General features: G+C 42.2%; 1 protein-coding gene across 2 annotated transcripts; it reads left to right on the forward strand.

Annotated features, from left to right (window-relative positions):
* The first annotated feature begins 8,266 nt into the window (after positions 1-8,266).
* Positions 8,267-114,637, forward strand: PCDH19 (protocadherin 19). 2 transcript variants are annotated; one of them, XM_016195688.2, is made up of 5 exons: positions 8,267-10,455; positions 14,109-14,436; positions 64,929-64,987; positions 72,690-72,862; positions 108,797-114,637. In XM_016195688.2, exons 1-5 carry the CDS (start codon positions 8,309-8,311, stop codon positions 109,384-109,386), a joined length of 3,297 nt encoding a protein of 1,098 aa, XP_016051174.2. In that variant the 5' UTR covers positions 8,267-8,308; the 3' UTR covers positions 109,387-114,637. The 2 variants fall into 2 exon arrangements, with proteins under 2 accessions (XP_016051174.2, XP_016051175.2); XM_016195689.2 differs by having other exon boundaries at positions 72,693-72,862.
* The last annotated feature ends 29,542 nt before the right edge of the window (positions 114,638-144,179 follow it).

The following is a 144,179-nucleotide window of genomic DNA, read 5'->3' on the forward strand; positions in this document are numbered from 1 at the left end:
CTGGCAATCCATGGTTTTCTTCTCAATCAAAAAAGGTGCATAACTTCTCTGCTGCTAAAATGATCTTTCTGTCACTTCTACTCTAGATGCCCCCTTTGTGGTGCTCTCTCTTCCTCCTTCTGGGATCTCCCTTTTTCAGTTTACTTTCCACTGCCCCGGGGCTTGTCAACCTGAACAGATATTGTGCGTTGTGCTGTTAGTGACATGCCTTTGGTACTTACACTACTCCTTACATTGTCATCACAGGTAATGTAACTGCAGCTGTCAAATGGGCAGCTCTTCATGTTTACTAGTTTTCTTTCTTTGCTTCTTAAGTTGACATTAACCAACTAGTAAGTTTCCTAGTTCGGTGAAAAATTAGTCAGTGGAGCAGCTAGAACTCCCAGGGAGCTATCTACAGAAAGCATCTTCTGAGTTCTGAGAGACACTTCGGAGGAACCAAGGGGGAATCTAAGGCCAGGCTGGTCATCTAGAACTAAAGGACATATAACAGGTCCAGAGTCCTCACCTGAGATCATCTTTTGCCCAAGATTCCTGGAGAAGGAAGCCCAGGAAGTTGGCTCATTAGGTTGACTTTTGTGCTCCTCTTCTCACCAGTTCTTTGGCTCTTACTATATGTTTGAACTTAATGTAAAAGGGTTTTATAACCCTCACTCCAGCTCCATCGCCATATATCTTAAAGTCTTGAAAGATCTAGTTTGGTTTTTTTTCTAGTCCTGTGAACATCTCCAAAAAGAACTCAACCTCCTATAAGACAAGGTAATCAGATAAGATTTTTTTTCACATTTTTGTAAATTTCTCTAATATCGTTTGATAGAAGACAGCTATATATATTTTTTTTAATTTTAAAATTTTATTTTTGTTTAAAATATTACAGATGTCCCTTTTTCTCCCCAATGACCTGTTCCACCCCATCCCATCTCCCTCCTTCTCCCCACCATTGTCCGTGTCCTTGGGTTGTGCATATATGCATGTAAATTCTTTGGTTCCTCTCTCCCCCTCCACCCACCCACCCTCCTCCATCCCTCTGACATTTGTCAGTCTCATCTATGCTTCCATGTCATTGAATCTATTCTGTTCATCAGTTTATTAAGATTTTTTTTTTTTTTTTAATTGGGAAAGCTGATCTTCAAGACCCCTCCTGTAGGGCTGATATTTTGGTCAGGGGTCTTTTAACACCCTCACCCATTCCTTCCAGTGATATTTCTGCCTCTTTTCCTGCTCCACTTGAACCACTCTAGAAATAGCAGAGGAGACTATGCAAGAAGTCTAGGCTGGGAGTCAAAAGCCAAGTCCCTGTCTGGAACTCTAATCTAAGGAATTTACACATGGTATAGAGGCCCCTAAGATCCACTTACTAGGTTTCAGTACTAGAGTTTGGGAGTAGCAGTGCAAAGAAATGGCTTGGCCTAAAAGAGGACATCCCTAGTTTTTACATTTTCAATGATCTCCGCCCCCCCCTTTTTTTTTTTAGCATTCGCTTCATATTTCAATTGGTTTTTGAGTTCTCTTATTTGGTGTTAGTTTTTTTTCCCTCCAAGTTGTCAAAAAGGAATTTCTTCTGGGGAAGTGGAATGTCACTCTAACACCCTCGTTGGGATGAGCGAGGCAGAGAGGGGGCAGCGGGATGGCTTGGCATAATCTGATCAGAGTGCCTTTGAAGGGAGAGCTTTCTGTTTTCTGAAGTGGTGGTGGTGGGGAACAATAGCAGTTGGTATGAGTTTGCACCTAGGAAAATAGCGTTTGGGATCCACTTGGAGAGAAACTCACATGAAAAGGTTGAGGCAATAACACCCGGAGCCCAAATGGTGCCGTCAAACATCACAGGTAGTCACTGCAGGGTAGTCCAGAAGGTGTTAGAGAGCGGTGTCATTTATTGAAATGTATCTGCTGATTTAGTCTTTTCCAATTAAATGGTCCCCATGATGTGTGTTTATTTAGGGACAGTTATGAGTTTTGCAGCAGCAGGGGTTTGGCCCTGTGGGAAGTGCCATTCATAAAGAGAGGGGATAAGCCTGGAGGGGGCTTGGACATAATTTATTCAGGGATGCTGACCTTGTCAAAATGGGAAGGCTTGGGATGATTAATGGCTTTCTGTCTCTTTTTCACCACTGTCCCCTACCTCTCTTGTGTTTCTTGGAAAAGGCAAGCATCGGGGCCATGGAGAACAATTTTAGCCCTTAAGGAACACTTTCTCTACTCTTTGCTTTTCTGCTACAGCTCCCTGGTTGTCACTGTTACCCTCTTTCACAGGGTGGGAATGGGAGGGGGTTGGGAGGAAGAGAGAGGAAAAAGCACAAGGGACCTCAAAGACTTTTCTTAGCCCCTTTCCCTAATCTTCCTGGTACTTCAGAAGGGTCAGAAACAGTTTCCAGGATGGTGGAAACTGCACCCCACCCCTGCCCAGCAGGTCTACATCCTTAGCTGTTGCTTTTAATGGCTTTTATGTGATGTCTAGGTGTGTGCCTGTTGGGGGGGGGGGGCTAGAAATTGGGCAAATCACTTTGGGCAGGTGGGAGAAGAATTTCAGGAAGTTATCAACATGATATACCTCATCCTGGTTCCTACTCTAGCAAGATCTGTAGTACACAAAATTATATGCTGCTATTAATCAACTAAATTTAAAACTTCACAAGGGCAAGGACTGTCTTAAAAAAAAGATTTCCAGTTCCCTAACACAATGCTGGGCACAGAGCCAGCACTTGTTGATTTCACAAGGGAATGGTTGAGTTTTATGTAATGAGGTCATCTTGGCAAACCCTTAGACTGCTCTGCAGCTCTGCTTCCACATCTGCAAAGTCTCTTTACCTCCCAGGGATATTGTAAAGATTAAATGAGATGATGACTTTAATAATGACACTTTTCAGGTTTGTGCTGTTTCCTCCATTTTCATTCTTTTATTTTCTCTAAGAATTGTAACCTAAGTAAGGAAATCAGATATGCAGGCTGGAAAAGTTTGACTTTGGTTATTTTTTTTAAATCAAGCTTTTCTAAGAGAACCTCATCAGGCAGCTGGTCAACTTGTTTGCATAGAATGGAATTCCCATGAGATGCAACAAAAGCCAAGCTAGAAGATGATCCACTTTTCTGTAGCAAGGGCAGAGAGATGGGGTGTTGGGGCAGGGGCGGGGAGCTCTGCAGAGGGGAGAGAGAATGAAGTTATTTGAAGGCTATTTTCTTTAGAGCTTGAAGCAAACATTTTAGAGAACACGTCTCAGAAAGGCCCCTTAAACTTGTATGTGCTACAGTCCTCATATTCTGGTATCTTAGTTCCTACCATCAATTTTAACCTTTTTGAACAAAAGTATTTAGCGTGTCCTTACCCTTATTTTGGTCTTCTTCCTTTGCCATTACATTATTTCTGTGGCATGGCTGAAATTTTAAAGATAAAAAAATACTTTGTTACCAATTTTGATTCTGGCCTCAGTGACTCAAAGAGCTGCCTTGGCCCAGGCCCCACAGCAATGTAGTTGGAGCCCCAGGGTTCCAAAGTGTTTCTCAGCAAAGATTGGATCGAAAATACTGAGGACGGTCACTAGATGTCCCTCTTGTGTCTCTAAAGAGGCTAAGGAGGCGGGGCTCCCTTCAGGATTGAAGTAAAAGGAAGCTAAAATTGACAACTTTCTTTTTGTTTTTATTATCTACAAGTAGAACAGTTTTATTCAGTTTCTGAACAAATTCCTGACAATGAAGGTGTTTTCAGCCACTCATTTACTCAATAGCATTCTTGGAGTGTAATGATGAAGTGTGCCTGTTGATCAGAAAAGAAAAAAAAAATACATTCCTAGAGCAAACAGTGTTAGGATTATCTGTAGAAATAGACTGGGGGGATGGAAGAGCTACTTTTTAGAGGGGAGGTGTAACTATCACCCGGAGCATGGAGGTGACGGTAAAGAAGGGAAACAGAGGCACATGCCCCTGCCTCCCTCAGTTCCTGGCTTCCATCAAAGCGGACTGTGATCGCTGGAAGTATTTGGGGTGCTCTGCGTGGAAAGCAGGGGCTACTGGAACGTGAACGGCGAGCGAGAAGCAGGGAACTCGCTGCCATCTCTTTGGCGAAGAGCACGTTCCTCTTTGCAAATGCTGAACATGTCTTTACAATGTGATTGCAATTACAAAGGTAATGACATTGTACATGAATTGAATTGTCCTATTTATCTTTAAAAGACAGCAGAATATAGACATTCTATTAGCACTCCCCAAGGCAAGAGGTCCGCAGCCTTCTTATCTTGTGTGCATCTTTGCAGATGCCACGGCAATGTTAATCATTTTACCTGAGTAATTCTTCCATTTCTCGTTACCTGGGGGATTGTTAATGGCCGAGACTACTTCTCAGACTCTTTGCTCCCGCTCAATCAAGCCGTGGAGGCGCCAGTTTACTTTTATTGATCAGCGGGTTCCTGACAGCCTTCGCCACAAGGAAGCAGCATCATCCTTTTTTAACTTAAAGGGGAACAGATCGCCTTAAAGTTTACAGCTGAAAGCCTCTAAGCAGAGCACGCAAACATTTTAGCATGCTGCTAATTGTTGTGTTTAAATAGTCCAAGCAATATTTTAGAAAGCTGCCAAACGCCGACTCACATCCCATGATCAGATAGCAAACCCATTTCAAATGCCTTTTTAGGCCTTTTTAATTAGACCCAAATGCACTTCATTCCCACTCGCTGACATCAAAGGTAAATAACTGTGATAAATCAAATGGAGCCCTTTGCGGAGCCCGCGAGCTGCGCCCTCGCCGCCTGCCGCGCTGTCACTCTCCTCTGCTACTGGCCCATTTTCCCAGCAGGGGCTGCAGAAAACCGGACGGGCCACGGGGCTCCCTCCAGCCACAGCTCTGCTGTCCATCTGTGTCTCTAAATGACCAAAATTAAATGACAGCATTGCAGATGCTTTGATTTTTCTCCGGGATGTTCTGGGCTGAATTGTATCCTAATGGAAAAGAGTGAACCGACCTCCACGTGGAAAGCGGATTAGGCTCGATGCGCCCTCCTCTAGGTCTCGGGTGCACCTTGAAGGGGTCTCAACCTCACTCTTGATAATCTCTCTCTGTAGGAAGACGCTGTCTTTCCCCTCCCCCTGCCAAGGTAAAGGCTGGTAGACTAGCTCCTCTTAGACGGAGAATTTATTTTTAGTCAGCTGGGGGGGGGGGGCTCTCTGTAAGAAGATGGCAGCTTTGGGAAAACCTATTCTGCGTCCAAATGCCTTTTTTCTTGTTTAATTTTTTTAAAAGGCAAAGTGAGTCTCATTTTAAGCCCACAAGCTCAGGACAATGTCGCTGGGGTAATTATGAGTTTGCTCACCCTAAGACTCCCAGATATATGGGACGACTCCCTCCGAAGGGAGGTTTAGTCCTCTAAGAACTGTGAATTCGGAAGCCTGTCCCCTCCACCCCAATCTATGATTTTAAAGAAACACAGAAACAACTTGCTCAACACGGTTGGGTTTGTTTTTCTTTAATTTTTCCCGCCAGTGCCCTTAATTAAGAGCCTCAGAACCGGGCGGGGAGGAATCCCCCTCTGTCCCCAGGGCGCTTTCAGCCCGGAAGGCAAACGGAGTTTGATTTCAGCCTCGCGCTCCCCAGCACCCGCAAACCCCGCGGTCGCCGCCACTACCTCCGCCCGAGCGGGGCTGGCAGCCCCCTGGGCCCGAGGCCCCTCGGGAACGCTGGGGCGCCCCGCACACCCGCGCCAACTCCAGCTGCGGGCGACCTACTCGGACTGCGCGCCAGCCCCGCAGCTCCCACCCGACTCGAGGTTCTACCGGCGCGGCGTAGCAGCGTCGGCTCGACCCGCTCTTCTCAAACGTACAGTTTATTTTTAGGAAGCTAAATCCTTCAACAAGGTGGGGTGAGGGGCACCGAAACGTATCGAGCCTTCTCCGGGCTCAATCCCTGCGCCACAGATCCCATCTGATTAACAAGCGACAGGCAAAGAGCGAACCGAACCGGGCCGGGATCCCTGCTGGAGTCCGGGGCAGTGCTGTATCTGCCCGGGAAGGAGGGATGCGGTTGACCGTCCGGGAGGATGGCTTCCGTGATTCTCAGTTGAAGTTAAGACTCACGGGCCAAGAGCCGGATGAAAGAGCACCCCGAGGGCGCTTTCTCCTTTCCCCTTTTCTTTCCACGACCCGAGAAAGAAAGGAGAGGAAGAGAGAGAAACAGACAAATCGAGAACGAGGAGACAAAGAGGGAGGGAGACGGGGGAGGGGAGAGGGGGAGAGAGAGGGAGAGAAAGAATATATGATATTCAAGATATGAAGATATGTGAGGGAGAAAAACACGCCGAGAGAATCCAATCCTCCTCATCTTTCCTGCAATCTGTACGTTCACGAGGGGTGCGCGGTTCCTGGGAAGGTTCGGCCGCAGCGCTGGCGCGCCCCGCTCCACCCTGCCCTCTTGCCCTAGCCTGGCCGGCCTCCCTGACTCCCCCCTGGACTCCGCAGTCCAGGGTACCACTGGGTCCCGCCAGCGGGTAAGTTTCCGGCTGGCCCCGCCCAGCCCCGGCCCCCGCGCCTAGGCCCCGCCCCAATTCCGGAGCCCGCTGGGCTGTGCGCTGATTGGCCAGAGCCTGGCGTAGCCCAGCTCGGCAGCTCCGGCTCTCTCCGCCTCTCTCCAGACTCCACTGCCAGTAGTTTGCGGCATCAGGAGGAGCAGCAGCAGCGGCGGCGGCGGCGGCGGCGGGTGCATCGGGGAGACAGACGAGTGGGCGCAGACGGCAGCAAAGCTCCCGCGCACCATGCCCGGCTTACCCGGGGGGCACTGGCACCGGTGTCCCTAGCCCAACGCCTGCCCTCGACGCATCGCTTTCCGTGGCATACCGGCTGAGCGGATTCATCCGAGCTACGAAACCTCCCACCCCTGCTTGCTCACACTCCACACTCACACTCTCCGCACCGCACACTCACTCTCCCTCTCCTCGCACATTCACACACCACCTGAGACAGGAAGAGAGAGCGAGGCAGACCTTCCGAGTGCACGAGCGCCTGAGAGGGAGGGAGCCCGACGCAGAGCGGCCAGCGCCTCTCCGGGAAGATGGAATCAAGACGCTCCCGCAAGTAAACTTTGGTGGCGACAAAACCGTCGACCGCGGCAGCTGCCGAGGCAGACCCCAGCGACATGCGACTGAGCTAGGAGGGCTTCCTCCCGCGGCGGCGGCGGCGGCGGCGGCGGTGGCGGCTCGGCGGCGGCGGCCCTTGGAGCGACATCCCAGCCCAGACCCAGGGTGGAGGAGAAGCCCTTGGTACCCGCGGCGTCGGCCCCGCCTCTCCTGGCCGGTACTGTGGTCGCTTCCCCTCTCCTCCTCCCCATTCCCCGACCCCCCCCCCCCTTCGGGCAATTGGAAAGACCCGGACTTTGATTTTCTTGGACAAATTTTCAACGTCCGGTTTTCACAAACTTGGTGTGGAGGCTCGGGCTGCGTTACTAACTTTGATATCTGAGACGCAACGCCCGCAGTCGAACTGCTTTGTGGTGAGGACTCCGCACCCACCTCTGATCCTGGACGGACGCGCCCCCCAAGCCTTCTGAAGCCAGCCTCTGCGCGAGGGAGCGTGCTCTTCTCGGCTGCCTCTCTGCCCTCCACCTTCCTCTGCCGGCCCTGGGACTGCCATCCGGCTCAGCCAGAAACCTGGGCGCCTGCGGCTCTTGACAGCAACTCAAACTCCCACCTGCGATCCCCGTTTCTTCCCAAGCCGCCTCAAAAAGGCTACTGTGTCCCCTCCGCTCCCCGGAGGACGCATTCCAGGCGGGTCCCCTCTCCGCAGTGAGCCGGGAGCGCTGGGGAGAGGCCCTTGCGCATGCCAGGTGCACAGACTACGCGCTCGACCGCCCCAGTGCCGGTGCGCTGCGGCGGGCCGGGCTGTGCCTGAGAGACTGCGCCCCCACCGCCCTCCCCGCTTTCGCCCCAAGTTCGGTCCAGACTCGGCCGCGCGTCAACCCGGCCGCTCAGACGCCGTCCGACCCGCAGCCCTGAGCCGCTGCGGCCAGTCGCACCTGGCTAACTCTGAAGGGGGAAAACTGAGTAGCCGGGCTGGAGGGTGGGGGCTCGGGGCCGCTCGGCGCTCCCTCGGGCCCCGGGAGCCCCCGGGCCCCCCGCAAGCCCTCACCGAGTCCGCTGAAACCTCAGCATTGGAGCCGGCGCGGGTTTCCGCCACGCGCCGCCGGGCCGCCCTGGGTGGGACTCCTCCGGAGGCCTCCGGGGCCCCGGGGCGCGCGCAACAGGCGGCCCAAGTCAGCGGGAAGCTGGAGCGCCGGCGGCGTCGGTCTCGGAGGGGCGTGGAGAGGCGAGGCCAGGCAGAGCCCCGCGCGGCCATGGAGTCGCTCCTGCTGCCGGTGCTGCTGCTGTTGGCCGTACTGTGGACGCAGGCGGCCGCCCTCATTAACCTGAAGTACTCGGTAGAAGAGGAGCAGCGCGCCGGGACGGTGATCGCCAACGTGGCCAAGGACGCCCGCGAGGCGGGCTTCGCTCTGGATCCACGGCAGGCCTCTGCCTTTCGTGTGGTGTCCAACTCGGCTCCGCACCTGGTGGACATCAACCCCAGCTCGGGCCTGCTGGTCACCAAGCAGAAGATCGACCGAGACATGCTGTGCCGCCAGAGCCCCAAATGCATCATCTCACTCGAGGTCATGTCCAGTTCAATGGAGATCTGTGTGATTAAGGTGGAGATCAAGGACCTGAATGACAACGCGCCCAGCTTTCCCGCGGCACAGATCGAGCTGGAGATCTCAGAGGCGGCCAGCCCGGGCACACGCATCCCGCTGGACAGCGCCTACGACCCGGACTCCGGCAGCTTTGGCGTGCAGACGTACGAGCTCACACCCAATGAGCTGTTCGGCCTGGAGATCAAGACGCGCGGCGATGGCTCACGCTTTGCTGAACTCGTGGTGGAGAAGAGCCTGGACCGTGAGACACAGTCGCACTACAGCTTTCGAATCACTGCTCTCGACGGCGGCGACCCGCCGCACCTGGGCACTGTTGGCCTCAACATCAAGGTGACCGACTCCAATGACAACAACCCGGTGTTTAGCGAGTCCACCTATTCGGTGAGTGTGCCAGAGAACTCACCTCCAAACACACCGGTCATCCGCCTCAACGCCAGCGACCCAGACGAAGGCACCAATGGCCAGGTGGTTTACTCCTTCTATGGCTACGTCAATGACCGCACCCGTGAGCTCTTCCAGATCGACCCGCACAGTGGCCTCGTCACGGTCACCGGTGCCCTAGATTACGAAGAGGGCCACGTGTACGAACTGGACGTGCAGGCCAAGGACCTGGGGCCCAACTCTATCCCGGCACACTGCAAGGTCACCGTCAACATTCTGGACACCAACGACAACCCGCCCGTAATCAACCTGCTGTCCGTCAACAGCGAGCTGGTGGAGGTGAGCGAGAGCGCCCCCCCGGGCTATGTGATTGCACTGGTGAGGGTGTCTGATCGAGATTCCGGCCTCAATGGGCGCGTGCAGTGCCGTTTGCTGGGCAACGTGCCCTTTCGGCTGCAAGAGTATGAGAGTTTCTCCACTATCCTGGTGGACGGGCGGCTGGACCGCGAGCAGCACGACCAGTACAACCTCACGATCCAGGCGCGCGACGGCGGTGTGCCCATGCTGCAGAGTGCCAAATCCTTTACTGTGCGCATCACCGACGAGAACGACAACCACCCGCACTTCTCCAAACCCTATTACCAGGTCATTGTGCAGGAGAACAACACGCCCGGCGCCTATCTTCTGTCTGTATCTGCCCGAGACCCCGACCTGGGTCTCAATGGTAGTGTCTCCTACCAGATAGTGCCGTCGCAGGTGCGAGACATGCCTGTCTTCACCTATGTCTCGATCAACCCCAACTCCGGCGACATCTACGCGCTGAGATCCTTCAACCACGAGCAGACCAAGGCATTTGAATTCAAGGTACTGGCCAAAGACGGCGGCCTGCCCTCGCTGCAGAGCAACGCCACAGTTCGGGTCATCATCCTCGACGTCAATGATAATACCCCTGTCATCACTGCCCCACCACTGATCAATGGCACCGCTGAGATCTACATCCCCCGCAACTCCGGCATAGGCTATCTTGTGACCATTGTCAAAGCCGAGGACTATGACGAGGGCGAGAACGGCCGGGTCACCTACGACATGACCGAGGGAGATCGTGGCTTCTTTGAAATAGACCAGGTCAACGGCGAAGTAAGAACCACTCGCACCTTCAGCGAGAGCTCCAAGGCTTCCTATGAACTTATTGTGGTGGCCCACGACCACGGCAAGACGTCCCTTTCCGCCTCTGCGCTCGTCCTAATCTACCTGTCCCCTGCTCTCGATGCCCAAGAGTCCATGGGCTCAGTGAACTTGTCCCTGATTTTCATTATTGCCTTAGGCTCCATTGCCGGCATCCTCTTTGTCACTATGATCTTCGTGGCGATCAAGTGCAAGCGGGACAACAAAGAGATCCGGACCTACAACTGCAGGTAGAGCCAACTTTTCTTTCTTTCCTTTTTTTGTCTTTAGTGAATAAGGTGTATCCGTGTCGCTGTGTGAAAATCCCAGTGCTTTTGTTTCCTACTTAAATGCATGCATGGTACCTACAGCTCTTCTTTTCTGAGGGGGGAAAGTTTGTGGCAGTCTACACTGATCAATTCTTTTGATCTGACAATTTGCTGGAAGATAATCATTTACTGTTCAATGGATTCTGTCACATAATGATGATGAGCAGCAAAGCAATTATCATTTTAAAATTTGCACAGCTGTCTCCATGAAGTTGTGGCAAGAAAAAAAAAAACAAAAAAAAACGGGGTTGGGGGAGAAAGGGAGGGAGGGAGGGAGGAAGGGAAGGAGGGAGGGAGGGAGAGAAAGATATATCGATTGACTGATTTTCCCCAGAACCACCAAGTACTAAGTCTTGATTTCAGGGTCACATTGTTTTGGGGACAGATACTGAGAGGAGAGAGAGTGCTGATCACTGCCATCATGTTGTAGAGATAGAGTGTGAAAAAAGCCTGTGAGTGGAAATCTAAGGTAGGAAACTGACAGTTGGGGAGACGAAAGAACAGGAATGGGTGGGGAAGCAGGTGATTAGTGTTTTCTTGGCTTGTTTTGTATCCACTCCCCAAACACCTGGCTATGTAAAGTGAAAGTCTAACAGTCATGTGTATGCTTTCAAATATCTGGTTGGTTGGTGAGGTACAGACCAAACATCCCAATGAGGGACAGGACTTTACATCCAGATGTTTGTGTTTTTTTAAAAAATAGCAAACTTCTGGAGTTGGTGGTGCTTTCCTCTAATGTGGGACTGGTTGTTGTATTGAGATCTGCTCCCTACCAGTGGATGTCACTATGGACTATTGTGTTACAGTCTCCTTTCAACTGTGAGCAGGATGTGTGTGTGTATGTGTGACGGGGGGGGGGGGGGGGGGGGGGGGGGGGGGGGGGGGGGGAGGGAAGAAATTGTGGAAACTGGAATAGCACATACTGCTTTTTAAAAAAGATTTTATGATAAGCACATTAGAAGGTCTCACTGAAGCCCTTCCTTACAATTGGATAGAACAAATCTAAGTATTTCTAGAATCTAATTTAGGATAATACATGTAATTTTTTTCCAGCAGTGTCTCATCGAAACGGTTGAAAAAATTGTTTCTTTAGTTTTCTGAAAATGAATGCTGCTGCTATTTCTAACTAAGGTGTGTGTGCGCTTTCAACACACCTACACATCCAGTGTGTCTTTTGTGCCATCTGTGCTTGCATGTTAGTCAAAATATGTTCCTATAGGTCCAATTTGTATTTTACACCATCTGAAATGCACACTTTTGTGAATCAGAGCCCCCTGAATATGTAACAGCTATGCAATTATTGTTTCCCTTTTACTATTCTCTGCGTTACACAAGTTAGTAGACAAATGCTAACCACACATGAATATCAATCAGGTGCCACAAAAGAGCAGCTGCAATGCCTCATAAATGCTTTAATCCTGTTACTACTGAAATGGCCGTGACTTTTCTTCAGCTCCAAGTCATTTCAGATGGGAAACATGGAAATTAATATTGCTCTTCTTACCTTTGAAACATGCAAGGGCCAGTGGTGATTTTTATAGGAGAAAAATGTGAGGTCTATACAGTTTTATTTATGTGGAGATAATGATAGAGGGGGTTCTTTTTAGGTCATTTCCAGAGCATAAAGTAAATGCATAAGACCCTTTCCTTGATGAAAAAGAAATCAGCTTGAGATAAAGATATTGAAGGCTTTGCCACCTCTTGGTGATGTATGGCTAGAAGTGAGAGTTCCTTCCTAGAGCTTGCCAGGAAGATCATTAAACAGGGACGAGAGCATTTGAATAGGAAAAAAAAGTCACAGTGCTCTCCAACTTCACTCACATGTGAATTTTGTAAAGAGCTCTGTTCCCTGTGATGGTTTGGGATTAATGAAGTACAGTTTAATTAAATAATTGGTCAATACAGACAAGGCTGCCCAATGACTGCCTCAGCTGAATAATTGGATGGGGCATTGCCAAACTTACCCATCATGGGTAAACAAAATGATTAGAACTTCCCATTGATTCTGTAAACAGATTAGAAGAGAAAATCAACCCCCATCCTGGGGCCTTTGGGATTTAATCTGCTCCCAAGACCCAGGAGCATCAGTTTGCCATCACTGCAAGTTGGCCTGAACACAGAGCTAAAGGGTGAGGGGGACACAACTGCTCAGCTCTTGGAAGATCACAGGGGCACAGCAAGAATTTGCCTCTGGAGATATGTGATGTCCCTGTCTGCTCAGACTTTTTTAGAAACTTAAAGTTGAAGAGCTTGTCTTTCCATGTACTAGGCAGAGGTTTCTTGTCAGCATCTGCAGAACCTCTTCCTCAAATGCACTCATTTATGAGACTTGTGAGATGATCTGCAATTGCTGCTTGAATTGGGGCTCTCTTTTTGTATTCAGACAATTAGCTTTGTCCAGTGAGAATAGAGGCACAGTCTTTCCCTTGTAGAGATCCACCTGTATTGTTTATTAACCCTATTGTTTTGCTGATTATTGCCCAGAAACTGAATTTCCAAACAATAGGCTGAATCATTGTGTGCAAAATAATGAATGACTTTGCTAATCTGGCTACATTTTCATGTATTTCTTTTGACAAGTCTCTTAATGCTTGGTGTCTTTGGTGCACGTTGCTGGGTCTGTGTCAGTGTTAATTAAATTGAGCTCTTTATGTTCCAGTTGCAGCACAGCTGCTTGTAGGTACACCTGAATGGAGAAGGATGCTGAATGCACTAACCTTTAAATTCCTTTGCAGTAATTGTTTAAGCATCACTTGTCTCCTGGGCTGTTTTATAAAAGGACAAAACAGCAAGTGTCAGCATTGCATCTCGGTTTCTCCCATTAGCGAGGAGCAAGACAGAAAGGCTGAGGAGAAAGTGAGCCTAAGGGGAAAGAGGTAAAGAGGCATTTCCCCTCGTTCTAGTGGGTTTGGCTACCAGGTTTCTCCAGGAGAGGCGGGCTGGGGTGGGGAGTGGAAGGGAGCAGGGCTACGGTAGAGGGAAGGAGGGTGTGGAGGCGAGGAGCCAAGGATGTGGCAAAGGACAGGGCCTGTTCTCTTACCCCAGCCCAAAACTCATCAGGTCAACCGGAGGAACCTAACCGAGGGTGTTGGCCACATGGCATATGTCTGGAGGAACTGAAAAGAGGGTTATTTTGTATTTCTTTCTAATCCTTCCTCCGTTTAACTAGGACTTGCTGCTTATTTCACCCAGGAGTTACTTTGGGTTCCAGGGAAGTTCCAGATTTGAGCATTTTTATGCTTTCTCTCCCATAGGCTCAACTTTCCCTGCCCCCCCCACCCCCACCCTCTCAAATGGCCACTCTCAACGAGAAAATTCCAAATCTAAAGTGCAGAAACTTTGGTTTGGGGGTGGGGTGGGGCGGGCGGTTACTATGTTTAATAAGAAAACTTTATGGCCCTCAGCTTGTTTTCAAATGTAAAGAGCACAGGGAGAAACCCGATGATGTAATGCGCCCTCCCGGATAGGAAGCTGGAGCAGAGATGGGGTGCAACTTCTGGGGTACTTAATGTTTATTAATCAATGCATGGTTTGGGAGGGCGTTAGCGATACATGCTGCCTTTTCTGTCACATAGAATCGCTGAGTACTCCTATGGGCATCAAAAGAAATCAAGCAAGAAGAAAAAAATCAATAAGAATGACATTCGCCTGGTACCCCGGGATGTGGAGGAGACAGACAAGATGAACGTTGTCAGTTGCTCCTCCCTGACCTCGTCCCTCAACTATTTCGACTACCACCAGCAGACACTGCCCCTGGGCTGCCGCCGCTCTGAGAGCACTTTCCTGAATGTGGAGAACCAGAATACCCGCAATACTAGCGCCAACCACATCTATCATCACTCTTTCAACAGCCAGGGCCCCCAGCAGCCAGACCTGATCATCAATGGCGTGCCTCTGCCCGAGGTGAGTGCATCTAAGTGGCTCTGTGAGGTTCACCCAAAGCTTCTCCCACAGGCTTCTACCCTGGCGCCTTCCTTGGCAAAGATAGGAAGAACTTTTCTGCCTAAACCCGTTTCCATAATCCAGGCACACTATCAGTGCTTCTCGGAGCAAAGGGTAACCCAACGTATTGGGCCTTTGTAGGGGTGGATTTGGGGAGTGGAAGCTCAAGGGGGCTGCGCCTTTGAAATCCCTGTATTAGGTATTCTGGCATAATCTGAATTTGCTCCACCTGTTGCAAATAAGGCAGGCTTGCCGGTCAGTTAAAATGGCAGAGAAAAAGTCAGCAAGTAGTGTTAAAGATGGATGAACACTGGAATGCTCAGGGGCCAGTTTCCCAGGGAGAGAGCGAGTCAGCCTTCCAAAGCTCACGTTTTCTTTTTCTTTGGCGATTATGCATGTTTTGCCGAAAATATGGAGGGGATGGCTATAGGGAGGCTAGGAAAAAATTAAAAAAGCCACTCTGTCTTGTCTTGGTAGTTCTTATGGTGATGTTTGTCAAATGGGGAGCTTAAAACTGTCATTAATGATGAAAATTTCAGGAATTAACTATGCATTTAAATTAACTATGTTTCCCTTTACTGAGAATGAATGTTTTAAAATGGAAGCATTTTTAAAGAACACTATATGGTCCAATGTTTGCTGTTTATGGAAATATCTCAGGGTATTAGGCTGAAAATGTGGATGATGCTGGGTGGGTGACTGGCTGGGTGAAAGGTTATAAATAACAGTTAAGTTGATTTTATTTTTCCATGAATTGCTTAAGTCCCTCTTTGGTTGAAAATTTGATGCACTGGGAGAAATATGCCCTCTTTCAGGCCACTAATGCAAGGAATACTGCATGCTCGGAGAGTACTTCCACATTTAATGAAGTACCTTCTCCACCACTGTCTCCTTTGATTCTTGCAATCAGGTGTCTTGATACAGTGCCCTTCCGTAGATGATGAAATGGAGATCCAGAGATGCTATGGAACTTGTTCAGACTCACAGAGCGGGACATCAAGAGAGAGAGAGGACTAGATCACAGGGCTCTATAACTCTCTGGCAAGTGCTGTTTCAGTGACATTTTCCTGCCTCAGAAATAATTCAGCCTGACATACCTGGGCTATGATGCACATAAAATGGCCTCATAGTATTTGTATCAATTTCAAAAGGCAAAGGGTTTTAGGACCACTTGCATCGATTGCTTCTCTTAGTTCATGAAAAATAATTCTCCTCAGAATTAATGGGACCAAAGAGCAGTTCTTTTAATAAGAAACTGACTATATTCTGCCAGCAAGAACAACACCAAGAGTTTCAATTTATAAATCTATGAGTAAGGATTTATTGAAAATCCAGTATTACGCTAGGTAGGCTCAGTTACAATTGTGAATGTTAGTGGATAGTACTAGGGACTAGACCATAGGCTTTTTGGAGGACTATTTGTGGACCATCAAGGGTTCAGCAATGGAGAGGGAGAGATAGTGCTATGTAGTGGAATCAGACAGATTGTGATTTTGAATCTGGGGAACACCTCTTGCTATGGAATCCTCTGAGTCTCTGTTTCCTCATCTACAAAATAGGCACAGCAAGGTTGGGCCAAGGAATAATATGACATTGCACAATGTAAAGGGTCTGACACATAGGTGCCCTCTGAATAGGACAATAATTGGAGAATCACTGTTGTAACAGCCTATATACCTAAGTGTGACTCCTTAGACACTTGTAACCAAAGAGGAATTTAGGCTGGTTCTATATAGGTGAGACCTACAAAGTGGTGTGATTACAGTATTCATATTGGATATATAAGCAATGGAGGTAAAAGTTTGTGGGTTCAGGTGCTAACTGCTGCTGCTTGTAGAGATGGACAAAAGGATTGAATTCTGAGGGCTTGGTGATTACTTATACAATCAGTTGAAGACACTAGAGAAATGTGAGCCTAGGTGTCTATGAGATCCTTGGAGGTGGCAGGAGACATATGCTTACGTCTGCATGGTTTGCCTAAGATCTTGGTGTTCTTTCTGAAATTCTCCTATGACAGAATTAAACAAAAGCATTGCTTCAATTATTTAGAAAAGCCATTGAATGTCTGAATTCTGATCCTATCCCTGACTATAAAGCCAAATGTTCTCCTTATTTAACAAAATCATGCAGATCTAGTGTCTAGGGCTAGTCAGGGCCAAGACAATGTATACTAGACAGAGTGAGGTTAAGTGTGTATTTCTAATATGCGGTCCTGGAGGGTGCAACTGACAAACTCATTCAGAAAGGGGAGAGGCCCACTCAGAGCCATGCATGAATCAGGCAACTTAACCTGTATCTGTCACAAAGTCCCACATAAAGAAAATGACACTTCTCTTTTTCTTCTCATACCAGATGCCCCTCAGCCTGAATTAAGTAGAATACTTGAGGTACAGTGAACTCTATAGAAAAGCAGGAATGTTTGATTCATACATTCAACTAATATTTGTTGAGTGTATACTCTTTGGAAGGTGCTGCTCTAGGGCCTAATGTTAGAGAAATAAAAGGATGGTCTCTCATCTCAAGGAATGCACATTCTAATCGGGGAGACAAGCACACAAATAGGTGATTTGTATGGAGTAATAAATGCTACTATCAGCTACAATGGGATATTTGCCTTTTCCAGGATAGTAATATACTGATGTATTTCCTACCTTTTCTTTATATTTTCCTCATTATTTAGTGAATTAATTCAAGAAACCAACATTTATTAAGCAATTATAGCACAGAGTGATAAGTGCTTAAATGTGATAAATGTAAGATTCTATGGAAATCTCTGTATTAGATCTTATTTTTTCCTTCATATTATTTCATTAAACCATTCTTTTATTTGTCTTTTAATTCAACCTAGTAGCATTTATGACACACTTAGAATCTGCCAGGCACTGTACTACTTGCCGAGGATACAAAAATAAAACAGATGATCTTTGACCCCAGGGAGCTTACCAGGAGACAGACAAGTAAACAGATCATTTCAATTCAGGATAACATCTCTTTAGTGAGCATATGTCACATTCTCACTCTCAGTATTGGGACCAAAGGCCACTACACATTAGGTTCCTCTGTTGGTCTACCTTGTGACAAACCCAGTCCTTTCATTAGCTGCGGGAATAGTTGCAGGGGCTACTCAAAATGGCATTAGAGAGGAGCCAGAACTGCTTCTCTCACAGGCCTCCATTCAACTTTGAAGTTTATCACCATGGCATGACATCAGCTCAGTAAGCACTGTTTGAATATCTACTGTGTGCTCAGCTGTGTGGCAGGTACCATGGGGATCCCAAATAAATATAATATGTAGATGTTTTCCTCAGAAAGTTCAGTCTAGGTGGGGAGCTAAGATCACCCACAAGCAATACAAGTGTTTCTGCTTTACAAGCTCCTTAGTATTCCCTTTCTCCTCCTTCCATGATAGCCCTGCCATCATTTATATGTGGATTTACTGTTGCGCTCAAAGTGTGGTGCCGATTTGGCCGTATCCTTTGCATCAGAGTGCAAGCGTGGACACATGTGAGCATCGGTGGCTCTAGAAATCAACAATGTGACTTCAAACGCAGTTAGGTGGGTAAGGTAAAGGGAATGGGGCATTAATCTGGAGAATTGAAGGTTAGCCTTTACTATTACAGAGACCATCTTGCCCAGATTGCATATTATTATCTACCAGTCCTCTGATGTTGGTCAGGAAATAAGTTATGTGGATTTTGTACGCAAATTTGAGGAGGAAAAGCGGAGGATGTCTTTGCTGTTTACAGAAGCGTTTTGTAGAATTAGGTATCTTTTAAATATTTTTCAGAGATGTCGGGTATGTTTTAAATATTCTACATTGAAAGGTGAGGACTCAGTCCTTGGCTACTGGTTTATTTAGGCCATAGACTGAGTATATGTGAAAGTGAGTGTGTGTGTGTGTGCGCGCGCGCGCGGGAGGGGGGACTGTGGGTGGATGGTATGGAGAGTGAAGAGAAGGAAAGGGGGGTTAAAAAAACAGAATGGAGAAGAAAGTAAGTTTGTCAGTTTGCTAAAATTTTTCTAAAAACATTCAATTTTTTTTTGAGGCCTCTTGGTATAGTAAATGACTGGTATTCCAAACTTATGGACCCGAAGCATGCCTACTGGGCACCTCTGGATGCTGGAAAGTGTAACTTCTTTGTAAGTCAGCATTCCTGCATTTCCCTTTTTATCACCCAGGCTGTGGTCATTGCTGGAGGAAGAAAATGAAACTCACTTCTCCTGGTCATGGAGACGGGGTGGGACTTTTTCCTGCCTTCATAACGGGGGAAATGGCCCATACACCCAGTCTCTTTGATGAGGTGTTTTTAAATGTTAGTTTTCTAACGTTAAATATTCCTAAGTTGATAGCTGTGAGAGAGTGATAGTGGACAAGATATTGCAGAATTCTAATCATAGGTGCATAGGGATTTAGATTTTGGTTTCAAACTCAATCTTGACTTCTGTCTATTTTTCTACCTTTTGCTAGCAAACTGTAGCATCTTTGATATGGGACTTACTAAGGGTGTGTGCATGCTCTGCTGTGGTCACTCACCAAGCAGTTTCATAAATAGCAGTGTAGTAGCAGTGGGAGAGTTTGCAGAACAAGGTTATATGAGACAGGCCAAACTGAATGCTTCCAATTATCCTACCCTAAGTCTCAATGCACGTTATCTTAGTGCAAAAAATGAAACTAAAACACCAGTTAGGCTTTGAAGAAAATAAGAAAAAAAAAAAATAGCTCAGCATGCTTTGGCCCCTAAAACAGTTTTAAAATTAGGATTTGCAGTGATTTGAGTGAAACCCTAGGCTAAGAAACTAGAAAAGCAGCCACAAACCCATCAGATGTCAGATTCAGAAGTCACTAGAAAATTCATAAGTATGTTGAGGCTGGCTTGGATAGCAATAAAATAACACAGAGCACTACTTCCAATTAAAACAGACCAACAAACCTCCCAGTGAGTGTTTTTATTTTACTTTCCTTGTTATGGCAGGGTCTTGGAACCATCTAAGTCTTATCACTGTGGGTCACAAGTAAGCCTCAGGCTGCAGAAAGAAGCAATGGAAAACAGTGTAACCCCCACCTTTTCAAGATTGCTTAGTCCAGTTGACTTTTACACTTTGGATGGTGAGCACACAATGGAGTATAGAGATGTTGTATTATAAAGTTGTACACCTGAAATTTATATAATGCTATTAAGCAACGTTACCCAATAAATTTAATTTAAAAAAAACGATGGCTCCACCTCTACTAAGGGGCATTCTGGGCCACCCATTGCCTATATTGTATCTTATTGGCTGGCTTGAGATCTAGCCCAGGTAGTGTAGTTCCCAGTGGGGATCCTCTTGCAAGATGTGTTCCAGAATAAACTGTTCCTCTGTCGTCTCCATGCAACTGCTGCAGAACTCAGATAGTTTACATTAGTATTTGCTAATTTATTATTACCATTCCTTATTGGCAATTAACTGGTTACCTTAGAGATCATTTCTCTCCCCATACACCTTCCCTGAAGTTGAGCTCAGCCAGAAGCTTGCTAATGATCCTGGGATTTCTCTCCCCGGGGGACTGGAGGCAGGACGTTTTTCATCGAGGGCTCTGAGGCTTTGGAATTCCTCTTATCTGAGGACCACTTGTTTTGAGTCCCTGGGGCTCCACCTGGGTTTTCTCCGGTTGTCAGTTAGGCTTATAAGGTGGGAGGACCTGTAGCCTTTTGCCCAGCCTTTGCTGTGACTTTAGTATACTGTGCTTAGTGGCTGAAGCTAGGGGGTTGGGGTATCACTTGTTAGGAATTAGAGAGGACTGAAAAAGAATGAAGTCACCTCTTGGCAAAGCTGGAGTCTTTCAATTATGGCACTGCAGTGGATCTGAGGCGTCTGCTTGGAGTTTCAGATGTTGACCCCTCTGCATGTGTATCTCAGCTTCCAGGGCTTAGGAAAGGCCAAGCTTGGCAGGATCAAGTCTCTCAGATGTGTGTAAATGAAACTAATTTGTACAAGAGGCCTGTGTGTGAGAGGTGGGAGGCTGGCTCTGGGGCGACCATTTTCCCCCCACTGAGAGGAGCTTGATTTCTTGATGTGTGACTGGCTGGCCTTTAATGTGAGCCTCATTTACTTCAAACAATCGAGAGGCTTGAAGTGAGAGTCCCAGAGGATCAGTTGTTTGTAGAGGGAAATGTTCTTCAAGTTACATTTCCTCTTGGGCTGTTGTGTAGTTACGAGTGGTTTTTGAGTGGGCTGCGTGGTGAGGGTCACTCTGCTTCCAGTGGGTGTAGCCAGGCCCCTAGTGCTTCCCTGTGTCCCCCCCCAGGGAACAGTGAGGAAAGTACTGGAGCTATGTGATGAGCAGCTCTACCAGGTCCAGGAACCTGGGCTCCCATAAGGAAAGCTCATTCAGCATTTTGCTTAAAAACATTGCTTAGGACCACACAGCTCCACAGCGCTCCTGGAAAAGGTGTCAGAAGGGACCAGTATTTCCACTGTATAAACATGAAAATGGAGTTACGGAGAGAAGGCAAATGACTCATCCAGCCACACAGCTGAACTCCTTTTTGTCTGACAGAAGTTCCTCTTGTGAAACTTCAAAGTGTTTTCTGTCACATCACAGAAAATCTGATTGGGTTCCACAGGAGGACCTTCGAATAGGAGTGTGTTCCAGAGAAGTTGTGCAGCAAGCGAGTGTTTGTTTTATAAATTAGACCCCCCATGTTAACCACATTGGTGGCAATCCATATTTATAGGAAACCCTGGGGTGGATTCTTTTGCAAAAGAAAGAGCCTTTGTGTAATGGGGATAATCAACTCCTAACTAATTTCCATTGTAAGTAAGTCTGGATTTTCACATACCTTGTTGGCTTAAAGTGAGATTCCTCACTTGGCAGGATTTACAAAACCTTTGGAAGGTGGGCTAATTGATTATTCCCTTGAATTCTCACCATTTAGCTTTCTTCATTCAATTTCACTTAATTAAAAAAACATAATTATGTAATATTTAAAATACATGGAGCCCAGGGAAACAGATACGTATCTCCCCAATTTAAAACATTTCATATTTGTTCCAGATTTAAAACATTAAATAGAACTTTGCAGCTGCCTTCCTTCCATCTGATCCCTCTCCCTTCGCGTTTTGTACATCTGTGGCTGGAAGAACAGAATCAGAACAGGAATGTTCTGGGTGCTTTTGTCTTAGCCCGTTGAACTTGCTCCTGAAAGAGATGGCTCCCATTTCATTGCCCCAAGTTCTGAAAGCTCCTCAAGTCAATAAGGATTCCCTGAAATGAGTAGACCCTGGAAATTACTTCCGAAAATGAAAGAGCTCTTAGATGTCTTTTATTTTTATTTATTTTAATTTTTTTAATTTTTAATTTAATTTTTTTTGCACATATGAAAGAAATTTTATTTATTTTCATTTTTTGGTTTATTTTTGTTTAAAATATTACAGATGTCCCTTTTTCTCCCCAATGACCCATTCCACCCCCTCCCGCCCCCCTCCCCAGCCCCTCTCCCCACCATTGTCTGTGCCCTTGGGTTGTGCATCTATGTGTATGAGTTCTTTGGTTAATCTCTCCCCCTCCACCCACCCAGATGTCTTTTAAATGCAGCCTTTGGGGAGGGAGAAAATTACTTTCCAGAAAGAAAAAAATCAGAGTGAGAGTTAGATTGACAGACATACAGGTGGCAGGGGCAGCCGTCTTGAGTTTTGAGCAGACCATTTGAAGCTGACGCGGGCAGGGAGCGTGGTGTGAGGCCTGCATCCTCTGAGCTGTGCTCATGGACTAGCACCAGGGCTTCCTCATAAGCACTTGCCTTGATGTGCATAGTCTTCTGATGCTCCATTAAGCCTCTGAGTGCCAGGGTGGCCAGCTTTCCGCTTCTCCCACAGGGCCCCATCTGTCCGCTGTTCTGTGGCAAGCTGCTCTCACTCACTGCCACCAGCACTGGCCTTGGCGGTGTCTGCTTCCTGGATCGTTTTCCCTCCTAAATCTGATTTCCAGAGCATGAAGGGCACCTCTTCTCCAATTGTGTAGTTTGCTCTTCTGAATAAAATGGATTCCCTGTGTAAGTTGGCAGGAAGATAAGGTCAATCTAAAGGGCAGACTCTCTCTTTAGGGGAGTGTGTGTGCGTGTGCGTGTGTGTGTGTGTGTGTGTGTGTGTGTGTGTGTGAGAGAGAGAGAGAGAGAGAGAGCAATAGCTAGATAGATAGATGATAGATAGATAGATAGATAGATAGATAGATAGATAGATAGATAGGTAGGTAGATAGATAGATAGATAGATAGATAGATAGATAGATAGATAGATAGATAGATAGAGAGGGAGAGGGAGAGGGAGAGAGAGAGAGAGAGAGAAAAAAAAAGAAGATATTATCTGGATCTCTCACTTATTCTGCTTCTGTGGTGATGGAGGCATTAGGGGCTGGCCTGATGCTACACAGCCTATGAGCTTAGGTCTTGGGGACCCTCCTCCTCACCTTTGACACTCAGCTGGTTGCCTCCTTAAGGAAAAACTTACAAGTCTAGTCACAGCAGGGGGCGATTGTCCCAAATGTGAGGCTAGGGCACCCCAATTTGGTAAAGCGCAGGGATAGATTTCATGGGGACTTATTTTTATTTGGGAGCTCTGAGTAGTAAGCAGCCAAATAATTATTGTTTTGCATACAACCCAGCTTAGGAAAAACTTATAGGGGATTTCAATTACTTGGACATATTTTTCGGAGGCTCAGTTTCTCTTTTATCTCTTTTAGGCATGATTCTATTTCAAGCCTTTCTCTTCCTCTTTAATTCACCCGGCTTGGGGAAATCTGGTTTGGGTTGCCTATATGTACAGATACTTTGCTATAAAACCATATCTTTTGTAAGTGAGATTTTTAAGTAGGGAAACTAGATCAGACTGCATTTAGAGTGATGGGCTTAACCTTTAAGCAACTGTTTTTGTTTTTGTTTTTGCAATCTAGTGTTCATATGTGAAGCTTGACATGTTTGAGGGAGGTGGGGCTCTGGAAATGCAGGGACAAGCAGAGGCATCTTGCTATAGGCAATGGTGAACGGCTTGTTGGAAGACGGATTTCCTCCTCTGTGCTGCCAGGGACAGGGGCCATGGTGACCACACAGGCACGCGGCACTCAGAAAACTGGCATTGACTGTAATCTTGCTATATTGGTCATTTCTTTAATTAGTTCATTTCCATTTTCTCAAGTATGGACTTTCGAGTGATGGAGTGTGCTAATGGCCATGTTTGTTCCTAAGAGCACAGGGGAAAGAACACGATGGTGTTAGTGTTAAATAATGGTCTCTTTCATAGTGGGATTTTGCCTGATTTTTTAATTGCCAAGCAATTTATGATAGTTACAGCTCTTTAGAAACAAATCTCAAATGGTACATATAAAACACCAGTTTTTCTGTGTGGCTTGTGAGCTTGCTAATGGGATGTGTGTCCTTACACCTCTAGGTCACTCTTTCTAATTTTGCCTCTACTGGTAATTCTTTAGAAATGGGAAAATGCGTGTGCTTTGTTGCAGTAAGAAAAACAATAAGGCAATGCCTGAAATGGAAAGAAAGCTAAACTGCCTTTGCACAAACTATACACTGTGTAGTGGCCTCATAGAGCAAAATCTTATAAAACTGGCAAGCCATAAATACTATGGCACTGGGCGTTGTTGAAATGGCATCAGGGGCTTGGTCTTTGCACATCTGACCATCTGGCACCTCAAGAAGAGATCATGGAAGGTGGAGGAAAACTGGAACTGCAAAGGTTTGTGGCTGTGAATGGTGTCATATTTGTTGGCAAGGGATAAAAAAATACGTGTGATGCTTGCAATACCTTGCTCTCCTTACTCTTTGACCCTAACAAACTCCATCAAGACAGTTATCTCCAATGAGTGAGTGACCCCGAGTCACTGTATCCCCAAAGATCGCAATCTAAATCTGTAATTCTGAGATAGGGGAAGAGGTCACTAGCAAAAAAAAAAAAAGAGAGATAAAAAGAATTAGAAACCTCATAAAAGAGGGACTTTAGTTTATTGAAAGCTATTATTACTAAGGAAATCAGACTTCAGGACATCAAGGATTCTAAAAAAAAAAATCTAAGCAGGTGCTAAATTGCACTAACCCTGCACATTTATTTGAGGAGATTGGGTCAGGGGATCTCCAAGCTCTCTTGCAACTCTGAGTGTAGTTCTATGAATTTTGCAGCATTGGTTTGAGGGCTTCCTACAGCATTGAGGTTTGAGTCCATGTGATGACAATGGCTGCTCTGGAGGTGGTCTTAAGGGTAAGGGACTTAGGTAAGATAGGTGACACAATAGGTGTAGCCCTTTAACTTTTAAATGAGGGTGACATATTGTGTCCAATGTGAGTTGTGAGCGGATACATCAAAACTCAGTGCTATACCCATTCAAATAGGCCTCCATGTCCAATGTGAGCTTTGTCATAAAGGCCGCAATGAGTGTATTAACCTTGCCTCAGTTGGTCTGAACTTGTTCTAGAGATGAGTGGGAGATACTCTCCTCTTGTCTGGCAAACCAGGCCTTTCAGAAGAACACAAATTCACTTAAATATAAATTATGTTGATTATCACACGACCTCAAAATTCACAGAGCTGGAAGTCACCGAGATCTTTTTAAGTTAGATATTCTTGAGAACTGTTTTGTATATCATGATAAATTATCTAACCTTTCATGCTGTTGAAGGCCAACATTATGGAAATCAGCAGCTTTTATTCTATTCTAAGGTCAGTCTAACCAAATTATGCAACTTCTAATGCAATTGCTTGAAGCTTCCACTTTGAAAGTTTTCTCATTTTAATACCTTGCAACAGAGATAAATATTTTAGCTACTATTTGTGCTTAACAATGTATTTCACTGATTGTCATTCTCTTTGTGGCATTTGTTGGCATGAGAGGCAGTTCACAATGGCCTTGCTCATTTTTCTGTGTGCTGTAGATATAAGCAAAAAGCCAGAATTGAATAAAAATACGGTTTTTTGCGCGTGTTATTTTTAATTTCAAGCCATAGGAGGCTGAGTGAGCCCTACAGAATCGATATATACAGGGCACTTGGGGTTTTGCTTGAGAGCCAAAAATGAGGTAGATTTTCTTTTAAAGTAGATTTGATTCCAGAATTATTAAACTCAGTGCACTGTTGGAGGCTAACGGATTACATTTAGTAGGATTTGGGGCACTGTCTCTAACAAAGCAATCTATTTCCTTCAGGAAGTCAACTGTTATTTCAGGGGAAGGGGAGGTCAGCTGGGGAGCCCTTGGGAAGCTGTTTTATTTTTAAGACCCATAAAGAATATTTTTCAGGGGACCCTTAAAGGTAGGGCGAATTCTATGTGATTCTTTTTGTATGATGTCAGGAGTTATTAATTATGCTTTGTTACTGATGACTTTCTACAGTGGTTATGGAGCCCTGCTGTTAAAGGGTATTCCTTTGCTCTAGGTAAAGCCTAATCCTCTATGATTTGCCTCTAGACTTTAGCGAATGGACTTATTGTTTAGTAGTTAGGTCCTTTCAAGAAAAAATATGTGGGCTTGAAAACATTCATCCATTCACCTAGCCACCAAGTAGTTGTAGATCATTCTTTATTGACCAATCCTGTACTCAGGTCTGAGGGATATAGAGAAAGTATAAGCAAGTACCTCCCCCCATTGCTTATATTGTCACTGAGGAGACAAGATGCGAAGTTAAATATATTTTAAAAATCAAAATCAATGGGCAAAGTAAGGATTATTCACTAAGTGGTGCCATGCAATTGATTAACAATTGGAAAAAGTGTGTTTTTTATTTCCCATTATATGAGAAAATAAATCCATGGATTTATCCATGGATTAAGAGTTAAAACTTTAAGATGAAAACTCAAATAATAAAATTATTAGAAGAAAACATAAATATTCATCTAATCTTGAAAAAATAAAAGACTTCAGCAGCATAAAAGAAACAGAAATGAATGCAAAGAAAAATACCAGCAGCTTTGTCTACATCAAATTCAAAAAGAGTTTGTATGTACAAAAATATAAGCTAAGTAAAAAATAAACCATAGCAGACAAAGAACTTATATTTATTAATTTTACAAATAACTATACGGCGATTATTACTCGGTGCTAGTCAGTATTTAAGGTGCTGGGGATACAACAGTGAACAAAACAAAGTTCCTGGACCCACGGAGTTTATATTTTTATGGTCACAGACTAACAATAAGCAGATAAATATATAATATGCTGGGTGGATATGGGGGAAAATAAAGAAGGGGAAAGTATACTTGTTCTGCTGGGAGTGATGTTTCTCTAGGAAGGTCAGGGAACATATCTTGGATAAGGGGAAATTTAAGCAACACCCTTAATATAGAAAGAGTTTTTACAATTCAATAAATAAGACAAATACCACAATATAAAAATAATGCAAAGGTCACAAGTAGGTAATTCATAAAGAAGCTTTACAAATGTCCAGTAAATATGACAATATTCTAATCTTAGTAACCAAGTAATAGCGGTGAAATGACATTATTAACTTTTAATTACAAACACTATATATTCTTATTAAAAACTACAAGCAATACAGGAGTGTATAAAATAGAAGTTAAAGTCTTCACAACTCTCTCTTCACCAATCCATTACCTCAGGGGAACCACAGACAACAATTTGATGTGCAAGCTGTCATTTTTAAACTATTAAACATTGATAATGGTGTGATTATTATATATTGCTACATGGAGTACAATTGATAGAATTGAAATTGATAAATTTCTTGGAGGTGGTTTGTCAATATACATTAAAAACCCTAAAATATCTAGCATTTCTTCCTCTGGAAGTTATCCTAAGGAAATAATTTTAGATCTGCTTAGAAATTCATGTTCAAGGGTGTTAATCTCAGCATAATTTATAGAAATAAAATATTGGAAATATCCTAAATATCATCAATATGTGAATAACAACTTTTTATGGTACATATATTGCTAGAATACCACGAAGCCATTAAAATAATATTTGAGGACTATTTAATGACATAGGAATACACTCATGGTATAACATACATTAATTGAAAAAAAATTCAGTAAACAAAATGGTATGTATAAATTGATTCCAATTGTTTAAAAGTATATATACATAGAAAAAAACAACACTGGAAGGAAAATTATCTAAGCATTAATAGTTATCTCAGGTTGCAGGAAACCAGGAGATTTTTATTTTTTAATATACTTTTCTAATTTCCCAAATTTTCTACATTAAACATGTATCATTTTTGAGATCAAAAAACAATTACTTAAAGAAGTTAACTACTATACTACACAGTCAATATTAAGGGCCAAAGAGGTGTCATAGGCAGCATTATAAGTTATTCCAAGGAGGGGACAGGTAAATACGCTCTTTATTCTCATTTATCAATCAGATCACACCTTTGAAATTTTTCTTCTTATTTTCCCTTTTTTGATGGTCTCACTCAGATGATAATAGTTATGAAGATTTATTTAAAAATAATCCTTTTTTACAGTTTACCTTTTAAATGTTAGAAATAATGTTATGAAAAATATTTTTCCTTCTTCACTCCTCTTGCCCATACGTATACTCTTGTAAAAGTAGATTTGTCTCATCAGTGTTAGACATCTGGTTCACAAATTTTATTTTTAGAATTAGAGATTTAAAAATAGTAACATTTGACTGTAATCTGGACAGATTTTTAATACCATAAAAATGATATAGGCTTTCTCTAAAGGCCAATTTGGCAACATATATTTTTTTCAGTGCCCCTTTCAGGACCAAATAGCCAATTTGAGAGAAGACCTTTTTAATATTCCTCAATATTTGATTTCACGTTTGGACTTTTTGGCTCTGAGACATGCCATATCTCTGACAATTTGGAACCAAAAAAAGAGGGAGCGAATGAGTTGGCGGTCATTGAAATGCTCGAAATTTCAAATTCAGTCTTGACTAAACGCACCGTTTTTTTCCCACCAACAAAACGGACTGCTTTCAATCCTTATTAAGAAAGGCACGTTTATATGATTGCCTCCCCGTCAAGTAGTTTAACTTTGAACAAGCTAAGTACAAAGCCCAGCATCTTTTGGGACACTTTAATTGATGGCTGTATAAACCTCTCACATACTAAGTACTGTACTTAAATGCAAAATGTTTATTCAGTGGTTCTGTGTAGATATCAGAACTATTTCGATATTGTAAAGGAAATTCTAATTAAAAAACAAACAGCTGCTTCACCCCTACCCCATAGCTAATAGAGGAGGATGTCACCTGCACAGTGTCACCCTGATTGTAGACGAAGTGTTCGCCTGCTACGGAAAACACCTGCGGCCTGATGTGTTGTCTGTGTCTTGGATAAATGGAGATTGTGGCCTCCACTAGGACTGTATTTATTATGTGCGAAATTATTTACCTAGATGAGTTTCAATTCAAATTATATGTTATACCATGAGCATTGGAGAGAAATAGATGCCTGTGGCTTTTTGTGTGTGTATGTGTGAATGCAAAGAGAAGGGACTAAAAATTAAGGGAAGTCAAGGGAAACACCAGTACCTTCCCTCCAGCCACCCCCCCTTTTCTATCTTGGTTCTTTAATGTAAAAGCCCTCATTTAAAGAAATATTGAGAGTTCTTGAAACTTGATTACGAAGCTGCTTGAGATTCACATTTTCCCTTTGTATGGCTTAAAGATGAGATTGTTTGGATTAAAAAAAAAAAAAGAATTTCCAGGAAATTAAAATATTTAATTGATTTTAAGCCAGGATTTGAAAGAAAAGTAATGTGATAAAGCAGAGTGTTCTAGCTGAGAGAAAAAAAATAATGTAATACTATGCAAATTCACATCACCACTAAAGTGAGTATAAAACTCTGTAAAGTGATAAGAAGATTAAAAGCAAAGAATTTTGTTTATTCAATTCTGGGCCTATGGGCAGTCGCCAGCCTGCGGGGGTTGGTGCCTGCTGCTGTGTGGGATGTGAGCAGAGGTGATTCTGAATTTGCTTATAGGCCTTGGACAGGCCTAAAGGTTTGAGAGTCTCCCTGCCCTCCACTCGCCTTGGCTGCTATTGCCTAGGACCCAAGCACAGAACTGGTTAGATGTTGTGGCTGAGATGTTTGTGTTTACCGGTGTCCTTATGAGGGAGACTGAGCCACCTAGGGCGACAGAGATAGACAAACCCCCCTGCAACAGACGGTAATCTCAGTGGGTTGGCACCTTTGAAGACCTGAGTGAATGTAGTATACTATCTGACTTTTACTTGACAATTACTAAGAAACTTGTCGCTGTCTGGGGGAAAAGTAGGCTGGGTCCTACTGTCTTTTTAAAAAATTGGTTACTCACAAAATCAATTTATTTCTATTGCGAAAAAGATGGAAAACTACAGAAACATTTGAAGAAGTTGGACAATCATCCATAATTCCAGCACTCAGGGACAACTACCATTAACTTTCTGTTCAGTTCATGGAACAAAATAGGTGTTCAATCAAAGTTATCGAATTAATAAAAAGAACTTCCACATTTTTACTGTTTTAAAATTGGCATCATTTGAGTTGAGATTATTCTGTTTCTTTTCTCAGCTTTACATTCTATCATATTTTTTTCTGTATCATTAGAATATATTTATAAGCAAGACTTTTAGTGGTTAAGTTGTATTCTGTCCCAGACATAGGGTTACTTTACTCAAACAATCTCTAATGTTGACCTTTTAGGTTATTTACATTTTGTCATATTATAAATAACACTATGATGGATATCCCTGTGCATTTATCTCATTGTGATCTCTGTTCCTTTAGAATAAATTCCCTAGAAGTGAAATTGTTTTAGCTGAAAGTTTATATATTTTAAGACATCTGATATATATTTCTCCAAGAAAAGCATCAATGAATAGTCCCACCAATAGTGTATAAGAACTCATGTCATTGTACTTACAATGCGTAATTATACTTTTAAATATCATTACCAACCTGGCGGAGCCATAGGGAAACAGGCACCAGTCCCATGGAGGGAATTTGACAATGTCCCTCAAAATTGCAAATGCATATACTTTTTGACCCAACAATTCTGTTTTTAGGGTATTAATTCTATAGCTAGATATGCTTGACCATGTGTAAAATGATGTAAATACAAGGCTATTCACTGATGTATTATTTAATATAGCTAAAATGAAAACAATTTCCAGAAATATAATACTTTTAAAAATGAATATTTTATATATTGATCTGAAAGATCTCTGAATATACTGCTAACTAAACAGAAGGAAGATTCAGAAAAATATGCGGGCACGCTATCATTTGTGTAAAAAAGGAGAGAAAAAGAGAATATATATTTTATTGATTTATATATGCATAAAATTGTGTGGAAAGATAAACAGAAAATTAATTAGAATGGGTACCTGTTGAGAAGATAGCAAATGAGAGGAGAGGGCAGTAAGGGAGAATTATTAGTTCCATAGATGAAAATGGTACCTAATTTTAGTTTAAATTTGTATTTTCTTTGAAAAACTGTGTCTACCTTATTTCATTCATTGCAAAGAATTTTTGCATTGTGTTGTATGACTTTTGATTCTGTTTATGCTTATTTTTTACTTATAGTTTTTTGGAGACATTATATAAAAAATTTATCAGTCTTTTAATCTGTGATATTTTTGTTGCTTTTAAGCTATGAAACTTTCTCCCAACCTGAGATTTTATATATATATGTTATATGTATATATGTATATGTGTATATATACATATGTGTATGCATATATATCAATGTATATAACTTTTTTCAGTATTATGAATTTATTTTTATTATTTTTTTAATTCATTAAGAATTCATTTTGACATATGGTGGGTGGTGATAATGTAAAACAATATTTTTCCAGGTAGTTAATTGACTGACTTTGTCCCATTTATTGTTTATTTCTTTCTTCACTGCTTTCTGGTGCTTCTTCAAAATATTGCATGTTGTTTATACAGTCTGGGAGCTTTCCCAAGCTATTTAGTTTTCTCAGTGATCTGTTCATCTACTCGTGTACCAAGACCGTGCTGGTTTAACCATTGGTGCTTTACACTAGATTTTAATAAATGATAGGATTAGTTTCTTCTTATTTTTTTGTCTTTTCCAAAAAGTTTTATTTTTTGTATTCTTTCAGATAAATTTTGAAATCATGTCAAGTAAAAAATGATGATATTGGGGTTTTGATGGGGAATGTGTCAAGCTGATGAATAAATTTAAGAAGAAATGACATGTATCATGTTTAGTCTTTTATCTAGGAACCTGGCATCTTTCCATTTAGTTATGTTCCATTCTCATGTCATCAGTAAATTTATATAGTTCTTTATACATTTCCTGTTAACCGTATTTACAGATATTTTACAGTTTTGCTGATGTTTTGAGTGGCCTCTTTTTTCCATTATATTTTCTAACCAGATAAAGCTGGTACAGTATGTCGGACAGCTCTTGACTTTTGCAACTATATTTTGTATCTAGCCCTTCTTGTTTCCTTACACATGCCTTTCACTTTGGTAGTGGAAGGAGAAAAGGCAGGACTTAGACTTATATATCTGGGCATATCAAAGGCAGGATAGTGAGAAGATCTTAGATTTTGAATGCAGATTATCTTTTAGAATTCTAATTACACTAGTATCCAGCCGAGTGACTTTAGGGAAGTTCCTCTCTGTGTCTCAGCTTCCTCTTTTGAAAAATGAGACTAATACTTCCTATTTCATAGATTCTTGTGAGGATTCAATGTCAGTATTCAAGCACCTGGAACATGGAAGCCTTTGATAAATACTAAGTAGCTATTATTATCATCTCTTTATGCCTAAGAAGACATCTAATCTGTACCTCTCAATTTGGAAGGAGGCAGTCAAATTCTCATTTTCCCTAACAATGTACTATAAATGGCAACACAGTCCAATTTTGAAATTAAGAAAAACTTCCCTTTGTCTGTATTTAATTATTGCAAATAAATTCCAACTCAGCATACTTTTTTTTGATTTTAGTTACATGAAAACTCCTTTACATGACAATCGTTATTTTTGTTCCATTATTGGCCCCTTCAAGGTTCTTCATTGTTCTTTTTTTTTTTTTTTTTAAATATCTCTTTATTGATTTCAGAGAGAGAAAAGGAGAGGGAGAGAGAGAGATAGAAACATCAATGATCATTGATCGGCTGTAGCCCACAACCCGGGCCTGTGCCCTGACCGGGAATCGAACCCTGATCACCTGGATCCTAGGTCGAGGCTCAACCGCTGAGCCACGCCTGGCGGGGCATCTTCATTGTTCTTTACGATCATGGCCATCTCTAGTTCAACTGTGAACTTGGAGGAGGCCCTACATGCATCAGAGTTAGCTGGGTGTGCTGGTGGGAGAGCACAAGGCCCTTCTCTGATGTTATCCCCTTGTATTTTCTCTCCAGAGCCACTGGATATCAATTCAGGCCTTAATCTGGCATTTTTCAACCTTTCTCCTGCTTGACTCTGTGCTGGGCATCTCCATTAGCTGGGAAGCTCTGGAGATGGCAATTTCATGGACCACTGGCTTGGGGTTGTGACCCGCACTTTAATAAATACTGCCCCAAGCCTTTCTTCTCCTGTGACCTGCTGCTTCCGCAGACCTGGGCTCTGTTTCAGGGCCACTGCTTTTTCTTTCTTCTTTCATGCAACTGACTTACAAATGAATTTTAATAGCCAGCTCCTGGTGAGGAACTATTGAGCACACGTCCCCAGCACTGCTCTGTCCCAGACACACTTTTCTTCCACCCAGGAAACCAGCTCCTGGTGTCTCTTATCTAGGGATCTTTGACACTTTTCTCAATTTGGGGATGCAATATAGTGGAGTAGGGAAGGGGCTTCAATTCACTTTTGCCACTTGGAGACCAATTTATACTTTGGGGTTTTTAAGTGAAATGCCTGGAGACTGGCTGGGAGTGGGAAGAGAGAACAATAGCTTGATTTTCTACTATAGTATTTAATATGAATGAAATGTGTGAAACCTGGTGAGCACAGTCTCACTCTAAGTAAATCATTGCCACCGACAAAATAATAGGTAGCTGGTTGCCACTATTTTCTAATCAGGTTGTGCATCCTGACATATCAGTTTGCTTTTTTAGATGACTAGATATTGTTCTCCATAGAGTCAGCATTGGAGGATCAATCTCTTTATGTTCATTTAAGTACAGGCTGATCCTCCCCCCCCCCCCCCCCCCCGCTTTCTAGCTTATAGAGTTGTAATTCGTGCATGTACAATTAAAATGATATCCAATTCCAGCTCAGGGTTCCTTTTGAATTTGTAGTGGCTTTGGTGCGTAGGGAAGGTTGTTGCTTTGCTATAAACCACAGACCCTGAGCAAACCTCAGCTGTGCTGTAGCTATTTTGGACGCCAAGTTTCTAGTTGCTTGTGTGTAATTGCCCACATTACATCATCCTCACCATTGTGAAATGTGCAACATACAAAGCTCACCTAATGATTCATTTCAGGTGGATGGTTCCTCTTAAAGTAATTTTAGAATCGGTTCCCTGCACGAAACAGGTTCCCCCCTTTGTTCTTGCTTTCTTGTTCAGGCCGAAGGTAATTTAGTGATTGATAACAATGTACTAGAGATAAGTGTATCAAATATATTGTGCCCTGTAACCTTGACAGTCTACATAAAATGTTCCATGGGATGTAGTTTCTCTTGGTGCAAGTAAAGAACCAAGGGGAGCAAAATTCTCTCCACATCAAATGAAGTAAGCATTAACCCCAAAGGAAATTTAATTTCCCTATCACTGAGCATCAGGGAAAAAAAATCTATTTTTAGGAACCACAAGAAGGTTGGATATAAATCGCTCACTGGTTTTATTGGGGTTGCAATTCGTCAGATTATGCTATCTTTTGTGATGGTAAATATATGCCACATGAAGACTTCAAAATGCCTCTGTTGGTGGATTGCCTTAGCCCATCTTTAAGTCAGATATGTGAAATTCCACTAAGCTAAGATTTGGCATTTTCTTACCAATGTTAAACATTTGCAGGCTAGCTAATAGGTCATGTTTACTCATCTGTTAGTAAGAAGAGGGGCTTAAAATAATCACACTTATCTTTATCTATGGACCTTACATATCATATCACACACAGAGTACATTTTGGTAGAAGGCCTGATAGATAATATTTCAAAGTGGGGAAAAAAGATTGCTTGGAACCAGAAAGGTCAGAAATAGATCAAATAATTCTGGGCATTTTTATTGCTGAATAATGGACTTTGTAAATACCACATGTGACTATTAGATCAAATGAGAATACGTAGAGTTCAATATTAATTGGTTTACTATCAGCTGATGGCAGATTGCAGGATACAATGAAATTATGTGATCAGTATAATGTTTTATCAATTCCTTGGTTTGCAAAATTAAATAAACATAGCAGAAGCACTTGCGGTGATAAGTTGCAGTGGGGGACAGGGTTTTGCTTTGGAATTTGAAAACAGAATTAAAGGTGATTGACGCAGAAAGCAGGCCGTGGCATAAGACTGCTGCCAGCATCTCTTGAAGTAACTAAGTATATTTGGGTTTTGGGAGGAAAAAGAACCAAAGACCAGAGACTTTGGGGGAAGTGGTCGAATGTGCTTTCTTAAGGAAGGCGTCAATATCAGCATATCCTATTGCTGACTAGCTTAGCTTGCTCTGATATGGATAGATTCATTTCTTTCATTCTATACTTTTTTTTTCAGTGTCTTCTTGTTATTGTTCTAGATACTGTTTAAACACTGGTGAACAAACTTGCCATAGTCACCGCCTTTATGGAGTAGGGAGACAAAACCCCAGTATAGAATTGTAGTGCTATAAAAGAAAAGATCATTTGAGTATGAAAGAGAAAAACTGGGGAATGTGACCTAGCCTAGGGAATTAGGAAGTCATATTTGAGTTGACACTGGAAGGGGAAACAGGAGTTAGTGAAGCAGAAAGGGTTTGGGTTGGGGCGATTGTTGAAAGGTAAGAGGTAACGTGTGCAGGCCCTGAGGTGAGAAAGAGCTTGGGGAGCTGGAGCAAGAGCTCCAGGAGAATCCGAGCAGGCGGGAGAATGGGAAAACCCCACATGCTGGGGCCGGTGAGGCATGGACGCGGCATTCAACGCTTGACCGCATCTCAGGAAGCCCTCCTGAGTGCTGAGGTCTTGAATCACATAGTCATAGGTTAAAAGAGTGGAAGCGGCCGGGGCAAGAGGGTGTTGGTAGCAGTCACAGGGCCTATTGTGAATTCTGTAAAAAACAAGTTCATTTCAGAAAAGCAGTCATGGATTGAATCGATTTCAAAGTATGGAAAGAAGCAGCCTGCAGACAGATTCAGATGGATGGTTTGTGGCTCCAGTCCATCCTCCCAGTCTCTGCTTAATGGCCTTTTGCGTCTCTGTTGTGCCCACACGCATTAGCGGGTGGTGAGCCGATGAGCTCTGCAGGACGGCGACTGTGGCTCACGCGAGGCTTACCTGGTCACATTCATGTCGCGGCATCGATAGTGTCAAGGCAACGTTTACAATTTTCTTTTCTTTCTTGGTTGGTCTTGATAGAGAACACAAGGGGTTTGTCCCCTTCCTCCTCTCTCCGAATAAACAAACAGCAGGCCTCAGAGAAGAAAGAATTCTTTCCTTCCCTATTCCCTGCTGCTTTTTCCCCCTCTTTCCCTTTAGGCTCCAACTTTTCCCCGTGAAGTTCTGCCCAGTCGTCAGCAGAGGGCGCACAAGTGCCCCAAAATCCAGCCTTTATTCCTCCGGCCGCAGTAATTTCATTTACTCTTTATTTCTTCGTCTTTCCATTCCTCGGAGACAGGGATGCATCTTAACCTTTTCTCTTTGCAATAGTTACATCGAGGGCAACCGTTGCCCACTTATTTTGTAAAGGTGGGCGGAAGTTACCGTCTAGGTAAAAAAGAGAAAAGGATTATGTTCCTGATGTTTGGGAGGAAATGGTGTGTGTGTGTGTGTTTGTGTGTGTATGTGTGAATGTGTGTGTATGTGTGTGTTTGTGTGCGTGACAGATCTTAGAGCTGCTGGTGCCCTGTGTGACTCATTTGGAAAGGACACATTTTGCCTATAGCCAGGGACACAGTCTGGGTCCCTGTTCTTCTTCACTTTCCCTGGGCTGCTGTCCTCATAGCAGCTGGCCCACTTCCTGACATGTCCTAATAATGCTCCTGATGTGGCCAGGGGGAGGGAAATCTTCCCCAATCTGACTTCTTCACTGACTTTTCTCCTTGCTGAATTCCAAAGGGAATTGTCTCCTCTTAACTGTGGGCTCTGTTCACTCTGCCCAAGGTCACAGAATCCAGCTGTGGCCTGTCTGCTTCTAACATCACCGGCCATAGAGAGCGATCCGCATATGCCTGTGACAGTTCTGTGTGTGATGTGTGAGAGGCAGAGGACAGCTAGTTTAAGCTCCTCCAAAGATGTCTTGGAGTGACAGTGCTGACGAACGTGGAGACTTGTTTGTGTCAATGGCATAATCAGAGAAGACATCTATGGACCAGCTGCAGAAAGAGAGGAGGTGTGCAGCTTAGTATAGTCTTCTGACAAAAGCCCACATACTTTACATTTGTCTGCCCCTAGTGCCAATCTTCTTCTGATGTCTTAACCTGATTTTTGTTCTGATTTGTTCAAACGATTCTGGTGCCGCGAAGAATTGATTTGCAGGTGGTGGCGATACTGGCTTTCACATTAATACAAGTGCAGGGCAGTTCAGCCAACTGGTCCCATAGCGATAACTATACACCAGGAACAAGCAAGGGTTAGTTTAGCATATTCTGCCTATTGTAAAACATCAGGCACAGTTATAGCTCCTCATAAATAACAGTGATGGCTCCGAAAGGCCATTTTTTCATTTAAATGACCTTACTGTTAGCAGGTTTGGAAAAGAGCTGTATTAAAGAATGGGTTATTGAAACAGCAAAATGATTTCTCAATAAAATGCTTTTTTTTTTTAGCTTTTCCCTCTGGGGCTCTGGGGTGCCCTCCTTGTCTTGGAGACCCACATGGGCAGATTGCATGTCAGCTGGAAAACCCAGGAGAAGCATCCTTACCTTCCATGCCAGCAAAACACGAATACTTGAAACACAAAGGACATTTGGCACAGTAACTGTTTTGGACAGAGCGAGCGACGTCTCAAACTTGCTCTCTCGGACGGTTTCTGTGCGATTGGAGCAACACTGAGAGTCAGGCCCAGGCTACTCCTTGGTTTGTGGGGGCATAAATGAATAACTTTAAAGAAGTGTTTATATAGTCAGAGTCATTCCTGTTCTTATTAGACTAGCAATCCTGGGCTGAATACTTATCTGGCTTGGTTTTGTATCTTTGGAACTAGGGCAACTTCTAGTGACCAGCCTGGTTAATCACCTAATGCTCATTCCCTCTTCCTTATGATTCCATTTTGGGTCTTCTTCTACTCCGGTGCATTGGAATTCCAATCACATCAAACCCTATTAGGCCTTCCATTCATAGCACATTCGATTCCCTTACACCTCACTGCCTGGCAGGATTTTCCTCTCCACCATGTGGCGAGTATTAGATTCCCCGACATGGGTTGCTGCTTGTCAAGTTGTGTTCGGTGCTGCGTAATATCGAATTCTCTTCCTCATCAGTAATCACTAGGCTGTTCATTACACACTTGCAGATTCACTCCTCTTGTGCTTTCTCTAACGCGCAGCTCTCCGCAAGCTCTGGCTGCGCGGCTCAGTGCCCCCAGGTTCAGCTCAGTTCCTCTGTGCGATGTCGAGGGCCTGTGCTTCAGAGCCTGTGCCAGGCACCGCAGGGTTTGCCAAAGCGAGTGGAGAATAATTCTTGCCCTCCAGGAGTTTACAGTCTGCTGGGGTGGGGACAAGGCAGGCCATTGCATAAAATGAACTCTTGCATATGAAGGGTGTTAGCCAACTTGTGACTTATAATGCCATTATTGCCACCACCCTGTTCCATAATGAACCCCCCCCCAAAAAAAAAAAAAGTTATAAAGCACAATTGTGTGAAAAGTGGGTTTTTTATCAGGTTCCACTGCAAGTATTGGCAGAATTGCGATAAAGCTCTGAGGTCTCTTGACACACTCACTCATGTTTTCATATGTGCCTAGCATGATATTAGAAATCATGGGATTCTAACAAATACCCATCAGGCATGATAGAGTAATAAAAATTCAGCTATAGACTGCCCTATAACATGCCTTGACATTACATACAGGCTAAAGTCTATCTCTATTTTTTCTCTGACACCAAAATATTCTACAATTTATTCATCTTTGGAAGGGAGGGAACTAAAATAATGCAAAGTGGTGTGAGAGTCAAGGCATCTTATAAGCAACTGAAAGGGAGGAGAGGGCATTGCCAATTGTGATCTTAATGCTCAAGAGTTTCAATGTGGTGGCAGAACTGCAATCCTGTGTCTTACATTAGTGTACATACTGCCTAATTTCTTCTTCATATGGCTTCTCATTCCTTCAACACTTATCACATGCCAGGCACTGTTCCAGGTACTTTGTTGTAGCATCTCAGTAATTGCTCACCATAAACAGACCTTCTCTGCATTTGCTGTCGATAAAAAGGAATCCAAGTTTACTGGCAACAAAGGGATGTGTTTTGCATCTCTTTCTGCCAACTCAACCAGAGCGCGTCATTAATGCCAAATTTCTAATTTGATGCGAACAGTACTTATAGCATAGTCTGAATCTTGCGATGACAGATAGCGATCTCAAAAGAAATGTAGTTTAGGAAAAAGGCCTGACTAATAAGAGTAAGATTATCTGCTGTAAGAATGAAATAAAACCCAAAACTTTGGTTTAATTCTTTTTCTTTGACACCAAAATATTGTACCATTAAAAAAAAAAAAAAAATCCCTGGAAGGGAGGGAGCCAAAAGTAAGTCAAGCAGAAAGAGGTGACAGGACCGATCTTTTTGCAATTTACTCAATCTTTTCTAACTAGTGAAATGTATATAGCGTGTCTGAAGCCCACAGTATGGTATCTCTATTTCGTATTCTAATTGTGTATATTTTGCTAGTATGGGAAAGTGATAGCAACCTTCAGAACTCATTTTTCAAGGGTGTGTTACTATTCAAACATGCGGACCATAACACTTTCATTCATTAGAATAATAAACCATTGATCTTTCAGCTGAAATGTCCTACCTCCTTACTTGACCAAGGTCATCACTAGTTGTCTGGGTGTGTGTGTGTGTGTGGCTTTTTCTCTTCTTTTATGAGGTATGTTCTTATTGCATAGAGCTTAACCTTAACCTGCACACCTCGATGCAGACTTTATTACCCTCTAATACTGTCCCCAAGCCTTTACTGAGCTCCTACTATGTTCACACATTCCTACGAGGGTATGTGCTTCCATAACTTAAATATTTCATATTTCATTCTCTTTTGATTCCAAGACTTGAGAACGTGAATTACAGATTATAGCTTCAGAGAACGGCCAATCCCAATGAACCCTACTATTCCTTGGACAAAACTTATTTCATAGTGCAGTTTCCACTCCCTCCCTGGTGCTCATTTTATGCTATAAAGACCATAGAGTAAGTCACTGCCTCAAATCTTGCCACCCCTGTCATATTATTAGCATAGTGGTGAACATTCTGTACATTGCCCATGACTCACATAATCACCATGCAAAATGCATCATTCATAAATTGTTTAGTGCGACCTTTTGCACAGTAACACTAATTATTATTATCACATAAGACCAGTAAACTAGACTGGTAATTATCAGGGATTTATTTGAATGGACAGCTAAGCTATTCTTGGCAAGTTAGTCAAAGCAGTTGTCATGACAGCCATACAAATATGTCTTATGAATTGGGTTAATTAGGGTAATTAATAACTGTTATTTGCCCCCCTTTTCCCAAGGTATTGCCTCAGCATTATCAAAAGGGGAGAAGTAAAGTGTGTGGTGTGGTTTTTTTTAAAAAAAGTTTGCATCCCTCTTCTAAGAAAGCTACTTTTTAAAGCAGTAAAAACTACTGAGCATCCAAAGGTGGCTACCCTAGAGAAACCTTTATTTTTATGGGATCTTCTACTTTTAGAGGTTTCAGAGTCAGCAAGCATAAGCCACGCTGAAGAAAAAAAGAAGTAGTTAAAAAGATGTGCTAAATAGTCAGTTCCCTGAGGTTTCTGCTTTCCTTTTAGTCACCTGTGAGAACTCCCAAGTGATCATCTCTCTGGTTGCCACTTTTGGCAGAGCATGGCTTTGTTTTTTGCACATCTAGAACTTTCTTACTTTGCTCTCTAGCTTGTTCATAGTATCGGTTTTCTCTTCTTATTTTTTCCTCACAGGGATGTTGTGAGTTTTTCTTGCCTGGGTTTCTGTCCCTCTGAGGTTTTCCAAGTTTTAATTCTGTTGGAGGCCTTTTTAATTTAATGCCTTGGGGACCATCTAACATTGCCTGGTGGTGATTTTGCTCTTTTTTTTTTTCTTTTTTCCCAAAGAAAGGAAAAGGGGCTAGCTCTGAAGAGCTTCCTTTTTCTCTTCCCTAAAAAAGTAAAGGGTAAAAAGTCCAAGTTTTTTCTCTGTGCATTTCAGCATATTAAGTTGTTTTTCTTATTATAGTGCAAAGAAAAGAGAAAAGGAGAGGTTAAAATGAATCCAGCTTTCCCCAATGAAGTTATTTTACTATTATTCACAAAAAGAATTTGAGACTTTTCATAATGGTTTTGAATACCAAATTGATTTTCCCTTGTTTCTTCCATAAAGCAAGGAGAAGGGATGAATACAAGAAGGGAAGGGAACTGAGAACATTAATTGGGCACCAAATTTATGTCAGTTCCTGGGCTCAATGTTTTTTATATACTAACTTAATCCTCACAACAGCCCTGTGAAACTGGACTGTAAAATTATCCTAATTTTACAGATGAAGAAACTAAAGTGTATAAAAGTCAAGTAAAGTCCACACATAATGAAGACTTTAACCCAGGTCTCTGATTCAGAGTCCTTTCGCCTACACTGCGAACAGAGTTTCTCAGAAAAGTGAGAAGCTCCTAGTACTTTACAAATTCCAGATGCCTTGTTCACACCCCAACTCCCACTGAGTAGAAATGCCCATTCTTTCTTGTTTCTCTGCCTCTCTGACAATTGAGGCTTCTCGGTCAAGGGCTAGCTTTCTGGTTGACCCATAAAATTCAAGTTTGGAGACAGTCATAGTGAAAAGCATTTAGTAGAAAGCGTTAGGCTAGTTCCTTAGAAATGGCCACATGCTTTCTTCCCGTGTCACACTGGAGTCTCATGATCGGGAAAGGGCAGCTTCCTTTTCTAGTTTATATGTGGCTGCGCTGTTAAGGAAGAAAGGTGTTGTGTTGTCCGAAGTGGCTTGGTGATGTTCGGAGGCTGCACAGGACACATGGGAAATGGAGGTGGTTGGGGTGCTCTGAGTATCCCTATGCTAGTAAAACTGGACCATGTTCTGACGTTTTAGAAACTGAACACTGACAAAAGGGGCTATTCTAGGCCCACTTGTCTAGTGTGCCCTTATGAAATTTAGAATGGGCGTTGTACATTTAATATTAAATGTTTTTGCGTGTAGCCATTTGCTTAGTCCATAGTGAACATTCCTTCCTTCAGCAAAGAGTAATTCCTGCCAGGCACTGTACCCAGGGTTCCAGGAAGAGCAGTGAACAAAGCCCAAATATCCCTAACCTCGTGGAGTTAACATTCTAGTACAGGGAGAGAGATAACAAACAAAATAAATAAGTGAAATATATGGCATTTGAGAAGATAAGTGCTATGGGGAAAAATAAGGCAGAAGAGAGGGATTGCGAGTGTTGGAGAAATTTTGCAAATTTAAATAGGGTGGTTAGGTAAGGCTTCAATGAAAGCTAATTTTATTCCTTATCAGTTCACACACAGACTCTCCTCCAGCCAGGCTGATGGTTGATTTGTTCATTAGTGCCAACCCTACCTACAATTCGTTGTAACCTATAAAACACGAAATACACATTTCAGAACAAAACAGACATTGCCACTGCCCTTATGGAGCTCAGAGTATAGTGTAGGAGACATGCAGTAAAAGAAATGATTACAGAGATAATGACCTGCAGTCACGGTAAGGGTAGAAAATACTAACATGGGCCTCCACGGAGGCCAGTACACAGCAGCCAACTCTATGGGACAGACCCCTGGACATTTGGCCTCACTGGGTTATAGCAGGAAAGACCATGACGACATGAGGACAGAACAGCAGGTCTCATTTGGTTCAGGTTGTGTCTAAGGAGCCATGATTTTGTTACTTCGAGTATCTGATTGCCATAATTGCATATATATACCTGCAGCCTCCAGCGCAGCATATTACTGGCATTTGATTTTAAACACACACACACACACACACACACACACACACACACACGACTATGTTTTTCTGAAAAACAAATAAATGGATGTTTGATGTGGCAAATTGTGAGGCTTCTAGAAAACTGACTTAAAAGGAGGGAAAGCATTAATGAAGATAGTGGCAGATTTTCAGAGCAGAATGCCTATTTGTGTTTTTTCTTCCTTGTTGTACCTCTAAAACTTCGACCCCCCCCCAAAATGAAAAAGTGTAGGATAAAACGCATCCTTTATATTTTTAAACCATGAAGAGTGAAGTCTTTTAATGAGGAAATATATTAATATATTATATTATTCTCCTACAAACTAAGGGCTAATAGCCTGGAACTAGTACTTTGGCTCCCTGAAAAGCCCAACAAGACAAGCCAATTACGGCCCCTGAAACATTTTTATCTTTAGTTCCTTGTAATAGCGATTCATTCCCTGCTACGGTACATTAACTGGGAAACAAGTTGAAATGAGAGTTTTGGCACCTTTAGAATAATTGACTATATTTACCAAGTTCTTAATAGTGCAGAGAGGCTAGTAGGTGGGGGACAGAAGAACAAAAGAATATGTAAGGGGCCCGGCCGGGCGGGGCTCAGCGGTTGAGCGTCGACCTGGGATCCAGGGGATCAGGGTTCGATTCCCGGTCAGGGCACAGGCCCGGGTTGCGGGCTCCGTCAATGACTCTCTCATCATTGATGTTTCTATCTCTGTCTCTCCCTCTCCTCTCTCTGAAATCAATAAAGATATATTAAAAAAAAAAAAAAAAAAAAAGAATATGTAAGGGGAACGTGCACGCAGGAGAGCATGACTTTCCATGAAGTCATGACTTTCCAATTGGCATCTGTGGAATACAGTTTAGCTAACCCCCGCCCCCCCCTTCAGTTTATCCTTCAAGTAGACACACTTTGGTTATGTATGCTTATTTCTGACTTTAGGTGCGAGAGGGCGTTACTTTGGAGGCAGGAGTAGTTAGCCGTTTACAAAGGAAGAGTGCGACTGGCACAGCTGTGACATCCTCCGCCCCGCGATCTCTGGCCGCCTCCCATTGTCCTCGGTACCTGGGCGCATCCGTCGCATGTCAGCCGGCCCCTTCCCTTTCCTTTACAGCAGAATTTCTTTTCCGGGGAGGCATGTTCCTTTTCCTTTTGGTCTGCCCTGTCTTCAGTCGCTCCACTTGCCTATCTGGCAGTCGGTTTGGAAGTCCCAAGCCGACGCCAAGCTGGAGTGGGGCTGGTCATGCGGCAGTGGAAGGAGTCTTTGGAAAGGATAGAAATGCTCTGAGGCACGCACGGTGGGGTTAAATGTACTGCTAAAACAAATACAATCTTAAGCCTCATTAGCAGTGTATAATTCCCTGATTACTGAGGTGTTAGCCCCTCTGAACTCTTTGCTGCTCTGATTACATCTGGAGTACTACGTTCAATCCTGGATGCCTTATTTTAAGTGCAACGCTGAAAGACTGGAGTAAGCTTCGAGGAAGGTTAAGGAACTAGTAAAGAGCCTGGAGACCATGTCATTTGTAGGAAAGACATTCATATTGCTTAATTATGATGGAGGCCAAAAGGCCTGTAATGTCGGATGAAGCCAACATTATTATTGGTGTGCACCAGGCAAATGTGTTGAAAAGAAGAGACTGAAATTACAATATCATAAAAGCATAAAACAGTCTTTTCTTAATGGATTGTGAGTTGGTTACTTTGAGTAAATATACAGGGTGTGGCAAAAGTAGGTTTACAGTCGTGAGTACGTGGAACAGTTTATTCTTGTGTTATAATTCATCAATTATTGTATTATTTTCCACTTGAATAACTGTAAACCTACTTATCCCCCACCCTGTATATACAGTAGTCTCCCCTTATCTATGGGGGGGTATGTATCAAGACCCCCAATGAACGCCTGAAACAGTGGATGGTACCAAACCCTATCTATCTATCTGTCTATCTATCATCTATCTATCTATCTATCTATCTATCTATCTATCTATCTATCTATCTATCATCTATCATCTATCATCATCTATCTATTATCTATCTATCTATCATCTATCTATCTATCATCTATCTATCTATCTATCTATATCTATCATCATCTATCTATCATCTATCATCATCTATCTATCATCTATCTATCTATCTATCTATCTATCTATCTATCTATCTATCTATCTATCTATCTATCTATCATCTATCTATCTATCATCTATCATCTATCTATCATCTATCTATCTATCTATCTATCTATCTATCTATCTATCTATCTATCATCTATCTATCATCTATCTATCATCTATCTATTATCTATCTAGCTATCATCTATCTGTCTATCAATCATCTATCTATTATCTATCTATCATCTGTCTATCTATCTATCTATCTAGCTATATCTATCTATCTATCTATCTATCTATCTATCTATCTATCTATCATCTATCTATCATCAATCACCTATCTATATCTATCATCTGCCTATCTATATATCTATATATATATATATATGTATGTATGTGTATGTGTGTGTGTGTATGTGTGTTTTCCTATTCATCCATACCTATGATAAAGTTTAATTTTTAAATTAGGTACAGTAAAAGATTAACAACAAATAATAATACAATAGAACAATTATAACAATATATTGTATAAAAGTTATGTGAATGTGGCCTCTCTTTTTCTCCCTAATGATCAGCTAATGGGTGGGGAGTGAAAGCAGCATGGACCCACTGACAAAGGGCTAATCCAGGTCTCAGTGTGGGGGTGTGGGACAGCACACGATTTCATCACGCTACTTAGAACAGCACGCAGTATGAACTTAGGAATTGTTTAATTCTGAAATTTTTCATTTAATATTTCCAGGCTGTGACAACAGCGTTCACACACTCAGCATGAACAATCAGTTCGCAGGGTAAAACCAAAACCTGATGGATCTTGGGTGATCAGGGGGATTTTCCCTCCCCTTGTAGAGCTCTGTGTATTTAATCTTCTCATCATTAAAGACCAGGTGATCACCACGACCAGAGACAGGATCCTAGAGCAGATCGACTAATGGCTAGTAGGCTGACTTCCACCTTCCTGACCCCCTTTGTAGCTTTGTAGTCGTGTGATTTTACTGGGGTTAGGAAGTAGTTTATATCTTGGAAAAACCTTAAATATGGCTTGTCTTCCTCTTAGGAATATTGAGAAGATAGATATGACATTTTGAGGTTTTCTAGTGTTTTAGGCTCTTTTTCTAAAAGGCACTTCTAGTAGTAATAATGACGATGATGATAATCATAACAATAATCCCAAATGACAGAAGAGACATTAACTTATGGAAATAAATTTTCAAAAGAAAATTTTATGGAATGGTTGCCTGGCCTAGGATCCTCATTATTTTTAGAACACACTGGGAGAGGTCATTCATACCTTTATTTATTCACCATTCACTATCTTCTCATGTTTTATTCATTTATTTACTAAAGCACAGGGGAGAAAACTTTGTGAGGGGAGAGATAAAAATAATCTTTGTTTGCCCAGAAACACAATGTGTTCGTTGTTGGCTTAATGCCTGTAGTAGACAGAAAGAGCCTGGCTTTAGAGTCACTCAGGCCTGTTATTCAGGAGCGAAGACACAGAACCATCGCTCTCAGATCAGAGATGATGTTTCTGAGGAAGCCAAGCTTTCCTTTGTTTCTTCTTGTGACCTTCCCTCACTGGGTGGGATCAGGTCTCCAGGGATGGCTCCCATCGAGAGGGAGGGACCGGGTCTCCTCCAGCACCTAGGGAGCAGGAGAGTGACCCAAGAAGTTTCAGCTTCTCCTGGAGAAAAGACAGGGTCAGGCAGATCAGAGGAAGAAGGGAACAAGAATAAAAAATCCACATTCTTAGACTCCATAAAAGGAGTAAGGCAAGCACTCGCTCTGTTCCTTACCAAGCCTGTGAGTTTTATAATAATCTCTTTTTGTAAGGCCAAGGGCAAGCCGGCCTGACCTGCTGGGGAAAGCGAAGGTCTCCACCTACAGGCTGCTGCAGGAAAGAGGTGGCTCTTCCTTTCCTACCTCTGACAAGTAGAGCAGGGGAAGTTTCCAGAGGCTTTCGAGCTAGGGTCTACTTGTCTCAGGACTCATCTTTATGCAAAGGCTGCAAAAAGAATTTGAAAGTCATGAACATCTGACCACTGGAGAAAACCTTTACTCGTTCAAAAATAAGTCTCTGTGGTTTAATTAGCTACCCTTTCGGACATTGATTTTTCTAGCACTTGTACTGAATGTAACTTGTCTTCCAAACTTTACAGAGGAGCCAACCCAAATCCAGCTGGATTTGTGGCTGTAGGGAAGTTGCTTGATTTTATTAAGCATGGCTTATGTTCTCTCTCTCCCCTGACGCTCATATGTAACTTGCGAAATCAAGAATTAGAGCAAGAAAGAAGCAAAGTCTTCCCTCCAAACAATTTTTTTTTTCCTAGTTCCATTCTCCTTTAGATCAACATGTGTCTGAAGGCAGGTCTGATAGCAACTGCTACTACCTGGGGGGAGGGGGAGCTTCTTGGTTGCTTTCTCCTGTGGGCTCCCTATATATCCCATTGTCATAGCACAATGCCACGTTACCATTGTCTCTTCCCATATTGTCCCCAACACTAGAAATGTGAGCTCCTTGAGGGCAGGAGTGGAATCTGATTCCTCTCCGGCTCCATATCCCTGGCATCTAGCATGGAGCCTGACACACAGTCTTAACAGTAGTTGTTGAATTGAATTGAATTGAATTATTTTGGCCCTGAGCTGTACCAGCTGCCATTTGTTCTGCAACAAGCAGTCAAGGACAGCCAGGGAGCATGAGGCAAATCTTTTACATTTGGGGGATCTCTTTTTGCTTTGCCTTCTACCTCCTCTCATTGCTCCCATTTACCATTTTTCACTACTGGTTGCTTACTCTTTGCACAAAGGAAGGTCTTAAACGTAGTGTAGGATTTTCTGTGACTTTTATGCCTTTTGACTCAGGGCTGATGGTTTTGTCATTTCATTCAGCCTTCATAGAGCACAGCTAAATCTGATTAATTGAAACTAACTTGGGGGAAGGCCAGTCCGAACTATAGATATAAAAGAAATACAATTTTATGACTTTTCAGTTCATAGAGTAATAAGAAGTCTTTTCAGTTCATAGAGTAATAAGAAGTCGACTAACAAAGCCCTTGCCAGGAAGTTTTGCCAAGTAGAAGTCCTTGGACCTGCTTTAATGAATAAATAAGAATGGTGTGCAATTAACATATTTATTGTTTGTAAATTGCTTCGAAAGCGCTTAAAAACAATTTATTCCCTCAAGTAGTCTAAACACTTCCCTTGTAATAGTGTTTACACCATAATTTGCCCAGCAAACCTTCTAAAAAAGCGGCTCACAGCAGCCTCGCCTTACCTGAAGGATCACCGAATGTGAATTAGTGATGTCTGAACCACAGAGGTGTGACTCCAGCCTGTCGAAGGCAATAAGCGTGAGAATAACGCTCTGGGGAAGTGGGCAGAGTACGCCCCTCTTTTCCTACGTAGTTGTTCGTCGCAGCCCCAGGGGCTTGGAGTTAGTTGCTCAGACCCATTTAGAGGAGAGGCGAGCTCCCTCACCAGGAAACAATCCTTGCCATCTTTCTAACCCCCTTCCATGGTCTAATGCCAGCTTCCACCGAGGCAGTAAAACTGAGCAAATTTACCTTTTGGGTAATTTCACTATGATCAACCAATCCCCAGTGGGCAAATCTAATAGAAGATACATAGTGTATTTTGATTGCAGTCTATCTCTAGCAATTATAGATGAGCAATTTAAGTGGCAACAAAGCAAGTCATTTGCTCGAATGAGGCTGTATTTCATGGAGCTTTAGCATTCAGCTTCCTCCCTGTCACCCAGCTGAAGACAGTCTGTTTCCTTGGGTGGATCGTACACTCTCTTTACACAGTATCCCGAGGAACAATTCCTTTTCTTAATGATAGGATATTGACAAGAAATGATTGACAAACATCGTTTGCGCTGAATTTCGTTTTTACCTCCCATGAGAAATTTACTTGATGAAACTTACAGCACCCTATTTTACGTTTCTGGGGCTTCTTAGGAGAAATAACAGGAAAGAGGAGAGGGATGAGCCCTGGCCTGGGTGTCAGGAGAGGTGTTAGAAACCCATGCCGGGTTTCTGATAACCAGATGTGTTGCTTTGGGGTAGTTGTGAGGTTCCCTGGGCCTGTTTCCTTGTCTTTAAAATGTGTGTGTGTGTGTGTGTGTGTGTGTGTGTGTGTGAGAGAGAGAGAGAGAGAGAGAGAGAGAGAGAGAGAGAGAGAGAGATTATATATACTCTAAGGTCTTTTTGAATTTTAATGCTCTATAGGTTTTTGATTCTGTGATGGTCATGAGCCCAAAAGGGAATTTTTCAAACCCTGCAGTGAACAGCATAACATTGTCAGATTGCACTAATGATTTCAAGAACCTTTGAAATGACCACATTTGTCAGTAGAGCAACTGGAGGCTCTATCATGATCTGAAGAAGTAATTAATATTGCAGAAAAGGATTTTTAAAATAAATTTATGAAGTACAGGCCTCAGAAGGGACTATAGATTGAGAGCAAAAGCAGTAAGTCAGCCAGTGGGTGGAAGGGCCCCTGGTCCAGGAAGCAGGAGTCTTAGGCTCCTACTCTGACTCTGTCAATAACTGGCTGTTGGATCTTGGATTAGAAAACTCTCTGGGCCTCAGTTTTCCATCTGTTAAAGGGAAAATAATACCTTGCCTGTGTACTTCTTAAGTCTGTTGTGGTTACTGGAAGAGAGCATAAGCCAAGGCTCCGTGAAAAACAATTGCCATGCTAATACAAGGTACCATTTGAGAAAATAATTTTTTAAATTGGGTAATTAAGATACACAGCTCTACAGGTGTTTCTCATTGTGTTAGATTGTAAACACCTTGTTTTAAGGTGGAAATCACATCATGTTCAGTATGTGCATTACACACTGACATCTTAATATTAATAAACATGAGCTTCTACTTTTTTTAGGTTTATAGGTGATATTTCAGATGAATAAAAAAGTTAGGAATAGAGGGATGGGGAGACAGAGTTTTATTTTGTTTTTGACTTAAGCCAGTCCTCCCTACTGTCTAAATTCTTGAGAAATGTTGAAACAAATACAAATCTGGGAACCTCAGGAGCCTGTTAAAAGAGAGCTTCTTCACAAATGTCACCTTTCTGATTCAATTTATGGAAGAGACAGGTGAGCCCTTCCTATCTCATAAGCTGTTACTCAGCAACCAGTCGGCGAACACCTGCTCTGCGCCAGGAACAGTGACGGGCACTGAAGACACAGACACTAAAAATGTGGTCCCTGCCCTTTAGGAGTTTTCACCCTAGTGAGGGCGAAAAATAGGCAATACAATATATTACATGATGTGATAGAGGTAAGTATCCTCCTTATATTTCCTTAGATCACCAAGTGATCGCATTTTTGAACTGGAGAGTCTGAGTAATAGGCCAACAGCCTTGCTCTCAGGCAGCACCGTCCAACAGAGCTTCACGTGTTGGTGAAAATGCTTTACATCTGTGCTGTCTAATGTGGTAGCCGCTCGCCACATTTAGCTGTTGGGCACTTGAAATGTGTCCACTGTAACTGAAGAACTAAAACTTTACCTTTAGTTTTGTTAATGTAAATTAAATACCCACATGTGTCTGTGCTATTGAACAGTACAGCTGTGAAGGAATGATAGAGGTGGCACCAGGCTCCAAGACCGTCCTGAATTGAAATCTCTCTCATTGCTTTGGATCTTAGAAGGCCCTGGTCAAGCTTCCCCAGTCCTTTAACCCTGTGTTTCTATCTGCACACTGCGCTAGCCTTTCAGTGGCTCACTTCCAGCTGACAGCTCTGAATTATGCACGCTAGTGTGCTTTACTTAACCCTGGAATGAGGTTCCCTCCTCCCTCCCTCCCTCCCTCCCTCCCTTCCTTCCTTCCTTCCTTCCTTCCTTCCTTCCTTCCTTCCTTCCTTCCTTCCTTCCTTCCTTCCTTCCTTCCTTCCTTCCTCCCTTCCTCCCTTCCTCCCTTCCTCCCTCCTTCCCTCCTTCCCCCCTCCCTCCCTCCCTTCCTTCCTTCCTTCCTTCCTTCCTTCCTTCCTTCCTTCCTTCCTTCCTTCCTTCCTCCCTCCCTCCCTCCCTCCCTTCCTTCCTTCCTTCCTTCCTTCCTTCCTTCCTTCCTTCCTTCCTTCCTTCCTTCCTCCCTTCCTCCCTTCCTCCCTTCCTCCCTCCTTCCCTCCTTCCCCCCTCCCCCTCCCTTCCTTCCTTCCTTCCTTCCTTCCTTCCTTCCTTCCTTCCTTCCTTCCTTCCTTCCTTCCTTCCTTCCTCCCTTCCTCCCTTCCTCCCTTCCTCCCTCCCTCCCTCCTTCCCTCCTTCCCCCCTCCCTCCCTCCCTCCCTCCCTCCCTCCTTCCCTCCTTCCCCCCTCCCTCCCTCCCTTCCTTCCTTCCTTCCTTCCTTCCTTCCTTCCTTCCTTCCTTCCTTCCTTCCTCCCTTCCTTCCTTCCTCCCTTCCTCCCTCCTTCCCTCCTTCCCCCCTCCCCCTCCCTCCCTTCCTTCCTTCCTTCCTTCCTTCCTTCCTTCCTTCCTTCCTTCCTTCCTCCCTTCCTCCCTTCCTCCCTTCCTCCCTCCCTCCCTCCCTCCTTCCCTCCTTCCCCCCTCCCCCTCCCTTCCTTCCTTCCTTCCTTCCTTCCTTCCTTCCTTCCTTCCTTCCTTCCTTCCTTCCTTCCTTCCTTCCTTCCTTCCTTCCTTCCTTTTTTTCTTTTCTTTCTTTCCTTTTGAGTTTCCATGACGGTTCAATCATAACAGATGCAGGAATTGGGGCGAAGGAAAACTAGTCTATAAAGGCTTTTAAAACATCTCAAATCTTTCACATAATTTCGGAGGGTGTGAGGCCATTTCAAGTCTCTTTAAGCTGATTTCTCTCTCTTACACACACATGCACGTGCACACACACAGGTCTGCTGTAGGAGATTGGGCTTCTTCTATTCCTATTAAATCAACAATTAGAGATTTTGGGCACATATATATATATATATATATATATGTATATAATTTCTTATGCCAAAACAAGACTTCACCACATTATTTCTTTTTCTGGAAGGACAGATGGGAGGAGAATGAGATAAAAAGTCCAAGTTGGGAATCTCAGAAAGAAAACTATTCATAATGTTCAATGGGAATTTAGTTAGGAATAGAAATAAGTCTTCCAGATAAATCAAGTTTGTGACCTGATAATCAGGAGACCTGTCATTTGTCTAGTAATACAGTTTTAGAAAGCACCTGCACCTATATTATTTTATTGGATCCTAATAACAATTCTGTAAGCTAGTTAGGACAGATATTATTTCCATTTTATAGATTAGGAAATTGAGGGTCAGAAAGGTTCAGTGATTTCTGCAAGGTCACACAGCTAGCAAAACCTTTCTGTATTGCCCAGCCAGGTGTGGCTCAGCCGTTGGGCATCGGCCTAGGATCCAGGAGATCGGGGTTCGATTCCCTGTCAGGGCACAGGCCCGGGTTGTGGGCTCGATCCCTAGTCGGGGGCATGCAGGAGGCAGCTGATCAATGACTCTTATCATTGATGTTTCTCTCTCTCTCCCTCTCCCTTCCTCTCTCTGAAATCAATAAAGATATATATATTTTATTATTTATTTATTTTTATTTATTTATTTATTTTTTAAGATATATTTTTAAGAAAAACAAAAACTCCCCCCATCTTTTTGTGTTTTCACCTTGAAGGCTCTGTATTGGGAGCCTTTGTAGGACTTTTCTTTGAATGTTCTGTAATCTTCTTAAAGTTTATAACCATCTTGCAAAAACAATCACAGGGTGACTTATAGTCCTAATGAAAGCTGTATCCACCAGGAACAAGCAGTTTTAAATATCAAGACACAAAGATAAAAAATTTTATATATGTATAATGTGCGTATGTCTGTGTGTGTGTGCACCTGTGTGAATTAAGACATGTCTGCCCACACCTGCTCGTACTGGGTTAACCCCAAACAAAATGTTTCTCTGTTATCCCGTAGACTCAGTATTGTGTAGACCAGGATGAGAAGTGAGTGTGCCAGATTCCTCTGAGAGAAGGGTGTGGGTGTATGTAAGAGTGAATGGAGAAAGAGGTGTTTAAGAATATTTGAAAGACTGACCAGGAGAAAGCTGGGGAGAGAGGAAACTGAGAACAGTGTGGGGAAAGGAAGGTAGAACTCAACCACACAGGTTGAGGGGTATGATTGCCTGCCACAGTATGGCGTTACGTTTCTGACAGCATTACATTTTTTTGACAGTTAAGTTTGGAATTGTTCCTAGTTTTTGCTGCTGGGAGTCTTATGGTAGAGGGAGAGTGAGGTGTCTCCCCTCATTATTTCTTAATCTTCCTGCAGGAAGAAATTGTTCTAGTTGTGTTCACTGCCCTTGAACCTGTCATGTTTAAGCAGGCTAGGGTATTTTTTTTTTTTTCCTCCCAAATAGTACACCCAGCCAGCCAGTCCTAATTACTTCTATTTTATTGCATTTTCCAGAATCCTAATGAGGTGTGGCCTAGTGATGTGAACGCAGGACCTAGAGTGAGAAAACTTGAATTCTAGCTGCAGATACAACACTGCTTCTCTCTAGTAGAGGCCACATCTCCTAACCTGTTCTGTGCTGTTTTAATGGGCTTAATAATATTTATTTAGCTTATAATAGTAGCAGGAGGATTAACAAGGTAATGTTGGTTAAAGGCAAAGAATATAAGAAGAAAAAAGAAAATAAATGAAAAGTTTTTGTGTATTGTGTCCATTTCCAAATGCTAATTCATTTTTCAGAATGATATAAACAGGAGGCACCTGCTCCATTGCAGGCACTGAGCACCTTGCAGAAACCTTGCTGGCCGGAGGGGAAGCAAAGCTCTGCGCCCTGAGCTCTGGAGAACGTGTAGCCCCACTTTCCAATTTGGCTGTTTATTTTTCCGCCCATCTAAAAATATTCCTTTCCCTTATGGTTTCTCTAAGTGTTCGTAATTTTTCTCTCTCCTGAAACCTTTTTTGCTTACTGTTACGACTACAAAATGACTGTTGTGTTTCAGTTGTGGGGGCAAGTGACCCCTTTCTATAATAGCCTGTTAAACATTCTGGCATTTTTAGCCCGGCCGGGTGGGGCTCAGCGGTTGAGCGTCGACCTGGGATCCAGGCGATCGGGGTTCGATTCCCGGTCGGGGCACAGGCCCGGGTTGCGGGCTCGATCAATGACTCTCATCATTGATGTTTCTACCTCTCTCCCTCTCCTTTCTTCTCTCTGAAATCAATAAAGATATATTTAAAAAAAATAAATAAATAAACATTCTGGCATTTTTTGTGATGAAAGGTTCCATACAAACGCAAGGGGCTTTAGAAATTGTCATTTTGTTGGTGCATTGCGTAACTGCATTGCAGATTTCCGATACTCTGACAATTTCAAGCTCATAACATCAGCCCCTTTGCAAGATGTAATTATGACCTGCCTGCGCGTGATCGCCAGCACTCTTAATGTCAGATGGTGGCCTTTGCCTAATTTCTGTTTTCAAACGAGGTCAAATTCTCACCTGCCCCCCTCCTGCCCCATGAACTGGGAAGGCCTGTTAGGGTTCGGGAGGACAGGCGGGTGTTTTTAGAGAATGGGTAAACGCTTCCATTGCCTCCTTGGGTCTTCTTCCTTTCTTGGATCTTCTCCTTTCTGGTTCATGAAGTGAAGCTAAAGACTAAGCTCTGTCTTGCCCCCGACGCGGGTTTGCTGCAACGCTTGTTTAGGTGGCTAGAAACCGAAGGCTGCCGCGGGTTTGCTCTGGTGCCTGATCATTTCAACAGAGCCAAGTGCTCTTTATTTAGGCTGTAGGCATAATTAGAGGGTTGCCAATGTTAAGCGACCACGGGGTTTGATTTTGAGAAATGTTTATTGTGCCTCATTAAATCGGAAATGAGTACTTAAAAGATCCGAAATAAATAATGTTTATATTTTGTGACGGTAAATAGAAGCGGACGCTGTGTGCCCATCCTTGACCCTGTGCGTTCCTGTGAACTGGGACACCCCCACCCTCTGTTGGCCATGACAGTGATCGCCATAGCTGAGCCGAAAGAGGAACTACGGAGGATTTCATTGACCACAAACAAGAAAATGGCCTATTATATTGCATCTAATGAGAAACATCAACATTAGAATCTAACACATTCAGTATTTCTAAGATGGTACATTACTTGATTTTGTTGGTAGGATCACGTATTACTGGCTTGAGCAATGAGCTGGTACAAAGAAAATGGATTTAAGAATGGCATACCAAAGGCTGTTATGCCTTCACTCTTAAATAAGTTTGTGGAGGAAACTGGGTTTTAAGCGATGTATAATACAAATTATGAGATTGAGGTTGGAACTGGACTGGGGGCTGTTATTCTGGTCCACAGGGACAGGGCTACCTGCTATTTTCCTCCAGATATTTTGAAAGTCTTTTCAGCTGACAAGTCTTGCTCATTAGGAATTGCACTCTGTAGGCAGTCCGGGCTATGTAACTGCTAATTAGCAGGGTTGTGGAACCAAGAGAATAAAATTTAGTGGAAAAGAATGGGCCAGCTCAGGTCCTGAGAGTTCTGGGCCTTCTCTGAGCCAGGGGGCTAGTAGATTGGCTGGATTTAGAAGAGCTCATACAGTGATTCCCTGTGTCGTTGCTTGTGGAAGGTCTTATATTGGTTTCTTATGGTCAGTTGGACCAGTTTTACCAAATCATAGCTTCTGAAACAAGAAATACCCCACAAGTCATCACTAGTCATTTTAGGTCACCTTATAATGATGGTTGCCAGTGTCTCTCAATGACAACCGAAGTGGCCACCAAGGTTCCAGGGAAGAAAGTGGCTCATTCCTGGATCCCTTGAGCTACACAACAGGGCTCTCCAGCTAGGTCTGTCGAACTATCCTCAGTTAGTGTGTGCCAAGTTTATCTTTGTCTAACTGCTAGATTATACTCTCCTGACCCATTCACTGAAAGTCGCTAAGAAAGTCCCTCTAAGGAAAGTAGGTATAAAGCAGGCTAATGACTTCGCTGTCATTGCCATCTTGTATTTGCTTTCCATTTCAGTAGTAGCTGATGCCAAGAACAGTGCCTGGGGATTTTTCTTGTTGTCCTTGTTTTTGTGGCATGTTCTAGCTGAGTCAGTATTTAATATGGCTGTAGCACTTAACCCGTGTGTTTGTTTTCTTGGCTCTTTAAGGGGGGAATAACCGTTGGCACCTGCTTGTAAAGTACTTTGATATTTGGGGATAAAAGGTACTCTGTGCCTTCAAAATAGCTTTAATGTGTTGTAGCTACATATTTGGGCATAGTTATTGGACTCCAGGGTTTGTTTCACTGGCAAATGTGGTTGATAGCTATTTACTTCTCAGGCTGAATTTTGTTTATGTGGGTTGAGAAACTGTGACTCACATGATTGGATTCATAATTTTATTTACTCTTAAGCTAGTTTTACCTACACTGAGGTCTTGTTGATTTTGCATTTGTATGTAGAATAGGCATTAACTTGTTCCTGAGAGCCTTTATTAAACAGGAATTTTGTCTTCAATGAAGTTAAGAGACTTGTGTAAAACAACCACATAATATCTGATAACACAGTAGAATGGCAAGAACTTTGCAGAGTGAAGGAAGCCATGAATGCAAAGGGAAATACCAAAAATAAGCAAACTCTGTGATCCTTAAAATCCTTGGAAAGGCTGAAGAATTAGATGGAAATAATAGTATGGACTGAAACCAGGGGGATTGGTTAGAATTCTGTTAAAGAGGAGTTAGAGCAGTACTTCTCACCTCACGGTTGGGTATTGATCTTTCCTCCAACCCAAAAAACATGAAAAATGTATTCGTTGGTGCAATTGAACAAAAGTGGATCTGACTCATTAGGCATAGGGAAAGGGAAAGACTGTGAAGTGAAAAGAGAACTCATATTGACTGGTGAAACCCCTATCATTTTTTTCCGCCCCTACCTCCTAGAAGCCTGGAACCAGCCTTATGCTATTAGGCAAGAGGATGTTGGGTTTTCCTCTGGAGAAACCAGAAAACCCCAGAATCAGGACCTATGGAATTGAACATGAGATGACCACCGATTAAAAACCTGACTTAAAAATCTCAATCACTCTACAGCAAAGCCTATCGGTCAAAAAGCCATGGCAATGCCCAGAGAACTTTGCGTCTACCTTTTTAGTGCTTCACAATTAAATATGAGTGGCAAAGATGCCAAGACAATTTAATGGGGGAACAGGAAGGTCTTCTTAAAACAAGTATTTCTGCAACAACTGGATATCTATATGGAATGAAAAAAGATCAACCACTACTTCATTCCATTCACAAAAATAATTTGTGATGGGTTGTAGATACAAATTTAAAGGAAAAACTATGACGTTTCTTGGAGAATATCTTTACTACCTTTGGGTAGTGACAGATTTCTTAAAGAGGACACAAAAAGCACAATTTAAAAACTTTAGATTAATATCTTTCTCATATATATTACGATTTCTTTTTCAAACAGAATCTAGATTATATTTTACTCTTTATTTTTTATTTATTCATTTATTTATTTATTTATTTTAAATATATCCTTATTGATTTCAGAGAGAGGAAAGATGAGTGAGAGAGAGAGAAACATCAGTGAGGAGAGAGTCATTGATCGAGCCCGCAACCCGGGCCTGTGCCCTGACCAGGAATCGAACCCTGATCGCCTGGATCCTAGGTCGACGCTCAACCGCTGAGCCACGCCCGGCCAGGCTACTCTTTATTTTTTAAATTTACTTTTATTTATAGTTGACACACAATATTGTACTAGCTTCAGGTGTGCAACATAGTGATTAGACATTTACATACCTTATGAAGTGATCACCCCAATAAATCTCGGACTCATCTGACACCATATACAGTTATTACAATATTATTGACTATATTCCTTAAGCTGTACTTTACATCCCCAAGAATATTTTTATAACTGGCAATTTACACTTCTTAATCCTTTCACCTTTTTTCACCCATCTCCCAACCCCCCCTCATATCTGGCAACCATCAATTTGTTCTTTCTAGCTATGAGTTTGTTTCTGCTCTGAGAGCTTTTGATAACAGACTATTTTAGGGTGCACTATGACCCGCGAAGAACATAGAAAAGGGCCTCAGATCCTAATTCAGAAAGAAGCCTGTGCTCATCTAGTTAATGATATGGTGCTTAGCCTGGGTTTTCAGCGGGCTCCTTGCCTCTGAACCGTATGCGTTCCTGAAAGCTGCGAGGTTCCCCAAGGAGGCCTTTGTAGTAAAATCTGCAACTAGGTTGCTCTTCGAAAGGCCCAGACTTTGACCCAAAGATAAGGGCAAAGAAAAGCACTTTCCCTAGGCTACCTTTGTCACCTCTAGGTACTCTGACCACATCAATGGTGTCAGTGAAATTTTAGAGTGATGATAAAAGGCCACCAAGAGAGACACTCTTTCAACATGTCTTGCTGGATATTAACCACCTGGCCTGTGTTTCCCATTCACGGCGCTGTTCCGAAAGCCACTGGATTCCTAGGGTTCTTTTCAAACTGCCACACTGTCAGTCTGTGACTCGGAGGTCTCCAATCTGGCAAAGCCTTATCTTCTCACAGAAATTTTATCTACCTCTGGTTTGGAAGCGCTATCTTGTGTCACTAACTGCCATTCCCAGAGAAGTGGCAGAACTGATGGGCTTCAATGGGCAGAAAGCACCTAACTGTGTCATTTTATCCCTGGCAGTTATATCCAGACTACTCTGTACTTATAAAGTAATAATTGGGAGTGAGGACAGACAATAAATGATAACTACAGAAGACAGTGTGCAGAATGGTTGCTTTCTGAAGAAACCTGACCGCCTTTGCCTGATTGAATGGGCTATCTGCTTTAACTGTGATAAGCGGCCCCATTATTAACTTCTCTCTCTTTTCTGGTCATTCATCGATGCAGTACATGCATACTTGCTACGTGTCCAGCACTGTGGCAAGAAAGCTTCCAATCCAGTTAAAGAATGAACTGATATACTGCACAAGAAATCATCACAGAACCCGAGGAAATACACAATCACATCGCACAGTCTGCACAGAAAAGTGCTGAGAAAATGCTCCGCAGCGTGGCATGATCAGTGATGTAGGTATATTAGAAATGAGGGAAATTAGATATGTGGAAAGCAGAAGGCTTGTATTGGATAACTACTCAGCTAAAGATTCAATTTAGATTTAATGTTATATGCAACAAAGAACCATGGTAAGTGTTCCTTGAATCCTTGAAAAGAGAAGTGCGCTTGTGAAAATAGTGGGTGAGAAAGATTATCCACATAGCATTTTGCAAGAATGGACTGGAGCAGAGGCAAATGCAGATGAAGAAACAGGGGCACAGGGCGAAGACTGTGGGAATGGAGCTGAAGGGACATATACATGGGCTGCTTTTAAGAACTTGAAGAATTTTATAACCCATTTGACAGGAGAGGGAGGTTCCCAGTATTTGTGATGTGGGTTTGTACGTGTAAAGGCCAAATCCTCCTACGTGAGTCACCTACCCTCATCCAGCTATTAGGGGCCTATTTAGTCCTATAAAATAGCAGTGTAATTCTCAAAGTTGCATTGTAGTAGCTTGTGTACAAGTATATGCATGTATCTGCAGGTGAGTCGTATGTGTCCATCTGTGTGTGCACGCGCGTGTGTGCAGGCGTGTGAATGAGGGCTGCAGTGTGTAAGCACGGTCAGTGGGAGCCCGCCTGGCTTGTTTTCCAGGCCAGGTAAGGCAATGTGAGCTTTCTCGCGGTAGCAGCCCTGGGGTTGGTGCCTTTATTCCGCCTTCGCTAATTCCTGCCTCGGCTGCTGGTGTTCGGATGCATGAGTCTTGGAATATACATTCTAGCTAGAGGCATGTTGGCTTTATTTTGATATAGAATTTACATTTTCATTTTTACGCGTTGGGGGATAGGAAGTGGGGAAAAGCCATTTGCCAATTCATTTCCTAAGAAAAAGCCTTTGTGAGGAGGTGCCATTTGAACGTCTAAAACAGCAGTCGCTTTTAGAAAAGGTTATGGGTCTTTTCATCATTGATCAATAGGCACAATTATCATTACTCGATGTCAGCAGTGAAATAAAGGACCAGCATTTTAAAATCACTTTGTTGTGCATCTGATTTGGGATTCCAGGGTGTGTTTTTTTGTTTATATTGCTAAAATAACTAAGAATTAAAAGTTAAAAAATATGCAATTGGTTAGCAGATTGCAGTTATAATGCTTTTTAGTTTGATGGGACTTTTAAAGTGTAATTTAAAATGGCTGTTCATTTTCAAATGAAAATGTAAAGTTTGAGGAATCACTGCTTTAATCTCAGTGTCTGCAACCCTTTTTAGCTTTGTGTAGTGACCTGGGGATTTGTACCACTGGGCAAAGATTCTAGTCCTGTGTATCTGCATTTATTGGGCTTCTTTCTCCTTAGGGTTGAAGCCTCTCCTGGTGATAAATATGGTCCTGAGAGAGTCACAGTCACTCTTCCAAGAGACTAGGGCACAATTCACTGAACTGTAAAAGTAATGCAAAATGACAATTAAAGTAGGGCATTCTGGTACCCTGGGGGGCCTGACAAAGTGAAAGTATTTGAATTCTGATGTGCCAGACTTATTAACACGGAGACATACTAACATACCACCCACCCAAATATTTCACTAGAAACCTCATATCCAGAAGGGAGCTGGAAATAGAAAGTAGCAAGCAAAAAGACTCCTGAGGTGGAAAAAACAAAAACCAAATATTACACAGAAGTTTCTATATTAAAGATCATGTGATTTCCCTCTTGGAACAACAACATCTCAGCTCTCTACCCAGAACCTAACTCTTATTTTCTAAACTATTCTAACAAATATAATTATATAGATTCTAAGGACACAGTAGAGTAGAAGTATCAAACTCAAAATGGAAGAGCAGCTGTTTTTTATATACTAATAGCACTGAGGAGTAACAATACCAACTGTTAGATAGCAGGTTGGTGGGGGACATGTTAAAAATTAAAGGCAAAAATTCAAAAACACAGCACTTTGGGGTCAGTAAGTATATGGGTGAACCTGCATGGTATAATGATTAATGTTCAGATAGGTGCTCCTAAATAACTAATAAGCAACTACGTGCTATGCTTTAGAAACAAGGCAGAATGCTTAGGATTTTAATGGTTTTAGGCCTTATAGGGGAAATCCCTAAGCCATCTAAAAAGCCCAGCCATCCAGAAGCATTTATTCTTTAGGTTTTCAGAAAATCAAGATCTTATTAAACCTAAGCTAAGTGAGAAGTCTGCTCTCAGTGAATTCCTAGGATAAAGACTTCTAATTAGAGAAAGGATTTGGGAGAAATATATTGAATGTTAAGAAAGTGACTCTTATTTACCACTGAGACTGGAAGTAAAAGTTTGCTCTAGACCCATTTTTTAATGTCAAAATTAGGTTTTTCAGAAACAAATGTTGTCTCTCTGCTATGTTCCTGTGTTAACTTGGCTGTCTCATTAGAGATGGGGACATTTCCTAGTCAAATTAATGTGACATTTAGAGAAAATTTCCCCTTTCAAATGTTTCATGCTATTTGCCATTTAGAACACTTAGAGAGGGGATTGGAATAATGTCAAGGAAATTTGATTAAATAAGGCTAGCCAGGAGCCAATACATTCATGCAAAAAAGAAAAGCTTTTTCATTATTTTTTAAAAAGTGTATTTGTGCTGTGGTTCAGTGTCCTATATTGAGATGACCTTGACAGATAATATGACAGAAAAAGGTGCCATCTTTTAAACAGCTGGGTTTGCCTTAGAAAACCCAGCACATCAGGTTAAATTCCGTGCTAGCCCTTTGCTGAGAACAGTTCTCCACTCTCAAGGTCCATTAGAATGACCTAGGAAGCTTTTAAAAAAATACCAATTGCTGGGCCCCACCCTAGGCCAATTACCTCAGAATCTGCTGAAGTGGGACCTTGGCAACAGTATCTTAACAACAAACAAACAAAAATAACCCCCCAAATTCCCTAGTTAATTCTCATGTGCGGTTGGGGCTGAGAACCACTGGCTTAAGACATGCAAACTGTTCATTAAGAAAAGATTATTCCCTTCTTCAGGGTGGGCTGGGTACCATTCTTTGCTTCACCTGAAGTGTAAAAAAAATTTTACTCTTTCAAGGCACAGGAGTTGGGTGTGAACATGCACCTTAGCTCAGTATGAGCAAGAACACTTGATGTAAGTACACACAGGCCCGCAGAAGGCCACCTATGACCAGTTAGCTTAGTTATTTGGACTGTGGTATGACTGAGACCAAGATAGTGTATTCTAGGCAATTAGAATAATTCTGTTGCGTAGGTTGTACCCATAATCCCAGTCAAGTTGCCTCACGGAGAGACCCGAGGCTGATTACAAAGGCAAAAGACAATGGATGACTCAGCAGAGTCCCATCCATTATATAAAATCAATTCTAGGAACCTGCCTCATGACTGGTGCTTCTAGCTGCATGAGGATTTTTAAGGGTTTTTAGCCCTTACAGGGGAAAGCCCTGTGAGGGCTCTGGGCATGTGCCCATTATAGTTGGAGCTTGTTTTGGGAATGGAATATTTACATTTGAAGGCCAGGACTCCCCTGAATGTGTGGTTTACTCTTAGAGTAAAAAAAGGAAGAAAGAAAGATAGGAAGGTGATAAGCTTCAATAATACTCTCCTAACTGCAGTGGCACATCCTGCCTGGCATATCTGCCCAGGTTTACCAATCTGTGTCCCAGAGAAAGGGAAAGAGAATCGTTAAGGTCTCCACAAACAAGTCTTTTCGATATGCTTCCTCTTTTAACTCGGTGCCTGTGAGCGAGTGCTCTCCTTGTGAGATATATTATTCCATCAGGAACAAGAAGTAGTACAGTCACCAGAAATCAAATTGGTAGGATTTTGCCTATTTGCCCAAACGTGGAGTTCCGGCACTGTGCCTGGAGGGCAGGTCTCTGGAGAGTTCCATATCTGATGCCCACAGGGTGGATGCCTTCATGTGCAAAGCCCTGCAAAATATTCTACTTGAAAACTGGCTTCTTTAACATGGCATTATTTTGGAATGTTGCTCATGTTTTCCCTGCAAAGCCATTATCTTCTCGATTTCCTTTTCTGCATCGGTATGTTTAGTAATTTTCTTGAGAAAATGATTTAGTAAGTTTAGAGACAGATGGAGCACGTGTGTGCTACTCTTTTATTGCCTGGGTGAGGTCAAATTTCTGGTCCTACATGGGTTTGGGGATCTGTAGAAAATGAGGGATGTCATGACTCATGATTCCCGCCGTGAGCCACGATAAACAAAGTTGAAATTCCCCTTCAGGTTTCTGTTCTATCATCACTATTTTATAGAGGAGAAAAGCGACGCACACAGAAATGAAGTAATTTTCCCACGCTTGCACAGCGACACTAATAATTGAACTCTTGAGTACTTAATTAATTCCCTGTTTTCGTTGGATAGCATGCTTTTATGGGGGTTGGGGGACTTCTATTTGTTAAGTTATATATTGTACTGAATATCATGAAAGAGTGCTTTCACCCAATACCGATTTTGGTTTATGATGTTCGTATAATCAATTCATTCAAGAAATGCTTGTTGGTTGACTGACTGACAGATGACCTCTTTCGGCAATACTTCCAGCATTGTATTCCCACAGCAGCTTCAGGTTCGCCTCTTCCTCCTGTAATTACGTTCGCAACAATTTCAGCATCCGTTTTCTTATGAACAAATCAGAAATGAACTGACCCTTTCGATTTTTACTCTCCCAGTGCATCCCTTCCAACACCACGAAGGATGCTTACGGTTTATATTAAAGTGGAGCTTATCCTCTAGGTAGAACCATGAGGGTGGATATCGCACAGGCCATCATCAGCTGGGAGGCAAGTGGCAGTCCTGGACGTGCCTGAGTGTGGCAGGCTTCCCTCCTCGGCCTGCCCCCTCCTTCCTCCCACCTCGCCACCAGCCCCCTCCTTGCCCACTCTGGATGCCTAAGGGCCCCACCCTAACGGTGGGCAGCTTGGTGCTCATGTGGCAGTTGGATCCGCTGTTCCCTGTCCTGTTTTCTTCTCTCCCAAACGGTGAGCTCCTTGAAATCAAAAGCTGTATAAGAGCTTAGCATTTCATGTCTGGCAGGTAGTCATGTGAAAGGAATCTGCTGTTTTGTTAGCGAGACAGCTATTGTGTCTCCTCTTCCAGGCACTTGCGATTGAAGTGATTTCCGAGAGCCCTGAGGATGGTGAGAACAGTGAGGACTTCTGGTAGAATGGCAGGGGCCTGGCGGGGACGTGTTTGGGCACTTTTCAGTTTATACAGTGGTTCAGGGAGAATAGTACTTTAGTGTTGGGGGTAAGATCCACTTAACTAAGCCTAGTAATATGCTTGCCAATATCTCCATGCATCCCCACCTTCTAAGGCTGCCCCCTCTTTCATCTCCCCAACCTCTGGTGCTCAGAAGCTTTTTTTTCCTTCTTTTTCGTCTGGCGGGTATTCTGCATTTGCTTGTGTAAAGCCGGTGCTCAGGCAGTCCACTGTAACCAGATTAGACAGTGGTATTTTAGCGATAGGAGCTGAGGCGGGGGTTTGCCTGCAAACTTCATGTTTCACATGAAAGGCTTTGGCACCCCCTGTGGACTGTCCTTCACCCTGTTTTAGGCATCATACTTATTTGCCTTTCTATCTATGATAAAACAAAGGCCTCCCCGCGTAACCAGCACTGAGTTAAATATCTTAAAACAAAGGGAAGTGCAGAGTTTAAATCCACGGTGAGGGATTACCTTGCCTGCATTTCCATATCTATGGAATAAATATTTTAACATGTTAATTATCTACTACTAATAAAAATACCTTTGAACTTCCAGTCAATTTGATGGGCACAGAATTGTGTCCGCTGGGAAATGGGAAGCAATTAGTTTCTGTAAAGATTGTGGGCCATGCTGTGTCTTCCCCTAAGTGGTTGCATGGTCGGTAGCCAGCCGTCTTCTAGGGAATGTTTGTGGCAAGTTCGTCTTGGTCTGCAGGCGAGAGCTGCCTCCACAGAACCCCGGGGCCCCAAGGGGGCAGCAGGCAGCCCTCAGGTTTCTGATTCATTCATTGCTTCTTGCCCAGTAGAAAAATTCCCCCGAAGTAGGACAGTTTGGTTCTTTTCCTGAATCACCTGTGTAACCTTTTTAATCTTTTTTTCCCCATTGCAGACTGAAAACTATTCGTTTGACTCCAACTATGTGAACAGCCGAGCCCATTTAATCAAAAGGTATGTTGGTTTGCTTGTCTATTTTTACAGCTAAGCTTGATGCGATATAAAAAGCAAAGCAGGTTACTTTTTTTTTAAGGATGCCTTTTTTGAATTTTAAAATAAATGCCTAGCCCCGGCTAGTGTGGCTCAGCTGGTTGGGTGTCCTGTGGGGAATCAAAAGGTTGCTGGTTGATTCCCAGTCAGAGCACATGCCCGAGTTGTGGCTAGATCCCTGGTAGGGGGTGTGCAGGATGTTTTGCTCTCACATCGATGTTTTCCTCTCTCTCTCCCTCTTCCTTCCTCTCTCTCTAAAAATCAATTTTTAAAAATGTTAAAAAAGTAAATTAAAAAAATAAAAATGAATGCCCATCGGTTAATTGTAGAATATTTGGAAAATTCAGAAGAGCACAAAATGCTAAATAAAAGTTACTGGTAATTCTACTACCCCAAAATAGTAACTTTGGGGATTTTATCATATTTCTTTACATCTAAATGTGTGCATAAACACAAATTGAAAAAGAAAATTGACATCATATTATGTAATCATTTAGAAATCTAATATTAGAGAATAGATGCTTTCAAATTCATGTTAGCAAAATTCTTGTTGCTCTTCACTTTAAACAGGTCTTAAACATTTTCTTATGTGGAACTTCAGTCAATTTCAAGATTGTTGTTTGGAAGTTTTGAAATTATTTTGAATATATTTTAATGGCAGATAAACTAATTCCTTATCTTAAAAAGAAAAACTTTGTAGATGAGAGAGGGAAAGAAAAGAACTCTGCCTGATTCAGTTACTTCTTAAAATATTTGCAAGTGTTTCAAATGAAGCAAAGTGCAGGTTTGTGCGATGGTCAGAACTCGGTTAGCCATAAAGCCTCAACGTAAGTGAATACGAGATGAGCCCTGCCAAGGAAGATTCCACCTGGTGTAGTGGGTGCCCAGTGGGGACAAGACAGGGCCTTAAGGAGGGAGAGCTAAGCAAAGCAAGAACTTGTGCAGAAAACCCAGCACAGACCATGCAAATATCCTCTTAGATGGGTGAGTGGTTATCCTGCAGCTAAGACTGGACTCTGAATGTGTTTGTTAAAATACTAGAAATGAAACAGAGGCACAAGCAGGGTATGTCAGAACCGCAGCAGAGAAAACCTGAAAATTCGATTACTTTGCTGTCTCTGAACCCATAAATTTACATCACCAGAATAGTAGGAGTCAAGGAATAAACTAGCTTGTCGCACAAGCGACTTTAATCCATATCTAGTTTAGTTCACGATGCTGCAGTAACCTCTGAAAACATGCTAGGTTTACCTGTTGGTTTGGGATTGCTTGTGACCTTAAGTGATAATCATTAAATATCTCAAAATGAATATCCCAAGATTACTCTCATAGCATAGCTTGGACTTTTTTTGGTGGTTTTTTTTTTTTTTGCGGTTGGGAAGAATCTATTCTTGGCCCACAAAATAAAAAATAAAACGTGAAGAATTAAAAATTATCTGACTAATTTGTTTTAGAGGAAAAATAATACCCTCTTTTTGTGCATTGATTAGAGTAATTTTGCAGCAAAAATCTGCTTTGTTTTCTGCTTCACGACTGTTATTCCAAAGCTCCTTTTTTTGTCAGCCTGGGTTTTATTTATTTATTTTAATTAAATTTTCGTTTTCAATTACAGTTTCTACTCAATTTGGTTTTGTGTTAGTTTCAGGTGTGCAGCGTAGGGGTTAGACAGTCATATACTTCACGAAGTGTCCCCCCCGATATTTCCAGTGGGGACTGGGGTTGAAAAAGGGGGAGGGATTAAGTACAGTTTGGTAGTTACAAAACAGCTATGAGGATGTAAAGCAAAGCTCCTTTTTTTCATGCTTCTGGTAAAAACAGGGACTTGCCGCATCCTCATGGGCCCCTTGGGCTAGCTCTGGGTACCGGGGAACCCTACGACCAGGGTAAACTGAGGGCATGAGCCTGATTCAGAGCTGACTCCTGGGGATCCTCACCCCTTAAGTCGGCTCTGAATATCCAACGTACACGCAAGGCAGGCAGGTGAGACGAAAGCTTACACTGAAACATTTTGCTTTTGAGATACATGTATTTCCACAGCAGCTTTGGGACTCACTAGAAACCTCTGATTTTAATTAATTACTTTATGTGTTTTTAATTGATTTTTAGAGAGAGAAGGGGAGAGAGAGAGAGAAAGAGAGAGAGAGAGAGAGAGAGAAACACCGATTTGTTGCTTCCTACCGGGGATCGAACCCACCACCTGGGATGCACCCCGACTGGGAGCCGAAAGTGTCACCTTTGGTGTACGGGGTGACGCTCCAACCAACTGAGCCACACTGGCCAGGGCTTTCTGTGTTCCTGTTTGCACACACATACACAGAAAGGCACAACCTGGACCTAATGGGCTATCAGTGGAAAAGTCTCCTGATGTCTGAAATCAAATATAGTAGCTTTTCATACTAGGGACCACGCTGATTAAGAGGAAACCTCTGGAAGCTCAGGGACATGTGCATTTTTACCAGGTTCTGTTTCTGGAATCTTGAGGGCTCTGGAAAACCCCAAAAGCTTTGGAATGTATAGAATCCACTGGGTTTAGACAAAGCACAGTACCTGCAAAGATACAGAAATCCTGTGCGCTATGCTTTTCTGGAGACTAACCATTTTAAATGTAAAATGTGCGGAAATGTCAAAGGAGAGGGATGACTAACACCAGGCGAAAACCCCTATAAACCATGTGCAATAGCTCCCAGCGATGTTTGAAAGGGGTTTTGCCATGTGTGGTTTCTTGAGGATCCATTTACATGCATGGAAAAGACCTCCTGGCCAGGAAATTGTGAATCTGATGATCAGATTTCATTGTACAGTTTCGTCCCTGTTTCTTTGAATGCCGAGCCAATTTCAGGCCAACTTCTAGAACTTCCTCTTCTATGGGTTCTCTCTTCCTCTATTCCTTTTTAACTCATCCAAGGATGCTTCTTGGACCTTGCTTTTGGCGTTCCCCAGGAGCTGTTAACTGTGTTGGCCAGGCTGCTTACACACAGGCTTCTTTCTCTCTCTCACATTTATCTCAGGCAAACCAATGGAAAGCCAGAGGGCAAGGAGTGCTCCTGGCACAAATCAGTGTTGAGAAGGGCGAAGAGGGGATGTGGAAGGGAAAAGGAATCTATATGGCACATGCCCCATAATGTTATGCACTGAGCAATCTAGTGTTATATTTCTGTGACCTCCCCCCCCCAGAACATTACCTGCAAACTGCAGGTGTACCCAAGGCTTATACTGGAGTCCCAGATTAACAAACCAAGACAGTCTGGGATTTTTTCTGAATGGGCCCCCCTCATGCTGTGTTTGTTTCCCTGCTATCTCCTCAGAGCAAGGAAAGCCAACAGTGGCATTTTGCCCCTGCTGTGACACTCTTTCTTCATACCTGGTTTCTGCTGTCTGATATCCACTCCTGCAGTGCTTTTGGAGCAATATCAGGCAGGGCACGAGGCTGTAGCTGAAAGAAAGTAATACAGAAAATGAACAGGGTACCGAAGCTATGTGGAAAGGAAAATGAGCATTGGCTTCTAAAGCATGCAGAATGCTTTCATTTTCCACCCAAATTGTCCTAGGATTTTGCAGCACCTGGTATGGTGCCTTGTCTGTAAAAAGTGCTGGTACGTGTTTATTGAATGAATGGATGAAAGAAGTTGAAGAAAACCTCAGCATTTTGCCATTAAAAACTAGCACTAAACTTTCCTTCAAGCCAGCAATTTCTGACCTTTAATGTGCGTTAGAATCACTTAGGAGGCTTGTTAAAAGCAGAGCCTCTAGCGCTATCCCTAGAGGATCTCCAGTTTTCATAGGTTCCCAAAGTTATTGTCAGACAGGTGGTCCAGGGACCAGTCTGGGATTTTCCTAATGTTTCTTAAATATAGTTACAATATTCTTTTTGACTTAACTCCCTTCTAATTTTGACTCTCAGGTCGCATTCCGTGTGTATGGGGTGTCACCTACTAGGAAGATGTGACCTGTTTCCTCTCCGATTATTCTGTCCTTTGGAAATATCTTTAATATGTTAAAGGGAAAATGAGGGTCAGAATTTGAATAATGTTTATTCATCAAACATTTTCTGAGTAACTGTTATATGTAGAGTCTTGTTTCAGGTGTTTTCAAACAAATCTGTCTTGTTGACTACCAGAGCAGTAATAGAAACATTTGCATTTACAATACCATTGCAAACAGATACCCCTAATTTATTGTCTCACAAAAGTTGGTTTACAAGTCTTTTGTCTTCCAAGAGGTACACAGGCAATAAAGCAAGTGAAATCAGCATTTTTAAATGCCTGGCATAAATTGTAATTGGGTGAGTAGCCATTTACCAGGCTGTTTTACAATTTGCAGCATCTTGCTCACTGGGTCTGAAACTGCCTTACACAAATCCATTCATTAAGCCACTAAATGTCCTTACAGTATCAGAGTAAGTGGTACTTAGTTTGTCAGATGGGCAAACTGATCTTTAAAAGAGTTAACTCTTCCAAGGTTTGGGGGAGAGGGATATACCCTTTTGCCTTTTCTTTTGAAAATACATGACTTCTCATGCTCACATTACCAGTCTCTTAGTTCCTGGCAGCCAATCCTTCACTATTTTATTATTTCCCTCCTTTCTACCTAAAAGTCAAAAGCCCTGATATGGTTTATAATATTCAGATGCATATAAAATAGAATAATCAAATTTCAAAAAAGGTAGATGCAAAACCAATTAGGAGAAGCTGTATCTCTGGCATCCAACTCACTGCAATTAAACATTATATTTACTTTGATGCTTTTGGAAAGGCAAGACAAAATGGTAAGTGTCCCAGGGAATATAGTTTCATTTATCAATAAAGACAAGATACACACTTGACAGGCTAATTTTTTTCCTGTTCCTGAATTTTAGAAAAAATGAACATAGTGGACAAGGCCTGACTGTAGTTTGTGGGAGATATAGAAACATTCTTTAAATATACATTTTCTATATCAATCCTATAAAAAGGCTATGGTCATAATATTTAATTGTAACTCCATGAAAACATTCCCATTGGAGTAATGATCATATTAAATAATTACTTATTGAGCATTTGCTTATACCTGGTACTTCATGAACAGCAGCTCATCGAGTCCTCAGAATGGCCTCATGAAGGACGTTTTAGCAAATGCATTTTACAGAGAAGGAAATCAAGGCTCCAGGCATAAGATATCAGGCCCAGGGTCGCATTGAATAAATCGCAGACCACGTATTAACACTTGTTCTAATGACTGCAAGTTCAGTGCTCTTTTCACTACAGTCTGGAAATCTAACATGTCACAGGAACAGAGTGTAAAGAACCTAGAGCAGTTGTTCTCAGCTGGGGTCACTTGGCACTATCTGGAGACATTTTGGGTTGTAGCTTCTGGGAGGGGCACTACTGGAATCTAGTAGGTAGAGGCCAGTGATGCTGCTAATCGCCCTACAATGCACAGGACAACAAAGAATTAGTCAGTCAAAAATGTCAATAGCGCCAAGGTTGAGAAACTTGCTCTAAAGAATGGCGAATTGCATTGTCCTTAGACTATATGCCTCATCATCATATATCTTAAGCAAGCTTTGGCAACTGCTGAAATGCAGCCAGTTCAGGGTTGAAACCTCTGGCTTAAAGTAAGAATTTTGTGGTGTGGATTAAAAAAGTTTTCATACGCTTCAGATATCATTGATATGGATAGAAAAAATTAATATTTGTTATAAAAATGTAGAAGTCAATACTGTCATCCAGGTCATTTCCTTTCTTCTAATGTGTGGAAGTGCATGTGGGGAGGACCATTTTTTTTTTTTCTTCTTAAAAAACAAATTTTGAATCTGTTCAGGCTTTGGGATTAGTATTTATAGGAGGCCACAAAATCTGTGGCATAAAGCTAGAAATGGTGGCCAACTTTAAAGCATGTGTATCCAGTTAGTCTTCTTGACCATAAGAGAGTTATAGAATGATTGTTTTTTTAATAGAACTGCGTCCTGTTGTGTCCACAGGGCTGAGTAGCTCCATGACATAATTTGGAGGAGCTGAGTGAGTTACTCTATTGAGTGATTGTAGTTTTAATATAGTTTATGATCAGTTATCCTTTCTGCCAATAATTAGCAAACAGTTCGATGCCTCACTCTCTCTTCCTCTTTGTTTTTCTTATAATTATGGTCTTTCCAGTTACTGCCCTTTTACTCTTTTCCTTTTCATATTCAGGGCAGCACGCATTTTACATATAGGTGGGTCATATGCTAAAAACCTGCTGTGATTTCTTTCGACCAAGTGTGGAGAATGACAGTGTATCCATTGTATCCATGGCATAGCTCTTCATCCTATGTACCGAGTGTTCATATCAAAGCCTCCAGGCTTATGGATGCTCAAGGTTGAGCAGATCGAGCGAGTCTGCAGTGTCATCTCCACAGGGCTTCCTTTTCAGAGGTACAGCAGGTCTGTTGGGACTTGTCCTAATTCACAAGCGTGCCACCTTCCCTTGTTGAGTCAACAACACATTTTCTTGGGTATGACTTTGCTGCTTCCTCACTGACTAGGGAATGGATTCACCATTCACTAGGTGGTTTAGATGCATAATTTATGGTCCATGGTGCAGCACAGCTGCAGATTCTGTCAGGACATACAAAGTATTAGAAACAGCAAGTGAGGCCTCTACGGATAGACCTCATGTATTATTGTCTAGTTCGTGAGAAATGGTATGAGCTTTCTGGATAGTATGCTTAGTGCATTGTGTGGTAGATTGACTGAACAAGTGCAAGAAAAATTTACCCACAAACTCTTGAGCTGAAAGTTTCTATGTTGTTAACATAACTACACCCACAGTTTTGTAGAAGCCTACTTTCTGGTCCACCCTGTTGTCTTACCTTCCATGCACAAAGGCTCTCTTTTCTCAGCTCCTGCCTCTCCTCTTTTTCTTTGAAGCTGTCCCTCTGCGTTTCTCAGTTAAAACTGACCTGAGTTCTCTGATCCCAATAACCCTTTCTATTTTAATTGCATTACCTCCGTTACTTCCAACTTTGATTTCTATAGTTGATTAGTAGACATCTTTGAAGAGGCAGGATACATAATAGTAAGTGTCCAGGCTCTGGAGCTAGACCGCCTGGGTTTCATTATAGATCTGCTACATTTTTATAGGCTGTGAGATCTTGTGCAAGTTATTTAACTTCCATATGCCTCTGTTGTTTTCATTTGCAAATGGGAATATCTATTAACATATTTTCTCTTATATATCTGTTAATGCACCTATCTATTAATATACCTTTCTCTTATAGAGTTGTGATGATTGAAAAAGTTAATTCATGTCAAGCACTTAGAACAGTGTCTCGTGCATGGTAATTCCTCAGTAAACATTCGCTATTATTATTTTACTTTGATTATATAATAAGAGAAAGAAACCCTTCTGAAATTATTATATTCTTTGCAGGTGGTTGTTTCAGATTTGCAGCTTCTTCCGACTTGCCCATAGTAATGCCCTGAAGAGAAATGAATGCACGCATTAGCTGCATCAGCATCCAGGAGCGGGACCCTCCCTGCCATGCTAAGTTCCACTATCTTTAACCCGAAATTTCTCTTCCTTCTGCCCTGTTGGGCAATCCAGTCCCTGTTGGCCTCAGCGCCGGAGCTGACATCATCTTGGCCCTGAGAGATTTGTTTTACAATCATGCCTATCACAGTCGTAAATGGCCCTTCTTTCTTTAACCCAGCAGCTCCACCTTCAAGGACTTAGAGGGCAACAGCCTGAAGGACAGCGGACACGAGGAGAGCGACCAGACCGACAGCGAACACGACGTCCAGCGGAGCCTGTATTGTGACACGGCTGTCAACGATGTGCTGCACGCCAGTGTGACCTCCATGGGATCTCAGATGCCTGACCACGGTAAGGGCTGGTTGCACGTAAGTTGCAGCCACAGATCCCAAAGAAACCAGAGTGCTCGTAGGCACCCTGCGCTACTTTGCTGTACTGAGTGTGTTGTCAAGGTGTGCGCCCTGCTCGTGCCTCAGCGGCTCCCGCAGGGTTTTGAGACGTCTTAATACGTGACCAGATCCCTCTTTATTCTCCCTGGGTGGCTCTCCTGGTATTGAACAATATCCAGGCATTTGAAAAGCTGACTGTGTGTCTATGTAATTTCTCTTCAATGAATAACTGCCCCGAGCACCTAGGAAGTGAACGGATACCTTCTCACCAGGAATAAATGTCCCTTTTTGCTTCGGCAATAAGAGCTGTTTAAAACCGTGGTAGGCATAAAGCAGGGCACAAAAACATTAGCAGCCTTCAGCTAAAGCAGAATGTTCAGATGGACTTGGGCACAAAGGGCTGGGTTTTATTTCCATATCAGGCTGGTTAACTTCACCCGGAGAGAGACTCTGTTCTTTGACCACAGAGTGTATATTCTTTACTAAGGAGGGAAAGCTCCAGACTTTCTGTTATGTTTATGGGCCTGCTTTGCCAGATCTCTTCGGTTACCACAAAAATCCATGCCATTGGTCATGTGAAAAACGCTTCAAAGTACATGTCAGGGGGAGCCTTCTCATGTATGAAGAAGGCTCTATTTTTGCGAACTCACCCACACATGCCTTAGCAGTAAGAGCTATTTAAAAGCGTGTTAGACATAAACCAGGGCACAAAAACATTAGCAGCATTCAGCTAAAGCAGAATGTTCAGATGGACTTGGGCACAAATGTCGTTTTCAATATTTTACTGATGCAAACATGCTAGGCGAACAGCCTGTCTTTTTCAATTAAGAGCTATGAATTCAGCTTGGTGTTTAGGCTCAGTGAAGCTTCAGGATGCTTGGCTATGTCTTGAGAGAAGCTAGACGCAAGCTCAGCTGGAAGCCCCACTGCTAAAAGACTTAAAGATGAGAAAACAAAATATGGTGATTATGTGCTGGTCTTCAGCTGTTTCATTTCACTGTAAACATCATTAAGTGCTTTTGTTTTGGTCTTGTAAATGAATCCAAAGGGAAAAAAATGCATGATCCACAAAACAAAAAATGTTTTCCATGGAAAAAAATTAGTCGCTGTATATTCTATTAAATTGTCTGATCCATCCCTCCCCAGTAGATCCAAGTGTCAAGGTCTATAATATAGAGGGGTCACTGCTGATTGTGCACTGCTGCCTTCCTTAATTGGTGAGTGAGTGGTGACATTTTCAGAGATAATATACTTCCTGGGCAACCTTACTAAGACTAAAGCTTAAAAAAAAATAAACATTGACATAACTGAAAAAGAGACTTTAATTCTCAGCCCATTAGCAGTGTGTCACAGGACATAGACTGATATGTATCATTTACTAGTCTTGTGTCTCAAAGAAATGCTATTTCATTTATATCAGAGAGGGTTTTAGTTAGATGTTCTCTAAAATGAAATGACTTTGGAAAAGGAAATAGTCATAATTGATTCTCACTTTATGCCTGGCTAAAACATCTGTTTAAATTTCTTGTCATATTTCTCTAGGAAAACAATATCAGTGGAGTGCAGCTATTCATATCTATATATCTATATATCTATATATGTATATATCTATATATGTATATATCTCTCTATATACCTATATATGTATATATATATATATTTTATATATATATATATATATATATATATATAGTTGATTATATAATAATGAGAGTATTCTAAAGCAAATGGGTAGCATTATCTCAAGACTCTTCTACATAAAAGATGGTGATTATATATACACACAAACACACATTTTTTTGCTGTTCCACTGTGGCACCACTTTCACATTTTGTTTCTTAATATTTGATTTTCATGTATCTTCTTTTTTTTCCATTATTCCAGCAGTGGCTAAACCTTGAACCAACGCTTAGATTTGTGTGTGTGTTTTTTAATTTGATTGAATCATTAAAGCTCAGGTATGAAGGGAATGAGGTTTCCTTATATCTCAGGCTCTTCTGATACCCAGGTACTTCTGAACTTTCCATAATGATCCTTAGTTGTTGCAACCCAAACGGGCTCTGGGCTAGTTACCCAGACTGTGCCACCCATTCACCTGGGTTGGTTATTGCTACCTCAAACAACAGCAACAATCTCAACAGCTGACATTTTATAGCATTTTACTATCTCAAACCTGGATTCACATAATAAATGTTTCTCCTTTTATACTAAGGCACATGGTTGAAAGGCAAGCACAGAGTTAATTTACCATGCGTGCTGATCTTGTAACCATTGAAACGAGAACAATTTTAGTTAGATTCAATCCAGGGCGATATGGTATCGTTGTTTCTGAGGATTAACAATTTAGAAAGTTAAGGAGGGGAAAAAATTAAAAAAAAAGGAATATCCTCTGAACTCAGACTGGCACTGAAAGTCTCAAAGATTCCTAGAGGGGGAAAAATAGTCCCAGGTCTTTTTGGTTCACTGAGGCCGTGATGGACATCTCAAACCCAAGTGCTCTGATATCCTGGGGGTTCCAGGGCTCAACTATTCTTGAGGTTTGAGTGGATGTCTCTGGAGAAGAGCAAGAGTTACAATAACCTTGTCAGACTAACTCTGATCCCGATGATATTTCTTCTGGTTCTGTCAGAACCACTCCAAAGTTGGGCCAATTTTACCCAATAGAATGTACCGTACGCCTTTGTTTTGGGGAGTTTGGCTCCCCTTGGATTTCATGCCTGTAGCTCTCCCTGTGATGTTTCTAATTTGGATGTTAGCACAGCATCTTTCTTGGCTCATATGTAGACACATGATTGATGGGGGAAATCTTAGACTTTTTAAAATAAAGATGACTTGATGCATCTAGAGCGGGAATGGGCTGTTCAGTGAGCTAATATTGTGCTGCTAGCGTTTGAGGGAAAGGCAGCCACTCGGCCTGTGCTGGCATCCTGAGGCGCCTGGGCCCTGTGCTTCTTTCCACTGCCAGAAGTGCCTTTGGGCTTTGTTCTTACCACTTTCCTATAGCAGAAGAATGCTCAGCGTTAATGTCAAGGGTGCTTTGCAACTCTCAGAGTGAAAGCTTAAATCCCTTCATTTTCAGCAACTCTTCTTTGAGAACACGTTTCCAGGGATGGGAACCCAGAATCACTATATTCAACCAAGAAAGGAAAATGGAAGGCTTCTGTATTCAAAGGGCAAAAGTCAGAGGTTCAGCCACTTGGCTTTGGATTATGTTTCGATTTCTTCCACCAAACACATCAGTGAGCTGGGTCAGGGCGGAGATAAGAGGGAACGGCAGGAATCTATGCTTTCTGGATTACTATCAGTCCTGGTATCATTCTCTGCATGCCTAGAACCAGGTCAGTGGGTGATGAACTGGCTGAGCTGAGTTTCCTGGTTTCCAGGTGACTGAATTACAAATTCATTTCTCATCTGCAGTGCCTTTGGATTAATACGTCTCAGCTTGTCCCCAGTACCGTGGTTCTTGTTCCCAGAAAAGAAGGTGACGGAAAATTCTTTATCTTATAATTTCTACTGGCATATGACACTTTTTGGAATGTTATCTCTCTGTAGTTCTCCGAGTGCCTTGAGAGCAAGTAAATGTTGTCACTCAGCAGATTTTACCACCTGGTTTGGTTTCTGAGGTGATTTTATGCTGAGTTTGGGAGTCACATTCAAATATTTTAACCAATGCCTTCCTTCCCCGAATTCAAGTTATTTGGTAAAATCATCACCTTCTGGCAGGGACAAGAATTTCTTCTCACGTAATTTCTGCAATCTCTAAGAAAACAAACTGACAAGTAGGGTGGTCAGAGGTGCCGAAGGCTCATGGGTTTGTTTCACAATTCGGGGTATCACTGGGCCTGAATCTCTCCCTATCGGGGTTATTCCCTGGCTGAGCAGTGCTGGGGTTAATAGGCTTCTGTCTCCTCCTTGCTCCTTTGCATGACCATTTGTGATGATGTGTGTATTCCTGTTATGTTTACTTAAATATATAGTCCTGATATGAAATTTGGGTTTATGGAGATCATGCCTTAGCCCTGTACATACTAACCCCAAGTCCAACTAATTTGTTTCAAATCACACTCAATCTCTCTTACCTTATGATTTGAATGATTGAATATAAATTCATCAGCTGAAGAGATGTCTGTAATTGTGCTAATATGCACCTACTTTGGAGTTCAGTACAACACTGAACTGGTTTCCCTCCCATGCTAATTGATAGCAAATGGAGACAACATACAGAAATTTGCAATAACATTTATCTGCTTTTCACATCCAAATGCACCCCAATGCCATGTGATCGCTTTATTTCTGGAAGTGTAGGTTCTTCTGCATTTTCCTAACTTGCTTATTTGCTAGTTTCACCACCTGAATATCATTTAACATGTTTGTTGTGTAAAACATGGATCTGAAGAACTTGATCTGTGCCCGTTGCAACTGCTGTTACAAATTAGCCATGAAAATGTTCCGTAGGCTGCGTACTATGCATATTCTAGTTTCAACCGCAGGCATATGAAGATATTTACACTTTTAATGCTGTACCAACAATGTGTAATTTCATTTCCTCCAGCCTTTTAATGAAATTATAATTCAGTGACTGAACCTCCCTTTCTTATCCTTTTACCTATTCCCCTGCCTCACCCCTCACCTTACTAAATTTCCAAACACTAATTTCAGCTAGTCTCTTGGCAAAATAGGGAGTTCCCAACGGAGAAGAGTTTGTGACATTGCAAAGCAGCGTGCCGCTGGGTTCCAGAGATGGTAGCATGGACCAGATGTTCATAGAGTAATTGAAAATTTCATTTTATCAGAATAGCATTTGCTGTCAAAAAGTTTTATCTTTACCTCAACAAAGAGGTTGACTAGATCCCCCTGGACCTGGATTAGCATCTTCGAGGCTAGATATACTGTTTTGCAATTCATGTGGTTATTATTCCCTTAGTTTTTCTCATATCGAATCTTTTGAAATGCCTTCAGCCTCTTGCAGGTATACCAAGTGAAATGTTTAATTATTTGAAAACAGGAATGTATATGTATATGATGTGTCTATATGTGTGACTTTCAGCTTTTTTTCCTCTTGCCTCAGGTATACAGTATTCTAATACCAGGCAGGGACAGTCGGTACCCAGATAGCTATCATTCATTTATTCAACAATATTTTTAAATGCTCGCTATGTGTCTGGCTCTGGGAATTGCATGTGTCAATTACTGCTGTTATTGACTGTGAATGTTATCATCTTTTTAGCTTTGCTTATCTGGGGTCAGCTCAATGATGAAATGAATAATTCTTTCTGATTTTAGGTATCATTATAAGAATAGAGCTTGGCACTATTAAAAGCCTAATTAATATTGTGCCAATAAAGCCAAGGAAACAATAAAAGAACACTGTTACAATCAAGATCTTATTTTTCCTAAGAGTATCATGGAAGAGTCTTCCTTGATGTTCTAATTTGAACGGTGTCATAATGGTAAACATTTTCTTTGTAAATCTCTCTGCTCTGAGGCCGAACTTCCCGATCACTTTTAGTCAATGTGGCCACAAAGTGGCGGGTTTCATCCCTGACATGCCCAGTTACCTTGTTGGTTTAGGGACACTCCGTGGCACTCGATGCCCGGTTTCCCTTTTCCCCCGATGTCTGGGAACTTGACCCATCCTCAGTGTCAGCAACGGCTGGGTAGGTGGGAAGAAAGGTGACTGGTGGGTGCTTTTATCTCTTTCAACGACATTGCTGAACCAGATCATTGGACTCCTTCCAAAGCATTATTTACATTTTATTGGCAAGACAGTCGCTGGAATAAAAAGCTGTCCTTAACTAATGGAAAGATCTATGCTGTTAGCAGTTGTTTGCTAGCATTATTCTGGCATGGACCCTTTGGTCGGAGAAATTTCGTTAAGACAATTCTGTTCATCTGCTTTGAAGTAGCAGCACTATTCCTCTTTTAAAAATGAAACTGTTTTTCCTGATCCACTTCGAACTTTTAGTTGTCTCATATTAAATGTCTATTTTTAAATTTATTATTATTAATAATTACCTGTGGTCAGAGATTCATTATTCATCAAAAGAATAAATGCCAGGGGCTCTCTCGACTGGTTCGAGCTAAGAATTTCGATATTTCTAAGCGTTCGCAAAGCACTGGAGGATATATGAAGGGAGCACATGGAACAATTAAGAATTTCATTCTCTAGGAGTTTATGGCCCAGTAGCATAAATGATCCAGTATGGAATAGACTGCATAGGATCAGTGAAGAAATTAATTAAGATTATTTGAGCTGGAAAGGAAAATGCATTTCAAAGGATACTCCGGTGGAATGGGATCCCTTTGGAGGAAGAGTGGAATCCAGGCCCCAATGTAGTATGCTAGATAAAATTATGCTCTATTTGAGTGATTTGCTAGGTGACAGTTTTCCAATTACTTTATGATAAAGCAAGCTCTGTAGGTCATGACAAGCAGGGGCACTGCCAGTGGGGTAACAAAAGAGAAACAAATCAGGTTGTTTTGTAGGGATAGTCATATGGGTGGTTTTGCATACTGAAAATCCATTTAACTATCGAGATCATTGTATTCTTTGGGTCTTTCAATCTATTTAACATTATTTCTGACTTAATCATAAGATGCTTAAGAGCCATAAGTAAACCCCATCAGGATGGGAAAACATGAATCTAAACTTGCCATTTAAATATTTATAAGTATTTTCTTTCCTGTTCATTTTTGCTTTAACCTCTTTATTATGAAATAAATGCAGAGAATTAAGTCCAGTCATAATTTAAAGAGCAATTTCAAGAACACCAAAATCTTGTGTTGTTCCTTTATTGTTTGGGTAAAATACTTGTGAGATGGCTTTCCCCTCTTACCATAGATGCTTTTTGTCATCCAGGGCCAGGTGTCTTTCCTGAGACTTTTGGTCTGTGTCTTCACCAGATGGCTCATTGCTTGTTCACTTTGGGCCAAGAGAAGCTAACCTGACACATCTACTTTGGAACTATGGCTTTTAAAAAATATTTTTAAATTTATGTTTATTGTTGAAAGTATTACAGATGTCCCCCTTTTTCCCCATTGACCCTCTCCACCTCACCCCCCCCCCCCCAGGCCTTCACCGCACTATTGTCTGTGTCCATGGGTTAGGCATATCTGCAGATAAGTCCTTTGGTTAATCTGTTCCCCCACCAAGTCCCCCCACCTCTGCCCCCTGGAACAATGGCTTTTTGACATGTAAGTCTTTCCATTTCTCTTCCTATAAGGCTTTCCCTCACTAAAACTCCAGCCCATTGAAAAATCACCAAGCACCAGGTTGGAAAAGGTTTGAGCCATCAGAAAAGTTGCTTTTTAGAGGTTTATACACAGCCCAAGGTGGGCAGGCAAAACAGATTCTTTTGCAACTAGCCAAAACGAAGCTACATAAGCCAATCATTCTGCCAAGTATAGGGACTGCACAGAAGTTCTCCATGGCTTGAACTAAAAATATTATCAATGAGATACCAATCTCTAGAGTTATTTTGGAGCAGATCCTTTGGGGCTGGACATTTGCGTGAAGGTGACAAAGTCAGAAAGGTGTTGTGGGATTTTAAGTTTAATGGTGACCACTGGACTTCACTCTAAAATGTGTAGTTGGAGGAATATGTGTGTGAGATGGTAAATAGCAGAGGTTATTTAAAAGGCACTGAATCCAGAGGGGACCAAAGGATTTTATCAGAAAATGAACTCTTTATGGCTAAATTCATTCAAAGTTTTGTCTCATTGAAGTGGCCTCATGAGAGACCCTAGGTCTTTTGAGGGCTCCTGCTAATCAGAAATAATGCTTCTGCTTCATTATTCTTTACAGCACTATAGACAACAAACTTGCAAGCTATTAAATCTGAAACAATACAGGACACCATCTTATATAGTTAGTTCTTTTTAACTTAGTAATTTATACTTTTCTGGCAAATGAGACTGTTTTGTTCCCTGCCTTAGTTTACCAGAAAGATTTTCAATTTGGCGGAAGGTAGAACCTTAAAACGCCCCAGTTAGTGAAGACTTAGGTTGTTTCTAATCCACGGCCTAGTACCTAGACCCTTAGTCACTCACGAGTGCAACTGTAATCTGCTTTAACATAAGCATAACTTAGTATGTTTCTTCCCTTTTATATAGATATCTATAAATAAACACTACTGTAATCACCTGGCAAAACTTGGTAACTTTAGTTAATTGCACCAAGGCAGCTTCCCAGCCATGAGTTTGCACACCCAAATCTAGTGCCAGAGATACACTTAACAATTTCTGTGTGGCCACTTTCTCCACCTCTAAGCTCATATATTCTCTCATTTTTGTCTTTAGCTTGTATAAAAATAGATGTTTGACCACTTGCTCTCTTCCCTCTTTCATCCTGTATGGAATTTCCAACCTACATGAACAATAGAATATTTTCCTTTTAATACGTGGAAAAGAAGGAGGAGAGGAAAGTTATAGGATCCAAGATATTTAGACTGGTCAGTCTGTTCCAAGGCATCACCACCTTCTGTTTTTAATCATTAATGAGGCTGTCAGTTGCTCTAATCTGGGAGGTGAACCAAAAGAATGCCTTTGATTTTAATTTAATTTAAAAACCAGCTTATTGAAAAAAGTGCCTCTAGCTTAGAAGAGTCAGATTGTTGATAAACTAAAGCAAGCCAGTTACAGAAGCCCAACCATCACTCACATGCAAGCAGGAACTATTTTAAACTTGGGGGATTATTATTATTATCATCAGTAGCTACAAAATTCAGTCTGTTTATTGAAAGGAACCATTTTATTCCTGAGTTGTGTTTCACATAAATATCTGCTCCATTTTTTTTTTTTTTCTGGAAGAAAAACGGATGCACCAAGGATTTAAAGATTATTAATGTCAGAACACAAATGTGGCAAAGGCCAGAATGAAGCCCAAAGTACAAATTCTTTTGCTTGACCCACCGCCCATCAAAACTGTTTGTACGTTCTCGAAGTTGAGTGATTATCTCTGAGTACCCTAGTAAGTTTAGATTTTCTTACACTGGATGATTTTGCTTAGTGGCAAAATGAGAATTCAGAAACGTAGTGTTTATTCACAAAGTGGATTTTAAAGACCTGGAGCCAGACCTTTGTTTGTGCCAACTGTCAACTCAGGAGGTTTCGTTATGTCTCTTGGAGCTTCACCAAACACTTTCAGATTTATAATTGATGTCTACTGAAGCTGAGACAAAGAAAACCTTCCTCCTTTAACTGCAGAAAACATCACCTTCATGTTGGAGCCCGGCTCGCTGGAGGGCAGCCGCGTGGAGCCACACCGGCCTGCCGAGCTCCCCTGGACCCGGCTCCTGGTCAGTCTATGCAGCTAATGAGCCTGCAAACCCACCGAGCCGCTGGAGCTGGCACCAGGAAACCACCATTCCCAACTAACCATCTCTTAATAACCTTTTGGTGTTTCCTTTGCGACGCTCATTAGAGACCCATAAAACGATCTGCTTGGATCTTTGGTTTCAAATACAACACAATCCACTTCTAGGCTTCCGTTAGTGTTGACTTGCCATTTAAGTAAAGTTTGTGTGATTGATTTGTAACGTCCCAGTAATTAAAATGCCAGTAAAAGTTGCTTCTGTAGTTGGTATAATTTACAATGTTCTCCAGATCCCGGTCGTGCTGAAGTAGGTGGCAGATGTTCCCACCAACATTATGTGTTGATGGCCTGAGGTGCCGGTTCCCAGGCTGAGGCCTTGTCTCCAGGCTGCCTGTCTGCCTCCTGCTCTGGACCGAATTCCTCCTGATTGCCTTAGGGGGGTAGAGGTGTGTTTTGCTTCCCTTTTTTTTGCAGGGCGCTGAGCCAAGGAAGGAGCATTGTATTGTTGGCCTAGAGGGAGTCTTCTATATTAAAGAGCTGTTTACCTCAAAATGGTCGGTTGCCAAAATGGGCCCACCCGACCTTCAAACTGTTACATTTGTGTGAAGACGATGGAAGAGCACCCTTGGTGCTGTGGCTCCCCCATCCCGCTCTGGGACAGCTCCCACACCCAGAAGTCAGTGTGTCACTGAGCAAAGAAGATCCCAAGATAAGTGCTCAGGGCATGTTGGGCCCCCGTTTCCATCTCTGCTTTTGTTTAGCTATCTACATACAGCCCCTTTAGGTGCTTCTTTCTCTCGCATTTGTCCTAAATAAAAATGACCAAAAATAAATGACTTACGTGAGCTTAGGGTACAGAATCTTTATATAAGGAATTGGCTGTCTATTAAATAAGTGAGCTTTGCAAAGCTAGACATCGTTTTATTTGATTTAGAAAAGCGGTACTTCGTCCAGAAACCTAATGTTAATCATCTAGGATCCTTTAGAGATTAAAATGCCTATTCCAGAAATATAGGCGCAGGACCCAACATTCTACTTGCAGCATTACTGAGAGCCCCTTTGGTGTCTTAAATTTCCACTGTCATCACTATAGAATGTTTAAAATCCTGAAAAGTTCCCGAAATTATTGTGATAGGGAATGCATATTATATCATTTATCCCTTGCCGCAACCCTGAGACATAGACAAGCATAAAATTCCAAAAAGTTAGCGGAGGAGTGAGACAGCCATTTAAACTGAGACACAAAGTCAGAGTCTTAGTTGATTGAGAAAGATAAAGTCAGAGCGAGGAGCTAAGAGAGAAAAGAAATAAGATACGACTATCTATGGTTGAAACTGGGGTTGGCAGGGATATGGGGAGCACAGTCCAGACTTCCTTTACTATGTACTATCTATCTAATCCTCATAGGATTAGTTAGATACCTGATAGATGATGATAGATAGATGATAGATAGATAGATAGATAGATAGATAGATAGATAGATAGATAGATGATAGATAGATAGATAGATAGATAGATAGATAGATAGATAGATAGATACATAGATACATAGATACATAGATACATAGATACATAGATACATAGATACATAGATGATAGATAGATGATGATAGATAGATAGAGATAGATGATAGATAGATGATAGATAGATAGATAGATAGATAGATGATAGATGATAGATAGATGATAGATAGATGATAGATATAGATAGATAGATAGATAGATAGATAGATAGATGATAGATAGATAGATAGATAGATAGATAGATAGATAGATAGATAGATAGATAGATATAGGTAGATGATAGAGAGAGCGAGAGATAGATGATAGATAGATGATAGATAGATGATGATAGATAGATAGATAGATAGATAGATAGATAGATAGATGATACCTGATTAGATAGATAAAAACCTGAGAATTTTTATTCTTATTAGTCTTCCAGACAAGCAGTGTCCCATCAATTCAGGTTTCAACTAATAGGAGCAAGTCTACTGAGTCAGTACGCCTGCTTCCACCCTGCTCCATTCTCCTCAACACTGACACCACTCGCCAGCCCTGAAATCCAAAAGCAAGCATTAGCGTCAGAGAGCCTGGAGCGCAGGCTTGGGAATAAGCCGGGCCTACACCATGCGGGTCTTTGCGGCCTAACAGCTATTGCCCTTCAGTCAAATTAGTTATTGTTTGAACCGTTCATATTCTTACCTGCCAAATGGGAGTGAAAATAGAAATTACTTATCGGGGTGGTTGTAAGGTGATCCAGGTAAAGTACTTAGTGTGCTTCCTGGCGTATAGTAAGTGCTCGAGAAAAAAAAGAGAGGAAAAAAAGGAAGTGCTGTTATTATTACAGGTTCAGTCAGCGGGACACTCACTTTGGGTGATTTTGGAGACACCACCCCTCTCTTCAAAGCCTCTCACCTGCTTGCCGCTGTCTGTGATCCCTTTTACAGAGGGTCAGGTATTTCATTTTACGATTACAGCTCAAACTTCAAGCAGCCCTTGGGAAGAGGGAGGTATTTATTCAGATTCACACTAAGTTGCGAATGGCTGCTGTCAACTTGTCTCTAAGTGTGGGGTTTTGTGGTGGTGGGGGGGTGGTTTCCAGAATATTGAACACTAAACATCTGGGGGGGGGAGCACAACAAAGGGGTGACAACGTCGTGAGTTTTCCCAGAGCTATCAATGTCCAAAGGGACATTGGGTAATTATTTGATTTACTGACTGCGAAATGTCTGAATGCTGAAAAGCTGCCTTCACTACGAAATCGTTTGTCAGAATTAGCCCAGACTCTGGTTTGAGTAATTATGGGATATCCACTGAAGGCTCTTATGGAAGTTGGAAGAGAGGGCCATGTGATATTCATGATAAAATGCGCGTATTCTTGGGAACCTGTGATGAGACAAGCAAAGCTTGAGCTCTTTGCTGGTGGCATTGACTCTGATTTGCTTTTCTTATGGAAAAATGTGCGTTCCCCAGTCCCCACGGGCCCTGTCCTTCCCTGCTCTCCCCTCGCTGCTCTTAAATGGCTAATGGGTGGCAGATCACATTTTAATTCTCTTTTTTGTTCCTACTTCATGCCAGGCTTTCATTAAAAAATAAATGAGGAGATACATTTTTTATTTCTAGTTTTCCTCTAAAAAAAAAAAAAGTCACCCCGCAAAGGATCCTTTCTACTCTTTTTTTCTGCCAACAGCTGAAAAATGCTCGGCTTCTACCTGAAAGGTTGGATCGCCTTGTCATAGGAATGAGCTCACAGCAGGTCCACGGGGACAGTGTTATCTGAGTAATGATGGGAGTTTATGTGCCTTTGGATTTCTGCCTCTTTTTGTAGTGGAAAAAAATGAATTTGTTAATGATAGGAAAAAACTCGACCAAAGCTCCTTATAAAATCCACTGTATAGAAATGCCAGGAGAGAGCCACTCAAACACACAGTTGATAAATGAAATTTCTTTTTTTATTCCTGCCTTGCTTAGAGCTGTTTTGTCTTATATTAATGTAAGTCGGGTGGCTCATCCTCACTGGTTTTAGCGTGTTGAATTTAGTGGGCAAGCTGTGGTTTTGTGGAGTAAAGTGCCCTGGCTTGTAAGGGACCTTATGACGTGTTTATGCTTGCCAAGAAATGGAGATGGAGAGAGGGAGAGAGGGAGGGAGGAAAGGAGGGAGAGAAGGCGGGGGGGGGGGGGAGAGTGAGAGAGAAAAAGGGAGAGAGGGGGACAGATTGGACATACGCAGAAGAACTGTGTGGAATCAGGGACTTGCAAAAAGAACTTACAACACAGGGACAACCACTGTGTTTCTGAAAAAGGCAGACTCTGGGGGAAAACCCACCACACATGACTTTAATATTTTGACCATAACCATCCCCTAATCAGTGTAACCGAAAGCGCATCATTTTGACTTCTAAAAATCCAAATCCATGTGCTATATGCAAAATACTAAAAAAGATAATTATTAAAATAACTTGATGCCATGTTGCTTTAGGGATAAAACTGAAAATCGTAGTTGTCCCTGAATTATTTACTCATCACAAAGCCCTGGATAAGTCACCAACTTCTCAAAATCTTAACTCATATCTTTATAGATGGGCTGATGAATAATGCTGCTTGGATCAACAACCAAAGTGATATTTATATGTGTATGATATCTTTTTTAGTACAGTGGAATCGTGGATCAGATAGCTACAGTTCCCCCCATGTCATTCTCCTTGACCTGAACGCTTTACTCTTTGCACAGTCTGGTGTAGCAGAGAGAGAAGGGGCCTGAGGGTCAGGGACTTTAAGTTCTCATTGCATTCTACAAATTAATAGCTGTGTGACACCATGCGGGTTACTTGTCCTGTTCGGTCTTCGGGTTTCTCATCCGCAGAATGGGTGATGCTAGTAGTAGCTGCCTTATAGGGTGCTTGTAAGGATTAAATGAGGTGATGCATATAAAACACTTAGAAAAGTGCCTACTGCACAGTAGACTCTCGAGAATGATAGTGGTAATATGAGGCTGATGAAGTCATTCTTCTTCTTGCTTTACTTTCCCTCTTCTTCATGTCTCTGTATCTCTGTCTCACTTTAAAGTCTTCTGCATAATGTAAGACCTATAAGAAGACTTTCCTAACAGTTTGGCCTGATCTCTCCTTTACTCGGTACCTCTTCGATAGCTGTATACACAGTTTATATCACTTTAATTTGCTCTTTGGCCATTTTTTTAATGTAAAATGAGGGGGTTGGTAATTGGTAGGACTCTTCGACTTCTAAACTCTTTTATTCTGCATTTTGGGTTCTGGGCACACTCTTTTCAGATTCCTGAGCACACAGCCATTTGCCGGTAGATGTGTAATGAATGCTAGACTCAAGTTAACAGATGGTGCGGTGTGCTTGCTTTGAGGGGTAATTGCTCTTTCATCTTAATTTCCTCCCTTTGGCATTCCCTTCTTAGAAGCTGCTCAGTGGCAATGTCATGAAACATGGGGTGAAAATCAAACTGAAGTAGCAGGTCACTTGTCTATTTTAGAAAAAAATTACAGTTGAAAACCAGTGAAGTTCTACCAAAGGAGTGCCTTTTCCCCTTAGTATTAGGGAACAAATAAGTGTAAGGGCACCATGGACTTGGATGGTTCATTCCTCTTTTCCTAAGCAAGGCGACTATATCTAGTTGATAACGATTTCCATTTTCCTTAAACAAAGTTTAAGACACCTCCTCCCCCCCTAGCTAACATGTCACACCTCTCACAGTTGGTCCATTCTTAAAATCTAACACTCTAAACCAAATCCCATGTCCTTTCTTCTACGGAGTTCGCTGTAAACTGCTAACTTTACTACATATTTTCTCTCCCTCTCCCCCTCCCTCTCCCTCTGTCTCAACGCACTTTTTCCCTTGATGTGTCTTATTTATTAGCTCTTCTTCCCCCCTCCCCATTTTCAGCCCTACCTGATCGGATCCCCTTTCCTTCTAGGGACAATTTCTCTTTCATCACTGTATTTTTTACAAAAAAGTAGAGATATTTTTAATGACATTGAAAAAGAATTTTTTTTTTGGGGGGGTTGTAGTACTTTAGTGTTCCCTTATGGAATATTTTAATGGCTTCTTTTCATTTGTTACAGTTGCCTCCTTTACTACTTTTTCCTTCCTCCCACACAGCTCATAGCATCCTACTGTGAATGGACAAGACCCACAGTGAACAAATGTTGATCAGTCAATCGCCCTTAACATGACCACACAACAGATGCCAACCACCAATGTTTAACCCTTTGCGGTCGTTTGTCTGCTCTCAGCCACCAAAGCTTTTTTACCGTTCCGGTCGTCTGTCTGCTCTCAGCCACCACAGCAAGGAACTGTACGAATCTTAACTCTATTCATTCATGTATCAGTTCATAATTTCTCTGAAAGCTCTTAATTCCCACCAGTACGACACCCATGTCCAAATTTAATACGACCGCAAAGGGTTAATCCCCAGGGCAGCTCTTACCCGCCTCGCTCTACAGATACTGGGGGTAAAATGATTTACTCCACCACTCGGCAAGGATCAGAGGAGAGTTTGTGTTATCTGGATTTGTTCTGTGACTCCAGAGCATTGGTTTTCCATTTGAAATCTCAAAGGCTATAGGACTGACAGGAAGTTTTCATTCCTGCTACAAAAGGGACACCTCCTCCAGTTTCCAAGAGGTGTTGCTTGGGGAAACTGCGGTAGAATATAGCGATGGAGCCAGAAGGATCAGGGAGTCAGAAACATTACCGGGACATGGAAGGAAATAACTGGTGTGCCCAACTAGCCCAGGGGACGTTTGATAGAATCCAAGTGTGTCCCTAGCATTGGCATCTGCATAGATATTAGCCTCTCACTTTGTTTCTTACATTTTGCTCTTTGAGCTTGCCTGCTGTGTTACCTGTGTCTCTGGCAATTATGTTGACCACAACCCTTCAGTTGAAGCACAGCCGAGTCTCCTTGAAGTTTCCTTCCCTCTGACCTTGCCCGTTTCTTGCTCGTGTTGGGGTTTGAGAAGTTTTCTTTCAAAAAATGCCTGGTGAATTTCGAGTCTTTAGCTTCTGTTTCCCTCACGATCTCCTCTAATATGGGCTGTGTTTGGATTGGATGTTTTCATTAAGATAAATGTCAGAATTTCTATCAGATGAATCGATTCTTTGTGGCCTATTGGACTGCAAGTTTACTGAGGCCCAGTCTGTTTAGATCGGCTTTTTCTTTGTGGCACTGTATGGACATTTTGGTGACGGTCATTTCTCAAAGATGATCTAAATAACATTTTCTGTTTTGTTAAAGCACCCTGTTACCACTCTTGTCTTCCCAATAGTTATTGAGGTATTTCCTGTGTTGTTGTTTTTTCTCTTTTTATTGGGGTTTTTGTTGTATAGGGGGGAAAGCCCTGATTCAGGTATCTAGATTCAAGTCCTGGATCTGTTACTAACTCCACTTGTGATCTCAAGCAACTTACTTCCTCCCTTTGGGCCCCTGAATGGAGCATTTGGACAGGAATGACTTATAGGCCCTCATTATTACTGATACTTTATGACTCTTCATTGTTCATTGACTATGAAAAGATTACTGGAGGAGTGGAAGGCATTTTGGCTGGATTTTCCTCTGTATTTCTACAGCAAGGCAGGATGGGAAATGTGACCCTTAGTCATGGGACTTTGGGTTGTAAAAATCCTTCTCTCATGGCAAGGGAAATCAGGGTGAAACATTGGTGGGTCTAGCTTGTGTGAAACATTCTGAGTTTCTTAGTCTCCTTTGACTTCTGTTTGAATGTATTTAGCTTAACTCTGCTTTCAAGTGTGTGTATTTTTGAGGAACTGGTTCTCCTTTCCTTTTACACCCAATTCATGTTCTCATCGTTCTTCTCTCTTACTAAATCATCCACTTCTGAATAGTTTGCGATTTTCAACTTAATTAGGTCTTTCCCCTAAGTGAAGAACACAGCTGTTCCCTCTCCGATGCTTTGGCAGCTGCGTCTGCCTTTCCCAAAATGGAATGCTTAGCTCTTTCCTTGGATTTCTTAGCTGACCATTAGTTCAGGACTAGTAGTCCATCTCTTGGTAATGAAACTCCCAAATCCCATGGCCAGCGTTGTTCCCATTGCCTTTGGTGCCTTCCAATATTTTATGGCCTTAATTTATATGAAATAGGGGTTTGAGCAATCTTTCAGAGCTCTATTTGCCTCACTAGCTCCAGTGATTCCGTTGTTCAGCCTTTTCAGATGCTGGTTCATCTACGAGAACCTAGGCCACTGTCCCTGTTGTAGTCGGATGGAGAAATGGAGGATTAGAAGGTACTAAATGTACTTTGTCCCTGAATTAAATGGTCCTCATTTGTCCACTTCACAGATTCACCACTTCAGTCCTGAGAAGCTCTCTTACCAGTTGGTCTTTTTTACTTTTATGTGCCTGCATTTCAGGATGCGATTGCTGTTTTTCCCTAGCTACTTTGACTTTACCTGCTCCTCTGGCCTTTGACTTGACGGTTGCTCGCTTCCATTGTTAATTGTTGGGATTTGCCCATATCACACCTTGCCCGTACAGCTCAGATATTAAGTGGGCTTCTCCTCCACTCCAACTCCCTGTCATATTATGCATCCTGTTACTCAACCCAAAACCTTCTGCATTGCTGGTTTAGTGCTGTTGTTCCAGATGTGTGTGGTGCAGCCTGGTTTTGTTTCCCCGCACCAAGTGCCTCATTCAATTTAATTCCTCATTCTTAGCATATAGGCATCTTGTCAATATTTCCTTTTTGAGGTCTATCTTTTAAATTTGAGTGCATTCTGCATGGGTTGTGTGTTTTTCTCTTCTTAAGTGATGAGATCTGCAGAAGAGTCCGAACTAGCTCTATGCCTTAAGAGGAAAGAAAGCACAGAGGGAAAGAGCATTGCTTACATTCTCAGGAGGGTTATGCAAGGGCAAGCTCTTGACAAAATTGTGTCTACAGTGCCGCTATATCTATCTACCTTCCCATTCATTTGGGAGCACAGGCATCCGATACTCCCGTGGGGTTTTCTCAGTTTCCTTCGCCATTAGCCCTTCTATTCAGGACCCTGCTTTCCCAGCCTTTCTTTGCTTGTTTCGTGCTTCTTGCATGTACACTTATCTGTTGCATGGTCCATTTCCTCGGGGTCCTAATTATTCTAAGGGACCAGCTAAAATCACTGGCCTCCCTTTCCAAATAGTATTTGAAATCTCAACTTGATGATAATAGAAAGGCATATAATGGTGGCATTTGTGTCACCAAGGCAGCCTGACGGGGGTGATGTATTTAATGTGGGTCTTCCCAGCAGCCCTTCCTCCGTACCCCACCAGTAGTTGACTACAGGGTGGAAGGTTAAGGACAGCTAGGGCTTCATCTCTCCCAAAGATTTAGAGTTTCCTGAAGGATAACAGTAGTGTGTATTGAGTGCTTCCTTTGTGCCAGGCTCTGTTTAGCATGGTTTATGGGTATTTCCACTTTTAACCATCCCAACAACTTTATGAGGTCAGCCTTATTTTTCCTGTCTTAAAGCTAGAAAAAAGGCACAGAGAATAACTTTAGCTTCCGAACTGGGACTTGAACCAGGCGGTCTTACTCCAGAGCCCACACTCCAGAGCTTCTGGGGGAGGGATGGTGCTTTTTACAAATACACGCATCACTGAGAGGAGCTGACTTCAAATATGCTGCAGGGTAGTAAGCTTCTTTTTGACAAAGAGCAGATCAAGTCTTGAGCTGTTACAATGGATCTGACTTATGTGTTTCTCATGCTTCTGGAAAGAAGCTCTCCTGTTTTTGCTTCTCTGCAAGCAAATGTCTTGCTGGAGCAAAACGTTTTGCCTTTGATCTTCTGCACCCCCAAAATTAGCAATGTTACAAATTTTCTTCATCAGTCCCTATGACTTTAGGTCCAGGGGTGGTTGCCAAGTGCCTAGGCCCAAGCTTACACTCTATCTTTTCCCTACTTTTGGAGCTAATGGTGCCACAGGAGGACTCTCCTTGGTATCGGTGAGCAGGAACATGCAAACTCAGGGCAAAGGGTTCTGAGAAGGGGGACAGCAGCCTCTCCTATATTCTCAGGGGCCAGAATGGCCAGAAACCCTATCTCACTGAGGTAGTGCCAATCTCTTCATTATAAGTAGTCTTTCAATATAGTCATACAATGGGTTGTTTTCTGAGATGGAAGGTTTTGTTTCCTGTTATTACTGCTTTTCCTTCTGGAATGAGCTTTTATTGGCTACTGCTTACTTAGTAGCACACAAAAGGCTTCGCACCTGTGGGCTGCTGCAATCATGGTAATGAACACTCTGCTCAGGAAGGGGAGCTTTTTCTCTCTTTCCCAGTAGCTGTTAGCCCAACACAGGGAATTTAATACATTCATTTACTCTTCTTTAGATAAACAAGATTAAATCCAGAATGGAAGAGGGGGCAGTCTTACCCCTGTCTGTGCCCTGCCTGATTTTTCAGGGTCTGCACAGTTCCAGCTGTGTAAACACGATTGAAGAACTCAGGTATTGTCTCATGGGGGAGGACTGCGATTTGGGAGAGGCCCAGCATGGCTGGGCTGGAGCCAGACATTCTTTCACCCACTCCACTCCACACCCTGCGAGGTCGAGGTCGGCTTACTCAGCTTCTAGAGTCAGAAGTGAAGATGGGACAGCTGGCATTAATTTTTCTGTTTTACAGCTTCTTATCAGTAGCCGTTAAGAACTAGGCCAGGGTTAAGGAAATCTAAAGCCAGATCATCAAAGATGCTTCAGTTAGGATGCTAAGAAACAAAGAAATGGAAGACATTGGATAAAATAGAGAAGCCACAAATATTTAATATGACAATAAAAAGTACGTCTTAAGATTGTAGCTGCACTTATATTTAGTTTGAGTCTCTCTGTGGTCACTGGAAGCAAGGGCAGATAAATATTGTTTGGAAAGAACTGATTTGTTATGATATCTGGATTCAGTTTTGTTCTTGAGATTTGTTTAAGTAATGACTAGCTCAATAATGCTAAAAACTTTTCACATAGGAGCACTATTATTGTGGAAGGAAATGTGGTTTCCCCATTACAAACAGAAATATTACGGATCATCTGATTTCTCCATCTCTACCTTCCACCCACGATTATGTACAAATTTGACTCTGCTCAATTCACTAGAGCCTAGAATCTAGTAATTGTTCTGTCCATCTAAAGAGGCACATGGGCCTGCATATCTCTGAGCTCCAAGGCATGGGCTTGTTAAGATAGCAGGCTTCCATGCCTTGGATTTTTTAGGTTGTACCTAGGGGAGCACCAGTGATCGTTAAAACAAAGGCAGTTGGCTTTCCATTGCACGTAAATGTCAGGACATGGTCCTGATCCAGGAAGAAAAGAAAAGTGCATTTACCTTTTAAATGCACTGGAATGCTTCGCGCTTAGGGATAACCCAGTCAGTTTTATTCACTCCTGATACAACTGGCTATTGAAAAGCTATTTCCCTGTGCAGCTCACTGCAAAGCAGTGTGTCTGAGACAGAATATTCTTTTATAAGATGGAAAGCCTCTTGTTTGAGAAGAAAAACTCGTTTGGTAGAGCACTGAGTCTGAATCATATGGGAAATGTTCAAGAATAGAAAGGGGAGGAAAATTCAATAAATTACCATTTGATGTAATATTGGGATGTCAGGGAAACAGAGAGTTCTAGGCTATGATGTATACACATGCATTTCTTTGTTCACTAGCTGTGGGAGTCTGGAGAGGCAGGAACAGTGCTCCAGACAAGCAGCAGGGCGTATGGGAATCCCTACGTCTTTCATCACATTTAACTGAGGAGGGGGTCGATCCTGTCACTACTGTTCCCGTGGTGTCCTTAGATTTTGGGACTGGACTATTGGTGCTATGCCCAATGCTGTGATTGTAGCATGTGAGGAACATCCCATGGTACTTGGCTCCTGGCTGCTTGTCTGAGTCATCGGGTATGAGCATTACCGGTGCCATAATAGCACTGGAATCCCTGCAACTAAAAAGGAAACGCATTTGGCTTCTATTTCATCTGCAATCACTTGCACTGAAGCTGCTGGTAGTTGATTGGTGTCTGTAGCCCGCTGGGCTCGTGCCCTGGGACTCCTCAGCATATTTGATGGGTGGGACCGAGAGGGAGGCTGTAGATTTTGGCAAGCTGGAATTCCCATTAGTCAGGCTGACTGTATCTGACACTAGAGATTCCAGTTCCCCAAGAGGAAGGTTACTCCTCGAGCCTTTGGCTGGTGGCCCATTGATATTAACGTGAAGGACAGGAGGGGACCAGTGTTATATTAAACGGTGAGTTTCCAAGGAGCAGACAGTTGTAGTCTACTCAATAGCCTATTGATTTTTTCTTTTTTTTTTTTCTTTTGGCAGACATAAAATTCATGGCAACTTTTTTGGAATTTGAGGGAATTTAAGTTTTTAAATTCTATTTCAACAGTCAATGTTAACCATTCACACTCTTAATAGGGCAATAGGGGCTCTTTTATAGGGTGCGTAGGCCGTGGTTGTGGTTGTACAGTTACTGTGGGTCGCCTCAAGTTTTTCTTGTAAGTGGTGCTGGTAACACACCCTGCTAAGGAAATTCCAGGCACAGCTGTTTCTAATATTTGGAGGGGCCCCCACAGGACCATCAGGCTTCCTCTGAAGGCTCCTTGGTGAGGAGGAGGAGGTGTCTCAGAGAGCAGGTCTTTTCCTTATTGGTGGGTTTTCTTCGGCCCTGCTCTTGTTTCTGATCGCTTCCCTGGAGATATGAGTTTCTAGGCAGAAAGATTTGATGTGATAAAGAAAGGCTGCGAAGCTGAGGAAAGAGAGAGGAAGTCTGAGCAGAATAGTAAAATAAGAGGATATTTTGGGCATGGCAGAGATGAGTTGAATATTATGGAATGGAGACCCAGAGATGAGATAAGAGAGGAATGTGAAGTAATTCACGGGAACACTTATTACTTATAGGTGGGAATAAAAGGCCCATTGAACCCCAGGGGAACCTTTCTTTATGCAACGCCTGTGAATATGTTGAAATTTTGTAAAGGCAATTCCATCTTAAATGCGCTGCTAGAGCTGACAAGCTGCAGTTCGTGGATTACTCTATCTAGTGCATAATCAATCTACTACCCCCCTGCCCTGGACAATCTTTGGGGAGTGGGTAGGAGAAAGTAAATAGAACAGATAGATTTCCTCCCAGTAGAGTCTGAGAGCTTCCTTAAACAAAGGCGAGACATGAGCATCCCATTTTTACGCTCCAAACAACTTTCCTGAGAACTACCTTGGAAATTCTGGGGCTTCCTCACAGCTCCCAAGTAATTTCTGAAACATTGAGGTACTCCGATTAGTTTTATTTTTTTACAAGAAAAGTTGGCTTATGCTAAAAAAATAAATCACCTGGACAGCCTGTGTCTAGCTGGGTGGTGCAGAAGAAAGGCGAGCTCTTGTGTCAATCTTTATTCCCTCCATAAACACAGATGACCAGAAAGGAAGGCTGTTATTAACGGTAATGCAAAGCAGAAAAAAGGCTATTCATTACTTTCAGGCTGTCGAACAGTACAAAAATGCTTCTCAAGCACTGTGCTCAGATGTTTCTTTTTATTAGCGATCACACAAGGAATTAGGCTCATTTCAAACAGTTTGTTTTCCCCCTCTTGTCTTGGTAAAATCATTACTCATGAGTGGTTTCTTTGTTGAAATACCGCTGACCTCCCATAATTGAACGGCTAACAGAGTGCTAAACATATAAACATTGCAGTTTGCATAACCTCTGGGAGAAGGGGGACAAAGATTCCCCAGGAGAATAAAATCATTCCTCAATGTCCTTGTTTCTTAATGTCCTATACGCACCCTACCCAGGAAGCTAGGTCCACATTACAATTCTGGTGTGTGTGTGAGCATGTGTGTGTGTGTGTGTGTGTGTGTGTGTGTGTGTGTGATTAATAACAGCAGATAACTTTTAGAAACACCAGCAGGAGGTTTTAAAGTATAATTCTTTCTCTGTACCACCCTTTTTTCCTTTCTAACCCTTTCCTACCCCTTGCCCCCTCCCCAGGACCATCAGGGTAGATGAAGGAGTTGCGGCGTCTTAATATACGAGCAGACAGTGATCCTTAGCTCTTCGGCTAGGCGCCGTTTCCATTTTGCCAAAGCTGACTATTTCATCTGCAGGTTTAATAACAAGCTAGATTATCTGCTGTTCGCTAACTGATAAAAGCAAATAAAAAAAGAGTTCAAAGTGGAATGAAGGGGATAAGAGAGCTCTGGGGCCAAAGAAGGAGATTTCTTTAATAATTTGAATTTACTCTTAGAATATTTTTATGCTAGAGTCCAATACCATATATTAAACAAGTCTGTACCCCCCCTCTCTGTAAGTGCCAAATTAGAATCTCAGAGAATAGAAATTATGCAGATTTGAGTAAAGCTTCAGGTTCTTTACTCCCAGTGCTGTCATGTTTCCTGAACACAGCCCTCCACTCCTCGGGGCTGCTCCAGACACAGCGTGGCTTTCCTTCATTAGGCCCACATTTCACAGGCCCAGCCATGAAAGATTGGTGTTTTAACCAACGAGGGGCAAATGCAATAAAATTGGAGTTCAAGAGATGCAATGTTTTGGAAAAACTGATTATTCCAAGGGTGTAAAGGTACATGATCTGTACTAAATGGACAGAGCCTTTAAATTTACCAGACTGCTTTTTTGTCAGCTTTTGGTTTGTTCCATTGATTTTTTCTCTCCAGCTTTATTGAGATAGAATGGATATATAACGCTCCATTTTTTTAACTTGTGAATGGACATAAGTATTCAGGATGATGAGGCTTGGTGGTGGTCATGGTCGTGAGTGTGTGTGCATGTGAGCATGTGAGAGTGTGTCTGATTTTTTTTATATATGTGGCCGTAATCCAGGCTTACTATGTATCCACTTACATAGATTTTTGTAGAGCTGTGTCAGATTGTTTTAACTTAGGTCATCTCAACCAAAAAGCCTTTTGCTACTCCTGTGTTCAGAGTTTGAGCCAACTCAGAAAAAAACCCCTCACAGCTGTGGCCCAGAGAGATGTAGCAGCCACTCCTTCTTTCATAGAAGAGCTGGACGAGCTAACGGCCAGGGGGTCATACTGGAACGGCCACGTGCTAAAGGGGTAAAGGACATTTTCTTTCTAATAAGAGCAGTGGGGCAAGTATAGGGTGCCTTCAAATTATCAAGCTACCTCAATGAATAGATTAATTGGCCTCGCTTCTGAATTTGTCTAATTGCATTTGAGGCAACACCCTGAAAAAAACACGGCTTTCTTTCTCTTACTAGTATGATTAAGTGGACCACTGGAGAAAGAGTAATCCTAAATAACTCTAAGGAGAAGAGCAAAAAAATAAATAAAATAAAATATAAAATAAAATAATAAAATAAAATAAAATAAATAAAACTGAGCCTTGTCCATGACAGTTGGATAATTACAAGTAAACATAGAAGATGGTGTTTGATTACTTCAGTTTTGGTATTCATTATTCATAGTTATTATTCATAAATTCCAGCACAAATGTTAGGCCAGCACCCCAGTGACACATTTGCATTTTATTTTAAGTTGATTTCTACCTGGTTTTGCAAACAAGTGTTTAATGGTTTTGGTTGTCTCTCACTCTCCATATGTTGCTATAGCTTGTCTTGTCTTTTTCACATATTGGCTTCTATTCCTTTCACACTCTTTATCTCAATCATCCATCTCACTCCATCCAAGATTCATTCTCTCTCTCTCTCTCCGAAAAAGATTTCTAACACGGAAAAGTGATATTTGAACAGATTCCCCTAAGGCAATCAATTTACTTTTAATTTGTCTGGAACTAAGCTTTTTTTGTTGTAATGAGGAAGGAGTGAAACTGCTGTAAAATTTATTAGCTTCCAGGAAGATATTTGAAATGAATTTTTTTAATGATTGTGCTGTTTGCTGCACCCAGAAGCAGTGTCATTGCAATTACAGTATTCCAGATGGTTGCTAGAGCTACACTTAAATATCAAGATAATGCTAGACGTTTCTGTAAGGCTTTTGTTGGTAACAAATAGTCCAGCCTAGGTCGTTAATAGATAGTCATCCTTCTGACACTCCTCTTTGCTGCCAGCGACTATTTCCAGTGATTCCTACCTAGCGGATGACATGGCACACATTGCAAAAGACAGTGATTGGTTTACTGAGCACTTTATTTTTCCAGTGTGAAAGAAGTGATTGCAGAGTGACTATGTTGTTTCTTAGCTTCCCCACCCAGTACCATGAACATTTTGGCAGTCAAGAATCTTTAGAGAGTTTAGAAGTTACAGTTACAACATTTTTATTGACTCATGTATGGCATTGCCTGTTGTACAAAACTAGATGTCCTGGGACTTGACTGAGGGAAGTGTCAGTTCCTGTTAAGAGGAACACCAGCTGCTGGGTGCCTTTTTTCATCCAACATTAAATTTTCATTTAAAAAGGCAAGATTTTTCTTCTGGTTTTCAAGCCCTGTTCCTCTTGCTTTCTGTACCAGCCCTATTTGTGCCACCATTACTATATATTCTGTCCAACACCCAGAAGCTCATGACCAGCATAAAAGTGGCCTTTTTCTCATGTTAATGATGTGTTAGCAATTTCCTTATTTTCCAGAAAAGGGTGAAAGCAAGTTGATGATAACTTTAGGTTCAGTGCTGCTTGTAAGCATCACTTGGAGGCTCTGTCTTCCCAGCAGCATCACTACGTGTAGAAGGTGTGGAACGGTCTGGCCATGTTTCATCTGCACAAAGTCAAATGACTGGTTTGAACCCTTCACAGAAGTGAACAGGCACTGAGGGGTCCGACAGACACAGGCCGGGAGACCTAATGCTGTGAACATCTTAGAATGAAACTTTAAAACACGGTCCCACTGCGCTCAGGGTTGTTGTATCTCAGTGCTCCTCCTTTTGGGAAATAGTTCAATGGCCTTCTGTGACACCTACTATTTTACACGTAAAGATGTTTTGTCAGATGGTTTCTAAGCACCTAGATGAAGTCCAGCATTTTGTCAGATAATTTTTCTCTGCCATAGAAGACAAACTACAAAGATTCCAGTCTAGTCAATCTCTGCTTATCTCAGTCACTGTCAGCACCTCTTATTTCTTAGTCTCAATTTTCCAGGCAGTCTTCTGCTTCATTTCCTTGCTCCCCATGCATCAGCACAAATGATTTATACTTATACACATCTTGAAATCTCTTCTTCATGGATTGAATTGAATTGAGCCCAAGTACAAAAATGAAAACTCCAGGAACTACTGTGATTGCCCAAATTGCAACTTGTATGACTGTACAGGCCACACTATCATCTATCATAAATATTAAATTCTCAAGCACTTATATTTCGGTATGTTTTAACTTTGTCTCTTTGACCGGATAAGCACTGAAAATTCCGTTGAAGATAATATAATTACTTTGAATTCTGAAAGGGGGATCTTTTAAATTTATTTTCATGTTTCACTGGTCGTAAGTGAATTTCAGGTGCATAGACTGTGAACGGGGGGAGAGGCTGATGTATCATCTGGCATCACAGAGGCCAAATATTTGGTAGCACTTGCTAACTGATGCTGATCAAATGGGCTGGGAAAAAGTTGGGGTTCATCTATCTTTTCATCCATCCTCTCAAGCTAAAGCTAAACTTGACAGCCTTCCTGCTGTTTAACTACCCTAAAAATGCCAACCTGTGCTAATGAGAGGTGGCTTTTCTCTCTGCCTATCTCCTCTCTTTTGGCAACATTCCTTTACCGGTCTCAGGAACTTTGTTCCCACACCCTCTTTCTGAGGTATGTTCACTTGCAGACATTTCTAAGCTTTCTCACTCCATCAAAACTATCTTGGTCCAGTCGGGCGGGGCTCAGCGGTTGAACATCGACCTGGGATCCAGGCGATCGGGGTTCGATTCCCGGTCAGGGCACATGCCCGGGTTATGGGCTCCATCAATGACTCTCTCATCATTGATGTTTCTATCTCTCTCTCTCCCTCTCTTTTCCTCTCTCTGAAATCAATAAAGATATATTAAAAAAAAAAACAAATCAAAAAAAAAAACAAACTATCTTGGGTCCCCTGCATCCAAGGCTTTGCTGTATGACCAAAGAAAACTGGTAATCTCAGTTTGGTAGTGGATCATCTTTCTTTTTCTTTCTTAAATCCTCACCTGAGGATATGTTATTGTTTGTTTATTTCAATTGATTTGAGAGAGAGAGAGAAAAGCATCAAAATGAGAGAGAAATATCAATCCATTGCCTCCCGTATGCACCCCAATCGGGTATCAAACCCACAGCCTGGTTATATGTCCTGACCGGAAATCAAACCCATCACCTTTTGGTGTATGGGATGGTGTTCCAACCAATTAAGCTATACTGGCTAGGTCTGGATCCTCTTTTATTTCTTAAATATGTTTTTATTGATTTCAGAGAGAGGAAGAAAGAGAGAGAAACATCAGTGATGAGTCATTGATCGGCTGCCTCCCGGGCGCCCCCTGCTGGGGATCGAGCCCGCAACCCGGGCCTGTGCCCTGACCGGGAATCGAACCGAAATCTCCTGGATCCCAGGTCAACACTCAACCACTGAGCCCCACCGGCTGGGCTGGATCCTCTTATTTTAACAGGCACCTTTAATGCCTGTGCCCAGAGGAATGAAAAATGTGAAAATTTCTCCCCATGTTATAAGGGCTGCTTTTGAATAGCTTATCTTTGGCATCTGTCAAATGACAGCACATAGGTGTTTCAAATGCCAGTCAAAATTTTGACACCCTATTACTTCTGCTTGTTGTGTGTCAGGCCATGGTTTTGTAAGAAGGGCTGCTAATAAGTAGGAAGCTAGGGAACAAGAGAACAAAAAGAAAGCATTATGGCAGAAAATTCTGAGAAAGAGAAAAAGAGACAAGTAGCTATTTGTAGTATATTTGGCAATGTAAGCCTCTTCACACTAGAGTGGCTACTGGATAGCTTAGTGTCATTGGTTCATGAATCTCTAGAAATGTCTGTCTTCATTCACGTGCCCTTGAGTGTTTTACAGATGGAGCTCCATCTTTTCTTGCCAAAACTTTGGGTATCTTAGGAAGTGAGTATAAACTCCTCCCAGGATTACAGCCTGGGAGGGCTCTGGGCACTTGTCATTTTGCAAAGTTCTCAGCCTTTATTGTTTTTGCCAAATGCTCAACTGGTATTCAAATACCCAAAAGAAGCTCATCTTTTAAGATGTGAATCCGATCGAAACCAAGAAGGAATGTCTAACGCCTAGACAGTGTTTCCTGCTCCCCTCCTTCCCTCCCTCCCTCTCCTTTTCACTGAGCCCATTCCTTGCCTTGTTAAGTTACAGTTATAGTATAGATGTTCTTTTTTCCTAACTCTTTGCAGGCCTTAAAATGCTTTTAAGAACTTCCAGGATAATTTTTTCCTTTGGTAATTCCCTGATATATTTGACTGGAGCATCAGTTTTGCTATGTGTATTTTAATTAGTTTTGTCACAAAGAGTCAGCATCTGCAGTGGGTCTAAAAGGCTCGCCATAGGTCCCTTTTTTTGGCTTATATTTTATAAGAATTACAACAATTTTATTTGATGCCAAGAAACAATGCTTGATATTTGAAAAACACATTCATTTAATAAAATAGACGCTTCTGTTTATTGCGTTGTTGACTTATCACAGTACAGGCCCCATTAATTATTGTAAAAATGGAAAACTTCGAGGTACATGGAAAAGGTATTTTCAACTGGACATCAAAACATAATAGATATCTTGAAGGTCTGCATATAGTGTGAGGGAAACCACCCAAAGGGTAAAATCACACTGGCTTTAATGTTTCTGAAGTGCTACATTTACTTTATTCCCTTTGGCAAAGCTACATAGTTTTCTTTGTAGGCTTCCATAGTGTTTCTACTAAATGGAATAGTTATTTCCACTTTAGGAGTTGTATCAGTGGCACAGTATCTGGTATGTTGACCAAGATTCTTTATTCTATCGCTATCACTCTTTCTTGTACCCTTTTCATTCAATTAAATTAAACTGTTATTTAGTACCTGCTCTGTGCTGGACCCTTTGCTACATTCTGTGGGTATAGGAGAGAATAAAACAGATGTAATCTTTGCTGAGAGTTTATAAGCTAGCATTGAATATAGATATTAAACAAGCAAGTGCATGTACTGAGTGCTTGCTGTAAAAGGCGTGGGACCTACTTTTGTCTGAGGGGTAGTGGAAAGATTCCCCAAGGAAGTTAAATTTGAGACTTCAGGGGTAAAGTATCAGTTATGAATAGTGTTCTACTGCTGGAAATAAAGACCCCTCTCCCCAATTAAAGAAAATAAATCAGTTGTTTAAGCAAGAGGGAGGCTTATATTTCCTCTTACATCACAGAAGTTCAGGTCTAATGAGGTGGGTCTACAATATGTTCAAGATGCCAACGTCCTTACATCTTCTGTCCTGCTCTCCATAGGTGCATGGCTTCTACCCTCAGAGTTGCCTCATGGCAGTAAGAAGGACACTGTAGCTCTAGCTATTAATGCCTCCATTCTAGACAGGACAAAGCAGGAAGCAATAAAGACAAGGGTCTTAAACTAAGTCAGCTCCCTTCCGTTTAAGGAGTTGTGTGTGTTTTTCTGACATCCTGCCTCCATAACATTGGCAATCTTAGTTACATGGCCACCCCTACCTACAGGGGAGGCTAGGAAATGTCGTTTTTTAGCTGGTGCATTGCCAGTCATAACAGAAGTGATATCTATTTCTAAATATTAAAAATATATATGGATATGGATATTTAGTAGGCAGTTTACATCTGCTTCAGATGAGTAGGAGTTAGGTAGGCCAAGAGGGGAAACTTCTTGACAGTTATGTTTTCTCGATTAGGCGCACATGACCAATTTTAACAAGTCAATCTCTTTGTAATCATTACCTCAATGCTTTCCATTATATCGCACAGAACTTGGCCCTGCTTCAGTCATAGATTATTTTGTTCATGAGGCGATTAAGCTAAGTGGATGTACATGAGTACAACCCAGGAAGCTTTTCTGATTTACACGTCACTTGCTTGTAGGTTTTGTAACCGCCGCTACTTAGAAATAGCTAACTATTTGAGCTCTCAGGAACTGGAACTCACTTTGACTTTCCCTTTCTACCTTATTGATTGCAGATCACTTCTGAGGAGATAACACATTGCTCTTGTAACTGTTACCTTGAACTATTTTAGTGTTGGAGTTTTGTCTCTGATCGTTGGGATCTTTGAGTTAATACACCCAAACTCTGAACCACAGTAAAGAACCGCCAGCGTTATTGAACACATCCATCGTGGCCGGACAGCTATACAAACCCAACAGAACCTCTCAGCAGTTCTATTCCACTAGGACTTTGAAAATTTTAGTAATGCCTGAGATGGGGTTTTCTTTTCTTTTCTTTTCTTTTCTTTTCTTTTCTTTTCTTTTCTTTTCTTTTCTTTTCTTTTCTTTTCTTTTCTTTTCTTTTCTTTTCTTTTCTTTTCTTTTCTTTTCTTTCTTTTCTTTCTTTTCTTTTCTTTTCCTTCTCTTCTCTTCTCTTCTCTTCTCTTCTCTTCTCTTCTCTTCTCTTCTCTTCTCTTCTCTTCTCTTCTCTTCTCTTCTCTTCTCTTCTCTTCTCTTCTCTTCTCTTCCTCTTTCTCTTCTCTTCTCTTCCTCTTTCTCTTCTTTTTCTTTTTCTTTTCTTTTCTAACTTTGGTTGAAACTATAGGTAGGCTCTTTCTAGTGGGGAAGCACATTGCTTGACCGCATGTGAAGAGACAGCAGTTTCACATCCTGAGGAGGACAGTAATTGCTGCAAAAGAGCTTTGCTATCATCTGCACAAAATAACATAATCTGTTCTTTTTCTGTTTGAATTACTTTCTTACCCATCATGACTTACTCATTGCTGTCTCTTATACCTCCAGTGCTCTCACGAGGCTGATGCTTTTACTTAAGATAGATTTATTTTTTATTTATTTATTTATTTATTTATTTATTTATTTATTTATTTATTTATTTATTTTTGCCAGAGGTTTTGGGATTTTCTCACCAAGGTCCTTAATGACAAATTGTGACCAAAAAAAAAAAAAAAAAAAAAAAAATACTTATTACAACCTAGATTGAAGAAGCTTTATTTTTTTCCTCTGTATTTTTATTTATTTATTTATTATTATTTTTAAAAACATATCTTTATTGATTTCACAGAGAGGAAAGGAGGTGGAGAGAGAGAGAGAGAGAAACATCAATGATGAGAGAGTCATTGATCAGCTGCAGCCCGCAACCCGGGCCTGTGCCCTGACCGGGAATCGAACCCCGATCGCCTGGATCCTAGGTCGATGCTCAACCGCTGAGTCATGCCTGGCTGGGCTCTCTGTATTTTTTTAAAAATTTTTATCTAAAGTAATCTGATCTGTTTTGAACTAAGGAGTTCTGTGGCCTTGAGATTTGTGTTGCTCTTCCAAATGTATTTATTCTATTTGTTTTATTATTTTATTTTATTTTATTTTGAAAATCCTGGGGACAAGTTCAGAGGCAGGGAAGAGCAATTTGCAAATTCATCATTTACACCTAATCACGTGACCGTTTGAATTTATCAGTACACGGTAATGTGTTTGAATTTCCATAACTCTGTGGATTTTAGAGTCTTGCCTTTTGCTTTGTCTGGGCTCAGGTCAGTACTTTCAGAGAAAGATGTAGCAAGGCATAGAGTAAAAAAAAAAGGCTCATAAGAGCAATCTTAGCAGGAAATTAGTGAATTTTTAGCCTACTTTTGTTTTAACTAGAGCCAGCATCTTGACAGTTAATTTGTGATAAAAGCAAATGGTTCCTCTCGAGTCTCATAGCTCCATCCTCAGCTCCAATACCGCCTGATGCAGGCACATAATCTGTACCAGTCTGTGCAATTCCGTAGGTAGTCTCTTCACCTTTTTACATCTGGTCCATCTTCATTGTTCTTCTTAAGGGGCTTTGTATTGTGACTTTCTCACTTTTAATAGAAACTTAATTTTTTATTAAACTGAAGTTTTAGTTTTTAAAAAGTAATTCACCTTCAGTGTATTTATGAATGTAGGTTACCTTGGACTGAGAAGATATTCTTCTATATTCACCATGTTTTCTTTCATATTTTATATGGCGATAAACACTAAACCTGGTTTAAATTTTATTGACACAAATGTCACCGAGTATTGTTTGATACAAAAACTGATAAGCAGCAGGTCACTGCTGTTGGTCAAGATTTAAGGAAATAAAGATATCAGATCTAAGCCAGGGCGAGACATTGTGAGTGAAATTCTCTCTTAGACTCAAGTCTTCACTTGTATGAGGTTAGAGCAGTGCATATAATAAGTTTACATAATTAATCCAAGAAAATTGCATATTATTCTAGCTCATATAGGGCTGAGGTAGGCTCAGTGAGATTGGTGGATAGTCTTAGACTGATTGCATTCCTGGAAGTGCTGAGTGAGTTTATTTTTCCTCTCCCCAAAGAGTGATTTATTCACTTAGGCGGTGGGTAAGCTGCAAGCAAGTACTGTCTTTGCAGAGAAGCTTCTAAGAAGACTGAGTTGCATGCTCTGGTCTTCCTAGATTCATAAGATCTTCGAGGTGTCTGTCACTGGGGTCTCTGCTCTCGCTCTGTGTGCTGCGGTCCAGGTCTCCTCCTGTTGTTCATTTGAAGCACCTTACTATAGGAAGGGATGACACACATGGGTGGCATTTTCCTACTGGATTGTGTTTTGAAAAAAACAACAACCTGCATCTCCAAATTTAAAGACAGCCACTTGATACTAAAAAGTTAAAATGAAATTAGAGCTTCATGTTGAGCTCATTAAGAAGATTCTATTAGGATGTAGTTTACCATTGTTCTGCTTTAGAGGTGAGAGCGAGTGGCCTGTAATATCTGTCTGAAGGTCAGCTGGGATTTCCTCTTCATAGCCGGTCACATGTCCATGGTTCCAGGGCTGAAATGCTGAGGCCTCTCTCTATGACTTTGTGTCCTAAATTAGGGACAAAAAGGACAGGGCTCACACAGCCTTCTGGATATATATATATATATATATTTTGATGACTTCCAGGTGACACTTCCTCAGATTTGTAGAAACAGAAATTAATTATTGAACTCTTCCCTCACTTGCACCCCTTATTCTCCACCCCCAAATGAGCACTCACACTAGTTCTTTAGAGCTATCACTTGGAAAGTTATGAGATGGGCTTCAGAGAAGATACAGAGGAAGAGACATATTTTTGGGAACCTCTGAAGATATGAATTCTATCCTACTGGAGGGATCCTGGGGCTTCCTGGAGAAAGCACCAGATTTGGATGAAACTGACTGTGGTTGGATCAGCCATAGACTCTTCCACTCATAATATTTAGGTCTATATAAAGTAAGTGTTTCTCTAGTTGTTCCAACTTGTTTCCCTTACATTTTATACTTTTTGCCTCCTAAGAACATATGAATTTTGGACGATGATAGGCTATTGGATAGATGGCCGCACTGTGAGTTTGCAGGGGAGGGGCAGAGAATCCCTTCATTTTGCAGAGGGCACCATGCAAGCCTGACGTGCAACTGTGCCGGAAGTTTGCAGAAGCATTGTCTTATCCATGTGGAAGGCACTTAACTTGTTGGTGATAATGCTCATTTGTTATTTGGTTCCAGCTGCAAAATTCTGAGTGTTTCATTCTCCAGCACTGAAATGGGGCTTATGTTTATAACATCATCTGTGGGCCATACAAAATTATCAACTTAAAAATTAGCTAAGAAAAAAGCTCCTAGATTTTTGAATTTCGAGTCCTGCTTGCAGTTGCCTTGGCCGGGCCAGACCAAATGATTTCGCAGGCCTTATACGATGGCCATCTTAAATACAAATTGGCAAATTGTGTCCAGTTATCAGGATAAAATCTTAACCTTTGGTTGGCTGTTCAGTAGTGTAAACTATGCCAAAGGCCATTTCCACATTGTGTTGAAATCTGAACTCAGCCTGCATTAGACCTTGGCATTTAGTTGCTTTTAATATATTTTCTTGAAATGATGAAGTATATACTCAATTTACCTATTATTTCTTGAGCCCCCTTCCATGTGCCCCTTTACTAAAATAACCTTTGATGAATGGGGCAGAACAGTGCCTCTTTTATATGTCATTTACTTATTGAAAACAAACAACAACAACAAAAGAAATATAAGTATATAAGGAAGGTGTGTTATATATAGACTGATATTGGGAAAGACTCTGAATTGTAGACTTTTGCCTCCTGAAAAAGAGCAGTCACAGTACATATTTCCAACTTTCGGGGAGGCATGTACTTTTTGTCTTTTTGATCTCTCCTGCCTCCCCACCTCCTCTGATCTTTCCCCAAAGTTTTTAAAATAAATGTTAAGCTGCTTGTATTTTTTTTTTAAATATGATTTTTTATTGATTTTAGAGAGAGAAGTGAGAGGGATAGAGAGATAGAAACACAGATGAGAAACTGATCGGCTGCCTCTTGCACGTCCCCTACTGGGGATTGAGCCCACAACCCAAGCATGTACCCCGACTGGGAATTGAACTGGTGACCTCTTGGTTCATGGGTCCACGCTCAGCTACTGAGCCACACCAGCCAGGTTAAGCTGCTTGTATTTTGCTGCATTGTGCAATATGATGAAAATTTTCATTAGGTCAGCCTCATGCAAAAATGCAACATAAATACAAGTGGATCTGGAAAACTAGGGGTATAAACCAGACCTTGATATTGACAGGCCTACCAATGGACAGGCGGAAGTTAACCCTGGCTCCCTGCTTCGGTGAAGCCCGTGTAGACGGCCTCTCTGAGAGCCAAACTACAGCCTTCACCCTAAATGACCCTGATGTGAAAAGAGAAACACATGTCTCGCCAATAGTTATGAACTCTGTCTGCTGAGATTGTCTATGATAGGGCTAAAGGAATATTTCTTTAAGAAATATGACCTTAATAAACTGCAGATAAAGAAGATAAGGAGGGATGGCTACTTGGGTATAATTAAAACTCAAGGGTGGGGAACATTTTCTGGCCAAGGGCCATTTGGATATTTATAACAGCATTCGTGGGCCATACAAAATTATCAACTTAAAATATAGCTATGAAAAAAGCTCCTAGATTTGTCGAATTTCGAGTCCTGCCTGCGGTTGCCTTGGCAGGGCCAGACCAGATGATTTCGCGGGCCTTATGCGGCCCTCAGGCCGGACATTCCCCCCCTGAATTCAATGATGCTGAGCCTCTGAGTGATGGTGCACAGGGCCAATGAAGCTGATGAGTCGGATGGAAGGAAGAGAGTTCAGTATGTTCATTCTGACGAGAAATTAATTTATACAAATGTCTTCGTGAGAAGACTGGTGGGACTCGTGGTCAAAAAGAAGCAATGTGATTGGGCTTTCGAACACAGCGTGACACCAACCTAAAATTAAGCCGTGATGTTGCTCAAAAGTACGGCTAAAACCTCTCAGATACACTGACTGTTGGGTTTCCTGCCCTGCTTCCAGTTCCTCTTCTGCTGGAACCACTCTCGAATGCAGCTGACTCTCAGCAGGAGCTGTTGATCAAAGTGCTGACTCTCAGTGCCTTGACACTCAGGATAAACTTTTAAAAACATATAGCGTTTTTTCATCAGAGCGTGTTTTTTTATTGAATTTATTGGGGTGACATTGGTTGATAAAATTCTATGTTTCAGGTGTACAGTTCTATAATAGAGCATCTGTATATCGTATTGTATTTTCACCAAACCAAGTCAAGCCTCCTTCCATCTCCATTTCTATGCCCTTTACCTTCTTCGCCTCCCCGCACCCCGCCTTCCCTCTGGTGATCACCTCCCTGTTGGCTGTGCCTGTGAGGTCTCTTCCTTAATCCCTTTACCTTTTTCACCCGGCCCCCCAACCCCCCTCTCCTGCGACAGCTGTTTCCCTTTAGGTTTTTCGTTTCCTCAGCAATGGAAAAGCAACAGAAATAATAAAAAAAGGTGGGTGTATAGGGGGAGGCCTATAGCCTTTAAAAAATCCAATTCTCTATACTGTCCCAAAAGGCCATAAAGGACTGTCCCTAAGTGCCATTTCCCAGGAGGGCTTGTGGGTACCTGAGAAACCGGAACCCTGGGGGGTAACGATGATCCTTGGGCAGAGCGGATGAAACTGACGTTATATTTCCCCCCAAACAGATCAGAATGAAGGCTTTCACTGCCGGGAAGAATGCCGGATTCTCGGCCACTCCGACAGGTGCTGGATGCCCCGGAACCCCCTGCCCACCCGTTCCAAGTCCCCCGAGAACGTGAGGAACATCATCGCCCTGTCCATCGAAGCCACTGCCGCCGACGTCGAGGCTTACGACGACTGCGGCCCCACCAAGCGGACTTTCGCAACCTTTGGCAAGGACGTCGGCAACCCCCCGGCCGAGGAGAGGCCCCCGCTGAAAGGCAGGAGGACTGTCGACGTGACCATCTGCAGCCCCAAGGTCAATGCTGCCATCCGGGAGGCGGGCAACGGCTGCGAGGCCATCAGCCCGGTCACGTCCCCCCTGCACCTCAAGAGCCCGCTGCCCACCAAGCCGTCCGCGTCTTACACCGTTGCCCTGGTGCCGCCGGCCCGCGACCTGGAGCCGTATGTCAACAGCGGGCCTTCTCGCCCCTCCGAGGCCGAGCCCCGCGGAGCTGACGGCGAGAAGGTGGTGCCTGAGGTCAGCCCCGTTCTCAAGGAGGGTCGCGACAAAGAGTCCCCCGCCGTGAAGCGGCTGAAGGACATCGTCCTCTAAGCCCGTCTCCGGGAGGCAGCGGGAGAGCCCAGCCGGCCGCCGGAGAAGCCAGAGCGGCTGCTCTCCGCCGCTCGCCAGCGCTTGGCTCTCGACTCGCTGTGTTTCTAGAGCTTTCCCTTAAATGCGTTGTTTATAAACGACTATCACTTCGTGACAATCCCTCCGGTTTCAGCAGGCAGCAGGGGTGTTCAGGTGGAGCAAGTTACCTTTGACTTGAGATGTCCATGGGGCCTTGATGTTGGGGAAACAGAGACAAATTCAGTTGTGAGAAGTATTATGTATCAAGTGTTGGAATTTATATATTTTTCTATGTCAAAATTATAATATAAATGACATTGTTTGTGGAGGGTTACATTTACAAAAGCAAAAAAAGGAGAAAAAAAAAAAAAAGAAAAAAAAAAAGCTCTGGACACTTTTAATAAGCTTGCCACTGGTTTTGTAGCGTAGGCAAGTCGACGGTCATTTATCGTGTGCTAGTCATTGATTCAGTGATGTGAAATGGAGCCCCTAAGAGGTTGTTTCGGAAACTCAAGTACTTTCCAAGGCCGCTACTTTGCTGTGGACACCCCTGCTTTAAGAACCCTTTTGCTAGCCGTGCTATTGTTGTATTTGATATTGCAAATTGCTATGTGTGTGGTGATGGCAAAAGACTTTTAGAGGTTGGTGTGTTTTTCTTTTTTCTTAAAAAAGCAAACAAAACTCTAGAAAAAAACAAAATGCAAACAACTGAGATGGCAAGTGAATGAGCAACACCACACATATAGGTAAGTCCTTGGTGGATACTCAGTTTTGGAAGAAGACACCCATGGAGTGATTGCTCACACCTTGCAGAGTATTTTGCCTGCCTTTCGGTCTTCTGCCCAGATCTGTGATAGATCGTTGCAGAAAGTCATTTTTGGATATTCTGCTATCTAATTTGCAGTTGTCAGAAATACTGTGCTGAAAGTTATATAAGATCATTTTTTTTTCTTTTCTAATTTTCAGGCCCTGAACAGGAAAGTTGCTCGTGAAGTTACCATTTTCCAGGCTTAGAAATTCCCTGTCTCCAGTCATCTAAAACTCAAAAAGACTGAATCTAGTTTGAGATCTAAATTAGCATCTTTTAAGACACACACTTCCTGATTCAGTGTTTCCCAATCATGATTAGAATTACACTCCGAAGCATGTCATGGGCTGGAATTGAGAACTCCATGTTGCTCTGTATTGTAGGATTATAATTTGGGATTGTGTAAGCAGTACAAAATGTACTTTTAGGAAAAGACAGATAACAGGTAACAGCATCACTAACCCAATTACTGTGCCTTCTATATGGAGACACTTGGACACTTGAATTCATCTTTTTATGAATAATACTTTTTTAAAATTAAAAATGTGAACAGGAAACTATTAAAATAAAAGTTCTTTAGATTTAGCTAACTCTTTGCTGTAGGCTAGGAATACACCTTTTTTATTAACGAGTTTGTTATACACATTTTTTTTGTTGTTTAACATTCTTCCCACTCCCCCATTTATAAACTGTCTATTAATATTCACTAGCCAACATAGTATTCTTGCAGCTTAAGAGTTCATTATTTAAAAATAAACAAATATGTCATCTTTGCTCTACCTTGGTCTTAAAAGCGTTGTTTCTAGAGAAACAAGTTTTGTGGTTCTGTTCTCATTTGTTTTCGTTTTTGAAATTCAAAAGTACCCAGAAAAAAAGACTTCGAGGTTAGAGCACTAGAATGCAAAAGAGGATTTATTTTCTTAAGTTTAGGTAGATAAGTCAACTCTTTTAAATATTTTAGTTATTTTTGCCTGAGTTCCTGGCTTTATACATTACTAGGAATATTTTCCTTTATGGGGGGGGGGAGGGTTTTGAGGGAAGGGCGGGTTAAGGCAGCGGGAATGGGGAATGGGGTTAGGTAGGGGAGAACATTTCTGAAAAAAAGACTTATAATGAAGCTACAAATTCATTCTTATTTCTTATTCAGTGCTGAATACTACCTCATGCAAAATATTGGTGTGGCTTCAGATTTCCCTCTGAAACTGAAGCAATTAGAGAGATCAGTTCCCATAGCATCTTCGTCTTGCTCATTGCATTCTCTCTGATAGACTCTTTTCTTCCCCTTGACCCATTCCATTTTAGTAGTAGATTTTGAATTAGGTATGTATTTCTGTTCGCAAATGACTATTTGATTAACACATTAAAATGAACTCTTTTCCACTTTAAGTAATGATGACTGCCTATAGAATTTAGACTGTTCCTTGCCTGATCCATTCTGATATTATGTTGTTGGCTGTCACCTCAAGGTCACTTCCAAGTCAGATCTGACTGTTTTTTACAGGCGTGTTATTATGCTTAGTGGGAATAAAGGAGCTGAAAAGATGTGGAAAGTGGGAACATTAAATGTTATGTGGCTGTTGAGCCAGAGAGGCCACTGGCTACCCTGCCTCTTACCAGCCAAGTTGAAAATGGTTAGAGTAACAGTGGCATTGATTTTGCTTTTTTTCTCTTTTTTTTTTATCTACCACTTTTTTTTTTTTTTTCCTTTTTAGAATTTAGTTTCTAGTTAGAGACCAATTATTTTTCCCTATCAAAATACTTCATTCTCAGTGGGCAGTCAGAGACATTTTGGCTTCCATACCCTTTATTGAGCATGTTCAGAAAATTATCCTTATTAAAAAAATATCTTTCTCCCCCACGATTATCTGATGGATACATCCTCTCAGAAGCACAAGTGCATTCTAGGAGGGAGGGCTCTGTAAGCTGATTTTTGCAAATAGAAATTTTGTTCCAGGATCCTAAATTTCCCTTTGGCTCATATTTTCACCCCTTCTTTCCAACATGTCTGATGAAAATCCACAAAGGCCAGAGGGCCAATTCTTCTTCTTTTTTCCCCCCTCTCTAAATATGTTATACAATTAAATGTGAAGGAGAAATTTAGTTCCTAAATCCTAGGGAGTTCGATTTCATTTATACCAATGTCCCTGTTGGAGAGGAGTTACTGTCCAGGCATAACTTGCTTTACTTGCTTTGGGCATGTCCCCGGGCAAGTAAACTTCATACAATATGAAGGGTTTAGTTTGCATGGATCGATTGCTTTCCCCCAAATGTGGGAGTATCCTACATACAAGGAATAGGAAGAGGGGAGCCATGCTGTGTGGAATCTCTTTTTCCCTTTTTTTCTGTACCGATTAATCTTTGAACCTGTTCAGAATGAAACTTACTATCCCTTTGATCCCCTTAAAGCCAGTAGAGTAAATTATGGCCCACCTTATTGCCCAGATAGGTAATGGGCCAAGGGATCCTCCAGTTCCTGAAGGAAAGTGGTTCTCAAAGTGTAGTCCCTGGACCAGCGGCGACGGCATCCCTTGGGAACTTACTAGAAATGATCACTGTCAGTTCTCACCCAGGCCAACTGAAGCAGAGACTCGGGGGGGGGGGGGCTAACAATCCATACGGATCAGATGCCCACTGAATGTTGAGGGCTTGTTAAAGCACAGGTCGGTGGCCTCGCACTTGGAGTTTACGATTCAGTAAGTCTGGGGTGGGCCCCGAGTCTTTGCCATTTAAAAATGTCCAGGTGATGCTGATGCAGCCAGTCCGGGGGCCAGAGCTTGAATATCACCGTTCCAGAGTAAACCTGCCTAATAGAGCTAATCGCACCTAAGGTGCTTCTTTAAAGCAACTCATTGCCATGGTGACCCAGTGATCACTAATCAAAAATAGTCAAGGAATAAAACTTAGAACCCTGAACACTGGAACCACCCAGAGTATCATCCTGGTAGTGTTTCTTCAGCATGCAACTGTATGAAGGGAATTCAGTTGAATTTTTCATAGAGCTCTCTCATATCATTAATAATAAAAACAAAAGTGGTCCACTTGAAGCAGCAAGGACAAAGGGCAGTTTGGGGAGGCAGGGGTAGGGGATAGCTTGACTAGGCACCCAGGGTGGGAAAACAATTATTATTGTACATAATAGAAGTTCTGACTGGAATTCCAATTCCTTTACGGGGATCATTTTGATGTCGAATGTTCCCCAAAGCATCCTGACAAGTCTGGTCCACTTGGCTCTTTACCCAGGGTAATAAGACCCTAACTGACTTTGACAAACTGGCATCGATGAGCTTAAGTCCATTGTATACAGTCCTAGTGTTTGCCTTCTCGGTAAAATTACATTTGAAGATGTCATTTCATGAGTCAAATTGTATCTGCTGACACTGAAGTGTATTGAGATGTTGTTCTTTAGTTTAAGTATGTAACAAAGTAATATTCAAAGGGGATGTGTGGGGGTGGGACCGGGTGGCTTTATATTGATATTGAAATATTCCAGAGCAAAACACATTGTCCTAATGAAGTTGTTGCAGCTCTCTTTGTTTTCTCGTGAGGCTGGAATTGGCCTGTGGGTCACTTGTTGTTGCAAAAATGAATTAATTTCAAATAGAACTCATAATGCTTTTATGAAACAAAGGAAATAAACCACCTTGTCTGAAATCTATATTGCGAGGCGCTCTTGGTAAAGAAAACCCACGAAAACCTGATCTTGATTGGAAAGCACTGTAGGTCATTAGGGAAAACCGACGATGCTGACTGTTGCCCGAGCTGGGTTGGCGATGACAGATAACCCTGCTACTAACTGAAAGTCGCTGTCACCCTTAGCAAACAAACCAGCTAACACCATCACGGCACCGGTTAAGTAGATTTTTACTGGCACTGGCTGGCGTTCAGCTGAGGAAGGCTAGGATACAGACTTTAATGACCAAGAGCCAGACTAGCTCAAGCTAGAAATTTCGCAACAAATACCTCTGTGTGTTATTTGAATGCTAAGGTATTAGTTGCAAAAGGCTTACGCCTTCGCTCCTCTAAGTGAGGGGAATGAGCCTGATGACACTATTACTGTTTACCTGTCAAACCAGGGTGGAAATTTAGAGGGATGCAAGTACAGTATGTCTCATTAAGCAGTCTCTGTTGCTGATTATATGAAGATGAAATTGTTGTATATGCTGATCTGTATGTTATGTACATTTTCACAGTGATTGAATCATTGTAAAAAGAAAAGAGAAAAAAAAAAGACAAAATACAATCACCGCTCTGTCTATTTTATGATGATAAAGCAGCTTTATTAAATTATTACAGTTATGTTTTAAATGGTGTTATCTGCCACATTGTTTCCTTTTATCTGGTGGTTCTCTGTTTCCCCTTAAATGTGTTTTCTCTGCTTCAAAAATTTAATGCATTTTAGTATTAAAGGCTATTGTGGAAAAATTATTCAGTGTTTGGCGAAATGTGTCTTGGAGAGTGTTGGTTGGCTTGCGGGTGGGGGTGACTATTAGGCCCAGGGGGTAATGTGCCCTTGGTGGGTTCCCTGGCGTTCAGGCCCAAAGTGTCCCTCTTGCCTTTTCCATTGCACATAATAGGCAGCTCTCAAACTAAGAGGGGACTGTCCTTCAGCCAGGCCTCAGTCGTTTCCTTCCCTCCTCTGTCTCAATACCTTTATCTGCAGAGGGAGGGCCATTCATAATCAGAACGGGAAAGACTTTCCTGGGTGGTACTTTAAACAAGAGCCCTAAAACCGCTCTTTAAAATAAACCGTTTTGGGCCAACTTCACAGTGGGACTTCTCTGAAGAATTAATTTAAAAAAAAAAAAAAAGGTGAGAAATAGTAGAGGCTGACAGCAGGGGAAAAGAGAGTTTAAAACAAAGATGACCCGGCTGCCCCTTGGATGCCTTTGGGTTTGAAAGTGAAACAACAGGAGCGGCTGTCGCTTTGCGCATAACAAGGTGGCAGCGAGAGCCCTGCCCGCAGAGCTTTCTCTGTCCCGACTGTTCCTCTCTGGGACTCAGCGCTCAGGCTGTCCCTGTTCATTCCCGCTGCACGGGGCAGGGAAACAAAATCAGAAGTGAGGGGCAGGGGGAAGGCATGGCTGAACATTTCCAAATAGGGCTTTGGGTGGTTAAAGGCTAAATTGCTTCAGCGTGACCTATTCTCTCTGGACAATTAACACTGATCTCAAGGAGATCCACTGTTTCCCTGGATCTCCATCTCCCCGCGACCTCTACCCACCTGCATGCAGTTGAGATCGCATTGGGGTCCCCAGAATTAGCCCTAAAGCCACAGCAACAGCCAGCTAAACTATTCAGCACCGCAGGTTAGCAGGGCTTAGACCAGCGTGTAAACGCGGGCAGGCTGGGCCGCGTGAAGCCACACACGCTGATGTGCGCACAGATGCCCGCACAGTCCCAAATGTCCATGAAGATGAATGGCCAGGGGCCTGGTCTGTCGCCGGCTTGAAAACCGCTACGTCATTATAAGCATGAGCTCAAATCTATTCAAATGTATAAAACAAAAACAAAACAAGTTATTAAAATGATCCACTTCCTCATTTTGGTAACAAACTGCTTGTGACTCACCTTGCGTGTTTCACTGATTTGCTGCGTGTAGGGTCCAGAAACCAGGGTGGGGGGTGATGACGAAGAGGGCAGTTTCTATAGGAGGTGACAGCGACTCCAGAGACGAATGTAGGACTGATCTTTTTTATTATCCTGGTTGAGGGGTATAGATATGCCTTAGAGAGGCATATAACGGGGCCACTTGTAAGGGGATGGGACCTTTCACCCCTCAAACAATATTCTCCAGAGTAAGAGCAGGAAAGTATTTTCTTAGAGTTTTCGGTCTTAATCTTCCTGCATGTTGACAAATGGTCTACTTGCACACGTCTGACACTTCTATCAATGCACCACTGCTTTTGATATGAAGAAAGAAGGCCAGTGGGAAGTGACACAAGATTCTCTTAGTTACATGAAATTCCTGGCTCACTGGATATGCCCACACTCACCCTCTTGATGATCAGAGCACTGCAGGGAGTCCGCCCAGTCGTGTTGGGAATCCCTGCCATCTCTGCTTTTCTTCTCTTCGTGTTTCACTGTCTTGACTTCTCCTGGGTGCCCAAAGCCTCAGTTTCACTTAGCTGTCCTGCTTCTCTTGGATGGCCCCCAACTCCCCAAACAAAGCTCTCCCCTCTCTTGTAAGTGTCTCCCCTACTTCACTTCCCACTCTAATTGATCTCTAAGGACCTGAACAGACACCTCTCCCATGAAGACATACGAACAGCCAATAGATATATGAAAAGATGCTCAACCTCACTAGCAATTAGGGAAATGCAGGTCAAAACTACAATGAGACACCACCTCCCACCTGTTAGAGTGGCTACTATCAGCAAAACAGGCGATAACAGGTGTTGGAGAGGTTGTGGAGAAAAGGGAGCCCTCCTTCACTGCTGGTAGGAATGCGGACTGATACAGCCACTATGGAAAGCAGTCTGGTGATTCCTCAAAAAATTAAGAATAGAGCTACCACACGACCCAGCAATCCCTCTCCTGGGTATGTACCCGAAAAACTACAAAACATGTGTTTGCAAAGATATATGCACCCCTATGTTCATTGCAGCATTATTTGTGGTGGCCAAAACATGGAAACAACCAAAGTGTCCTGCGACAGAGGACTGGAGAGAGAAGATGTGGGACATGGACACAATGGAATACTACTCAGCTATAAGAAAGGGTGAAATGCTGCCATTTGTAACAACATGGATGGACCTGGAGAGTATCACGCTAAGTGAAATAAGTCCGCCAGAAAAAGCTAAGAACCCTATGATTTCATTCATAGGGCGGATACAAAACTGGAACTTGTGGAAACAAACAGCAGAGGGAAGGGGTGGGAGTGAAGGGGGTCCTAATATATGGTGACGGGAGAAGATATGACTTTGGGTGGTGAGCACACAGAGCAACATACAGATCTTGTAACATAGAAACCCACACCTGAAACCTATATGATCATATTAACCACTGTCACCCCAATAATTTTATTTTTTAAAAAAGAGGCATTAAAATAAATAAATAAATAAATAATCTCTAAAATTTCACTGTATCTCATTCCTTCTAAGGTTTTTCTCTGCTCTGGTTTAAGGGAGCCAAGCTTTTATTGAGCACCAACTATGTGCCAGACACTTTATGAGCATCATTCCATTTTATTCTCACAGTAACCTTGTGTGGTAGATGATGATATCTCCATTTCAGAGGCTTAGAGAGCTTAGGGGACTTGCCCAAGGTCACACAGTTACTAAGTAGCAGAGCTAGGATTTAAAACTATGTCCGTCCAATTAGAAATTATTACTCTTTTCAGCTACTCTTAAGGGACAGGTAATCAACCTGATAAGATCTTCCTGACTAGAGTATTAAAAATGAATGTTAATATCTTTAGGCATTTATCCAATTGGAAAATATATTAACATTTTTCCTGAGATCTTTGAGAACCCAATGTCATGGTCTGAAGAAGTGATTGTAGCAGTGGGATTTTCAGGGTAGGGGGCTTTTGATCAGCCTCATAGGCATCTCCCTACTTCTTCTATACCCAATGCCTGCCTTTCAAGTTGCATTAGTCATGCATGACAGGTCTATGGCTCCTTTCAGAGTCTGTGCACTCTAGCTAGTCAACGGCCCTTGAAATGAAGGTCTGGTAACCCTATATTCATCTGTCCCTCTGGGTTTCAAGCAATCTGTCAAGGATGTATTCATGTGTGTTACAGGTCAGCACAGCTGGAGTCAACCCCAATATATGTTCACAACAGGCCTTGGTGACTTGTTCAGATCTAGAAAGCTGGTTGAGGGTGAGGGAGGTTGAAGCATAAAGGTGTGATAGTAGTTGTGGGGAGGGGAGGCATAGTTGAAAAAGAAGTTGAAACTCCAGGCTATTGCAAGGAAGAATCTCAAGGAATAAAAAATTAGCTCGTAAAATGGCTGAATCAGTTGTGAGCACTTTACCACCAGAGGTCATAGTTCAGGTGGAGTTGCAGAGGTGTTGCTAGGCCCCCGCAAAGCCCTTCATCTCTCTGGTCCTTCTCAGTTGGCCAGGGCCCTGACATGGAGCTAAACTAGGAAGTGAAGTCAGACAAAGAAACATGGGAAGGGAGGAGAGAAATGATCCCAATTACATGTATAAAGCCTTTAGTGATGAATATACCAGCTTCTCCAAAGGAGGCCTCGATATAAAGAATTTAAAGACCCCCTGGCCGGGCGTGGCTCAGCGGTTGAGCATCAACCTAGGATCCAGGAGATCACGGTTTGATTCCCGGTCAGGGCACAGGCCCGGGTTGAGGGCTTGATCCCCAGCGCGGGGCGTGCAGGAGGCAGCCGATCAATGACTCTCTCATTATTGATGTTTCTCTCTCTCTCCCTCTCCTTTCCTCTCTCCGAAATCAATAAAGATATATTTTTAAAAATCTAAAAAAAGAATTTAAAGACCAACCCATTTTTCATTGATGTTTCAACTCTCCCTCTCCCTCTCCCTTCCTCTCTCTGAAATCAATAAAGATATATTTTTTAAAAATTTAAAAGAAGAATTTAAAGACCAACTCATTTTTAAATTCCTATTGTTGAAGTGTTCTTTTTCAGTTTGCCTTGGTGGCCACAGCACTTTCTCAGTCTGGGCTGTCAGATTTGAGCTACATGCAATGCTAAGCACTGAGATGCTTTGACAACACTATTCTCGCATTCATTTTTTTTCCCTCTTAGCAAAAAAATATGGAGTGTCAGAGACCAAGACAGAGGAATTTTATGTTCCCAAATTAACACACAGGCGCTTCCCCCCAAATGTCTGATAAGCTTTCCTCATTCCCACTGCCACCACTGTGAGCCAGGCCATAGCAGCCCTTATCTGGATAACTGAACTAGTCCCTTAACTTGCCTCCTTTCATTCATCCTGCCTCTGTTTACCACATTTTTCACACCACCAGCCAGAGGATCTTGCTAAAAATACATTGCTGGTTAAATCACAACTCTGCTTAAAACTTGTCAATTGTTTCTCCTAAGGTGCAGCCCAAACTCCTTAGCGTGGACTACAAGAGTGCTTTTCAATTTGCTTTGGATTGCTCCCCACAGTAAGACATGCATTTTGCATCACTACTCAATATCCCACGCACAGAACTGAAACAAACATTTCACAGACAGCGCTTATCCTTGTTACCTGCAATGCACTTGGAGATTTTCTATTCAGCTCTGTATGGCAATGGTCAGGAAATTTTTTTGGTAAAGGACCAGATGGCAAATATTTTAGACTTTGAGGGCCATACAGTCCCTGTTGCCACTACTAAACTTTACCATTCTAGTGGTGTACACAAATACTGTTGTTTACAATTTATTTATTTATTTTTTAAATATATCTTTATTGATTTCAGAGAGAGGAAAGGAGAGGGAGAGAGAGAGATAGAAACATCAATGATGAGAGAGTCATTGATCGAGCCCGCAACCTGGGCCTGTGCCCTGACCGGGAATCGAACCCTGATCGCCTGGATCCCAGGTCGACGCTTAACCGCTGAGCCATGCCCGGCCGGGCTTGTTTATAATTTAAAGGCCTTATGCATCCCCCAGACAACAGTCCCCCAGTTTCAGATGCAGGGCCCCCCCACCCCCAGCAGTGAGCGCCCTCACTGTAGACATTTCAGTCTCTCCCGATGCCTTACTCACAGGCCCGATCCTGTGTGGCTCCAACGAACTTCCCCTTTATATGTCATACTTTTATTTTTTACGTTTCTTCCCTTGGAAGTAAGAATGAAGTATTTATCTAACCTTGATTAGCAGGCAATGAACTAGAAAATAATTTTCACAATCACTAGAGAGAAAAAAAACGCCATGAGTCCCAGAACAAGCTCTATTTCTTTCTTTTTTCTTTCTCAAAAATATAATGCTCACATATACGAATAAATAAGTACATAAATATATATGATAAGGAAATCACAATTTAACAAATTCAGTCTTCACCCCAACTTCAGAAAACGTATTTTCAAAGACTGCAACTCTGAGGAAGGAAGAGATACCCTGGTTTCTTGCACGCTAGCTTCAATTTTCAGATTATGCCCCTCCATACCTTACGCATTTTGAGGGAGAATGCTGAAGGTGGGATCTCACAGTCAGTTTTCTTTTCCGACTCCTCTCATTCTGGTGTTACCATTATGTCTGGGAAATCAGGATAACGATTTTCCTCTTCAGCCTGCCTCTGTCTTTCCTCTGTCTTCAAGCATTAATCCATTTCTGAACTTTACAAGAAATCTCTGTCCACCCCCTTTCTACTCGGAGCCCCATGTGCCATAAACTGCCTCTACACCTCTGGTCCCACTGCACACGGCACAAGCTTTGAGGGGCCTAGGGAAGCATCCCTTCTGACGCTTTTGAAGAATGGGTTGACCGTGGGTTGGACACTGGGGAAAATAAGTGGAAAACTCTTGCTATAATCTAGGCATGAGGCATGAGGACCTAAATTAGGACAATGACATTGGTACTAGAAAGGAAACTTAGATCTTATTATATGATTAGAAGTAAAAGAGCAAGAATGAGAGAAAAGAGCTGGTATATGGGAGAATTTATAATGGTCTGATCAGAAGAAAATGTTCATATAATACTATTTTCCACTCTATCCCTCAACGAACACACGTACACCTATTGTAGTTCCTGATTGATTCATTCAACAAATATTAATTGAGCACTTACTATATGATAGACAGTGTTCTAGGTGCTGGGGATATAGTGAACAGAAGAAATAAAAATATTTGCCCTCATGAGGTTTATATTCTGTGGGGGAAATAGACAATAAATAAGATAAATGAATACAATGTATGTTCTGCCCGATTGTAATAAATGCTAAGGCGAGGAAAACAATCAGGAAGGGAAAGGAGACAATAAATGTCTAGGGGTCACTGAAACTTTAGTTAAGGCAGCCAGGGAAGGGCTCACTGAGAAGGTAATTTTTGAGCAAAGGCCTAAAGAAACTGAAACAGCACCCACATAGGTATCTGGTCCAGGGATAGGAGGCATCTTCAGGGTTTGAGCAGAGCAATAATCTGACTCCGAATTTAACAGTGTCACTCTGACTGACGGACTGGAGAGGGTCCACGGCAGAAGCAAGAAGACCCATTAAAAGGTGACTGCAGCGATTCAGGCTAGACAAAGTGGTGGCATGAACCAGGGCGATGGCTGTGAAGAAGGCTAGAAGTGGTCCAATCTGGATATATCTGCTCACTGCCTCTTTGCAGTAAAAAAATGGGGCTGGCAATATCAATAGAAAATAGAACCCGGAGAGTTGCAAGAACAATTGTAAAATGCTGGGGAGGTCTGAGGCCCCGGTGGGTAGGACAGAATAGGGAGGAAAGATAATTATGAGAAATGAAAATCGGGCCATGTGGGAGAGAAAAGACAGCTAATTAGAACATGTTGGAAATCAGTTTTCAGCATCAGATGTTTCCGATTATATAGACTAGATGACTATCATGCCTTTCACAGTGTCTGTTTCCTTGTAAGGTAAAATGATCTGCAGCATTTTGGAATAATGAACTTGTTCATTTTTCTATGTGTAGATTAGGGAGATACTTGTTCTTCTCCAAGCTAAATGAGACAAAAAAGAAATTTTAATTGACCCTGGGAAAAGTAATTAATGGGTCAGAACAGTCCCATCCATTTTTTTTGAGTAGTAGTCCCTGCTCGGGTGGGCTATAGGCAAAATCCCCTCTCTTGTCTGCTCCCCGATCATCAAGTGTGTGATGCCGCTTCTGGGGTTCAGGACCAGAGAGACAACTTAGAATTCCTTCCTGTTAGTAAAGGCTAGAAGCGGAGTAAGCCATATCTGGAAATTGTTTGGGCCTTGAGGTTTTGAAATTTATTATGAAAAATCTCAAAGCTGCATAGTAGTTGAGAATAGTGTAATGATGATGTCCCCATCATATAGCTTTAATTATTGTCAATACACTTGGGCTTTGGATTTATTTCACAGAGAATAAAGGGGGAATGGGAACCCTGGTTAGATTCTGTCTTTTGGAGTTCTGACATTTTGATATCCCTGTGATTAGAGGACTCAGAGGATAGACTAGTCCAGAAATGGGAAGCATCTCCAGGTTTTACTGACCGAAGAACATGAGGAGGCAGAGAGAGGGGGAATGATAACTTTAAAAATTGGAAACATTTTACCAAGGGCAAGTAGAAGACCCCGAGCTGCGGGTGGAGCACAACCCTCCAGAGGCCGTGAGGTTCCATAGTATGGTGAACTGCTTCCTCTCCAAAGTTTCCAGCCCAGTTTATTCATTCTACTTGTGGCTTCTCCTCTTTCCTTTGGATGAAACACTAATTCACTGTTATATCTCAGCACTGAAATCCATGGGAAAAGTAATCTACTTTGCCAAAGGTTGTTTTTCACTTGCCTTCTTTTGCAATGCATTGACTTTTTAAAGTTCAGGCTCTGTGTTTCTTGAAAGATGAAAGGTCTTTACAGTTTACTGTAGTGTTTCCTCATAGAATAAATGTCAAGTTTAACTTTGTACCATCTTCACTACTCTTATCTAGGAACCTCGATTGCATTGGAGGCAAAAAAAGTGTTTGTGTGTGTGTGAGAGTGTGTGTGTGTGTGTGTGTGTGTGTGTGTGTGTGTCTGTGAGGGTGATTAGGAGGTTCTGGGATAGGGTAAGTGGGAAGGGAGAGTACTTACTAATGTTTCCACCCTTTTGGTCAGTAATTGTTGCCAATAAGGGATCAAACTGATAAACACTGCTATAACTTTGCTTAAAAATAGCTAGTTTGATGCAAGGAACTCTGGGGTTATATCTGCCAGGCTCATGCCCATTTGCCATACACTGGCCCTGGGGTTAGTGGTGTGGAGGACTGAGCAGGGCCCCAGAAACTGTACCTTGGTGAAGCTTGAGTTGAGCATATGGTAATTTTTCACTTATTTTCAGACGGCAGGTCAAATATTTAGCCTGGACCTATACCTCCTGAGGCCCCCAAAGGCAGCTGAAGATGTTTTAAAACCTTCCCAACACTCTGTCAGGGAGCTGCACCTGGCTTTGATAAAGTAAGGAGTGATGTGATCAAAACAGCGGCTTTGAGAAAAAAAAATAGCCCCGGTCAGAAGGCAGCGAGCACAAAAAGGCCTCCCTCCCAGGACAGCCTAAGAAAGAGAATCGCTCGTTTGGAAACCTCAAGGAAACTGACACCCTCCTGGGTTGGCACTTAGTGGTGGTGGCATTTCTCAGTGAGACTTCCCTGGCTATCCTGATTAAAGTTTCAGAAACCCCTTGGATATTTACTAGCCCCTCTCCCTGCCCGATTATTCTCGCCTCCTTATCATTCATCACAATCTGCCGCAATACACAGATGCTGCCCAGCAATGAGACACAGGTAAGAAAGCCTCGCAGGGACCGAGGCCTTTCATTTTTTTTCATCTGACAACCCAGGACCGGTCAAAAGGAGGTGAAATCCAAGGACACTTCAGAAAAATAGGTGTGAGCCCGGCCGGGCGTGGCTCAGGGGTTGAGCATCGACCTGGGATCCAGGCGATCGGGGTTCGATTCCCGGTCAGGGCACAGGCCCGGGTTGCGGGCTCGATCAATGACTCTCTCATCATTGATGTTTCTATCTGTCTCTCCCTCTCCTTTCCTCTCTCTGAAATCAATAAAGATGTATTTAAAAAAAAAATTCCTATCATTCATATAATTTTTAAAAAAGAAAAAAGAAAAAGAAAAATCGGTGTGATATGCAGATTGGCCCCATTTGATCTCCAGCAACGCAGCAGGCTTTATGGGGCGCAGCTTCCTAGACGGGGCCTTACAGATTGCACATCGGATAATCACAGCTTGAGCAACGTTAGTCACCATTTGGGACATGCCAGGCACCATCAAACCGAAACACATATATTCTCATTTAGTTCACCTCAGGTGATGGCAAGATAGTTGCTACAGAGTGGGGCAAAAGTAGGTTTACAGTTGTAAGTACGCGAAACACAGTTTATTCTTGTGTTACTATTTGTTAATTATTGTGTTATTTTTCCCTACAAACAACTGCAAGCTTAATTTTGTCCCACCCTGTGGTATCTTACTTGATTCAGGTTCAAACAGCTGGCAAGGATCAGAAATGAGCTTCAAATACAAGTCTCTTTACCTGAAAACCCATGATTTTAACCAGTATGTTATATTTTATTCTGTGACCATAGTGATCCTTCAGCTCCTTACTTCACAGATGATGGAAATGAACCACAGAGAAGGGAAATTACTAGACTGTAGAATACATAGTTCCATGAGGGCAGGGATCGTAACTTGTTTTCTTACCATTGTAGGCCGCGCTACTAATTGACAGGGTCATGTCTATAGTAGGTGCTTAATAAAATCATATTGAACAAATACAGAACAAAATAGGAGGCTTGTATCATGCATCTATGAGATCTCTTATAGGTATGGCATTCTATTTTCTTTGATCCTCAGAAATCTTTCTTAATTACTAAAGGCTTTTGCACAGTACATGTGTGATACAGGTGACGGAGGCAATGGGCATGAAAGGTCAAACTTCAATAACATGACAGTTGCCCATAGGGGAAGCCTGGCCAGCACTAGAGGGACAACAGTCATTCATTTATTTTACAAATATTTCTTGAGGGTCTAACCTGTGCTAAGCACTGTACTAGGTTCCAATGGCACAGATGTGAATAAGAGCCAGCCCTCATATACCTGCACAGGATCTGTTCTAAGTGCTTCATGTATAACCTCTCGGCATATTTGTATTGAACATTTATTGCATGTCAGGTATATTCTGGACTCTGGGGTTACAAGGTTAAACAAAACAGACCAAAAAAAAAAAAAATCATGTCCAAATGGAATTTATACTCTAATCCTCATGACACATTTATGAGGTTGATTCTATCTTTAGGCCCATTTTACAGATGAAGAAGCCGAAACACAGAGAGGTAAATAACCTATTCAAAGTCTCACTGGCAGAAAGTGGCATAGCCAGGCTTCCGTCCGGGTGGTATGGTCCCCAATGCTTTTAACTATTGCATTTTACCACCTTTCCAAACGGAGTCTTGGCACTCAAGAGGTGCTTTGGGGAGAGAGGCGAGAAAATTAACAACTATCAAAAACCAAAATAGCAGTAGCTGACACTGATTGTTTACATTATGAACCCCATTTTACACATAAAGCAACCTTTGGGCTTTATGTCCCATGCCCCTAACTACTGCAATGTAGTGGTCTCCAAACAAGTATTTAAAATACCGCTTCGATTTCATCAGTTGTTATTGGCCTGTTCAGGTTTTCTGATTCTTCCTGATTCGGTTTTGCATGATCTCGCTCATATGTGGAATCTAATAAACAAAATAGACTGAGGAACAAAATAGATCCAGAGACACAGAAGCATGGAACAGTCTGAGGGATCTCAGGGAGAAGGGGAGGTGGGGAGTGGGGGGGGGAGAGATTAACCAAAGAACTTATATGTTTATATGCATGACCCAGGGACACAGACAATAGTGGGGTGAAGGCCTGGGGGGAGGAGGCAGATGAGGGGTGAAGGGGATCAATGGGGGGGGGATAGGAGGGCATCTGTAATACTTTCTACATAAAGATAAATTTAAAAAAAACACATTACCCAGATATAAGAACACAGTCCAGCTTGCACAGCTATCACCTCCTCACCCTCAGTCCTTGTTATTACTTACTTTCAAACCACTAATATAATTTTTTGATCTTTGGTAGCTTGGCCATAGGAGCTACTTCTTGCTGTGAGGGTTCCTGGAAGGCTACCTGAGTCAGGTGCTCGATTTCTGAGGTATTGCCTGCTTGACGCCTTTAGAAGGTGCACTAAGTTCGAGTTGGCGCTGCAGGCTGCTTTTCCCGCAGCATTTTGTATGGCATTTCAGGAAAGGCAGTGTCCCTGGGGGAAGTGGCAGCATGGTATGGTGGCGGAACTTGTCATCTTCAGGCTCACACAGCCTAGAGTTCAAATCCAGTCTTCCTTCCTTCCAGCTTGGCCAGTTACTTAACCTTTCTGTCCCTGTTTCACAGCACTAAAAGCAATTTTTTTTTTAAAAAAAAATATATCTTTATTGATTTCAGAGAGAGGAAAGGAGAGGGAGAGAGAGAGATAGAAACATCAACGATGAGAGAGTCATTGATCGAGCCCGCAACCCGGGCCTGTGCCCTGACCGGGAATCGAACCCCGATCGCCTGGATCCCAGGTCGACGCTCAACCGCTGAGCGACGCCCGGCTGGGCTAAAAGCAAATTTTTTAGAGGCTTTAAGAGGAGGAAGAAGTCTATATTGAATAAAGATTAGGAGAACTACTTATTTTCCAGTGCCCAGTGTGTGTGTGTGTGAATGTAAAAGAATTGACTCAATCTCACTGTGCTCAAGCTCCCTAGCCCAACTAACATATAAAAAAGGTTCCTTGCCATTTATTTGGCCATTCTTTATGATATTCTCTTTAGAAAGTGCTATATAACAGAATCACACATAAAACTGTATTTCATACACAGTTTCCTATCCCAATAAGAAGAGTTCACTATTGCCCAGATTTGTTAAAAATATCAAATAATGATTTGCCACATATTGCCAAACGTTAGCCAACTTTATATCCACCTGTAGTTATCATTTAACGGTCGAACATTAATATTTATTGCTAGATGTTAGCCACTTTACAGAGCTTTGCTTAAAATATTTGGTGCCTCACAATCTGTTGGCGCAGAAAGTGTAACAAAGCCAATGACAGGACAATGGATTATAATGGAGGCTGAAGGTTCATCTTTAGGAGGGAAACCTGCCCGGCCGGGCGGGGCTCAGCGGTTGAGCGTCGACCTGGGATCCAGGCGATCGGGGTTCGATTCCCACTCAGGGCACAGGCCCGGGTTGCGGCCTCGATCAATGACTTTCTCATCATTGATGTTTCTCTCTCTCTCCCTCTCCTTTCCTCTCTCTGAAATCAATAAGGATATATTTAAAAAAAAAAAAAAAAAAAGAACTGAATGATAAAATCACGGTTCTCACCTATGGAAAGAACCTCTCAGGTCAATTAACTGTCTGCCTCCTAACCGTGGCAGCATTGCTCCCCCAACAATCGGCCTGGCCTTTGTCCAATTTCACTTTAAAGGAGAAGCATCTGTAAAATTCCCTTACACATAAGGCCATTATCCTCCTGGTTTTCATATGCTTTCTTTCTTCCCTCTCCCCACTTGTTTTTGGTCAATAGTTCTCTTAAGATAATGAAATCCATTCTGTACGAAATTGCTCAAAGATCTTAAAAGTAAAACCTTATTCTAATATGACAGGGCTGTGCTAAAAGGATATTGTGTATGTTAGTAACTTTCCATTATGTTAACTTCCTATTGTGCCCAGAAGTGCAAAAAAGCAGAGCCTTTTAACCATACAACCAGTTTAACAGCCACATTTAAAGATAGGTAGTTGTAGTTTGAGGGTTAAATTTAACACAATACACTCATTTTAAAAATGACAGTCAAAATGTGATTTGGGAGCTCTTGGACCTTGTGCCAAAGTGTCATTCCTATCTCTAACAGGAAAGGACAATATATTTAATAAATTTGGCTTAGTACCTATGGCTGATGATGGGCTAATGGACACTAGAAATATGTAGAGGGATAGATTTAGATAAGAGAGGCTAGTGATTCATGCTTGCTTATCAAATGATGCTTTATTCAGAGTTATGAATAAGCATAATAAACACAGTGCTATGATTTGTAGTTGAGCTCAATAAAAGAAGATTAATAGGAGCAGTGAAAAAAATAAGCAATAACCAGAAGAAATCCAAAAATTACTGTAAGTAAAAGACATTTTATCATTCCCCCTGTGTGTCTCTGGAAAGAAGAGACTTTTCACTTTTATTTTTGGGCAATAAAAATGAAAACAAAGGCATTGGCAATAGCACTACACATCACACCTTAAATATGTGTAAACCCTCCTGGAGGAACAGAGCACTTTATATTTTTCAGCAGCCACAAAATCTTGACTGGCCACCTACTCTGTGGAAAGCCCTGTGCTAGGAGCTATGGGGAGGACAAAAGGCTATGTCATTAACCCTTTCGCATGGAAAATGACAGCTTTCAGAGTCCTGACTGATATGGTTTCTTGTCCATATCTCCTTTCTGTTTTTGACAATTCATCAACATGTGACAATCTGAAATATCAAGGCAGACTAAAGGGGCTGCTCAACAGCAACATGATTTCAATCTAGAGAGTCGAGTAATGGCGCTTATATTTGTGAAGCCCAAAGGCAATGGTGCTCCTGTGAATCTAGCTCATCCCCTAGGGTTAAGGGCTAGAAGACATCAGAAATCCAATGCGTGCTCATTTTTACAGATGCATGTTAACCAGTTATCAGATGGGGCTTTGAGTCTGAGGAGAAATCCCATGGAGTTTGCTGTATCTTTCAGGTGTCTGTAGCCATATCATCTTTTTTTTCTTTCTTTTTTTTTTCTTTAAATATATCTTTATTGATTTCAGAGAGAGGAAAGGAGAAGGAGAGAGAGAGAGAGAGAGAGAGAAACATCAATGATAAGAGAGTCAGTGATCGAGCCCGCAACCCGGGCCTGTGCCCTGACCGGGAATTGAACCCTGATCGCCTGGATCCCAGGTTGATGCTCAACCACTGAGCCACACTCAGCCGGGCAGCCACATTATCTTAATGCTCTAAGCCTTTGGATGACGGACTCTCTTTTTCTCCCATTTGGTACCTGATCTTTCAGTAATGCGTAGACGGTCAAAAATATTTAGACATAAAGTTTGGAATACAGAAGCATTATGGCATTGTGCGTTAGAAAATTTTGAATAGAAAGCGTCTGGTTTCTTCAAAGAGTTCTTTTCACTCATTTTTGACATTTATGATTCTAACATAAACAGAAGCTCCAACGTGCCTTGCATTTGGCCTATTTTGAAACTGGCCCTGGGCTTTCCCTCTCTTCTATAGAATTATTATTTTGGGGGGTATGTGAAGCATCTGGGAATCCATCAGCAATGGCTGGGGAAGAACTCAGGGGGTAAGAGCAACATATAGGGGGATAAGTCCTCACTTTCTTATTAAAGGTTAAGAATGGTAGTGCTCATTAGTAAAGATCCTAACTAACATTCACAGGTACTCCCTGTGAGCCAGGACTTACTGTAACTATTTTACATCAATTCTCTCACCATAACTCTGTGATTTGGGTAACACTATGACCCCCCATTTTGCATTTCAGCCAATGTAGGACCAGAGAGATGAAATAACTTGCCTTCCAATTTATAATCTTAAGTGGCAAAGCTGGGTGTCATACTCAAGTAGCCTGGCTTCGCAGCCCAAGAGAGTAACCACTTCATGAAACTGTCCTACCCCTGGAACAGACCCGAGTATGGTGTGGCCTGGTCATTGGGATTTTAAAAACATCTTCCCTAGAGATTCTGATGAGCTTCCAGGATTTAGAAGCTCTGTCTGAAAGCAAGCTGACCTCGCCGCTTTGAAAAAGAGCCAATGCCCAGGTCTGAGGGGGAAAGGGAGGCAGACAGCAGAGATGCTCATGAGTCACTGGTGATAAATACCCACCATATGGTCAAAATGATTTCCACTGCCTCCCAGTGAGGGAAGCAGACAGTTTGCGTATGAAATGTACTGTTTATTTTCTTTTGCAGTGGTTTCAGCTCAAATTAAATGTTTCACATCAGACAAGGAACTAATAACAAATGATCTCCTCCCACAGTGGTGCAGTAACAAATATGTAGTAATTTGAAAGCTGGAAAGAAAATTATTACTCCCAAAGATGCAATAAATATATGATATGCTTAGAGAGTCCTTTGATGAAATGAACACTGAAGGTGCTGCTAGCAGTACTTCTGCTTAAGAAAAAAAACATAGTCAAAAAAAGAAGAAGCATTTAAAAATGCTGTCTGATCTGTCAACATTTTGTTAACATGTAATACCTTAAGGACACAACTTAGAAGTAGAATCTTCAGTGAAGCAAAAACTCATTCCTTCTTCACATCACAGGAGAGGAAACAAGCAAGAACAGCCAGGCATAACATTTTGCAGTTTAAAAGTAACTTAGTAAGATACGGTGCTTCTGCCCCTTTTTAAAAATTTTTTGATTGGTCCCTGAAAAGGTCAATGGCCAAACATGATTTTCTTCAGCGAGGCACCCGGATGCCTGCCTGCAAAACTCATTTCCATTCTACTCTCTCAGCACTCACAATATTCTGGGAGATCTGCTATTTCTTCTCTCTCTGCCAGGTTCCCTGTTTCAAGGACTCTAAGGAAATCAGTCTCAGCCTCTATATTCAATTGCCTCTGGCCCTGATCTAAAGCATTAGCAGAGGAAAGAAAGAAGTTCAAGGCCAGGACTAGCAGCTGCTGTTAGTGTTCAGTCCCTAAGGAGAGTCCAAGGTCAGGTCTCTGCAAAGGGACTTGCCTGCTTGATGCTTGCCATAGCCAGCCTTCCTCAGGCTAGTAGGCAGGATACCACAGTGAAAGGCACCAGCACCCCATGCTGAGATTAAACTTTCATCCTATATATTTTTTTGAAATACGAATAAATACACAAGAAGTCTCCAAAAATGTCCAGGGAGGTCCCATGCACTATTCACCCATCCTTCCCCAATATTATCTTGTATAACTATGGTACAATATCAAAACCATTAAGTTGATATTGGTACAATTCACAGAGCTTATTCAGATTTCACCAGTTATAGACGCACTCTTTGTGCATGCTGGTGTTTTTATAGTTTTATGCAATTTTACTACATGTGTAGCTGTTTTGATTGCTGTAGCTATGTAGCAGGCTTTAACAGCAAGAAGAATTTCTCCCTTACTTTTTTAAAATCATTCACTTATTTTTCTACTCCTTTTCTCATTCTATTTATATTTCAATCAAGAGTGCTCTCATCAGCAACATTTCCTAACCCCCAAGCAGATTATTACTAAGAGTTCATTCTATGTAGTCTGAATGGAGCTAATGCTTTCTGGAGGTGGGCAGAGGAATCGATTCACTCTGGGGGATTGTTGGGTACACAGCTTAGATTTTCCTTGGGGAAGAGAATGAGTCAATTGGAAGATATACTTAGCTTGCTTTACTACTGACCCTTTAGAAAGGCACCCCCAAACATCTCAGCCCAGAGGCATCACCAAGAAGAGTTGCCCGATTATGTTCCACTATGGGGAACCTGAAGATCACAGGAGTTAAAGCATTGGCTTAATTAAAAAAAAAAAAAAATCAGAGAAAAACAAAACAAAACAGAAAACACCTCTAACTTTGGAATAAGGTCAAGTGAAAGTTTGAGGAAAAATTACTTTCTGGTGATATGATATGATCTAGGGAGTGCACCAAGTTATCCTCAATCCCCAATGTTTCTCCCCAACTTTTTTAAAAAAAATTTATCTTAATTGTTGAAAGTATTACAGGTGTCCCATTTGTTCCCACCAACTGACCCCCTCCACCTCGCTCCCACCCCCTCCCCAGGCCTTTACCCCGTTATTGTCTGTGTTCATGGGTTATGCATATATGCATATAACTTCTTTGGTTAATCTCTTCTCACCTTCCACCCCCCTTCCCTCTTTCCTCTGAAATATGACCATTTGTTACATGCGTCAATGTCTCTGGATCTATTGAGTTCATCAGATTCTTTTGTTCATTAGCTTCTTCTTAAAGAAGACCCTTCAACATTTCCTGTAGTGTTGTTTTGGTGGTGATGATCTGCTTTAGCTTTTCCTTGTCTGAGAAGCTGTTTATCTGACCTTCAGTTCTAAATGATAGCTTTGCTGGGTAGAGCAATCTTGGTTGTAGTTCCATGTTTTTCATTGCTTTGAATATTTCTTGCCACTCCCTTCTGGCCTGCAAAGTTTCTTTTGAGAAATCAGCTGACACTCGTATGGGTGCTCCCTTGTAGGTAATTAACTGCTTTTCTCTTGCTGCTTTTAAGATTCTCTCTTTGTCTTTAACCTTTGGCATTTTAATTATGATGTGTCTTGCTGTGGGCCTCTTTGGGTTCCTCTTGTTTGGGATCCTCTGTGCTTCCTGGACTTGTAAGTCTATTTCTTTCCCCAGGTAGAGGAAGTTTTCTGTCATTTTTAAAAATAGGTTTTCAATTTCTTGGTCTCTTTCTTCCCCTTCTGGCATCCCAATAATATGAATGTTGGGCCTCTTGAAGTTGTCCCAGAGGCTCCTATGCCATCTTCATATTTCTGGATTCTTTTTTCTTTTTGCTCTTCTGGTTGGGTGTTTTTTGTTTCTTCATGTTCCAAATTGCTGATTTGATTCTCAGCATTCTCTACTCTACTGTTGATTCCATGTAAATTACTCTTCATTTCAGTTCGTGTAGCATCGATTTTCTCAATTATTTTCATCATACTTTTACTAATACCCTTGAGCATCCTTATAACCATTATTCTGAACTCTGCATCTGTTAGCTTGTTTGGATCTATTTCATTTAGTTCCTCTTCTAGAGATTTCTCCTGTTCTTTCCTTTGTGACATGTTTCTTTGCCTCCACATTTTGGCTGCTTCCAGGTGTTTGTTTCTATGTAGTAGGTAGAGCTGCTATGTCTCCTGGAATTGGTAGAGTGGCTTTGTGTAGTAGGTTTCCTGGAGGGTCCAGTGGCTCAGCCTCCCAGGTCACCTGAGCTGGGCCTTCTAGGGGCTCCCCTGTGTGGGCTGTGTGCACTGTCCTGTTGTAGTTGACCCTTGGTTGCTGTTGGCGTCCCTGGGAGGAATTGACCCCCAGGACAATCAGCTGTGAGGACCAGCTGCAGCTACAGCCAAAGAGCTGCTGTGCTGGAGACACCCCTATGGAGCAGGATTTACTTCAGTGGGGCTTTGGTGTTCACAAGTGCGCCCCTTGACTGTGTCACTCGTGGATGTGGTAGGGTTGTAATCCAGCATGGTTGAGTCTGATCACCAGGTGCACTGTCTCTGAGGCCTCCCGGGAGGTGCAAAGTCAGCCTGTGCCAGTGCCTTGCCCAGGGCCACCCAGCATGAGCTACACAGCAAACCGTAGTTGGCTGCTCCTTGTGCTGGGCTTGGAGGAGCCCAGGAGAGGCCAAGCTATGAGCCAGTGCAGCTGCCGCTAGTGCCAGGCCTGGGGCCGCTTATCAAGCCATATGGGGCCTGCTGCTGCTTGTTTGACAGATTTTAGGAAAATCCTAAGCATGAGGCTGGAGAGGCCACTTGCACAGAAAAGCCCCTGGAAGTGGCCTGGATGAGCTGCAGGTGGGGAGGGGCGGGGCCTCCGGGAGTCACGGGGCGGGGCCAGAGGCGTGAGTCAGGTGCTGGGGATTCAAATATGGCCCCTGCCCGCCGGCTGTGTGCAGGGAGGACTCGCCACAGGAGCCCTGGCCTCCGCCAGCCCTTCTGCCCGGGAGGAAGCCGCCCTCCGCCTCCCGCCCGGATCTCAGGCAGGTTAGTTCCCCCCGAGTGTCCCGGGTCCTTTCAGGCCTCTGCCCGGCGCTGGGCTCAGAGGGAGCGTCCGAGTGAGTCTGTGCCGGGCCCTTTAAGAGGAAAGCCTGGGACCCGCAGCCTCCGAGACCCTCAGGGACAGTCCCCGCTGGTGTCACAGCCCGGAGTTGTGGGGACGTCTCTTCCCGGCCTGGAGCCCTGGGCTGGGGCCTGCTGGGGGGCTGGGACCCCCCCTCCCCCGGGAAACCCCCACCCCGAGATGCCCTCCCGGGTTTCCCCGCGGCCCGGGTGTGGCCCGCGGCCTGTCTCCGGGATCCGGCCCCGCCCGCCCCGCCCCCGCCCCTCCTCCCGCTCTCGGGGCCGCCTCAGCTCCTCGGTTGCGGGGCTTCTGTGCGGCCGGATCCCAGGAGGCTCTGAGTGCTGGTGGTTCTGTGTTTTAGTTGTGATTTTGATGTGGCTGCGGGAGGCGGCGGGTGCGGCTCTTACCTGGGCCGCCATCTTGCTTCCTCTCCCTCTCTCCCCAACTTCTGACTAATGCGACACCACTTCATTCCTTTAGCAGAAGCTGTTAAGTTCCTATAACAGGCAGGCATGCCTGGGAGGGCTGGTGCTTTCAACGCTTTGTGATAATTTACATCTCAGTATGGGTATGTGCGTTTCATTCTTTCTTGAGACTAGATATTTATGGGGGAAAAGCCTATAAAGGTGCTGGGCACTGGAAGCTTGAGGGAGCCAGAGAAGGGCCCGGAATAAAGAGGTAAATGGTTCTGAGGTATGAGTTTGTTCTGATTACAGTGCTTTCTAAAGCGTACTTTGCCTTAAACTCTCAGCTCTCTGAGCCAACTTATCTTTAGTTAGATGTTTATCATTATAAAAACAAAACGAAAACCCAGTTGTATCTTTGTTCTTCTTATGCTCTATGTCCTATTGATCATTTGGTTATTCTCAGATTGTTTGAGGAAGTTTGAAATAGAACACTTGGAAGGTTTCCATATATGTAAAAGGAAAGACCCCGTTGAATTCTCTTTAATTCATTTTGATTACATTTGGTTCAATTCAATTCAATTCAATTCAGTTCAGTTCAATTCAGTTCAATTCCACATTGATTGTACGTTAAGCAGATGCCAGGCACTGATCTATGGTGCTCAATGTGTATGCATTAAGTCAATAGAGTATCGTTTCTGTAACATGGTAGTGACACTCAAGTCAGTCAGTCATTCCACTTTCACAAGGACAGAACGTGTTGTTTGTTTGTTTGTTTTTTTAATAAAGACAAAAAGCAGCTAGGTTATCAACTGAGGATGAAAAAAGGATTTCTGAGTGGAACTCACATCTCTTTGAGTCAAATTGCAACATGCTCCCTAGAGGGCAAGACCATAATTTCCTTGCTTTGCCTCCTCTGACATGTCAGCGGTAGATCAGAGGGCTGCTGAGAGCAGGAGTGGGCTGGGACATGATAGTCAGACCAAGATAGTGTGATAATGGTACATTCAGCCTCAGAGCAAGCATCTATTATTGGGATTTATTCCTGAAAATGGTTGTGGGTTGATGCCTCCATTACAAGCCTCACACCTTGACTTCAGTGAGCTGCATAACAGAATGCTCATTATGTTTTAAAAGAGATGCAAGCTTGTGCCCACTTTATGTCAAGCTGGGTAAGTGCAAATGGGTTTGAATCTTAAAACACCTTCAGTGGCTCCTCCTGTCATGTTGATCTATTGTGTTGCCTCCCTAACACAACAGTGGCCTTGCTTCAGAAAATGATGCCAGCTATTTCTTGGATCTGATTAAACTTTGGAAGCTGAGAAAGGAAACTAGATGCAGCAGAAGTGAATTTCCACATCATATACCAAACAGCTTTAAGTTTTTTCTCAGGCTGATTCTCAGAAGTCAAACACCCTCAAATGCAGAGACTTCTGAGAAAAAGTCACCTCCTTTGGGCAGGAAAGTCATGTATCTGGGCCTGAATGGACAACCATTATGACAATTCTGGCCAGTAGGCATACAAAACTTCTTAGAGAATTGCACGTTGGAACTGGTGAAGGAGGAGTCCAGGTCTTTTTCCTGGTTCTTGAAGCTCAGGCAGTAACCTGAGAGAAGCTCTATTTCCCTCCCTCTAAACTCTTCTGACATAGCCAGTGAGGTCAGCCTAAATCACACTTTGTGACATGCCACTGACAACTGTGTGGGTGTGAGGGAGGCGGGGTGAGAGGTAGGTGTGAGAAATGTGTTAGATCTTGATGCACAAAGACAGCATGTCCTGCGCTCCTTGTAAATCGAGAGGCCTCTTAGTGGTAAGGAAACTTAAAAGCAGGCATGATGACTGATTTAACTGCCTATTAAGCAAGATCTTCTAAGTTGAGGTTTCCAAAGCAGGCACTTCTGGCTTGTTCTTTAACAAACTCCTTACAAGTTATGTTTATGAAACCCAAAGGCAGTGGGAAAGTGCCTCACTTCTTGCCTACCTCAGAAGTAGCTCAGTCAGTAACTGGAATGTTTCTGGGGGACAGACCTGGAGGCAGGAAACATTGTGACAAGGAGAACCCCTAGTCAACTATTTGTGCAATGAAATCAGATTATTTATGAGCTGTCTTGGGCTTTTGAGGCTTTTGCAGGTCATTGTTTTTGCCTCCCCCACTCTTTTGGGGATTGCTTCCAGGGTAGAAATAAGAGAAGTGTGAATCATTAAGATCTGTAACATGTCAGCATCACTGATCAAAAGGTTCGGTGGAAACATATGGGAAAGAAAGTTTGGCTTCATTGGTAATAAAAGAAATGCAAATTAGAACATTAAGACTTCCCCCATCAACATAGTAAAGGAGGGAAAAGAAAAATACTAGAGTCAAAAAAGGTCTGATAAAACAGGCACACTCAAATGGTGCTGGTGCGATGAGAAATTGGTACAAGTCTTTTGGAAAATATATTGACAGAGTTTATACCTTTTGATGAAATAATTAAACTTCTGGGAACCTATATATATCCTCAGTGAGTAAAATTAAGCAAGTAAAGTTACAAGCATAGATATGCTCATTGTGACTTATTTTAGCCAAATGTGGGACAAAACCATAATGTCTTAGAGTGTGGGAATATGTTTAAGTACATTATAGCATATCCACATGATGCATTATTAGGCAGCCATGTAAAACTGTGCTTATTGCTTATAATATCATGGGAAAATGCTGATGTTGTAATACTAACTGGAGAAAAAGGAGCACATGCCTTTACATATAGAGTGAACACAACCATATTTAAAAATATGTACATAAATGCACAGTAAAAAGGGTGGAAAGAAATAGAACCGAAAGGAAACAATGGTTGATTTGGGGTGGTGGCACTGTCACTGATTTTTTTTCCTGATTTTTATTTTTTAGCTTTCCCCCCCCAAATTTTCTACACTGCACATGTACTGCTGTTATAATTAAGAAAAATTTTTATTCAAAAATATTTAGTGGGATTTGGGGTGGGAATTGAAAATATTGACAAAAGTGAATTTGGGAGATTATCCAGGGGTTCTGTTTAGCTGTGTTCTTCCTATTTCCATTTAGCTCAGAGAGTTGAGAAGTAGTTATATTTAAGTCTCAGGGTATGTGACCCTGCACAGCTCATTTTACACATTCTTCTGACTCTGTAAATGGCTTTGCCTTAGGCCCTATATGAGAGAAAAGAAAAACACTGATAGCTATCCCTTATTGAGTGCTTACTATGTGCTAGGCATTAGGCTGAGTTATTGGCATTTATTATTTCATTTAATCCTTACAAAAAGCTCTTTGAGCTAAGTTATGGTTATTATTATATCCATTTTACAGACATGAAAACTAAGGCTTAGGGAGGTTAGATAACAATCTAAAACATATAGCCAGTGAATAGTAGTTTAAGAATTCAAATCCATGTCTGTCTTAATTATTAAATTTGACACACTTCTTGCTTTCAGTAAGTGGGTAAATAATAAGAACTATGAAACATGTTTCAGGTTAGACGCTTTTGCCTGAACATACCGGAAAACTTTTCTAACAATAGTTTAAGCCATAAGGCTTACCATCAAGCCTTAGGTGATTTCAAGGGTGTTTCAGCAGTTCCGTGGGCCCTGGCCACTGGATAGCCATCCCTGGAATTCTTTTGGCATCTCCTCAGAAAATCAAGAAGGCTGCAGAACTATTAACCAGCATGTCCTCACATATAAGTGTTCCAGGAAGGGAGAAATAAAAGGAGCTCTAGTTTTGCAGCTTTTTCTTCTTCTTGTGGATAAAAATCTTTCACAAAAGCCTCTACATGAAATTTCTATTTATGTCTCTGCTGGGAGACAATTCTACAATGGTCACTTGCATTTCAGCATGTCTTGTAAGCAGAGGCAATGACTGCCTTTGTTCTGGATTGTTTTTCAAGGATGTTTGTCTAGTAAGTAGCCTTGGAAGATAGAGATAATGCCTTCTCCAAGGCAGAGGGCAGGCCTGCTTATTGCCCATTAAAAGATTTGTGCTTCTTAAACTTGGGGTTCCTCTCTTGTAATCTAACACACTGAGTCTGCCACTGTCATGTAGTTCTCTGTATCATCCTGTGGCAATTGGGGATAAGGGAACAGGTTCAAGAAAATGCTGATATTCTGGCCACTCACTAATGCTGCTGTGAGTGATAAAGTCCTTAGTCTCTGGTTCAGGAGTCATGTGTCTTCTGCCACCATCCATAACACTGTGGCAGGTTAACTCATTAGCTTGAAAGTAGGGTAAAATCTCAGATCCTTCACTGTTCTTGACAGTCTCATTGACATATTTTTTTCTATATGGCCACCTCTAGCTGCGAGGGAAGCAAAGATAGAGATTGTGTGGCAAAATAAAATGGAGTAATCATATTTGACTTAGATAAGCTAGAATTCATTCACTGGGGCTGGGCACATTGCTCTTCCAATCAAGGTTTCTTTTGACAAGAAATTAGGGAAGAGTAGAGATGAGTTCATTCTTACCCTGAACTTTTAAGTAGCCCACAGAGTAAAGATGGAATGCTGGGGTTTATAACAGGCTCTGTGAATCTGGAAAAGTCATTTTGCCATTGTCCCTCCGTGGTGTCACACGCAAGATGAGACTGAGTGTTTACTTTGCAGAGTCATGGTAAATAATAATATGAATAGCGGCTCTGAAGTTACATGGGGGAGAAATGGCCAAAAATATATTATTACTATAGTTTATGCAATTAAAAAGGCAAACCAGTTGAGAACTATCATTAAATAGCCCGCCCCCCAGAAGTCCCCATCCGGTAGAGAGCAGAGAGATACAACTAGAAATTAGAGGCCTGGGTTTGAGACCTAATTTACTCCTTCTCTTAATTAATTTTCTTCATCTATAGAATAAGGGCTTTAAATTAAGGTTTTTCCGCTCTGATATTTTATGTATTTCCAGATCAGGGTTATTACCCCCGCTCTTGATCACCCCCACTTCCCTTAGCACACATACATATCACATGCTGGCAGTATGGTATGTAGACATGCTAAGACATGACCTTTGATCCCTCTAAATAATTAATGTCACGTTTGTGTTGACGCTCTGCCTCCCTTGTGGAGTTTACTTTTAGTTTACTTTTTGTATATGTCAAGTCATTCTGCAGTGGGTGATGTCCAGATGGGACTAGTAAATAAAAGGCCCTTGGTTTTAGAACTAGCATTTCGGTTAATATCTGCTGGATTGTTCCTTATTCTGTGGATACCATTAGAGTGGAAGCTTATTTCTAGAACTTTTCCAATCTGCTATTTTTAATGCCCTATCAAACTGTGTGACCTGTGAGGGCTCCATAGCTCAGCTCACGGAAGAATGAGGGTGAGCCCATCGTCATGCAGAGAAATTTCCAAGTCATCAGCTTTCATTTGGGGGCTTCTCTTTGTCATCTTCTTCAAAAACCTGTCACCGTGGAGTGTTCCTTCAGTGCAAAAGGGCGGGAAGAAGCTCAGTCTGTTTGGAACCTGTCATTCTTTATGCACTTCTTTGTGATAGATAGAGAAAGGCAGCAGGCAAGAAATCTTGTTCTGAGAGCACAGGACAGAAGGGCTGTGAGAAATGCATCCAGCACAGAAGGCAGAACCGCAGTGGGGATTTTTACATCTTGGTGGTAACTGCACCCTGGTTCTCATGGGGGACTGAGAACCTCAGCAATTAGCAATGCCAGTCGTGGCGCTAAGCTCCCGCTGTATGCACACCACCCTTCTAGGCACAGCTGGGGGCGGGGATAGAACACATGATTGCAAGGAGATTGTTGTCTAGCTGCGAAAAGAAATCCTTTTGGAGGTAGAAAAAGGGTTATAGTAACATTTGCTGTAAAACAACATACAAATCAGTACAAATTAATATGATGAAACTAGACTAGAGATAGGCTGTGGCAGCCCGCAATGAAGAGGTGATCACTGTGAGAAGGGTTAACAAGAAAAGGCTTCCCCGAGGAGAATTTTAAACTTAATTTTGAATGAACGAGGCCCATAACATGTATACACAGTGCTCCTGGCACCATTCATTTATGCAATACGTATTTATTTGGCATCTGTTGTACTATGCGGGGTGCTTTGGGGGATACATGGAAATACAAAGCTCCAGCTCTGCCTTCCCCCAGGAGTTTCAAATCTGTTAGGGGGTTCGATTCTTCCCCACTCCTGATGTTTCCATCCATATGGAGTGACAATCAGTTAACTTAGAACTCTAGACTCTCTCTGTCCCCTCATCCCCACCTCTCCTGGGGACAAGGTGTGACTGCTTTGATTGGTGAGTTTGAAAGAAGGTGCCAAGCAAGTGTCACTCATCCATGCCCTCCTGATTTGTTTGAGAGCCTTGCAGTCTGTGTCTTTCTTTGAGACACATTCTGTCCTGCTCCTGTACACCTTAAATCACATAGGTGCAGATTCCCACATGGGGAGGCCTGCTGCCTTCCAGTGCCACTTGTGACAGGGAGGTAAGTGTATCAAGTTCTAGGGTTCAGGATTAGGAGGCCCACCTAAGCCACGCCCTTGAATCTAGACTTTAGTAGTCTGAATTCTTTGTCTAGCAGGCAATTGACCCAGATTTCAAAGGAATGCTATCTCTTTGGCTCCCTCAACCCACCCTCACTGAAGTCTAATAGGAGGTATGAGACAAGTCCATATATAATTACAAGAAAGGGTGGATGTGATAAGTGCCATAAGTGTAACTTGGCTCTTTTAAGATTCTCCCTTTGACCCTGCAAACCCTGCCACCAATATGGAAAATGAGTACTTTGTGAGACTCTCAACATTTACAGAATTGGTTGCAGGCTGGTCACTTTTCACTTGCTTTCAATTGTGTCTTGACTTCCTGTTGTTGACTTTCAACCCTTCCCCTCGTTTCTAGTTCAAGCCTCTCTTCTGGTTCCCTGACTTGCATATTTTGGTTGCTTACTTCACATCTTTGCTTGGATGTTGCACAGGTTACTCCAGTTTTAAGGGACCAAAATTGAACTCTTGAGTTCCCACCACTCCTCTCCCAACCTGTACCTCTCTGTTTTCCTCATCTCAGTAAATGGCACCACTATTCATCGCTCAAGCAAAAGATTTTTGTGTGTTCTATATCTGTGTGGTGATTTGATCAATGTCTGCTTCTCTTGGGGATTATCTGTTTTTTTTTGGTGTTTTTTTTTTTTTTTTCTGTGCTGTAACTAATGTGTCTTTCAAAGTGCCAGAAACATAGTGAGCACTCAATAGATATTCGTTGAATTAGTATATTTTATTAATTAACCCCAATTCTGGCCTTTTCAATTTGCAGCAGCAGTTTACTTGGCTTTGGAATTTTGTTTTTTTTCCTCCTTGAATTCTAGCCTCATCTTGCCCTTCTCCCACCAAGACTAAAATGTGCTTTGGTCCTAGGACTGTACAGATAGATTATTTGGGGAATTCAGATAAGGGGGCTAGGATAGGAGAATTGTGGAAGGTTCACAGAAGAATAATTTGAGCTAGGACTTGAAAAAGCAGGATTTTTGTATGTGAAGGGTGGAGGCGAGGGAAAGAGACATTTGTGGCAGAGGAAGTCACTAAGAAAAAAACCTGTAGATATAGAGAATCACTGAGTATTTTGGGATCATGACCAACAGAATGATGTGTGAAGGGGTAGAATGAAAGGAAAGGTAGGCTATAGCCAGTTCGTAAAGAGAAAGAGTGCCTAAAATTCATCCAGGAAACATGAATCTGTTGGGTAAAAGCTTGCAATATGAACTCTTCACTAAAACTGTTGTACTATAAATGATAGCTACATAGACAGAGTATGAAATTAAAATCTGTTCCATTAGGTTATGACCAATTTCCTTGTGAGATGAGTGTGGCTGAATTTTAGAGAATTTCACAGAAATATGCTACTTTTGACAACATTAATATTTCTTGTAAAATTCTTCACACCCTCAACATTCTCTCGGATTTGCTGTGAAATTCTGCTAGTGCAATTATTCCCCTTGTCATCTCATGAAAACACAGGTTTCAGGCTCATCTGTTCTCCCCAGTTCTCCCCTAGATTCCAAGGATAAATAGACCCTGGCTTAAGACAGTGGAAATGAGGTGGTCGGAGGGAGGATCTTATTCTTTCTCTGGGAAGTTGCAGTTAAGGAGCCTCCACTGGCTCAGCATCAGGAAATAATTAGTGTGTTATACAGAAGAGTGAGAGAAACTGTCCAATTTTGAGGAGAGCAACTGTTGAGGAGAATATGGATCCATTTTCCCAGTCCTCGCTTGGTGCTATCTGCTTGCCTTTGTGAATTGGAGACCATCCAGAAAATTGCTGTTTATAGCAGTGATTATTTCAGAGAGTCATTTACATCTCTATTTGATTTCTGCAGAAATGCTTTCCCCTTTGGGTGGGCTTCACTGGGACTGGAGATGTTCCTGAGACTACTGGGCCTGGCCATGTTGTCTATGAGTGAAAGGACGAAATGTCTGACTTGGGTGGACTGCAAAGGTTTCTTTCAAAATGTGAAGAGTTGTCATGTGGGAAAGTGAGTAGAAATTCTTTGGAACTCCAGAGGACAGATCTAAGACTAATGGGTAGAAGTTACAAAGAGGCAGACTTTTGTTTATCATCGGAGGCTTGTCTCAAAAAGGATGGGCTGCCTGGTCAGGAAATTACCTTTGTGTTCCTGAAAGTATTGAAATGGAGGTCGAATGGCAAACAGTTATGAATGTGGTAAGATATAATTCTTGCATTGGGAGGGAGGAGGTTGGATAACCTCAAAGATCCCTTTCCATGCCCTGTTCACACATGGATCCTATTGCCTGATTATTGAATCTATTCATGTTTTAAGACCAAGCCCTAATCTCATTTTCTGCATAAGGCTTTCTATAGCACTTGTCCATTCTCCAGACTTGACACCAACTATTTGTGGTCTTATGTGGATAGTCCAAAGTGTCAAAACAGCTGTCTTCAGGTATATAGAACACAAACACAAAAAAACTACTTCTTATACATGATATGTACAACAACCTTTCCTAACTTTTAGCCCATTCCTGAATTTTACCCTACCCTTAATCCCCAGCCCCATTTGTTTGGCAATCCAGGATGGGGTGAGATCCAGAGAAGGGATACAGATCTCTATTTCAAACATTATTTATTTTGTCTTTATCTTGTGCAAGACCCTGTCCTAGGCATCAGTGAACAAAACACATCAGTGAACAAAAAAAGAAAAAAGGTCCCTGCTTTTGTGGAGCTTACATGTATGTAAAGTACCAAGTGTCTAGGGAACACTCAATATATATTAACTTCATTTCTTTTCAAATCTCCTCAGCTAGTATGACACTAAAGAAGTAATATTTATTGAACACTGACTACATGCTGTGTGCTTATACATGTGTTCTGATTCAATTCTTGAAACCCAAGAAGTAAATCTTCTCATCTATACCATTACCTCAGAAAAACTGAGGATCACAAGATTAAGTGTTTTATCCAAGACCAAACTACAAGTAGACTTAAGTATAATTTGAACATAGGTCTGATTTCAGACTCATGCTCTTTCATTATGCTGCTTCCAAGAAGGGTAAAGTTTCTTGATCATTCAATGGCTGGTAACCTTCTACATAGCTGATGATCATCTTTTAAAATGAAATTATGGTATCTAAAGACATGATTATCGTACTTTAGGCTGCATAAGAGTCACATAGGAAGCTTGATAAACACAAATATATCACAATTCAGATGAACTCAGGAATCTGCATTTTAAAAAGTACCTACACAGGCAATAGACCATACTTTGAAGAACCTAAAGTCCTTTACAGTTCTAATGCTTTGTGCTTCTATGAGGTTTTGACTAGTCACGATTTTGTTATTTATAACGCCTAAAGCAATTCTGGGATTCATCAGCATTCAATGTAGTCATTATCATTATTTCACCAGCACCATCAGATACAGTTGTCTTCCATTGGCAAGCCACTTGATTGATATATTGTTCTTTCTAGGGAACACCTGTGGGAGGGTTGACCTGTCCTCCTGGCTGGCTGACTGCCTAGCCCATACAAAATCAAACAGTTCTAGTGAGGGCTTTATAAAGCCTTTACGGTACTTGTTTTCAGATCATATCCATGTTATAGATTTGGACTATTCATCCCCATTGAAGGCCTGTTTCTCCC

The sequence above is a fragment of the Miniopterus natalensis genome, chromosome X, assembly GCF_054644295.1.
Source record: "Miniopterus natalensis isolate mMinNat1 chromosome X, mMinNat1.hap1, whole genome shotgun sequence".
NCBI lineage: Eukaryota > Metazoa > Chordata > Mammalia > Chiroptera > Miniopteridae > Miniopterus > Miniopterus natalensis.

Excerpts from the sequence above, each read along its gene's own strand:
- PCDH19 (XM_016195688.2), top strand. The coding sequence starts at position 8,309 with ATGGAGTCGCTCCTGCTGCCGGTGCTGCTGCTGTTGGCCGTACTGTGG. Across the intron at positions 10,456-14,108 it reads ATCCGGACCTACAACTGCAG|AATCGCTGAGTACTCCTATG; the intron begins GTAGAGCCAACT and ends TCTGTCACATAG. Across the intron at positions 14,437-64,928 it reads ATGGCGTGCCTCTGCCCGAG|ACTGAAAACTATTCGTTTGA; the intron begins GTGAGTGCATCT and ends TCCCCATTGCAG.